Below are 140,364 nucleotides of genomic sequence, written 5' to 3'. Positions count from 1 at the left end.
GTACATGGCTTTTGATATCTGATTCAGACTTCCAAACAAACTCAAATTTCTCACATGTCAACAGCACTATTTTTGATTGGGGCCAGTTCACACTGCTGCGTGGTGCAAGATTGCATGGATATTTGGTCATACAGGTAGTATGGTTAAATTTGCATTGCATTTGGACCAAACCTGTACAGGACCCTTTTTGGTCTGCAGCAGAATCTGATCACATGGGTGTTTACGCCCATGGGAATGATATTCATGTGAGTTTGCAGATCGCACTGATCGTTCATCTGATTTTTTATTTTTATTTTTTTATTTTCTTTTGGTCTGTACTGGGCTTTACAGAACAAGTCTGCCACAGCTGTTGACCCAGAAGGTAATCTGCAGCTAGCAGTAGTCTCTGGTGTGACAGTCCTGACTGGCCTACTCCAAAGGGAATCTTCAGAGATTAGCACCAAGCACTACCTCAATGATTTCTCATCCCAGTTGAGTTTTCCAATGTGCTGTAAAAAGTGTTACTGCAAAAGGGGCTCTGTTGCTCTTTGCTGCTGATCTATTGCCCTGATCACTGATTTGTCCGGATTTAAGGATTAGCCATGTCCCCAGAGCTACTTTGTCCATTCTTCACAATGCAACAGGTTGGGGGTCCTACTACATTGCACCGACAAGCCATTTACACCTCATATTTTTGACAGCCCTGCATCTGAAGAGCCTTAAGTTTTTGACAGTGTCTTGTGTCCATCTAACTTTTATTTTTTTTGCCACTGCTGTATGTATTGCCAATGATGGATGCACCTATATTTAACTCGCTGCCAGAGACCTGTTGTATACTAACATCCTGCCAGACTTTAATGGTGATGATGAGTTCAAAGATTACTGCTCCAGGTGATGGCTCCGTTTTCACACCATCCTTGTTTCAGGAGATGAAGGGTGCTGGCTCAGCAAAGACCAAGTAGGACAAGCGCAGTCTGATATAATGCCTTTGATAAAACTTGGTCCATACACCAACAGAGGCACAGATAGCTGATGCTTTTTCACCTTTAGTCTCGCTTGGTTAGAGATGAGTAGACAATATGTAAGGGAGAAAATGGTAAATTAGTTCAAATTCAAAAAGCTTCATGTCCCCAGGGTCCGATAATTGGGCTACTACTGTAGCCTATTTATTGGATGATGAGTTGGTAAATAATTGAAGAGCTGAAATTCAATTTTCTCCCTTGCATATTGTCTACTCCTGATCACCTGCACGCCTTCTCCTCCTTTTTTCATGTGTGTAAGTTCTTGAGGATCACACCTGACTGTAATCTAGATTAAATCACTGGCCACCTGACCAGTTGTATCTGTGTATAAAAGATTTGTGGTCAGTGGTCTTACAGCTATGACTAAGCACCACTAATGGTGACACGTGTCGCCTATCTGTGTGTCTGTATGGAATGTTTATTTATTTTTTCTTAAATCGGACATATTGGAGTGTGGCTGTTTTAACTTTATTTTTCTGAAGGATAGCTTCAAAACTTCCCAATTATCTCCCCCCTCCCCGTAGGACACCTGTGGTGGATTTGCATGCAAACACCTATGCACTGTTCTCCCCAAGCTTGAAATACATCACTTCCAGGTTTGTATATCGCTTTGTGCTCCATTATCTTCTGCCCTGAAGAAATTGGCACTCATTTAGACTCAGAAAGGCAGGCGAGACATCACTGGTCTAATAAAGCATTTTATATACACCTACACTTTGCGGTACAAACACCACACCACGCATATTCTCATGCATGCCGTAATGAGAACTACAACCCCCAATGCCAAAAAGTTAAGACCCTGTGTAAAATCCACATGAAAACAGCTGTGATTGCAAATGTTTAAACTAAAATGTGTTACTAATGTCAAAATTATTTCTTTTTCAATTGGTGAATGTTCTGGTCGGTAGGCAATTTAACCTCTGATGCTACTACCATGCCATTATAAATGCAGTTTATCTCTGCTCTGCTGAAATATGCAAGGCCTTCCTTGAAAGACCTTGTCTGGATGAGAGATGCTGCTCTAAGGCTGGGCTCACATATGAGCATGCAGCGGCTCACAGTAGGAGTCCGGTGTGTCCTCATTCACTGTTTCTGGTCTGATTTTAGCCTAAGATGCACAGGGCTCCTGTGCAAATCACACCAGACCCCCTGTGGAGATTGTGACTGGCTCTCTATGGAGCCAGTCACAGCCTCCTCCTGTGCAAATTGAAGGTGGAGAAATCGGCATCCAATTTGCACTAGTGTGGTCTCAGCTGAAAACATTTTTCATCATTGATGGTGTCTTTTTAAGATGTGCAAGCTGCCCATTCCATACACACACTAATTCACCCCCTTTTTATATGCCATCCGAGATGCAGGCTTTTTTTTAAGCCAGCAGCTACGCACACTGTAGCTGTTGACTTTTAATAAGCACACTTACCTGTTCAGTGTTCCTGCGATGTTAGCTGACCCGTCCCTCGATACTGCCATTCCGACTAAGGTAAACAGGCAGTGGAGCCTTGCGGCTTCACAGCCTGTTTCCTACTGCACATGCACAAGTCGCTCAGCGTTTTGTGGCTGGCCGGCTGTGTTCTGGGATACGCACAGTTCCCAGAACACGCCACCTTCCCCAGAAGACAACGCGAGGAGGAGAAGACTGAAGATCACCGTGATGTAGGAAGTAGCAGATTAGGCTGATCGGCCTAGCAACAGCCATTTCTGGTACATTAAACAGTTTTTTCCAGATTTGTTTTTGGGGACTTTTTTTAATGTTGTGTTTTTTTTTTTGTGGGGTTTTTTTTTTTTTTTGCATAGCTCTCCACTTTAAGGTTTGGGTAATTCTCATAAAAGGATATTGGGGGAACTGGATAGAGTGCAGGGAAGGGTAATCAAACTGATCAGAGGCATGGAGGAGCTCAGCTATGTGGCAAGATTAGAGGAACAGAATTTATTAGGAGGAGAGATCTGATCAACATGTATAAATACATAAGTGGTTCATATAGTGAACTTGGTAGTGTTAGCCAGTGGCTGGGTGCTGCCCAGCCACTGGATCGCTTCCATTTCTCCATATGATAGAAAAGGAATGGAAAGCATCCATAGTGTAATACTGCTTTATTAAATAAAAAACAATAGCCAAATGGCTCCATTAAAGTACCGACCCAGCAACTGGGGCTGCTGTCTTGTCTGAAACACCTCGCTTCCACCTCTGTGGGTGGTGTGCGTTCCACCGGCTGTGTATGGTAACCAGAGGGACCGGAAGTGGCATGAGATAACGTGACCAGGTACCAGCACCCTGAAGGCTCCTTCTTCCATAGTGAATGAAAGGGGTTGCCATGTTCCCCCTTATATTGCAGCTGTTTGCATAATTAACCGTTTACCATGTACATAAATGGCATGATGGGTGTTTCACCGTTCTGAGTGGATGTATCTGTATGTCCTTCAGGACAAGTGCCTGTGCGATCCTGTGATGGCTATGATCACAGGACACAGCCAAGATGGATTCGGGATATGGGTGCTGTGATTGGCCCACCCGATGGCTATGTCCAATCACAGCCTTCACTGTGTAAACAGAGACCCGTGTCTCTGTGACTGTTCTCCCCGCTGAGCTCAGTGCAGCCGCTGTGTGTAAGAATGATTTTACACAGAGAGCAAGCACCCCTGTCCCATGAACATTTGTCACCGTGTACAAAACATGTCAGGGCCTCAAGAGATGAGATAGGCCGTCGGTACATGATCAATATTCAATGATTGGTACCATAGCCTGTAGACTAGACTAACTTTCACACAGACCAAATCATATACATTGATTTGAGTTCTTTTTACCAAACAAATGTGGGTCAAAATATATGAAAACAAATTACTTATTGGCAAAATTTTATAACAAACTAAGAAAAACACTTAAAATTTTTGGTCTGTTTTTCATTTGTAGCGCAAAAAATAACCTCAGTGGTGATTAAATACCACCAAAGAAAGCTGAAAATGTGTGAAAATAATTTATGGGTGCAGTGTTGCATGACTGAATGATTCTCATTGAAAGTGTGAGAGCACTGAAAATTGGCCTAGGCAGCAAGGGGGTGAAAGTGTACAGAGAGCAGAATTATGACTCTATACCCATTCCCCCAGCTTTTTTTTTTAAATTATTTTTATGTGAGTATTCACTGGGTTCCCCTCACTTGCATATAGAACAGGGATATGCAATTAGTGGCCCTCCAGCTGTTGCAGAACTACAATTCCCAGGAGGCATAGCAAGACTCTGACAGCCACAAGCAGCAGAGGCATGATGGGACTTGTAGTTTTGCAACAGCTGGAGGTCCGCTAATTACATATCCCTGATATAGTGGATAGCAAGCAGAGGGAGGATAGGGTGGACAGACATTCACATGCTCACTCTGGTCAGTGGATCTAGGGGCATTATTTCTGCTTCCCATAAGCTCACTGTCTAGGTATTAGGACTCCCTTTCCTTCTTCTGGTGCTCTGCATAACTCGTGTTTAAGCAGTGTCTGTGGTGAAATTTCCAGGGAAACTTGCCAATCCGGGGGAATAATCAGAACACAAGGGACATAAACATATTTATCTCAGACTCAGGCATGGCCACGGACCTGCTGCAGGTAGACCATGAGGAAGAGGATAATGATGTAAATGTAAAGGTTGCTCTTTTCTTCTCAGCCAGAGTATTCCTTAAAGAGGGATTCCACCTACAAAAAAAAATATTAAAAGCCAGCAGCTATAAATACTACAGCTGCTGACTTTTAATAAATGGACACTCACCTGTCCCGGGTTCCAGCGATGCTGGCAGCCGAGGCCGATCGATCGCTCGGCTGCTGCCGCCACCATTCTAGGTGAGGGAATCAGGAAGTGAAGCGAATCGGCTTGACTTCCCGGTTCCCTACTGCGCATGCACGAGTCGCGCAGCGCAATAGGAATTGTCCGCGCTGTCTCTGAGACCCGTGTGTGTCCCAGCAGACAGCGCAGCAGGACACGAAATGGCGTAGACTCCCATGGGAGTCTATGCCCGGAAGTGGGTGTAAATACCTGTCTTTGACAGGTATCTCCACCCCCCTCCCCCCTGAAAGGTGCCAATTGTGACACCGGAGGGGGGGAGGGTTCCGATCAGCGGAAGTTCCACTCTAGGGTGGAACCCCGCTTTAAGGGAACAGACTGAGCCAGGGAGAAATAACAGCTGAAGCAAAAATACTGTCCTTGTCCACAAGGTGTGATCCTGTCTTAATCTGGAGACACACCCCTTAAGGACCCAGAATTGGTTCTAAAATACTCTGCAGAACTGCCCCAGTATTATATGGGGACTGATCTCATCCCAAAAAGCTTATGTACACTCTAATGCTGCGTACACACGAGCAGATAAACCGTAAAGTCCCGCTGGACTGTCCAAACAGCGGGCCTGCCCACACACGTGGCTTTTCCGGCAAACTTTTCCAGAGGATGCTGGGACTGTGGCATCATAATAGGTGGGGACATCATGCGGGATGTCCCTATATAAGTCGCTGCAGGCCGCGTGCCTGTCATTGTGGCCAGAGACAGCGACAGAAGACCAGGCCACCGCTTGTAAAAGAGCTAGAAAAAGGCGCGGAGGCCCGGCAAGAAGAACCGAAGAGGGGGACAAGACCCCCAAAGTCGGAAAAAGAACACCGGGCGGCGACGACGACGACGAAGAAGAAAGCCGGGCTCCTCCGCTAGTAAAAGAGCTAGCAAAAGAGCAGAAGATAGTCCGGCGAGAAGACCCCCCAAAGATGGAAGACCCCCGGAGCTGTGCAATAAACTATCCCTTGTGTGTTTTTTTTTTATTTTTTTATTTTTTTTTATTTATTTTCACAGGTGAATGGGTAGGGGTACATTGTACCCCATACTCATTCACATAGGGTGGGGGGGGGGGCTGGGATCCGGGGGCCCCCTTATCAAAGGGGCTCACGGATTCCGAAAAGCCCCCCGCCCGCAGACCCCGACAACCAACGGCCAGGGTTGTCGGGAAGAGGCCCTTGTCCTCATCAACATGGGGACAAGGTGCTTTGGGGTGGGGGGGCTGCACGGCCCCATGTTGAGGGCACACGGCCTGGTACGGCTCAGGAGGGGGGCGCTCGCTCGCTCATCCCCACCCCCCTTTTCTGACCGGCTGGGTTGCATGCTCGGATAAGGGTCTGATATGAACCTGGGGGGGGGGGGGGGACCCCCACGCCGTTTTTTCTGCGTAGGGCTTCCCCTTTAACTCCATCCCAGGTGACGGGGCCAGCGACGCTTCCTTCGCGGCTACCTGGAGCCGTGCTCAAAATGAACGGACTTTTCTCCGTGCGGGAAAAGTCCGTTCATTTTAAAAGTACGGCGGAATAGCACACACAGCCGTATTGTCCACCGGACATATTTTGGTACAAAACTACTTTTTTAGTCCGCCGGACTTTTGGGTAAAATAAGTCCACCGGAGCCCACACATGGGGGGATTGTTGATCGTGTGTACGCGGCATAAGTGGTATTTTATCAGCAATACCCTGGATGATGGAGGAAGCATTTTGGTTAAAAAAAAAAGTCAGCACATTCTGGGAATCCTGCCATTTCGAGCCTAGGTTCACATTGGTATGATTTGGGATGTCAAATTGGTGGCTATTGCTGGCAATGGCACCATCTGAATCGGTTCGACACTGCACTGATTCCCAAAAGTAGTTCCTGCACTACTTTTGGCGACTTAGGGTGTGATTTTAATAGACATCTGTGCGGTCAGACTGCATTGTCAGGTTGAAATTGTGCGAGTTTAGATGAACTCGCACAATTTCTAACCCACAGCAATGTGAACCTAGGCTCAAAAGTGGAAATAAACCGTCCTATCATTTTCAGCTAAGGCAACTGCCATCTTGGCCTTTGTTTGAGTTTCAACTGCCATGCTGCACGTGATCAGTTATGACAGACATCAGCACCACCACTATCCAGGTACTGCTTAAATCCCCACTGCTGCAAATACTATTCACACTGTGAACCACCCTCTTGAATATGAATGGGTGTACCCTCACCTTAAAGGGATTGTAAAGTAATTTTTTTTTTTTTTAAATAACAAACATGTTATACTTACCTCCACTGTGCAGCTCGTTTTGCACAGAGTGGCCTCGAACCTGCTCTTCTAGGGTCCCTCGGCAGCTGCCTCCGATTCTTCCCGCAGGTACTTCTCACGTTCATGCGAGCTCCCTCGCATGGTGAGAAGCACCTGCGGGCGCGCTCCCATGATACAGCTGGCGGCCAATGGTTGCGCTGCCTTCAATCCATCCACTCCAGCCAATCACCGGCCAGGCTGAGTGGCAGAGAGGACGGCGGGGGCGAGCGTGGGACTTGATGCATAGAATGCATTAAGGTGAAAAAACATCTACCTTTACAACCCCTTTAATTTGAGACCTATAGGTGAATATAGGTCATGCTGTAAATTACTTCCAGAATACCGAGATTACAAAAACCTTGGGAGGCTCCGTTATCCACTTGCAGGCTGCTCACCCACAGTGTACTGTGGGCGAGCAACCCGCACAGGCAAAGAAACATACCTGTACCTTGCTGCTTGTTTCTGAGTTTCAGGCACACACATGCGTGCCCCCGACATAGGCTCTCGCTGTGTACAATCAGCAAGTCCCGGCCAATGATTCAGGGCTGGGACCTGCTGATTGGCTGTGTATAATCACAGCCCAGAGCTTTCTGTTGACACAGAGGGACCAATCTCTTGAGTTCCTATGCAGGGTTGAGAAACAGAGATCTGTTAGTAAAAAGAAACACACATTACACATCGTTAGGCACACATTTAACACCTTGATAACCCTAGATATTAACCCCTTAAAAATAAAAATTCCAGTATATCCACTAACTAGGCTTTTTTCTGACTTTCTTTGTTTAACCTCTTCCCACCCACCGGCCATCAAATGACGGCTTGACGGCGCGGCTCTTGTTCTGGGTGGATGACTCAACCCCGATCTGTGTAAAGAGCCATGGCCGCAGCTTCTTAACCATGTGATCGGCTGTCAAATCACAGCCGGGCACACATTTAAACACGGAGATGCCAGTAATTGCCACTCCTCCCCTCACACTGACAGAGTGTGAGGAGAGCCGATCAGTGGCATCTACTCACGGGGCAGGTAGGGATGTAATTAGGGCACTGATCATCAGTGCCCTGATTGCTGGCAGTGCCATTTCTGGCATTTTATTGTAATCAGTGCCGCCTATCCGTGCCCATAAGTGCAGCATATTCGCACCTATATGTGCTACCTAATTAGTGCCCATAAGTGCCGCCTCATCGGTGAAGGAGAAAAATTACTTATTTACAAAATTTATTGACTGAAACTAAGAAATACATTTTTTTTTTTTCAACATTTTTTTTTTTTCTTTTTGGAAAAAATAAAAAACCCAGGAGTGATTAAATACCACCAAAATAATGCTCTATTTGTGTGAATAAAATTATAAAAATTGTCTGGGCAGGAAGGGGGTGTAAGTGCCCTGTATTGAGGTGGTTAAAATCAATATTTTTGTGCTTGAAAATTACTTAGAACCCCCAAACATAATATTAATTAAAAAGTGTATATATATATATATATATATATATATATATATATATATATATATATATATATATATATATGTATATTTTTGATTTTTTAAGCTGAGGCCTTGGATAATATGGCAGTCGCTGCAATTTTTTATATTACACAGGTTTTTGCGCAGTGGTTTTTCAAACACAATTTTTTGGGAAATAATATACTTTAATGAATTACAAAACACATTATATATATTTTTTTTTTTTTTTTTTTTATATGAAAGATGTTACGTCAAAATAGATACCCAACATGTCATTCTTTAAAATTGCACGCATTGCTTAGAACTCTAGTTAGACGGAGCAATAACTTTACCACTAGACCTCTGGAGGTCTCATGCTAGAATTATTGCTCCGTCTGACGTTCACACGTGAGGTGTCGCTGCAGTGTGAACACGCACCATATACATATACATATACATATATGGGCATGACCTACATATGCGTTTAGCACTGCATGTGGGGATGGGGTGCTTCAAAAAAATTACATAAAATTATTTTATTAAGTTTTACATTTTTACACGGCCCCTTAAAAAAAAATTCTTGATCACTTTTATTGCTATTCTAATAAATGTAAACATTCAACAACAATACAGCATGACAGGTCCTCTTTATGGAGAGATCTGGCATCCAAAAAAAAACAAATCTCTCCTACTCTTAAAAGCAAAATATCAAAATTTTCATTTTATGATCTGCTATTTTTTTTATAAATTTTTTTTTAATGTCTTTGTTTACATGGAACTGACGTCACTTCAGTCCTAGGCCATAGGGATGAGCAGAGGCCATCTTTCCTTCACTCAGCTGCCGCCAGCGCCAGATCTATTGGATTGAGATCTGGTGACTGTGGAGGCCATTGGATTACAGTGACTTGATTGTCATGTTCAAGAAACCAGTGGTGAGATGATTTGAGCTTTGTGACATGGTGCATCATTTTGCTGGAAGTATCCATCAGAAGATGGGATGGACATGGTCAGCAACAATACTCAGGTAGGCCGTGGCATTTAAACAATGCTCAATTGGTACTAAGGGGCCCAAAGTGTGCCAGGAAAATATTCCCCACACCATTACATAAAATGAACAGTGTTGCTAACTATAGCTGGCAGCACTGATTGTTTTGGGAAAAACCTGACAGGCTGGTTGTACTACTCAAGTCAATTAATAGATTTATTTGTGTACAACCAGCTAGCCCTTACATAGATGGACTATGGCCGGTCTCTGCTTAATTGGCTTAATTTGAATTCATATATGGCAGCTTAACCACTACGCAGTCCCTAAACACCCTTCCACAAACCTTTCAATTTTTTTTTCCATACTACTCACTGTCATACCCTCCACACTCCTTTTCTGTACATACTGCCCACTGTCATACCCTCCACACTCCTCTCCTGTACAAACTGCTCACTGTCATACCCTCCAAATTCCTCTCTTATACATAGTGCCCACCATCTTACCCTCCACACTTCTCACCTGTATATACTACACACTGTGATACCCTCCACACTCATCGCCTGTGCATACTGCCCCATAATACCCTCTTCACTCCTCTCCTGTACATACTGCCTACCGTCATACCCTCCACACTCCTCTCCTGTACATACTGTCAACGGTCATATCCTCCACACCTCTCCTGTACAAACTGCTCACTGTCATACCCTCCAAATTCCTCTCTTATACATAGTGCCCACCATCTTACCCTCCACACTTCTCACCTGTATATACTACACACTGTGATACCCTCCACACTCATCGCCTGTGCATACTGCCCCATAATACCCTCTTCACTCCTCTCCTGTACATACTGCCTACCGTCATACCCTCCACACTTCTCACCTGTACATACTGCCCACTGTGATACCCTCCACACTCCTCTCCCGTGCATACTGCCCCATAATACCCTCCTCACTTGTACATACCCTACACACTCCTCTCCTGTACATACTGCCCCCATCATACCCTCCACACTCCTCTCCTGTACATACTGTCCACTGGCATACCCTCTTCTCCTGTACATAGTGCCCACTGTAAACCCTACACACTCCTCTGCTGTCACTGCCCACTGCCATACCCCCAACACTCCTCTCCTGTTCATAGTGCCCACTGTTATACCCTCCACATTCCTCTCCCTCACCTGAACATACTCCTCCTCTATGCCTCTTACCCACAAAACCCACAGTTCTTTAAAATTATATTGAATATCCTCAACGTTAACAGCTCTAGAATAGGCGGCACACTTTTGTTAGTTCAACTAAAGGAAATCTTCTGTGTCTTCATAATTATTCTGTCCATTATTAGTACTCATTTAATTTTGTGATTACTACTGTGATGTATGAACGGACATAGGGGATGTCAGCTACTCTAAATATACCACTGGGAAAAAAATAAAAAATAAGTGTCCCTGAAAATATTTTTGAAATGTTGGCAACTATGCACTAGGTCACTGTTCAAGGGCCACCAAGTCAGTAGGCAGCCCCATGATATTAAAGCAGTAGTGAATTTCGCTAACATTACTACTTTCTCTTATATTCACCGACCGACACAGCTCCTCTATGTAACTAAATGGGTTTGTTAGCCTGCCATTAGAACTAGGCAAAAATTGTAACACAATACACAGAACTTTAGTCCCGCCCCGAGGGGCGGAACCTGTGCTAACAACCCTCCCTGCTGCCCAGGCAGAACTCCGTTTTATTTTGCCTAGCGAAGTAGAATGACCTAGGAACCCTGCAGGCCCTTTGGTCCATTTGTTTAATGCAGGATTTATACTTTTGCGCAAGATGAAAGATCCTGGAATCTTCTATCAACTGCCGGCTGGGTGACAGGCTGGTTAAAGTGGTTGTAAACCCTTACAAACCACTTTGACCTACAGGTAAGCCCTAGATTAAGGCTTACCTGTAGGTCCAAGAAATATCTCCCAAACCTATACGGTTTAGGAGATATTTGCCCGAAGACGGGCACCGCTGTCTACGGCGTATGCGCCGTAGACAGAGGCACACTGAGCGTGGCATCCTCGATAACGAAGATGCCGCGCGTCTCGGCTCCCGTGCGCATGCCAAATGACAGCGGTGGAGATGCGAGACCCACCGAGAAGATGGATGCGGCGGACTACAGGGGACAGCGGTGACTTCGCTGGCTCCTGTGTCAGGTGAGCGACACATAATGGACTACTATGCGATGCATAGTAGTCCATTATGCTTTGCCTTTGCAGGGAATGAAAGAGGAAGTAAACTCATCAGGGTTTACTTCCTCAAGTTATTCTTGTAGTCCCCCCAGTCTGGCCATAGAGCGTGTGCAGGCCGCAGCTAAGGCTCAGCAGGCCACGACATACCTCAGCTCCAGAGGTGGTCGGTGAGATTCAATGATCCGGAGTATACATATGATCGGGCTATTGCTGTCTGGATCACAGTATACCGGGTCAACAGCTACCCTGTAACTGCGCAGGAGTAGGTCTGTGATAGAATATCTCCCAGCTCTTCAGGACTGGTAAGTACGGCTCTCCCTGCTTTGGTGGGGTGAGTAGCTGGGCATTCCCAGAGAGGTCAATTCAGGGGCCACCTCACCTCTTTCTCTTCTCTCCCACGTCCCTATCTCCCCTCTAGGGGGGGGGGGGGGGTGGCTGCATGTGCTGCGGCTGGTGTGTGTGTGGGGGTTTCGCTGGGTCTCTCACCCGTAGGGGGCTCTGTGCAGCTAGCATTGGTCCTGGTCCCGGTCTGGGGGGTCCCAAAAGGGTGTCTGTGGAGGTCTTCTTGCTGAATACAGTCAGCACTGTTCTGTGATTTTGCCTGTCACCTCATGGCGATGTCTGGCGGCCATTTTGACGGTGGGCAAAGTAGGTTCCCCTTGTGAGCCTCAGCAGCCATTTTCTATAGGATTTTCCTATTAGTTGCATGGGTGGCCATTTTGTTGAAGCCCGAACGCTCTTTTCACTGCAGTTCTCTTGTGACAGCATTACATGTGCTCTCACATTCTGTTTCCTGTGTCCACTGTGTATACAGGACACTGGATGGCTCTTCCCTGAACGCTGGTGCAAAGCTCTGCAGATTGTTTCACCACTATTCTAAACAGCTGCTGCCGACACAGTTTCTTCACTCTGCAACTGAGTAACCTCTTGGAGACTACAGGCACGGCAAGTAACATTCAAAGAACGCCCCAGGGTGGTGAGTCTAGCGCTAGGTACCCCTCCCTCCCACACGGCGGCAGCAGGAGGGTGGGACCTTCACTGTCCTAAGTCCCCTTGCAGGGGGCTGACAGGGTAGGGTCAGCATGGCTTCAGAAACTGGTGTCTACCCCCGAAATCCAGGCTATTGCAACCGGGTCACCTGCAGATAGCACTGTGCCCATGGACACCCTGACGGCGGTCCTTAACTCTTTTGTTGCTAAAATAGAGGCGGTACGTGGAAGGAAAGGTGCGCATAAAAGGCCCCTACCCCCCTGTCCTTTGGGGAGAGCTCTGATGCAGACTCGGGCCCTGCTGCGGCTTAGCGACCCCTGCTCTGACCTGTCAAACGAGGCTGACCAGGACCATTCGGACAGTGAGGATGATTCCCCGTCCGGGTCCGACATAGCGCAGATCCCTCTGCTGATGTATCGGTCCCCGCAAGCCAACACGTTCACCTAAGGTGTTCCCGTATTTGACTTATTTTAACAAGTTCATCTACAGGGAATGGGGTCGCCGCAAAGGACCTGTTCGGTCCCCAAAAACATGGCGGTGCGTTACCCCTTTGAGGAAAGCCTTCTCAAAAAATGGTCAGCTCCTCCGGTCGTGGACCCCCCAGTATCTAGGCTAAATAAAGTAACCACGATCCCGGTTGAGGGGAGTCCTGCATTCAAGGACCCCACGGATAAGAAGGCCAAGGCGGTGGCTCGTTCCTTGTTTATGGTTGTGGGATCAGCCGTGGGACCAGTACTGGCATTCGCACTGGTGTCGCAGACACTGACTGAGTGGGCAAAACTTTTGCACCGTGAATTGGGAGAGCAATAGGCTTCCCCTGTCTGCGTGGAACTAGCAGACCAACTAGTGCAAGGCCTTAAGTACGTTTGTGACACGGCCTCTCCCTCTGTTATCCGGGGCTTCAGTGTCAGCTGTGGTGCTGAGGCGCCTGATTTGGCTTAAATGCTGGTCTGCTGACCAGGCATCCAAAAAAGCCCTGACGAATCTTCCCTTCCTTGGCGCCTGGCTCTTTGGAGCTTCGTTGGAGGACATTATTAAAAATGGCACGGGTGGTAAGAGTACTCTACTCCCACAGGCCAGGAAGGCTAAGGAGCCACGCCGCAGGCAAGGGCCCTCTTTCCACTCACAAGTGGCTTTTTCGTCTGCCCGGTGCTTCGACAAAACGTTCCCAGCCCGACAGGACACGCACGGACAGTCAAAAGTGTCCCTGGAACCGCAAGCCTAACAAGCCTGCAAAAAATGTCTGTGTTTGGCAGTCGGGGAAGCCCGTTACCAGTTTGTGGCTCTTCCCTTTGCCCCCCCCCCAAGTCTTTACCAAAGTACTGGCTCCAGTATTGGCGTTGCTGCGACAACGCGGGATCGCGATTGTGGGTTACCTAGACGATCTCCTCCTGAGAGCATCTTCTGCCTCAGAATTAGAGGAGGATGTGGCAATCACCATGCAGACTCTGCGAAAATTTGGGCGGCTGTTGAACCTAAAGAAGTCGGTGGTTGTGCCGACCCAGCATCTGGGAGTACCTGGGTTTACTATTGGACTCCAGGGAAGCGAGGGTCTTTCTCCCCTCAGACAAATTGCAGACTCTCAGATCTGCGGTCAAACTACTGATAAACTGCAAGTGGTCATCGCTCCGCTTTTGCATGCGAGTACTGGGGCTCATTGTAGCCTCCTTAGAGGCAGTACTGTGACAGACCTAGCCGGGACAGAGGCCGTTGGAAAGGACTGAATGCGAGCCTCTTGCCTTGCGATTATGGGCCCTGGCATTTGGGGGAACGGTGCTCTTTGTGAGCTGTATGCCTGGGGACCCCAGAGGTGGTGTTACTTGGATTCAGGTCCATGCCGCCCCCCCCCCCCCCCCCCCCAAGACACACAGACTCTGGATATGTATATGCCATATTAGGTTAGTTTTTGTCCCAACAGTGTGATTCAGTCACTGTTAGATGCTAACGTAATCAACTCCAGCCACCCGTCTGTTGTGTAAATGAGTCTAGTCTGGCTTGTAAGAGTATTCCACACATTGTTGTTGTGCTAATTAACCCAGTGTTTGTTTGTGGTAATGTGTATTGAATAGTCAGTGAGCTAGGAACCAGTCTTACCCTGAAAAGTCCCATCTCTCAGACAACTAGTCTGGGTCAATGATTAGATAATTAGCTCGTGCTAATTAGGTTAGGTTTTAGTCATCCTACTGTATATATTTGTGGGACATCTCAAATAAAAGATTTATTCCTGGTGTACTCCAAGACTGGTGTTGTCTAGCCAGATCCATTGGACTCGTGTCCCAGGACTTAGGAAGCGGTATACTGATCCAGGTTCCGTCACAAGTACCTTATCCCAGTTCCACACCAGAGTCCTGCAGAAGAAAATTTTGACAAAATGGGACAAATCTCCGTTGTCCCTGGCTCGACAGGTCCAGGTGAGCCAGCCAGTCAGGGACTCTCTGATCTGGTGGTTGAGGTCCCCAGTGCTTCAGCCCAGAAAATCGTTCCTTCCTCTGAAATGGACGGTGATCACTACGGACACCAGTCTCTCAGGCTGGGGTGGAGTGATGGGGATTCAGTCGGCTCAGGGCCTCTGGTCGACGGACGAATCCAAGTTGCCGATAAATCTGCTCGAAGTGAGAGTGATCAGGCTGTGCCTCCACACATGGTCGACGTGTCTTCAAGGCCGTCCGATCAGGATACAGTCAGACAACGCCACGGCGGTGGCGTACATAAATCATCAAAGGGGAACAAGAAGCTCAGCCGCTGCTCAGGAGGTCGCTCGCATACTTCGGTGGGCAGAGCGACACGTTCCGGCCCTCTCAACCATTTATATCCCGGGGGTGGAAAATTGGCAGGCGGACTATCTGAGTTGACAGATGCTGGACCCAGGAGAATGGGCATTGCATCCAGAGATATTCAGGCGTTTGTGCCTGAAATGGGGCACACCAGATGTGGATCTATTGGCCTCCCGCCTCAACCAGAAGGTGCCGAGATTCGTGTCCAGGACAAGAGATCCATGGGCAGACACGTTAGACACGCTGGTGGCTCCATGGGATCAGTACCAGCTGATCTACGCCTTTCCTCCGCTAAAGCTGTTGCCACCCCTGCTGCGCAGAGTGGAAGCCGAGGGAATCCCGGTGATCCTGGTGGCCCCAGAATGGCCTCAGCGGCCCTGGTATGCAGACCTGGTGCGTCTGGTGGCAGACGCTGCCTGGCGACTGCCGCGAGAGGACCTCTTATCTCAAGGTCCAATCTTTCACCCTGCTTTACCGTCGCTGGCTTTAACGGCATGGCTGTTGAAAGCCAGGTGCTGAGGAATCGGGGTCTGTCAGACTCGGTGATTTCGACTATGTTGAGGGCACGGAAATCTTCTTCAAGCAAGATATACCATCGTACCTGGAAGGCCTATATCTCCATGTTTGAGGAGAAAGGGTGGCATCCGCGCTCCTTTTCTATATCCAAGATCCTGCTGTTTCTTCAGCAAGGTGTAGACCAGAAGTTGGCGTTGAGCACCATTAAGGGGCAAATTTCAGCTCTGGCTGCCTTTTTCCAGCGACCCCTGGCGTCTCATTCATTAGCGAGTACCTTCGTTCAGGGGGTGCGACATGTAGTCCCTCCGGTGCGTCCACCGTTACCTCCGTGGGATTTGAACTTGGTGTTGTCGGTGCTTCAAAAGCCGCCGTTTAAGAATATCAGGGAAATTCCTTGTTGATTCATTCACTGAAAGTGGTCTTTCTAGTGGCCATCACATCGGCCAGGAGGGTTTCGGAATCGGCGGCCTTGTCATGCAAGTCGCCTTATCTGGTCATGCACAGGAAGAAGGTGGTATTGCGTCTGCAACTGTCTTTTCTACCGAAGGTGGATTCGGCTTTTCATGTCAATGGGGAAATTGTATTACCATCGTTGTGTCCTAAGCCGAAGCACCCCAAGGAGGTGGCCCTTCACGCGCTCGATGTGGTTAGGGCTCTGAAGGTGTACATGTGTGCCATGGCTCCCTTTCAGAAGTCAGACTCAGTTTGTTTTGATGGCTGGTCCAAAGGGCATGGCGGTCTCATCGGCCACCATTTCCAGGTGGATCAGATTGTAGTACAAGCCTACCCCTTGAAGGGACAGGTGCCCCTCTTTCCAGTCACGCCCCAACCTACTACAGCAATCGGAACGCCTTGGGCCTTCCGACACAAAGCGTCTGTCGCTCAGGTGTGTAAGGCTGTGACCTGGTTGTCTGTCCATACGTTTACCAAGTTCTACAAGGTAGACGTCAGTGCATCAGCTGATGCCTGTTTTGGCTGCAAAGTTTTGCAGGCAGCCGTGCAGTTGCAATTTAGTTTTTTTCCTGGTTTTTCATTAAAACGCAGTACTGTTTGTTAATGCACTGTTGCATTACTTCCGCAAATTGTTTTTCTCTGGATTGCTCCTGTTGAGAATACCCGCTTATATGGTGGTGTGTTTTTCCGTACACTGCTGTTTTTTGTGGGTTTAGTTTCACTAGTTCCCACTTGCCATGGTGGATGAAGTTCTTATGCCGTTTTTCCCACCCCTCGTTTGGCACTGCTTGGGGACGTCCCATTTAGTTAGAGAGGAGCTGTGTCGCTCAGTGAATATAAGAGAAAATAGTATTTTTGTACTCACCGTAAAATCCTTTTCTCTGTAATTCACTGACTGACACAGCACCCACCCCTCCTTTTCTCTACGTTATACTGCTTGTTGACGTATGGAGTTCTGCCTGGGCAGCAGGGAGGGTTGTTAGCACAGGGTTCACCCCCCGGGGCGGGACTAAAGTTCTGTGTATTGTGTTACAATGTTTGCCTACTTCTCCTAATGGCAGGCTAACAAACCCATTTAGTTACAGAGACGAGCTGTGTCGGTCGGTGAATTACAGAGAAAAGGATTTTATGGTGAGTACAAAACTCCTATTTTTTTTTTTTTTTTTTTTTTTAGAGGCCCTGAGGTAGGTTATGCCATAATGTACTAATATACACAGCATATTAGCACATTAGGGTACACCTACCTGTCAGACTGAGCCCTCCAGTGCTGCACTGTGATAAATTTGGTGGGTCCCGGGTCACTTTGATCTTCACCTGGTCTTCCTTCCAGGTTCTGTGCCTTCGTTCACTTGCCTGGGCCGGGCTATGTTGCTGTCACTTCAACACATGCTCATGCGCATCCTGTCTCTCTCTCATCCTCCCTCTATTTAAATTTGCTACAACAAAAAATGAAAAACAAAAATGTATTTTTTTAATAAAAAGCCCCACCATAATCCTTGGCAACCTGGCCCATTACTTTCTTAATCCAGCTATGTACCATCTGAATACCGCAGCTGAAAATCGAGACTCATCAGATCAGGCAACGTTTTTCCAATCCTCTATTGTCCAATTTTGGTGAGCCTGTGTAAATTGTAGCCTTAGTTTCCTGTTCTTAGCTGACAGGAATGGCACTCAATGTGGTCTTCTGCTGCTGTAAGCCCATCTGCCTCAAGTTTCAATGTGTTGTGTGTTCAGAGATCATATTCTGCATACCTTGGTCGTATTGAGTGGTTATTTGAGTTACTGTTGTCTATCATCTGGAACAAGTCTGCACATTCTTCTCTGACTTCTACAAGGAAATTTTGTCCACATAACTGCCGCTCACTGGATATTTTCTCTTTTTCGGACCATTCTCTATAAAGCCTAGAGATGGCAGTCCATGAAAAGGCCTATAATTTTTATGTTATTTTATTTGTGCTAGGTTGAAAAGACGTCCATCGAATATAAAAAATAAATAAAAATTAAAAAAACCCAACCACTGTATCCACAGAACTTTAAACACTCAATGAAAAAACACAAGTGGATGGAATGGTTAAAGCTGAGCTCCAGATTTTAGTGATGTTTATATAGTTGGTCCAAACAATTTACTTCACAAAGACATGCAGTGGCTCTCAGCACTGTATGAACTTGTATGTGGTCTCAGCTATACACACAGTGCTATATACTGTATGTCACTGATGTTTCATACAGTGCCAAGAGCCACTGCATGTCTTAGTGAAGTAGTTAATTTGGTCCAAACAATTTCAATAAAAGCTACAGATCAGCTTTAAAATGATCCAAAGTACAGCAGTAGCATGTAAGGAAAGGTCTACTTTAACTGGCACCATAAATGCAAAAAGGAGTAAAACAGCCCAGTCTCCAATACTATGTAACCCCAAAAATCATCTCAATCTCCTCCCAGACAATTAACAAAATACAATTTTAAGCAGAATTTATTGACACTGATATTTACAAATGGGGGAACAGGCTACAATATTTAGCATATGTGATAACAGCCAATGATAAAATGTGGCGGAAGGTGAGAATTATTTCTTCACAATCTGAATGACATCCTCATCTTCTAGGACATGATCTTTACCGACTTTCTGTGGGTTGTGCTTGACAGAGGATCCCCATACTAAGGCACTGTGGAGAAAGGCAAAAATTATATTTTTGCAACTTTGACATGTTAGTAAAATTGTACATAATCACCGAAACGACTTAGTGTATCCAGACAAATTGGGCTTTCATGGCACTAAAAAATTTATATATATATATATATATATATATATATATATATATATATATATATATATATATATATATATATATATATATATATATATATATATATATATATAATTTATATTCATTACACATACACTCTCACTACCTAAAATACACTGACCCCAACATAGACCGAAGCCAGATCTAGCATTTCCCCAGCTTCTTCCACCAATGACAGGCAGTTGGACACCGGCAAATCCCATATATATCCATCGCACACCTAGCTAGTTTCAGCTTTTTATTTTTTTTATTTTTTTTAGGTGATGTGCCTCTTTCCCCTATGGAGTTTTTTTGTATGAGGATGCTTCCATAAATATTTTTGGCTGTGGTGTAGCCATTGTGGCTGCTTCTGCGGTATCTGGATCAGCTGGCTCCACATCTGAGCCTTGATTGAGGGATCGTGGGCACTTAGATGAAGATGTGATGCTAGAGGTTTACCTTGACACATGGTGCACCATGCTGAATTAGCAACAGGGTGCTATGCAGGTCAAGGACCATGGTCTGCTGATGGCAGATCCCTGTACCTGAATATCCCTTCAGGGAGTATGCCCACGGAGGACACAGCCAGGATGCCTCATTTTGTGTATCCTGTCCAGAGTGAAATGTCAACTGCCACAGTAGGTGTAGGCTTGTGTCCTTTAAATTGGCCCTGGGTGTTGGAATCGCTGAGTAGCATTGGGCGTTTAAATTTGGAGCCATTTTTTGGCCAGAATCCAACACAAGTCTCTTGCGTCTGGCAGTCATCCACTTCAATGGGCATGTTCCTTTTTCCGGAATGCTTAGGCTCGGTTCACACAGGGGCGACACGACTTCAGGACGACTTTGTGAGGCAACTTGAAGACAACTTGAACATGACTTTCAGACACGACCTGGGGCGACTTACAAGTCGCCCCAGGCCAGGCGACTTTTGCCGTGGCCAATCAGAGAATGAGCTCTGAAGGGGGAACTCCACGCCAAATTTCTGAAAAAAATTTGGCGTGGGTTCCCCCTCCGAGAGCATACCAGGCCCTTAGGTCTGGTATGGAAAAAAAATCGGCGTGGGGGTCCCCCCCAGATCCACACCAGACCCTTATCCGAGCACGCTACCCGGCCGGCCAGGAAAGGGGGTGGGGACGAGCGGGCGCCCCCCCCCCCTTTTGAGCCGTACCAGGCTGCGTGCCCTCAACATGGGGGGGTGCCTTGGGGGAGGGGGGGCGTGCGGCCCCCCCCACCCCAAAGCACCTTGTCCCCATGTTGATGAGGACAAGGGCCTCTTCTCGACAACCCTAGCCATTGGTTGTCGGGGTCTGCGGGCGGGGGCTTATCGGAATCCGGGAGCCCCCTTTAATAACCCCTCTTCGGTTCTTCTGCCGGGCCACCGCGCCTTCTTATAGCTCTTTTACAGGCGGTGGCCCGGTCTTCTGTCGCCGCTGCCGCCTTCCGTTCTTCTCCTGGAGATGTTGAATCGACATTCTCTTCGGCCGCAATGCCAGGGACGCGCTGTGCTGCCACTTATATAGGGACAAGGGGCAGTGTCACATGGCGACAGTCCCAGCATCCTCCGGGACTGTGACATCGTAAGGGGGCGGGGTCGCCATGTGACACTGCCCCTTGTCCCTATATAAGTGGGGAGGGAGGAGGGAGGAGGGAGGAGGGAGGAGGGAGGAGGGAGGAGGGAGGAGGAGGAGGAGGAGGAGGAGTTCTCCTTGGAATCCATACCAGACCTAAGGGCCTGGTATGCTCTCGGAGGGGGGACACACGCCAAATTTTTTTTCAGACATTTGGCGTGGAGTTCCCCCTTCAGAGCTAATAATTCTGTCAAAGTCTCCTCCGTATAGACAGAGATCCGACTTGGAGGCGACCTCCATTGAAATCAATGGGTACAAGTCACCTACAAGTCGGATTGAAGTAGTACAGGAACTTCTTTTGAAGTCGGAGGCGACTTCAGTAGCGTGCATTAAGACGGCTCTCATTCACTTACATTGATTTTTAAATGTTGTCCGACCTGAGGCGACTAGGGGCGACCTGAAGTCGGATCGCAGTCTCCCCTGTGTGAACCGAGCCTTACTCGTAGCCAGCAGCAGCAGCAATCCAAGGCTCTGCCCCAAAGTACAGCACAGTAAGCCATTGATGCCTACCCTGGGTGCAGCAGCCTAAAGCGCCTGGCATAGAAGGCATAACCCTTCCCTCTACACAGCAGCAAAGTTCATAAATAACCCTGTGGTGGGTTGACCACTGATGTTGCCCTGGCTGCTGATACACTGTCAAGGAAGATCCCCACTCCCCTTTAGAGGAATTGGACTAGAACAAGTTGCCTTCAGCTGAAATTTCATGCAGGCTTACGGATACTATTGTTACTCTCATTTGTCCCGTTTAGCATTACAGCCACCTGGGTTGTCTGCTCACTCCATGGTCTCTCACAGGGGATCCCTATAAACACACAAGTCTGCCAAGACATTTTCAGTCCACTTACTCTTAAAGATTATGTAAACTCAGCACCTCAAATGATCCTTTTTAATAAATCCTGTGTGCTACACCTTCCCATAACATTCTGCATTACTCTTTGCCCCTTCAGATGTTTCTTACTGTTTTCTCAGGTGGTTGTAAAAGTGTTGGAAGTGCACTTCCTTGTAGCAGCCAGCATATCTCAGCTACTGTCTTCTGAGGCTGCAGTGTAGATTACTTCCACCCTTCCTGTTATTCTCTGCTGTTATCTCACACACGCACAGTTTTTTTGCAGCCAATGGCTATAGCAACCATCTCCCGCTTATCAAGACACAGACAATGGGCAAATATTTCAGCACTTGTTAACTGTGTAGGGCTTTTTTAACCTTGTAAAATGCAATTGATTATATAATGCAGCTGATCTTCTTGCTCTGGGATGCTTTGTAATGTGCTGAGGTTTATACCCCTGTGACGTTTCAAGTCAAATGGGGTGTTTCAGGAACTGACTGACTGATCTCTGAAAGTGCCACAGAAAGAAGATGCACATTTATCAACGGACTAACGGCACAATGAGCATGCCATTAACGAGGCAAGAATAAGCGCATGCAGTGACGTCATGAAAACAAACCTGACAGATTACAAGCAAACTGAGCAGGTTAGGATCAATTCATAAAGAGCAATAAGTACAGTGCTTATTGGTGACTACATCTGGGGAAACTTATCAAGGAGGGTTTACAATCACTTTAAGAGCCTTGCAGGTATGGTGACTGGCCTCTGCCTAAAAATAGTATTTTTGTACTCACCGTAAAATCCTTTTCTCTGTAATTCACCGACCGACCTCTCCTCTCTGTAACTAAATGGGTTGTCAGCCATATCACTGGAGATACTAGGCAAAGTTATAATACAACACTTTAGAACTTTTAGTTACGCTCATGGGGCGGTCCCTAGGCCACAACCCCACAGCCTGCTCAGGCAGAACTCAGTATGTCAACAAGCAGCATAAAGTAAACAGGAAAAAAAAAAAAGGAGGGACGGGTGCTGTGTCGGTCGGTGAATTACAGAGAAAAGGATTTTACGGTGAGTACAAAAATCTTATATTCACTGACTGACCGCTCCTCTCTGTAACTAAAAGGAACGTCCCCAAGCAGTGCCAAACGAGGGGTTGGGGAAAAAAAAAAAAAGCACTAAAATCTCATCCACCATGGCAAGTAGGAACTAGTGAAACTAAACCCACAAAAAAAAAAAAAAAAAAAAAAAAAAAAAACACAGCAGTGTATGGAAAAAAACACCACCACATAACCGGGTATCAACAGGAGAGATCCCCAAAACCGCAGCCATTTGCGGAAGCAATGCAACAGTGCATTAACAAAAAACAGTACTGCGTTTTTATCAAAAAACCAGGAAAAAATATCGATTGCATATAAAATTGCAACTACACGGCCGCCTGCAAAAAACAGGCATCAGCCGATGCACTGACGTATACCTTGTAGAACTTGGTAAACATATGGACAGACGACCAGGTCGCCACCTTACACACCTGATCGACCGACGCTTGGTGTTGGAAGGCCCAAGATGTTCCGATTGCCCTTGTAGAGTGAGCCGTGACCGGAAAGGGGGGCCCTTTTAAGACGTAGGCTTGTACTACAATCTGTCTGATCCACCTGGAAATGGTGGCCGACGAGACCGCCATACCATTCTTTGGACCAGCCACCGAAACAGTGAGTTCTGAAAGGGAGCCGTGGCAGACAAATACACCTTCAGAGCCCTAATCACGTCGAGAGCGTGAAGGGCCACCTCTTTGGGGTGCTTCGTCTTAGGACACAACGATGGTAATACAATGTCCTCATTGATTTGAAAAGCCGAGACCACCTTCGGTAGAAAAGGACGGTTGCGGACGCAACACCACCTTACCCCTCTGGATGACAAGATAAGGTGACTTGCAGGACAAGGCTGCCAATTCCGAAACCCTCCTGGCCGATGTGATGGCCACTAGAAAGACCGCTTTCTGGGAAAAAGTCAACAGGGGAATCTCCCTGATATTTTCAAATGGTGGCTTTTGAAGCGCCAACACCAGGTTCAAATCCCATGGGGGCAACGGAGGGACAACATGTCGCACCCCCTGGACGAAGGTAGTCACTAAGGAATGTGATGCCAGGGGTCGTTGGAAAAAAAAAATAAATAAATCATCCAAAGCTGAGATTTGCCCCGTGATGGTGCTCAATGCCAATCTCTGGTCTACTTCTTTCTGGAGAAACAGCAGGATCCTTGCTATGGAAAAGGAACGCGGATGCCACCCCTTCTCCTCACACGGAGATGTAGGCCTTCCAAGTACGATGGTATATCTTCCGGTTCCTCAGCACCTAGCTCTCAATAGCCATGCCGTTAAAGCCAGCGATGGTAAAGCAGGATGAAAGATTGGACCTTGAGATAGGAGATCCTCTTGCAACGGCAGTCTCCAGGGAGCGTCTGCCACCACCTGGTCTGCGTACCAGGGCCGCTGAGGCCAATCTGGGGCAACCAGGATTACTGGAATCCCCTCTGCTTCCACTCTGCGAAGCAGACGTGGCAACAGTTTCAGTGGCGGAAAGGCGTAGATCAGCTGGTACGGAGCCATCTGCCGCGTCTGCCCACGGATCTCTTGTCCTGGACACGAATCTCGGCACCTTCCGAATGAGACGGGAGGCCAATAGATCCACATCTGGTGTGCCTCACTTCAGGCAAAGCAGCCTGAATATCTCCGGATGCAATGCCCATTCTCCTGGGTCCAGCATCTGTCGACTCAGATAGTCAGCCTGCCAATTTTCCACCCCAGGGACGTAAATGGCAGAGCGGTGGGTAGAGCAACACGTACCGGCCCCAAGTATGTGAGCGACCTCCCGAGCAGTGGCTGAGCTTCTTGTTCCCGCTTGGTTATTTATGTATGCCACAGCCATGGCGTTGTCAGACTGTATCCTGATCGGATGCCCTTGAAGACTCATCGACCATGTGTGGAGGCACAGCCTGATCGCTCTCAATTCGAGCAGATTGATCGGCAACTCGGATTCTTCCATCGACCAGAGGCCCTGAGCCGCCTGAATCCCCATCATTCCACCCCAGCCAGATAGACTGGCGTCCGTAGTGATCACCGTCCATTTCAGAGGAAGGAACGATTTTCCGGACAATCATCGAGGACCTCAACCACCAGATCAGAGAGTCCCTGACTGGCTGGCTCACCTGGATCTGTTGATCCAGGGACAACTGAGATTTGTCCCATTTCAACAAGATCTCTTTCTGCAGTACTCTGGTGTGGAACTGGGCATAAGGTACTGCCTCGAATGAGGCTACCATGAGTCCCAGTACTCGCATGCAAAAGCGGAGCGATGACCACTTGCGGTTCATCAGTAGATTGACCACAGATCTGAGAGTCTGCAATTTGTCTGAAGGGAGAAAAACTCTCGCTTCTCTGGAGTGCAATAGCAAACCTAGGTACTCCAGACGCTGAGTCGGCACAATCATCAACTTCTTTAGGTTCAACAGCCACCCAAATTCTTGCAGTGTCTACAGGGTGATCGCCACATCATCCTCTAATTCTGAGGCAGAAGATGCTCTCAGGAGGAGATCATCCAGGTAGCCCAAGATCACGATCCCGCGTTGTCGCAGCAACGCCAATACTGGAGCCAGTACTTTGGTAAAGACTCGAGGGGCTGATGCCAGGCCAAAGGGAAGAGCCACAAATTGGTAGTGGGCTTCCTCTGACTGTATGTGCAGGTACGCATCCTGGATGTCTAATGACGCCAGGGAGTCCCCTTGATGGAGTGCAGCGACTACTGAGCGAACTGATTCCATTCTGAACCTCTGCACTTTTACAAGATCGGACGTACCCCTTCCTTCTTGGGAACCACAAATAGATTGGAGTAGAATCCCTGGAAGTGTTCCGATTCCGGAACTGGTACAATCACCCCCCGATTCAGCAAGTCCCTCCCCACCCCACTCCAACAGGGCCTCCCGGCGAACCGGGGATACAGGTATGCTGGAGGGGAAGAATCTGTTTGGCGGCCAAGAGAGAAACTATCTTGTAGCCTGTGGAAATCAGGTCGCAGACCCATTGGTCAGATAACCGGGAGGACCACCGGGCTGCAAACTCCCGAAGGCGACCCCCCACCTGAGGCATGGATGGGGCAAACCTTCATGTGGTAGCACTTTTGTTCGCAGGCTTGCGGTTCCAGGGACGTTTTTGACCATCCGTGGGTGCCCTGTCGGGCTGGGGATGTTTTGTCGAAGCACCGGGCGGACGAAAAAGCCGTTTGTGAGCGGAAAAAGAGGGCCCTTGCCAGCGGCGTGGCTCCTTAGCCTTCCTGGCCTGTGGGAGTAGAGTACTCTTACCACCAGTGGCATTTTTAATAATGTCATCCAACGAGGCTCCAAAGAGCCGGTCGCCAAGGAAGGGAAGATCCGTCAGGGCTTTCTTGGATGCCTGGTCAGCAGACCAGCATTTGAGCCAAATCAGGCGCCTCAGCACCACAGCTGACACTGAAGCCCTGAATAACAGAGGGAGAGTATCCAGGGCCACGTCACAGACGTACTTAAGGCCTTGCACTAGTTGTTCTGCTAGTTCCACGCAGACAGGGGAGGCCTGTTGCTCTCCCAATTCGCAGTGCAAAACTTTTGCCCACTCAGTCAGTGTCTGCGACACCAGTGCGGATGCCAGTACTGGTCGCATGGCTGACCCCACAACCGTAAACAAGGAACGAGCCACCGCCTCGGCCTTCCTGTCCGTGGGATCCTTGAATGCAGGAGTCCCCTCAACCGGGATTCGTGGTTACTTTGTTTAACCTCTATACTGGGGGGTACACGACCGGAGGAACAAAGGGGTAACACCACCATGTATTTGGGGACTGAAAAGGTCTGTTGCGGGAGACCCCATTCCTTGTAAATTAACTTGTCAAAATAAGTCAGATACGGGAACACCTTAGATGAACGTGCTGGCTTGCGGGACCCAATAGGGACCGGTACATCAGCAGAGGGATCCGCTGGCTCCTGAATCTTCAGGGTATCACGCACAGCTGTGATAAGTGCTCCAACTAGTGCTTTATCGCGCACGGACCTAGACGGGGACTCATCCTCACGGTCCTGATCAGCGTCATCTGACAAGACAGAACAGGGGTCACCAGCCTCAGCAGGACCCAAGTCTGCCTCAGAGCTCTCCCCAGAGGATGGCCGCTTTTTAGCACCTTTCTTCACACTTACCGCCTCTATCTTGGCAATGAACGAATTGAGGACCGCCTTAAGGGTGTCCATAGGGACCACGCAGTCCGCAGGTGACCCGGTTGCAATTTCCCTCGATTTCAGGGGAAGAAACACCAGTTTCTGAAGCCATGCTGACCCTACCCTGTCTGCCACCCGAAGGGGACTTAGGACAGTGACATTCCCACCCTCCTGCTGCCGCTGGCTGAGAGGCTCCAACCCGCTGGACTCACCACCCTGGACCGTTCCGCACTGTATTACCGCAATGGCTGGTGATCCCCAGCGTTCCCAGATGCAGAGATAGCAGAAAACTGTGTCGGTGGCCGGCCGGTCACACAATTGGTGAACGATCAATGGGCGATCAAACATGTTCAGAACACAGGATAACCTTCCCAGCTCCCTGTGATGACCAAACAGGAAGTAGAGGGTACAGGGGCGGCTGCTAGAGCACAAAAACGTGGTCCGGCTACAAGAAAATGGCCGCCGGTGTTCTCAATAGGGAATCACCAGGAAAATGGCCGACTGAAGCCAGTCTGACCCTTGCCCATACTTAAAATGGCCGCAGAACAGCGCTATGAGGGACTAGAGAGAACATGTGGCAGGCACAGTGCTGCACCAACACAGGGGCATGACTACACAGGCATCCAGCGGGACTAAGCTTCAGGACCCAGCACAGCTAAAACCCCCAGGTGAGAGCCCAGACACACACACCACTCAGCACAACTACAGACCCCCCCACCCCGTGAGGGGGGGAAAGGAGGGGAGTTAGGGACAGGGGAGAGAACAGAGGGGCCCCCGAATCGACCTCCCAGGGAATGCCCAGCTGCTCCACCCTGCCAGGCAGGGAGAGCTGTACTTATCAGTCCTGAAGCTCGGAGACATTCCACGGTAGTAAACTCCTGATCAGTACAGGGAAGACTACTGGCCTCAGCATACTGTGACGCAGACATCAGTAGCCCGGTCATATGTACGCCCCGGAGCATAAAGCTCACAGACCTACTCTGGAGCTGAGGTATGTCGTGGCCTGCCGAGCCTTAGCTGTGACCTGCACACACTCGATGACCGGACTGGGGAGACTACAAGGATAAGTGAATCAGCCTGTCACCCAGCCGGCTGTTGATAGAAGATCACAGGATCATTCATCTTGCGCAAAAAGCCAAGCTTCTGCATCAAAAAAAAAAACACAGACCTATGGGCCCTCAGGGTTCCTAGGTCTTAGCTCCTCACTAGGCAAGAAAAAACTGAGTTCTGCCTGAGTAAGCTGTGGGGCTGTGGCCTAGGGGCCGCCCCATGGGCGGAACTAAAGGTTCTGAAGTGTTGTATTACAACTTTGCCTAGTATCTCCAGCGATAGGGCTGACAACCCATTTAGTTACAGAGAGGAGCCATGTCGGTCGGTGAATATAAGAGAAAAGCCATTTTCTCTGCTAAAAATATTTTGCTCAATCATATCCCCATTAAGGAGAGCTTCATACAAAAATGGATGGTCCCTATCGTGAAACCTCACCATCTCCTGTCCTAGCAAGAAGCTTACAGTCCCTGTAGAGGATAATTCTGTCTTCAAGGACCCAGTGGATAAAAAAAAAAAAAAAAAAAAAAAAGGGTAGAGGCCCTCTTGTGGGCTTTTTCCTTGGCGGGCCCACCAAACACCACCAAAAGCTAGAGCTTTTACTTGTGGCTTTGCACTACTTCATGAACTAAATAGGTAGATTTGCTCCACCAAATCTCCAGGATGAGCCTTCCCTTCATTCATATGAAAAAAAGGTTCTCCAGTTTTTATAAATTCCCCTCTATACATTGTCCTCTAATAAAAAACATCTGCTAAGTTTATTCACATCCACCCAAATTGGCTCCTATGTGTTGGTCTGTATAACTATAGAAGACACGTTAAAGGCCAACTCCACTTACGTGGTGGATGGAGAGATTTTCCCAAAAGTCTGCACTAAGATACAAGTCACATTTTTGGCATCGCCTACAACTAAGACATACATTATATTCATTATGCAATTTTCCTTTAGATTTACCAAAACCATATGATGAGGTCAGACCCAAAACATTTTTCATTTGTATGCAGACAGGCCCTTGCACTACATTGTTGAAGGTATCTAAAATCTAAAATGAAAGTGAACAAGAAAATTGTATAATGTATAGCCAGCTTAAAAAGTGCAATTTTGAGAGATGTCAAAAGGGATGCAGACCCTGTCAATTTCCTCATTAGAGCCCTGCAGGTGCAGCAGCCAATTCATAATTATAAAATCTCTCGTACAGATTCAGGGCCGATTCACATTGCTGCGATGCGGGAACCATGCAAATACACTGTGGGTTCCCGCATTGCATGTTTCCCAGCCTCAGTCCACACTGCCCTATGTGAACTGCTGGGGGTGTCAGGTAAAAGTTAATGAGACCCCCAACACCCATACGATCCGATTCTGCTGCGGGGGGGGGGGGGGGGGGGGGAGTCCTGTGCGAGTTTGATGCAAATTCAGCTACGATCTTTATGGCTGAAATCGCATCACACACAGAGATCACGTGATTTTCACTGGGGTGCGAATCACATCCGATCTCTGACATCGCATCAGTGTGAACCACCCCTTACTCTGTTTTGTTTTTTACTCTGAACATGGACACAGGCAAACGGCTATTCCTTCGGAATAAAAAAAAAGGTAGGAATCTGCAACAAAGTTAGTTAAAATCCTTGCAATGTACACTGATCACCAAGAGGGGAATGTTTTATTTTTTGGATGGGGCTGGGGGGTGGGAGTCTCAACAAGAACAGAGTTGCCGTTTAAAGCTTATGGGAAAGTTAACCATTTGTAAAGTTCTGTGAAACATATACTATATGGACAAATGTTTGTGGATACCTGACCATCACACCTATATGAGCTTGTTGTACATACATTTCCAAAATTGATCATCTCATTCCCTAACCCCCTCCCCCAATGGGAATTGATATGGACTAAATTATCACACATATATATTTTCAGCTATAACAATTCTAACTCATCTAGGAATGCTTTTGACAAAATTTCAAAAACACAACATCTAATACGTACCCAGTTAAAATTCAGTGTACATTTGTGAGGTCAAACCAGGTCTGTGGATCTGGTTTTGTTTACTGGTGAAATCATGCTGAAACAAAGAAGGGTATTTCCAAACTGTTGCCACAAGGTTTGAAGTGCACAATAGTCTAGAGCAGGGGTCTCCAAACTATGACCTTCCAGTTCAGGAACTACAAATCCCATCATGCCTAGGCAAGTCTGTGAATGTCAGTTTTACAATGCCTCATGGGACATGTAGTTCCACAACAGCTGGAAGGCCGTAAGTTTGGAGATCCCTGGTCTAGAGCATGGGTCACTAAATGGCAGAACTGCAGTCCGAACCCAGACCGAGCGATGGTCCTGTTCAGAACCGCCATTTATTAGCGGTGTGAGCTCTCCCGCCGCTGTCCTCCTCACACAGCTGAGGATACTTACATAAAGAGGGGGCTGTAATGTGAAGGGTAGGCTAAAGACATTTACAGGGAGTCTGAGATTTGGACCTCTGCCGAAAGAAACTTCTACTTACTGGACCTCCGTAAATTTTAATTCAAGACCCCTGCATCTAAAAGAGTCTTTATATGATGTAACATGAACCACAAACCTTCCTGGAAACACTCAAACATGGTGGAGTGTCCACAAACTTCTGGCTATAAAATGTATAAGATGAATGCAGATTAACATTTTATATTGAGATTAACCATGTAAATGGTGTTTAAAACACCACTAAATCACGCCATCTTCAGTACTTACTATTTGAAATCTTTCATAATGTTTTTGTGAATTTTGGTGCAGAAATCATCCACTGTTGTGTGAGAGTCAGGAAGGACAACCGGTGAAGTATAGTCAGGTAACTGTCCCTTTGGCTTTGTGTAACTAAAAAAAAAAAAAAAAAAAAAAAAACAGCAACCAATAGATAGAAATGAGGAAAGCTGGAAATAAACAGTATGGTCACAGTAGCTACAAAATCTCTCATCAAATACAAGAGGAATAAAATAACTTCTTCTGAAAATAACAAGCCATAACAATAAGTTCCATGCTAAGCTGATGTAGTGCTTACTACCCCGGGGAACATTACAATTCCACAAGAGAAAAAAGTGTGAAAAAATTCCTGTCTGACCTCACCTTAAAAGGAGAACTACACTGCATCTGAGCATCATGAAACAAACACTTTTGCTTACATTTTTAATGCTTGAAGCAAACTCGCCCATCAATCCATTGTCTCCGTGTTTTATTTTGGAAAATATGGTATATTGATTCCCCCCCCCCCCCCACATACAAAGCATGGGTTACACACCAGAACATATTCTGCTACTCCCGAGTATGAAATCAGTACACGTGTTTACACATAGCCAGCCACGTAGAGTGGCCCAGAATCCAAGGATGTTAAGCAGCATAAATTATGCATCCGATTTCTTGACTGCCCATTACATTGACAGAGGCCCTACCACAAATACGCACATAATTAATCCATAATTAATGTCAGGAGCAGAGAGGAGGAGGCAGAGGGACACACAGCAGAAGAACTGTGTTGTAAATAGACAAGCTCCGTTCTGAGCTCTCCCTCCCCAACACATTTATCTCCTGTGTCAGGAAAACTTCTCAGAAGTTACTCATGCTAATAACAGAGGAACAAAGCACCAGAGAGGAACAACACAGAGCTTTGGAGAGAGATAAGTAACGTGTTCTTTTCTCAGATTACATGACTGGGGTTTACACTTTAACGACTGATAGAATTCACAAAATGTGATCACAGGCATTCTTTACATTTGTGATTGCCGTGTCCAATCACAGCAAATCACAAGTGTCACTGGACTGCGTGACCAAAAATAGGATTTTTTGTACTCACCGTAAAATCCTTTTCTTTGTAATTCACCGACCGACACAGCTCCTCTCTTAGCCATTGGGTTGTTTGCCCTATTACTAGGAGATACTAGGCATTCGTTGTAACAACACTCATAGCTCTCAGTTCCTCCCAGGGGGCGGTCCCTTGGGCAACAACCCTCCTGCCTGCCAGGCAGACTTCAGTATGTCAACAAGCAGTATAACAAAGATAAAAAGGAGGGGCAGCTGCTGTGTTGGTCGGGGAATTACAGAAAAGGATTTTACGGTGAGTACAAAAAAAATCCTATTTTCTCTTATATTCACCGACCGACAGCTCCTCTCAGCCATTGAGACATCCCAAGCAGTGCCAAACTAGGGTTGGGAAAACAGCATAGAACTTCATCCACCATGGCAAGTGGGAAATAGTGAAACTTTACCCACAAAAACAACAGTGCGTGGGAAAAGACCACCACAAAAACCAGGGTACCCTCAACAGGAGTGACTACCCATAGCCACACCAAAATTGCGGAATGTAATGCAACAGTGCATTAACTTAACGGTACTGTGTTTTTAAAGAAAAACCAGGAAAAAAAAAAAAAGGAAATATATATTGCATATCCAATTGCAACTACACAGCCGCCAACAAAACTTTGCTGCCAAAACAGGCATCAGCCGATGCAGACGTCTACCTTGTAGAACTTGGTAAACGCGTGGACAGACGACCAGGTCGCCGCCTTACACACCTGAGCGACAGATGCCTGGTGTCGGAAGGCCCAAGACGTTCGATTGCCCTTGTGGATTGGGCCGTGACCATAAAGGGGGCACCTGCCCCTTCAAGGCATAGGCTTGTACTACAATCTGTCTGATCCACCTGGAAATGGTGGCCGGCAAGATCGCCATGCCTTTTATGGGACCAGCCACCGAAACAAACAGCGAGTCTGACTTCCGAAAGGGAGCAGTGGCAGACAAATACACCTTCAGAGCCCGAACCACGTCCAGAGCGTGAAGGGCCACCTCCTTAGGGTGCTTCGGCTTAGGACACAGAGATGGTAATACAATGTCCTCATTGATGTGAAAAGCCAAGACCACCTTCGGTAGAAAAGACGGTTGCGGACGCAACACCACCTTATCCTCGTGGATAACCAGATAGGGCAACTTGCAAGACAAGGCAGCCAATTCCAAAACCCTCCTGGCCAATGTGATGGCCACTAGAAAGACCACTTTCTGGGAAAGAGTCAACAGGGAAATCTCTCTGATATTTTCAAAATGGCGGTTTTTGAAGCGCCGACAACACCAGGTTCAAATGGGGGCAACGGTGGACACACCGGAGGGACTACATGTCGTACCCCCTGAATGAAGGTACTCACTAATGAGTGAGACGCCAGGGGTCGTTGGGGGAAAAAAAAAAAAAGACAGCCAAGGCTGAAATTTGTCCCTTAATGTTGCTCAAGCCAATTTCTGGTCTACTCCTTGCTGAAGAAACAGCCGGAGCCTGGATATTGAAAAAGAGCGCGGATGCCATGCTTTCACCTCACACATGGAGATGTAGGCCTTCCAGGTACGATGGAATATCTTCCGGGAAGAAGATTTGTCCTCTTAACATAGTTGGGATCACCGAGTCCGACAGGTCCTGGTACCTCAACATCTGTCTCTCAATAGCCATGCCGTTAAAGCCAACGATGGTAAAAGCAGGATGGAGAATCAGACCTTGAGACAGAAGGTCCTCTCGCAACGGCAGTCGCCATGGAGCGTCTGCCACCAGACGCACCAGGTCTGCATACCAGGGACACTGAGGCCAATCTGGGGCCACCAGCATTACCATAAGCCCCTCGGCTTCCACTCTGCGAAGCAGGCATGGTAACAGTTTCCGTGGAGGAAAGGCGTAGATCTGCTGATACTGATCCCACAGAGCCAGCAGCGCGTCTGGCCACGGATCTCTTGTCCTGGACACAAATCTTGGCACCTTCCGATTGAGACGGGAGGCCAGAAGATCCATGTCTGGTGTGCACCACTTTAGGCACAGCAACCTGAATATCTCGGGATGCAATGCCCATTCTCCTGGGTCCAGCATCTGTCGACTCAGATAGTCCGCCTGCCAGTTCTCCACTCCCGGGATGTAAATGGTCGACAGGGCCGGTACGTGTCACTCTGCCCACCAAACTATGTGAGCGCCCTCCCATGCAGCGGATGAGCTTCTTGTTGCCCCTTGGTGATCAACGTATGCCACAGCCGTGGCGTTGTCTGACTGGATCCTGATCAGACGCCCCTGAATTCTCATCGACCAAGTGGAGAGCCATAGCCTGATCGCTCTCAACTCGAGCAGATTGATCGGCAACTTGGATTCTTCCGTCAACCAGAGGACCTGAGCCGACTGAACTCCCATCACTCCACCCCAGCCGGATAGGCTGGCGCCTGTTGTGATCACTGTACACTTCTGAGGCAGGAACGATTTCCCGGACTGAATCACTGGGGACCTCAGCCACCAGATCAGTGAGTCTCTGGCCGACTGGCTCATCTGGATCTAACGATCCAGGGACAACTGAGATTTGTCCCATTTTGTCAAAATCTCCTTCTGCAGGACTCTGGCATGGAACTGGGCATAAGGTACTGCCTCGAAGGAGGCTACCATGAGATCCAGGACTCGCATGCAAAAGCGGAGTGACGACCACTTGCGGCTCAAGAAGTTTTACCGTGGATCTGAGTCTGCAGTTTGTCTGACGGGAGAAAAACACTCGCTTCCATGGAGTCCAGCAGCAAGCCTAGGTACTCCAGATGCTGGGTCGGTACAATCACCAACTTCTTTAGGTTCAACAACCACCCAAATTCTTGCAGGGTCTGCATGGTGATCGCCACATCCTCCTCCAATTCTGAGGCGGAAGATCGTCTAGGTATCCCACGATCGCGATCCCCCGTTGCCGCAGCAATGCCAAAACTGGAGCCAATACCTTGGTAAAGACTCGGGGGGCTGATGCTAAACCAAAAAGGAAGAGCCACAAATTGGTAGTGGGCTTCCCCGACTGCAAACAGCAGAAATTTTGGATGCTGAAGGCATATGGGTATGTGCAGGTACGCGTCCTGGATGTCTAAGGACGCCAGGGAGTCCCCTTGATGGAGTGCAGTGACTACTGAGCAAACTGATTCCATTCTGAACCTCTGTACTTTTACAAAGTGATTGAGGACTTTTTTAGGTCCAAGATCGTAGTTCCCAAGAAAGAAGGGGTACATCCAAACAGATCTGAGTAGAATCCCTGGAAGCGTTCCGATTCCGGAACCAGTACAACCGCCCCACGATTTAGCAGGTCCCTTGCAGCCCCCAAGAAGGACTCCCGGCGAGCCGGGGATACGGGTATGCTGGAGGGGAAGAATCAGTTTTGTGGCCAAGAGAGAAACGATCTTGTAGCCTGTGGAAATCAGATCGCAGACCCATTGGTCGGATAACCAAGAGGACCACCAGGCTGCAAACTTCCGAAGGCGAACCCCCACCCATGTCTCGGGTGGGGGCAAACCTTCATGCGGTAGCACTTTTATTCGCAGGCTTGCAGTTCCAGGGACATTTTTGACCGTCCGTGGTCATCCTGTCGGGCTGGGGATGTTTTGTCGAAGCTTTGGGCGGACGAAAAAGCCGTTTGCGAGCAGAAAAAAAGAGGGCCCTTGCCTACGGCGTGGCTCCTTAGCCTTCCTGACCTGTGGGAGTAGGGTACTCTTACCACCAGTGGCATTTTTAATAATGACATCCAAGGAGGCTCCAAAAAGCTGGTCGCCAAAGAAGGGAAGATCCATCAAGGCTTTTTTGGATGCCTGGTCCGCAGACCAGCATTTTAGCCAAATCAGGCGCCTCAGCGCCACAGCTGACACCGAAACCCTGGATAACACAGGGAGAGTATCCAGGGCCGCATCACAGACGTACTTAAGGCCTTGCACTAGTTGGTCTGCTAATTCCACGCAGACAGGAGAAGCCTGTTGCTCTCCCAATTCATGGAGCAAAGGTTTTGCCCACTCAGTCAGAGTCTGCAACACAAGTGCGGATGCCAGTACTGGTAGCACGGCTGACCCCACAACCGTAAACAAGGAACGAGCCACCGCCTCGGCCTTCCTGTCCGTGGGATCCTCAAATGCAGGAGTCCCCTCAACCGGGATCGTGGTTACTTTATTTAATCTTGATACTAGGGGGTCCACGACCGGAGGAGCCGACCATTTTTTGAGAAGGCTCTCCTCAAAGTGGTAGCGCACCGCCATATATTTGGGGACCGAAAAGGTCAGTTGCAAGCGACCCCATTCCTTGTAGATGAACTTGTCAGAATAAGTCAGGTACGGGAACACCTTAGGTGAACGTGCTGGCTTGCGGGACCCAAAAGGGATCAGTACATCAGCAGAAGGATCTGCTGGCTCCTGAATCTTCAGGGTATCACGCACAGCTGTGATAAGTGCTCCAACAAGCGATTTGTCGCGCACGGACCCGGACAGGGACTAATCCTCCCTGTCCAAACGGTCCTGTTCAGCATCTGACAAGACAGAGCAGGGGTCACCAGGGACCCGAGTCTGCATCAGAGCTCTCCCCAGAGGACAGGGGCCACTTTAGTGCACCTTTCTTCCCACGTACCGCCTCCATCTTGGCAACAAGTTGAGGACCGCCGTCAGGGTGTCCATGGGCACTGCATAGTCTGCAGGTGACCCGGTTACAATTGCCTGGATTTCGGGGGAAGAAACACCAGTTTCTGAAGCCATGCTGACCCTACCCTGTCTGCCACCCGAAGGGGACTTAGGACAGTGACATTCCCACCCTCCTTGCTGCCGCTGGCTGAGGGGCTCTTTCCCGTTGGACTCACCACCCTGAGGAGCTCTGCGCTATCCAACAAGCAATGCCTGTAGTCCCTGTGGGCTCCCAGGTGCAGAGGAAGCAAAAGCTGTGTCAGTGGCAGCCGCTGCAAATAGCACCAAAACGCTCTGAAGTGTGCTCATGCTTCAATAAAATAGCCGTCCAGTACAAAGACATAAAACACAGGGAAAATGGCTGTGAGAGCACATGCTGCTGCTAGAGAACACTGAAAAAACATGTTGAGGCTTCCGGAAAATGGCTGCCAGTGTCCTGTATAGGAGAGCAGTAGGAAAATGGCTGATTAAGCCCAGGAAAGCATGCTTGCCCACACCTAAAATGGCCGTCAAAGCAGCTCCATGAGGCACAGTGAGAAAATGATGGCAGTGAACACAGCACTGTACAAGACATCAGCAAAGCCTCACAGACACCTTCCAGGGGCATGAAAAACAGGACCCAGGACACCGCTAGCCAGCGCAGCCCCCCCAACCCAGGTGAGAGCCCCCCGGAGAGCCCCTGTATAGGCACGCACACACTGCTCAGCAGCCACATGCAACATCTACCGGGAGGGGTGGGAGGAGAGGAGAGGTGGGGGACCCCCGAATCGACCTCCCAGGGAATGCCCAGCTGCTCAGCCCCACCGAGGCAGGGAGAGCTGTACTTACCAGTCCTGAAGAGCTGGGAGAGACATTCCATCACAGACTCACTCGCTGATCAGTACAGGGTGGCTTCTGGCCTGGCATACTGTGATGCAGACATCAGTAACCCGGTCATATGTATGCCCCGGGAGCATAAAAGCTCACTGACCCCCTCTGGAGCTGAGGTTTCATCGTGGCCTGCCGAGCGCATAGCTGTGGCCTGCACACGCTCGATGGCCGGACTGGGGAGACTACAAGGAGAAGGTTATCCAGCCTGTCACCCAGCCAGCTGTTGATAGTGGAACACAGGATCATTCATCTTGCGCAAAAAAAAAAATCACGCTTCTGCATAAAAATAAAAAAAAGCACGGACCGATGGGCCCGCAGGGTTCCTAGGTCCTTCTCCTTCACTAGGCAAAATAAAACCGAGGTCTGGCAGGCAGGAGGGTTGTTGCCCAAGGGAACGCCCCCTGGGCAGAACTGAGAGCTCTGAGTGTTGTGTTACAACTAATAGCCTAGTATCTCCTAGTAATAGAGCAAACAACCCAATGGCTAAGAGAGGAGCTGTGTCGGTCGGTGAATATAAGAGAAAAATAGATTTAAAAGATGGCCACTCAGAACGGCACCACCCAGCCATTGCATTAAAAATATCTGGTCCTAAAGTAGGTAAACTCCAAACTTTGTGCATATCAAATTCTTCTCATTGATTTTAAGAGGTTACCTGAGCCCTAAACAAACATGCATCCATCTTATTAATACAAGGCTTTATTTCACCTGACTAAAGCCTCGTACACACGATCGGATTTTCCAACGGAATTGTGTGTTGACAGACTGTTGGCCTAAAATCCGACCGTTTGTACGCGTTAATCGGACAATTGTTGGATTTTCCGGACAAATGTTGGATGGCAGGCTTATAAATTTTCCAGACAACAGTCTGTCAGATTTTCCCATCGCGCGTACACAAGTTTGTCAGACAAGTCCAAATTACAAACACGCATGCTCAGAATCAATGATCACCAAAAACAACATTAGTACCACCCTTTGGGCACCTTTTGCTAAAGTGCTGAAAAGCCACATAGTACGTCACTACGTTCATGTTTGTTGGCCGACAATTGTCTTGCATACAAACGGCGCACAAGTTCATGGCCAGCGCCCTTCGGACAAAAGTCTGACGCTTTGTCTGCAGAAAATCCGATCGTGTGTGTGAGGCTTAAGGGCTCTTCACACAATATGCAGAGACCTGTGTTTTTCTGCACTGGACAAACATAGGTCTCTGCAAAACACATAAAAAAAAAACCAAATAGTTTGTGTCTGGTTCACACCAAAACGCAGCTGTGGATTATGCAGCATGTCTGCAGTGCTCCACACCTAAACCCGAAGGAAACAGCAGGGCAGCACTGCTCTGCACTCCATGTGACAGGCAGTGGAAAGGAAAACAGAGTGGTACCATCTGTCCCAGTGTCCCAACAGCAGCAACGCAGATAAGGGGGCTATCAGGAAGACATGGATGGTGAACAGGAGGGAGCGATCGGTGAGAGAAGAGGGCTTCAGAGGAAAGGGCTTGTTCGCAGACACTGCAAAGCCACAGGTTTCTTTAAGACACACAGAAAACAATTGTTTTCTACTTGTCTTTTGTAAAACCAAAATGCAGTTGCGATGTCCCATGCGGAGTGGTTCAGGATTATGCAGCATGCCTGCATCTTCCCCCTCACAGCTCCGCACTGAAACGTAGACAAAACTGACAGCCCTGCTCTGCATGACAGGAAGTGGAAGGAAAGCAGAGCAGTGGTCTCAGTCTATGCTGCCTGCCTAATTTACCCTCACGTCAGATCATGGTTGGCATATTGCTGCCACTCTGGTATGTCTGGTGCAAGGGAGGAATGTTGCTGGGCACTGATGGACAGAATGGCGGCTCAGATGAGGACAGCAGAATGGCTTAGGGTACTGATGGCAGAGGACAGAATGGTGGGAGACACTGATGGTGGGGTACAGAATGGTGACCACAGATGAGGAAAGAATGATAACACAGGATGCGATGTCAGTATGCGCATGAAAACTTATGTCAACATGCATAAAAACCAAAGACTTATGTTACCACCAAAAGCATTACAATCATTTTTTATTACGAAGTATATAAAAAAAGACACACACAATTACCTCTCCGAAAAAGACACCTCGATAGCTTTCTCAAAAATACTATTATCCATAAAACAATGCTGGCAAACACCACAAAACAAATGGTGCATCCTTAAACATAAATCCAGTTCTTCTCTGAGAAGAAACAAATGCATATATGTTTAAGATTGCACCATTTGTTTTGTGGTGTTTGACAGCATTGTTTTATGGATAATAATAGTCCAGTCTTTTTGAGAGAGCTATCAAGGTGTCTTTTTATTTTTTATACTTTTTGTAATAAAAAAGAATATATCTTTAAATTATTGTAATGCTTATGGTGGTACCATAAAAGTCAGTTTTGCCTCAAACAAGATTTCCCAATATACAGCAACTTGAGGATGTTGGCACTGTTTACTACTATATTATTTTTTAGCACATTCCTTCACATGCATAAAAAAATGTATGTAAACTCGTCTCTGCAAGTAAAATCTGCACATTTTCCTCCATCAATTTTTAAGCACATATGGTGTAAATGAGGCCTAAACCACTCTAGAACCCAAATAATAATTTTACTCACATTCGCACCAACTTCAGATAATCCCAAATTTTTTCCAAAAGATCATCAAAATTCCAGCGATGATGGGCAGAAATTGGGACACAGTGTGGCACTTTGTAAATGACATCTAGCTCTTCCAAAGAAATCTGGTCAATTTTATTTAGCACATAGATGCAAGGAATAAAAACCCTGGAAAAAACACAAATTATGAAGGACTGAGAGTGCTTATATTATGTATCATGTAGCCAATTGTCTATACACATACCTGTTTCCCTCAACTACATCTATCAAGTCATCAGCTGTGGCATCACTGCGTAGCGTGATATCTGCGTTGTGGATTTTATACTCTGCCAAGATGCTCTTTACAGTCTCAAGGTCCAACTCACTCTGAGTACACTATAGAAATAAAAATTCATGTTAATAAAAATTGTACATACAGTGCATCTGGAAAGTATTCACGGCGCTTTAGTTTTTCCACGTTGTGTTATGCTACAGCCTTATTTCAAAAAGGTTTAAATTCATTATTTTCCTTAACATTCCACAAACATTACACAACCTGAAAGTAGTTTATTTTAAATCTTTGCAAATTCATAAAAAATAAAAATATTCACATGTACATGCATTTACAGCCCTTGCCATGACACTCAAAATTGACCCTATGGTCACTCGGAGAGCTCCAGAGTTTCTCTGTGGAGAGAGGAGAACCACCATCTCTGCAGCACTCCACCAATCAGGGCTGTATGGTAGAGTGGCCAGACGGAAGCCACTCCTCAGTAAAAGGCACGACAGCTTTGGAGTTTGCCAAAAGGCACCTGAAGGACTCAGACCATGAGAAACAAAATTCTCTGGTCTGATGAAACAAAGATTAAACTCTTTGGCCTGAATGGCAAGCGTGGTATCTGGAGGAAACCAGGCACCGCTCATCACTTGGCCAATACCATCCCTATAGTGAAGCATGGTGGTGGCAGCATCATGCTGTGGGGATTTTTTTTTAGTGGAAGGAACCGGGAGACTAGTCAGGATCAAGGGAAAGATGAATGCAGTAATGTACAGAGATATACTCAATGAAAACCTGCTCCAGAGTGCTCTGGACCTCAGACGGGGGCGAACGTCCATCTTCCAACAGGACAATGACCCTAAGCACACAGACAAGATAACAAAGGAGTGGCTACAGGACAACTCTAAACGTCCTTGAGTGGCCCAGCCAGAGCTCAGTCTTATCACGATTGAACATCTCTGGAAAGATCTGAAAATGGCTGTGCACCAACACTCCCCATCCAACCTGATGGAGCTTTAGAGGTCCTGCAAAGAAGAATGGGAGAAGCTGCCCAAAAATAGGTGTGCCAAGCTTGTAGCATCATACTCAAAAAGAATTGAGGCTGTAATTGGTGCCAAAGGTGCTTCAACAAAGTATTGCGCAAAGGCTGTGAATACTTATGTACATGTGATTGTAATCTTTGAAATTAAAATAAAAAAAAATTAAAACAAACTTCGACGTTGTCATTATGGGGTATTGTTTGTGTATTTTGAGGAAAATAATGAATTTTTTTAAATCAACCAGGTTTATTGCGATTTACAGTGCATACATGTTACAGATTACAGTTACAAAAATGCTACAGATCGTACAGCTCCTCAAATAACAATTGTATAACCATCTCAAATCTTCAATGTCCCATCACGTTTTATGCATGAAATAAATAAAGCAAAAGGGTACCTAGTGTCAGTGTTTAAGGGAAAATAATGAATTTAATCAATTTTGGAATAGGCAGTAACATAACAAAAATATGGAAAATGAAGCGCTGTGAATACTTTCCGGATGCACTGTATATGGAATGAAAAGTGAAGCTATTCAGGATGACACGATGGCAAGGTGATCGATGATGTGTATGCTTTGTTTCTTTTAAGCTGGGTGTTTTAAAGCAAACCTATCCTATCAAGATGTACGAATAAACTACAAAAGTTTTACAAAATAAAGCAACAATGCTATTGGCCATTCAAAATTGGTCATTGAACTGCAGGTAGAAGGAATCATTTCCTCAATATCCCCTTCTCCAGGGATCATTAGCTGCAGCTCTTGTAAGACTAACTTTTTAGTAGCTCAGACGCGAGATAAGAGTAGAAATAGCGAAGAACATGAAAGCTACTGAGCAGGTACCAGAATCTACCTGAGAGTGTCTAAAGTAGATGACGACCCTAAAAGATGCCAAAGAAAAAATAAAAAAAATAAAGAAAAACTGGGACTAAAAGGACGATAAAAGTAGTGTTGGGGGGGGGGGGGGTTGTGTGTCTCAAGCTGATGGCCCTCTGACTGTTGCAGAACTACAAGTTCCAGGAGGCATTGCATGGCTGACAGTTACAAGCATGACCCACAGAGGCATGATGGGAATTGTTTTGCAACAGCTGGAGGGCCACCAGTTTGATACCCCTGGATTAAGCCGTTAGTATTGACTTAAGAGGCAGGGACATAAGGGATGTACAACCATAAGCCCTTGGGCCAACAAAATAACATTTCAGAGTATAATGCTATTCTTCCAACAAAAGAGTTTACCGATAGGTGTGCCATAACTACACACAAATCCTTCACTTTTTGAACCTCAGCCATAGTGGACAGATGAACCCCACTTAAAATTACTTCATGCTCCACTGCTGGTTCCCCTTACCCAACATGCCTGGCTCCTGCATCCAAAGCCAATTGAAGAATCAGATTGAGCAAGGACAGCTCTGGATCCCTGGACAGGCAAGAGTCCTAATATTAAAAGGCAGCAGCCACAGTATTTGTAGCTGCTGACTTAACTTTTTTTTTGGGGGGGGGGGTTCTTCTGTAATTCTGCTTTAATGTGCATACAGTACATCTCATTCAAATTGAGTGGGCAGCTGAAAGTTTATAAAACTAAAACCCTTATGTATTCTCCCCCTCCATATGTGTCTGATTTCCCTTCATTTACTTTCCTGTACACTCAACACGAATTTAAAGAAGATCTTTCAGATCTAAGGAAAATCCCCTCCCATTATAGTTGTCAGAAGATTTCTCCTCTAGTTTATGGATGCAACTTCACTCAGAGATCACAGCATTTTGTGTGCAGGCGCCAGGCATGTTAGGTAATGGAAACCGGCAGTGGAGCTTTAAGTCGTTCTGCAAAAGCTGGAGGGCCACCAGTTTGAGACCTCTGGCTTAATTAGCAGGCAGATATCCACGCTGTCTACAGATCTATCAGATGCATATTTTGTACTTGGCATATGCAGAACTTTGCTCTCATTTTCTAACATGTAGACAACAGGTAGAGAAATGACAGCAGAAATAGAATCTGGTTATTATGGACAGCACCATTCCATGAATGGAAAAGTTTGGTTTAATTACGTCCTGAATACTAAGCAGTTAAAAATTCAGTGTGTAAAAAAATAAAATGGAAATTTTTATTTTATGTCCATAACTGGCATCAAGATTATAAAAACCAAGTATTACGCCATTACACAAGATTTATATGTGCGTACACAACTACAACTTACCGTCGCTGTAAGATTTATGCCACCTTTGTCCTTCTTCTTGAACCCAATGTTTGGCGGCTGCTTGTTTAGTCTGATACCAAAACCCTCCAGTTCATTTTCAATGATCTTTTTATGCCCTAGTGGCTTCAACACATCCAAGACAATGAGGATTAAATTGCAAGTGCGTGCAACTGTTCAAAAAAAAAAAAAATTATTATAAACTGGTCACCATAAAAGCAATACATGAATGGGTAATAATAACTCGCGCACCTGCAATGACCTGTCTTCCTCTGCCTTTACCATCCTTAGCGCCTTCAATAATTCCAGGGAGATCAAGTAGCTGTCAAAACAAATAACACTCCACAATAGAGCAATGCCATATGGGTGACATTCAGCAATGCCTCTTTTCTTTAATTATCTGTACCTGAATCTTGGCTCCCTTGTATCTCACAACTCCAGGAACTGTGGTCAGCGTAGTGAACTCGTAGGCTGCCACTTCAGAATAAACACCAGCCAAGTTACTGAGAAGTGTTGATTTGCCTACAGAAGGGAATCCTACAAACCCTATTCGAGCATCGCCAGTCTTTGCAACATCGAAACCTACCAAAAAGGAGTCATTGTTTTAAACATACAATTTACATAAAGATCATGTATCAATACATTCGCACATCAGGTCAATGATCAACTTATTAAAACTCATCTAAAATTAAAAAAACTTGTTTAAAAAGCAGGAGTTCCTGATTAGAGTATTGACTGCCAATATGGAATGAGATGAACCCAATAACCCATGACACAGTTTGTTCCCAGAAGGGGTGATGGGGCAGATGGATCATCTCAGTTTCACAACTACAAACATAACACCCATTGTATATATGATAGAGAAAAAAAAAAAAAAAAAAAAAATATTATATATATATATATATATATATATAGCTTATTCTATGTCTACTGTACAACAGAAGGCATCAATGCTTTTGTATTCTTTGTCATCTTGGAAAATGTAATAAACTAAATGTTTTTTTTTTTTTTTAACCAACGGAGTTCCAGGCAAAAATTTAACTCCTTTAAAAACATTAGCACTCCCAACCCCCCTGCGTTTTTGGATATCCGACATCCTGGGACATGAACAGTCCCAGCGATGATAGCGGCGCTAAGGGGGAGAAGGGGAGTAGTAGCAGGCACACACATTGTACACTGATGTTCTTGTTCTCCCCCCTGACTTATAGATGAGGCTTTGTAGATAACCATGATTGGTGCTTGGTTCAGGGGCAGGAGGCATCCATATAAAAAAGGACAATGTTTAGCTTCGGAAGAAGATAATAAGGACAGGGTGGTAGGTCGTGGGGGCGACAGCATGGTCATCCTAGCTGTGGGACGGCAGTGCTGTGTTTCTTTATCACTTGGTCTCAGCCAGATGGTAATATTACACAGCACAACAATATCTATCAGTGATGATGGAGGACCCCCCTGCTCCTCTTCATCTCCTGAAGAGCCCTTTCACATTGGGGCAGGTGTCAGTGGTAAAGCGGCTCTATTTTTACACCCACTTTACTGGCACTGCCCTCACTGTTTTCAATAGGCAGGGGCTTAGAAGTGGTGTACACACCGCTGCAAAGATGCGGCTTTCAGGACTTTTTTTTTATTTTTTTTATTTATTTTTTTTTAACATCCTGCAAGCGCACTGCTCCACTGTGAGCAGTGCAGGCGCATGTGAAAGGGGTCTAATTGCAGTCAAATTGCAAACAAGAAAGGTGAAACCATGGTCAGACTAAGCCATTCATTTACCTTCGCCAGGACCACCTCCTCCACCTCCTTTGGGGGTGATCAGATCTCGTCGGAGTTTAGCTAGACGAGCTTTCAGCAACCCAAGGTGGTGTGCCGTAGCTTTATTCTTTTGAGTCCGGGCCATCTGGAAAGTAGATAGCAGAATGGTCACCTTGTATTATTCTGATCCAGCAGCCAAATTGGGAAAACACCTGATTTATGATTGTTAGACATCACATTAATAGTACATCACATAAAAAAAAAAAAAAAAAAAAAAAAAAAAGGATGCTGGTTGCCCTTTCAAGTGCTTTGTACTTAATTAGAATTCCAGGAAATATCCATCTTAAAACTGTTCCCTCCCCTTCTTAACATCCATACTATCTAACCTGTGGAAGATCAATCTGCATACTTACCTATTTTCAGGCTGCTCTGATCACGTGGTCTCTCCTATGTCAGCCAGTTCCGGCTGCAGGGGAGAGAGCACTCGACAGCAGCTGGTAATGTCTATGAAGTGACATTACTGCATAGACGGCCCATCCGTTCACGGCACTCTCCTGCTTGCTGACACAGGGGAGCCAATCACGTGACCGGACCAGAGCAGCCTGAAAATAGGTACAATAAGTATAGACATCTTTCTGCCACAGGATAGTTAGTATACATGTTAGAAAGAGGGAAGGAGCAGTTTTAAGATTAGTTAAGTATGTCCTGGAACATTTTAAAGGATGTGGTGCAGCCAAAATCACAAACAGAAAAGTCAGCATAATGGACACGACCTACAGTCAGTAGGATGTGTACCCTGTGCCGATTCCTCTTCTTTCAGTGAAAATCTTCCTGTCTGCGTCCCCCACCCTCTTGCCACCATAATCTTCCAGAGTGGTGAGGGGTTCGTTTAAACAGACTATGCCTGCTGTTTCCACCCAGCTCCATCATTAATAGATTCTATACTATAGCTTCTATGAATGGAAAGTGATCCAAGAATGGAGGATGGGCAGATAATTAATAGCTCCAACCCTCTGTTTATAGAAGCTACTACAGTATGAATGGTGGTCAACATAGTCTGTCTCTCTCCATGGGAGCCTGTGACAGCTCTTTAGTTGCATAAACCTTGGATGCATCTAAAAATTATAGGGGGGGGGGGGGGATGGGCTTACATGACCAAGGAAAATTTTCACTAACCGAAAAAGAATCAGCACAAGGGAGACATCCTACTGACTTGTAGCTTATGCCCATTGTGCAGATTTTTCTGTTTGTAATTTTGCTTGAACATAGGCTTTAAAATCCTACCAAGCTCTCCCCTGCTATGTAATGTTTAGAAGGTGGCTGTGGACTAATGTTTACCATAATTAACTCCGACTTTACTGGCAGATCTCAATATTAGCTGTACACTAGATCTGAACACCGTCCCAACAAAGGGTTAAAAAGCTCAATGCAATTCAGCTATCAGAGGCTCTCAAAAATGAAATGCAGTATTACACCCAACACCAAAAATGTATTATATTGCAGCTTACAAATCAATAAAGCAGAACTATATTCACCTCAGCTCCAGCAATGTGGCATCCCATAGTTCCCCGCCTGGCCCGACATCTTTGACAGCCTGCTTCTGGGTCTGGATTGCCAGCTGCTTTCATTGGCTGGACAGGGATGACCTCATTCCCATGCATGCACAGGAGTTCAGTCAGATTCAGCATTACAGGGTCGGCAATGCATTTGGCATTACAGGGTCGGCAATGCATTTGGCATTACAGGGTCGGCAAAATACTTTGACATTACAGGGTCGGCAAAATACTTTGACATTACAGGGTCGGCAAAATACTTTGACATTACAGGGGCACAGAGACAAAGCATGTCTTTTCTGCATTAAAATTCCTGCCTGTTCACCTGTTTTTATTTTTGGCCTAAAGTTCCACTTTAACTACTTCAGCCCCAGAAGGTTTTACCCCCTTCCTGACCAGAGCACTTTTTACAATTTGGCATCACTGACAATCGCGTGATCATGCAATCCTGTAACCAAACAAAATTTGTATCCTTTATTTACCACAAATAGAGCTTTCTTTTGGTGCTATTTTATCACCTCGGTGGTTTTTATTTTTGGCGCTATACACACACAAAACTTTTGCTATAATAAAATATCCCCAAAAATGTTTTAAAAAACAAAACAAATTTCTTCATCAGTATAGGCAAATAAATATTCTTCCACATTTTTTTTTTTTTACAAAAAATATCACAATCAGCGAATACTGATTGGTTTGCGCAAAAGTTATAGCGTCTACAAACTATGGGAAAGATTTATGGCATTTTTAGTATTTAATAGTAATGGCGGTGATCTGCGATTTTTTTAGCGGTATTGCGACAGACAGATAGGATACTTTACAAATTTTTTGGACCATTGACATTTATACAGTGATCAGTGCTATAAAATTGCACCAATTACTGTTTAAATGACACTGGTACGGAAGGAGTTAACACTATGGGGCGATCAAGGGGTTAAATGTGTGTTCCCTCAGTGTGTTCTAACTGTATGGGGATTGGACTGAGTAGGTGAGGAGACATATCGCTGTTCCTACTTACTAGGAACAACCAACATGTCTCCTCTCCTCTGACAGCACAGGGATTTGTGTTTACACACACAAATCCCCGTGCTGACGTTCATGCACTTGATCGCAAACACAGGCCACTCACATCTGGTCTGTCGTGCAGCGGTTGCGCACCCCTCCGGCAGCTCTTAAAAGGAGCCCTGTGCCCATAAGGGGTTTCACGCAGGGGAGCCATTCTGCCCCTGTAAATACACGAGCTGGTTGGGAACCAGTTAAAGGGATAGTTCACCTTTTTGACAAAACTGCAGATAAGGGGCATCTGTAGATAAAAAACAAACTGTGCAGCTTTGACTAAAGTTAAAAAAAAGCCCTTGCTATAGGTGTAGGCCATTTACATACCTTATGAAGCCTGACTGGAATACTCCCAGGACGTTGCCAAGTGAAGCCCTGTCATCACTGCTCACCTCCACCATTACAGGAGTTAGTTCTCAAATGCTGAGCTCAGAGCTACAGCATCAGGGAAGAGAATCAGAGAGAGCGCTCACATCCGCGATGGAGGAGGTGAGCAGTGATGACTAAATCTCACTTAGCATCGTCCTGGGAGAACTTCGCAATGTCATGGGAGTATTCCAGTCTGGCTTCATAAGTTATGTACATGACCTACACCTATAGCAAGGGTATTATTTATCTTTGGTCAGAGCTGCACACTTTGTTTTAATCTACAAACATCCCTTACCTGCATAGGCAGGTTTTTTTTTGTAAAGGTGAACTATCCTTTTAAAGTGATAGGTACAAATATCAGAAAAGTGTTTTCTATCAGTAAGCTTATATTAAAGCTTACCTGTAGGTAAAATGAATATCTCCTAAACGTGCACTGTTTAGGAGATATTCCACTGAGCAGCAGCCGCTGCTGTCACCGGCATGTGCACTGTGAAGGCATGGCATATTCATGCCGCCCCCCCCCTTCAGAACTCTGTGCTGCGACTGTGACTCCCTCGCTTCGCGGCTCGGCTATTCAATCGGCCGGAACCCACGAACCCGGTAGGAAGACCAGGTGAAGACGGAAGCCCTGTCAGCGGTGACAGTGCACCACCAGATGGCTTTGTTTCATGGTAAGTCTGCCATAATGTGCTAGTATGCCATGTATACTAGCACTTTATATTATCTTGCAAGGAATTTATTTTATTTGGGGAAGTTTACTACCACTTATATGTGGTGCCTGCATCTTTTATTTATTTTTTTTAAAGCCCCCCCCGCCCCCTTTGTTTTCATCTGGTGATCCGGCCACTAACAAACCTCCTATATTTAAATGCCCCCACTCTGAATGAATGAGCACAGGGGGCACTTTTACTTTTGGACACCAGAATTAACGGTCGGGGGGGGGGGGGGTGTTAGTACTAGCAGATTTAATTACACTAAAATTGAAGCCAAACTTTAGCTCACACTTTGTAAGGAGTTAAAGTTTTTTCCTTTTTAGATAAAGGTTTTACAAAAACGCTGATCGCTATAAGCACCCCTGTCAGCACTAAACAGTTTGTCTCATCTAACTACTACATCTGCAGGACAGCTTATTCTGTTGAAAACAAACCTACTGGCTGGATCACCAGATGAAATGAAAGCTAAAGCGGTCATCACATCTAAGATTTGGTAACCTGCAATATAATAAAATGTTTGCTTTTGGGTTTAATACTGCTTTAATTAAAGATCTAACTGACCTTTCTGAAAAGATCTGTGGGCAATTTGATTGTTCTGAACACTAACACCTTTCCGCCCAGCCTATAGCGGATTGATGGCCAGGCAGTGGCTTCATAGGACGTCCTTCAAAACCAGGCGCTCATGCGCACCCCTAGGGGCACACAGCGCTACAATCAGTGGTGAGCTGTGTACCTCAGACACAGTACTTCATTGATCATAGTAAAAGGCCTATGACGTAGGCTCTTTACCATGTGATCGGCTGTGTTCAATCACAGTTGATCATTTCCGATAAAAAAAAAAAAAACACACGAGAAAAAAAAGTCGCAGCTGATCAATAGGAAATACTGTTTTTTGCCATTTCTCTTTTCACGCCGGCAGCGCGTGACGAGAGGAGAGCCAATAAACAACATTCTGGCACATTTTATAACAGACTCTTTTTTGTTAAAAATTTACGGTCTTTTTTAGTTTTTTTAGAATGAAAAAAAAAAAAGCGGCAATTAAATCTCAAAAAAAAAAAACATGAGTGCCTAATAGTCAAAGTGCGACAGTGCTAGAAGGTGAAAAATTTCCTGGGGGTGAAAGTGCCCAGTATTGGCGTGGTTAAAGTATAACTGAAGGCAAGGTTTTTCTTTTTAAGTTTTGTACAGAATGGAGAGGGATTAGAACACCTGTCGAGTTTCTATTGCCGACTATGTCCCCATTAGGGAGATTCCTTCTATTTGTCCTGTTTGCCGGTCATCACTGAAAGTTTTCACATTTTGGATTGTCACCAGAACAAGCCTAGAAGGGAAAACTTCCACTACACACACTAGTTTTGGTGACAGCCTGGGATTTCCTGTTTTGGCTGTGAGACAGGAAGTGAAGGGAAAGATGCCCAATGGGACACATGGCACAAAAAAAAAAAAGACATGACAGGGGGTTATAACCTCCCACTACTCCGTTCAAATGGAAAAAAAAAGTTTGCGCGTTAGTTCTACTTCAATAAAATGAGCCCTTGGTCATTCAGCGTCAGATCTTCCCTCTTGGCCTGCCGGAGCCGGCGTCTGTCCCTTACACACAAGCACATGCTGGGCCTACGTTCTCCTGCCAACAGCTGGAAGAGTCCCCGGCCTCCCCCCTCCATACACCCTTACTAATCACCTCGGCCTCTATTTCGGCGATCTTGGCTAGTGTGCCGCTCATGGTGGCTCACGGTTCCCTCAACGGACAGCGACCAACCGGTAGAAAACGGTGCAGCAATACTGCACAGGCGCAGTAGCAAAAGACGATGGGCCGTGATGCCACCAGGCTTTTTTTTTTTCTTTTTTTTGCCTAGCAAGCCTTCCCGCTCGTCAGAATGTGTGACGGAAGTGACGTTCCGTCGACGCCATCTTGCTACACCCCACACTCTATAGTAATGATACGCTGAGAAGGGGGAAGCGGACATCTTGTTACACCCACCGGAGTTTTGCATTTTACACTTATTTTTAACAGAAAAGTGAGTTTATATAGTAAAATACAGTACTTAGAATTCCGTGTAACAGACTATTTTAAAAGCAGCGACAAGCTTGCTCATCACATAGGTTTTCTAATCTGACAGAAGTCCGCTGCCTTTAAAATTCAACATCTAACTAGTCAGGCTGAGTTCTAAGTACAGTATTTCACAATTTAAACTCACATTATTGTTAAATATAAGTGAAAAATGCAAAACTCCGGCGGGTGTAGCATGATGTCCGCTTTCCCCCTTCCCAGTGTATCCTTACTATGGAGGAGTGCGAGGTGTAGCAAGATGGCGACGACGGAACGTCACTTCCGTTACACATTCGGACGGGTTGCCTAATCTGGCGAAACACCGGAACAGTCTTGAGTCCATTGATAGAAAGTTACCGAAATGTATCATATCTGTGTGACTGGGACAGTGGAAGCGTAGTAATGCATCCCCCTCTTCGGAATTTGAGAAGAATGTGTAAAATAATATGTGTGGCGAAGAGGAGCGCCATGTGACCATTGGCAAGCTTGGAAATCGGGCGGAGCCTGGTAGTAGAGCCCGCCCTTTCTAATGCAGGTGGTATCAAGGATGTCTCTCTATACTATCTATGAATGAAGCCAAAGTATGGAAACGCTGCGGAAGTGCAAATGTACTGGGACTGTAAAAAAATTAAATTTACATCGTTTTTTCATGTTCTCTGTTTACACCACAGTGGTGGGTTGTGCTCCACTGCATAAAAATGCATGCAGCTGAATTCATCACACCACAGCGTGCTGCAATGCATAGACTTGAAGTATCATTTTGTGACACTTCAATAAAGTTTAAAAAAAAATGCAAAACATCAGCAGCTCATCCACATTTTAGAATATGGGCAGTTGTAAACAAGCGCTTAACACCTAATGCAAAACACCCACAAACCTGCTTAAAGCGGAGCTCCACTCAAAGGGGGTCAGGGGTCCTGCGACTCCTGTCTCCTGGAAGACCAGCCAGTGCAGTATGAAAACTCCTTCTACAAGCTTTAACCAGACACTGATAGAAGTCACAAGACTGCTACAGTATCTCACAAAAGTGAGTACACCCCTCACATTTTTGTAAATATTTTATTCTATCTTTTTATGTGACAACACTGAAGACTGGCAGGCTGACCCTCCACCCCTTAGACCTCTGCAGCAATGCTGGCAGCACTCATAAGTCAATTTCCCAGAGACAACCTTTGGATATGATGCTGAGCACGTGCACTCAACTTCTTTGGTTGGCCATGGCGAGGTCTGTTCTGAGTGGAACCTGTCCTGTTAAACCGCTGTATGGTCTTGGCCACCATGCTCCAGTTCAACTTTAGGGTCCTGGCAAACTTCTTATAGTCTAGGCCATCTTAATGTAGAGCAACAATTCCCTTTTTCAGATCCTCAGAGAGTTCTTTGCCATGAGGTGCCATGTTTGGCCCAATTTGGGCATTTTCGCTTAGGGGTGTACTCACTTTTGTTGCCAGCAGTTTAGACATTAATGGCTGTGTGTTGAGTTACTTTGAGGGGACAGCAAATTTACACTGATATACAAGCTGTACACTCACTACTTTACATTGTAGTAAAGTGTCATTTCTTCAGTGTTGTCACATGATTTTTTTCTTAGAATGAAGATCACGATTCTCGTCGTAACATCGTCTTTCACATTACACAAAAAATAGGGCTAACTTTACTGTCTAGTTTTTCTTTTAATTCAATGTGACATAAAATATTGCAACGGTTGCCATTTTATTCTCTAGGGTCTCTGCTAAAAAATATATATATATATATATAATATATATATTATATATATATATATAATGTTTGAGGGTTTTTTTTATATCAGATTTTTTTTACTTAAATGTTTTCCTGTCAAAAGATACAGATTTTAACTTGTAAACAACAAGTGTCAGAAAAAGGCTAATGCTGCGTACACACGACCGGACTTTCCGGCAACCTAGGTCTGACGGGATTAGTCAGTCGGACAATCCGATCATGTGTGGGCTAATCCGTTCGTTTTTCAGGGGAAAAATCCAGCGTACCTAGAAATAGAACATGTTTCAAATCTATCCAAGGGACTAAATTCCGACTGACTAAAATCGGGAAAACCGTTCGTCTGTGTGCCAGTCCAATGTACCAAATACGACACAAGGGCAGCTACTGGCTACTGGCTATTTTTTTGTCCCGTTTACATCACCACGTTCGAACGGACTTTCGAACAGCCTTAGTCCGTCTGTGTGTGGCCAAGTCCGTTCGTTCGGAAAGTCCGTCTGAACTCTGCCGAAAGAGTCAGTCGGGAAGACCGTCAGACCTAGTCTGCCGGAAAGTCCTGTCGTGTATGCGGCATTAGTCTTTAAGTGGTTAAACTACCCTAATTTACGAAGTTCATCCCTTTGATCTAAAAGAAACAAATTATATAATGTTTCTTTTTATCTCAGCAATGTTGTGATAAACTTTGACAGCTCTGGACAGAGAACTGCTCTGTATTTGTTACATGAATCGTGGGAAAGGCTGGATTAAGATCGTGAGGGTGGTTGAATCGAGATCACGTTTTTTTAACAATTAATCATGCATCTCTAATTTTCATGTACTGTGTACTGTGGGAGACCGTATATAGTGAATGCAGGGTCTTGGGTTTAGTAACACTTTAACTAATATTTTTTTAGATATATTTCTCCTTTAAGGGGGCGTGACAGGGGGCGTGTCCTATGATTACATACTTTTGCTAATAGGTGTCCCTCGTTCCCATCTCAAAAAGTTGGGAGGTATGAATAATACATTGACTGTTAGACTGTAAAATCTTGTCATCTGGAAATATATATATAGTTGAAATAGCTGGCAATAAGGCCCCTTTCACACTTGTGCGACCTGAAAGTTGCATGACTTTGACGCCACTTGAAGCAAAGCCTGTGTAATCTTGAGTTCTATGGACCTCAAGTCGCATCAAAGTCAGACTAAAGCAGTGCAATTTTAATAATTTATTTTAGAATTTCATTCACTATGATGTAGGTAATAGTTTGTTCCATGGTGTCCCCTTCCTAATTTCTAGGTAGGGCCACCAGGAAATATAGGGTGTACCGCCATTGTTTTGACCAGTCTCGTCTTGGAGCCTTTATGTGTGCAGGGCGCCGGACACACAGCTGCTATGGGAAGCATGACGTGCTTGCAATCACGTGATTGCAAATAAAAAGCTCTATTGGCTCCCTTTGGAAAGTACTCGGTGAGCTGAGCTCTATGCCCAAAACACTCCCTCTATCATTGTTCCCTGCTGTAGTGTGTGATTGGCGGGTCTCTCTGACTCATCCCTGCAGGTCCGAAGGTGGATGACAGAGGCAACTTGTGTGAGAGCTGTGCGTACAAGGGGATGGAGAGATGGGAAACATCTGATGTAAAGGGGGGCTCTGATCTGATGGTGACATGTAATGTAAAGGGGGGCTCTGATCTGATGTGACATCTAATGTAAAGGGGGACTCTGATCTGATGTGACATCTAATGTAAAAGGGGGCTCTGATCTGATGGTGATATCTAATGTAAAGGGAGGCTCTGATCTGATGGTTACATCTAATGTAAAGGAGGGCTCTGATGGTGACATCTATTGTAATGTGGTGCTCTGATGTGATGGTGACATCTATTGTAAAGGGGTCTCTCATGGTGACATCTAATGTAAGAGTAGGCTCTGATCTGATGGTGACATCTAATGTAAAGGGGGGCCCTGATTTGATGTGACATCTAATGTAAAGGGGGGCTCTGATCTGATGGTGAAATCTAATGTAAAGGGAGGCTCTGATCTGATGGTTACATCTAATGTAAAGGAGGGCTCTGATGGTGACATCTATTGTAATGTGGTGCTCTGATGTGATGGTGACATCTATTGTAAAGGGGTCTCTCATGGTGACATCTAATGTAAGAGTAGGCTCTGATCTGATGGTGACATCTAATGTAAAGGGGGGCCCTGATTTGATGTGACATCTAATGTAAAGGGGGGCTCTGATCTGATGGTGACATCTAATGTAAAGGGAGGCTCTGATCTGATGGTGACATCTAATATAAAGGGGGCTCTGATCTGATAGTGACATCTAATGTAAAGGGGGGCTCTGATGGTGACATCTAATGTAAAGGGGGACACTAATAGGATCATCTAATGTAACGGGGCACTCTGATGGGGACATCTAATGTAAAGGGGGGCTCTAGTGGTGACATCTAATGTAAGGGGGCCTCTGATCTGATGGTGACATCTAATGTAAAGGGGGGGGGGGCTCTGATCTGATGGTGACATCCAATGTAAAGGAGGACTCTGATCTGATGGGGGCATCTAATGTAAAGGGGGGCTCTGATCTGATGGTGACATCTAATGTAAAGGGGGGCTCCAATCGGATGGTGATATCTAATGTAAATGGAGGCCTGATCTGACGGTTACATCTAATGTAAAGGAGGGCTCTGATATTATGGTGACATCTATTGTAAAGGGGGGCTCTGATCTGATGGTGACATCTAATGTAAAGGGGGGCTCTGATGGTGACATCTAATGTAAAGGGGGGCTCTGATGGTGACATCTAATGTAAAGGAGGACTCTGATAGGGACATCTAATGTAAAGGGGGCTCTGATGGTGACATCTAATGTAAAGGGGGACTCTAATGAGCTCATCTAATGTAACGGGGGACTCTGATGGGGACATCTAATATAAAGGGGGGCTCTGGTGGTGACATCTAATATAAGGGGGGCTCTGATCTGATGGTGACATCTAATGTAAAGGGGGGGGGGGGGTCTGATCTGATGGTGACATCTAATGTAAAGGAGGACTCTGATGGTGACATTTAATGTAAAGGAAGACTCTGATGGGGACACCTAATGTAAAGGGGGGCTCTGATGGTGACATCTAATGTAAAGGGGGATTCTGATGGTGATTCTGATGTTGACATCTAATGTAAAGGGTACTCTGATGGTGACATCTAATGTAAAGGAGGACTCTGATCTGATGGGGACATCTAATGTAAAGGGGGGCTCTGATGGTGACATCTAATGTAAAGTGGGACTCTGATCTGATGGGGACATCTAATGCTGATGGGGACACTAAATGCAAAGGGGGGTTCTGATGGTGACATCTAATGTATATGAGGACTCTGATCTGATGGGGACATCTAATGTAAAGGAGGGCTCTGATGGTGACATCTGATGGTGACATCTAATGTAAAGGGGGGCTCTGATGGTGACATCTAATGTAAAGGGGGGCTCTGATGGTGACATCTAATGTAAAGGGGGATTCTGATGGTGATTCTGATGGTGACATCTAATGTAAAGGGGACTCTGATGGGGACATCTAATGTAAAGGGGACTCTGATGGTGACATCTAATGTAAATGAGGACTCCGATTTGATGGGGACATCTAAAGTAAAAGAGGGCTCTGATGGTGACATCTAATGTAAAGTGGGACTCTGATGGGGACACCAAATGTAAATGGGGGCTCTGATGGTGACATCTAATGTAAAGGAGGGTTCTGATGGTGGACACAGTGAGGCTGCATATGATGGGCACAGTTTTATCTAGCAGTAATGATACATAATCACCTGATAAATGGCTATTTACAGTCCTGCATTACTAACAGTTTAATTATTCAGTCTGTTTTGCGCCCCCCCCAAAAAAAATTTTTGGAGCACCAGCCGCCACTGCCATGTGGTACATGTGTCCACCATATCTGGTAAGCTTAACCACTTTACCATACTCATTGTACTTTCAAGATCAAGTTGAACTACACAAGAAAGACTGTTGCACATTTCCGTTGTCACGTTAATTTTGATTCAAAATGGACTTTCTCAAGTTCCATATTCACTTTATAATCATCTTTGACCGTTATTTACTTATTGGTTTACTTTTTACACGTTGCTCTGGCCTTCCTGGCCATTCACATGTTTTTCAATCAGTCCACTTTAGCGCCACACTATTGTCTTTTACCAAAGTAGTGCAGGGGCTACTTTGATATCGCACAGATATGAACGGTACTCATTGGAAATCATGAAGTGCGACTTGTCATACGACTTTGCGGTCCCAAGTCGCACAAGTGTGAAAGGGGCCTAAAGCAGTATCTGCTGAAGTATAATAAAACACTGCAGCATTCCTACATCACACTCCTGACTCCTCCACTCTTTTAATTGGATGGGAGTTGGCTCAACAACACCTTCTAAAACTCTGGTGCCCAACCTGTGGTTCAGGGGCATCATGCAGCCCTATGGCCCCTTATTATGCAGTCTTGAACCTCTGCAAACTGTAGTTTTTTTTGTATCTATGTCTATACTTGCCAGTGAAAGAAAATATTCTATAGACTGTTTTCTTTTTTTCTGTGCTGTCTATCCCTTTTCTCTTTTCATTTTTTTCCTCTGATATTTATAATGGATCTTGCTATGGTACAAGTATTTGAAAGGGGGCTGTAGGCACAAGTGTGGAATTATTAATTTGTAAAGTGGCTGCAGTACACACGATCAGACTATCCAGCGGACTTAGTTCGGCGGACAAACCGCCGGACTTTGAAGCGGAGGTCCGCCGGACTCTCCGAACGAGCGGACCTGCCCACACACGACCGGACTTTTCCGGCGGACTAGGTGCGGCGGACAAACCACCGGACTATGGCGGGAGTCTGTCTGACTTTTGAAATGAACGGACTTGCCCACACACGGAGGAAAGTCCGTTTATTTTGAATGGAAGGAAGTCAATGTCGCCACCTCCATCGGCGAGATTGACACCTCGCTGGCCCCGTCACCTGGTATGGACTTAAAGGGGAAGCCCTACACCGAAAAAACAGCATGGGGGTCCCCCCAAAGTCCATATCGGACCCTTATCCGAGCACGCAGCCCGGCCGGTCAGGTAAGGGGGTGGGGACGACCAAGCGCCCCCCCCCCTCCTGAGCCATACCAGGCCGCGTGGCCTCAACATGGGGGGGTGCTTTCCCCCACCCCAAAGCACCTTGTCCCCATGTTGATGAGGACAAGGGCCTCTTCCTGACAACCCTGGCCGTTGGTTGTCAGGGTCTGCGGGCGGGGGGCTTATCGGAATCTGGGAGCCCCCTTTAATAAGGGGGCCCCCAGATACCGGCCCCCCACCCTATGAGTATCCATTCACCTGGTGAAAAAAAGTATAAAAAAAGTGTAAAGAAAAAAACACACAATTTATTGCACAGCTCCGGTGGTCTTCCGTCTTGGGGGGTCTTCTCGCCGGACTCCTCCGCTATCTTCTGCTAGCTCTTTCTTCTTTGTCGCTGCTGCCGTCCGGGGATCTTCTTCCGACTTCGGGGGTCTTGTCCCCCTCTTCGGTTCTTCTTGCCGGGCCACCGCTATCTTCTTATAGCTCTTTTACTAGCGGTGGCCCAGTCTCCTCTGCCACGATCGCGCCTGTCCCCTGAGCTGACATGAAGACGAGTGAGGGGAAGATGGCCGCCAGTAGTCTCCATGAAACTGCAGGGGAGAAGCGACATCATAGCCCATAGCTCTTAAAGGGGCATTTTATTTTTTAAATTTTTTTAAATGACAAAATTATTTTTTCTTTTTTTTCATTGCATTTTAGTGTAAATATGAGATCTGAGGTCTTTTTAACCCCAGATCTCATATTTAAGAGGTCCTGTCATGCTTTTTTTCTATTACAAGGGATGTTTACATTCCTTGTAATAGGAATAAAAGTGACAGATTTTGTTTTTTTAAAACAGTGTGAAAATAAAAAGTAAAAACGTAAAATAAATAAGAATTTTTTTTTTTTAAACGTACCTTGTCCCGCCGAGCTCATGTGCAGAAAAGAACGCATACGTGATAACATATGCATATGAAAACGGTGTTCACGTGTGAGGTATGTCCGCGATTGGTAGAGCGAGAGCAATAATTCTAGCCCTAGACCTCCTCTGTAGTGCAAAACATGCAACCGGTAGAATTTCTTAAATGTTGCCTATGGAGATTTCTAAGGGTAAAAGTTTGTCGCCATTCCACGAGCGGATGCAATTTTGAAGCGTGACATGTTGGGTATCAATTTACTTAGCGTAACAGCATAATCTTTCACAATATAAAAAAAATTGGGCTAACTTTACTGTTGTTTTTTTTTTTTAATTCAAAAAGTGTATTTTTTTTAAAAAAATTAGATTTTTGTACTCACCATAAAATCATTTTCTCTGAAGTTCATTGACGGAACACAGCTCCTTTAATTCTTGACCTTAGAGACGTCCCTAAGCAGTGTCAAAAAACGAGGGGTGGAAACATCAGAACATAACTTCACCCACAACAAAAGGAATACCTCAACAGAGGACTTGCCATCTTAAAGAGGAAGTAAACCCTGATGGGTTTACTTCTTCTTTCATTCCCTGCAAAGGCAAAGCATAATGGACTACTATGCATCACATAGTAATCCATTATGTGTCACTTACCTGACACAGGAGCCAGCGATGTCACCGCTGTCCCCTGTAGTCCGGCGCATCCATCTTCTCGGTGGGGTCTCGCAGCTCCGCCGCCGTCATTCGGCGAAGCCACAATGACGTTACTCCCGCACATGCGCACGGGAGCCGACACGCGCAGCATCTTTGTCATGGACGATGCTGCGCTCAGTGCGCCTGCGCACCGCTGTCTATGGCGCATGCACCAAAGACAGCGGTGCCTGTCTTCGGGCAAATATCTCCTAAACCGTATAGGTTTAGGAGATATTTCTTGGACCTACAGGTAAGCCTTAATCTAGGCTTACCTGTAGGTCAAAGTGGTTTGTAAGGGTTTACAAACACTTTAAACGGCCGCCATCAAAACTAGCGGCCAACTTATGCATCAAAGATGCGTTTACAACAAACTTGTAACTTAACCCTGGGCAGCACAGTGGTGTAGTGGTTAGCACTTTCACCTAGCAGTAAAAAGGGTCAGTGGTTCAAATCCCAACCACGACACTACCTGCCTGGAGTTTGCATGTTCTCCCTGTGCCTGCGTGGGTTTCCTCCGGGTACTCTGGTTTCCTCCCACACTCCAAAGACATGCAGCTAGGTTAATTGGCTTCTGTCCAAAATTGGCCCTAGTATATGTATGGGGACTTTGGATTGTGGGCTCCTTGAGGGTAGGGACCAATGTGAGTGTGCGATTTACAGGGATAGGGGTGGACACTCACTCAGGTTGAACTGGGTGGACTGGTGTCTTTATTCAACCTTACTAACTATGAAACTATGAAACCCTTTCATGACTAAGCCTATTTTTGGAATTTGGTGTTTACAAGTTAAAATCCATATTTTTTGCTAGAAAATTACTTGGAACCCCCAAACATTATATATATTTTTTTAGCAGAGACTCTAGAGAATAAAACGGCGATTGTTGCAATATTTTATGTCACACGGTATTTGCGCAGCAGTGTTTTAAACAAAACTTTTTGGGAAAAGGGACACTTTCATGAATAAAAAAAAAAACGAAACAGTAAAATTAGCCCAATTTTTTTGTATAATGTGAAAGATAATGTTATGAGTAAATAGATACCAAACATGTCACACTTTATAATCGCATGCACTTGTGGAATGGCGATAAAGTACGGTACCTAAAAATCTCAATAGGCGACGCTTTAAATTTTTTTTACGGTTACCAGGTTAGCGTTACAGAGGAGCTCTAGTGCTAGAATTATTGCTCTCATTCTGACGATCGCGGCAATACCTCACATGTGTGATTTGAACACCGTTTACATATGCGGACGTGACTTCCATATGCGTTTTCTTTGCTTCGCGAGCTCGCGGGGACGGCGGGCGCTTTAAAAATATATATTTTTTATTTATTTTAAAATGAATAAATTGTTTTTAAAAAATAAATAAAAAATTGATCACTTTTATTGCTGTCACAAGAAATGTAAACATCCCTTGTGACAGTAATAGGTGGTGACAGGTACTCTTTATGGAGGGATCGGGGGTCTAAAAGACCCCCCACCCCTCCTTTACACTTCAAAGTATTCAGATCGCCGAAAACGGCGATTCTGAATACTGTATATTTTTTTAAAACTGGGGCCATTGGCAGCCGAGTAAACTGGAAGTGACGTCATGATGTCACTTCCATGTTTACTATTAGGAGACTGGAATAACGCCGATTACGGCGTCATTCCAGTTCCTCCCCAGCAACCGGAGGCATCACATCTTGAATCGGTGCTCGCGATCGAGCGGGAGCACCGGTAACAGCGGCGGGAGGGGGACGTCCCCTCCCGCTCCTCCGGCATAACAGCCGAGCAGCTTTTAGGTAATTCGGTTGTTATGGCTGGATAGCCAATCGTCCGCTGTAAAAAACGGTACCGGGATGATGCCTTCAGGTGCGGGCATCATCCCGGTATAGCCCCCGGAAGCCGAGTACGCACATCTGCGTACGCTCGGTGGGAAGGGGTTAAAGAAAGTGTAAATCGCAACCTTAAACAGCCGCCTGCAAAACCTTGCATCCAAAGCAAGCATCTGAAGATGCGCTTATGTCTACTTTGTAGAAATTTGTGAAAGTGTGAATGGAGGACCAAGTCGCCGCCTTACACACCTGGGAGACAGACGCACGTCGAAAAGCCAAGGAGGTTCCAATTGCTCTGGTGGAATGAGCCGTGACAGGAAAAGGGGGCACCTGCCCCTTTAAGGCATAGGCCTGAATCACGATCTGTCTGATCCACCGAGAAATGGTGGACGACGAGACCACCAGACCTTTTTTCACACCAGCCACCGAGACAAAGGGTCTGACTTCCGGAGGGGAGCCATAGCAGACAGATACACCCATAGAGCCCGGACCACATCCAGGGAATGTAAGGCAACCTCTTTCGGGTGTGTCGGCTTAGGACATAAGGATGGTAACACGATGTCTTCATTTAGATGGAATAGTGAAACCACCTTTGGAAAGAGGGCTGAGGACGTAGCAACGCCTTATCCTTGTGGATGACCAGGTAAGGAGGCTTGCATGACAAGGCCGCCAACTCAAAAACCCTCCTGGCAGATGTAATAGCCACTAGAAAGACTACTTTTTGAGAAAGAGTTAACAAGGAAATCTCCCTAATGTTCTCAAACGGCGGTTTCTGAAGAGCCAATAGCACCAGATTCAGATCCCACGGAGGTAGTGGTGAGCGAACCGGAGGGACTACGTGTCGAACCCCTTGCACAAAAGTGGATGTTGGAAAAAGACAGCCAAGGCTGATATCTGTCCCTTGATGGTGCTTAAGGCAAGTTTCTGATCCACTCCTCGCTGTAAAAATAGCAGGATCCTGTAAACTGAGTATGTTTGTGGATGCCACCCCATCTCCTCACACATGGAGATGTAAGCCTACCACGTACAATGGTAAATCTTCAGAGAAGATGACTTCCGTGCCCTCAGCATAGTGGAAATTACCGAGTCCGACAGACCTCGGTCCCTTAGTACCTGGTTTTCAACAGCCAGGCCGTTAAAACCAGCGACGGTAAGCAGGATGAAGTATCGGACCTTGCAATAGAAGGTCTTCTCGCATCGGCAGCCACCAAGGAACATCTGCCACCAGTCGTACTAGCTACTTACCGTTGTTTGTGCTCCTTTCCCATACCAGCATATTATACGGATTTTATCAATATATATATATATTTTTTATATTGCTACTCCACCATTTTGGTGATTACTTCAATATTTACAAACAATCTCTTGCCAATGTTTTTACTTATGCTGCATATGGTTAATGAGGCACACCTAGGGTCAGTTTCTCTTCCTCCTCTTCTTACAGTCACCTGCCCATTTCACCCATTCACTTTATCCTCACCCTCTTCTTTTTCCTTTTTTCCCCCTGCACACTCTTTTTCCTTTCTATTTCCTGTCCGCATCCATGCCCACAATATTATAGTTCTGTCTATAAACAGTGATACTACATCAAATTTACTCTAATTTTACCCTACTCATATATATACATAATTTTATTACAGCTACTATTACATCTGTGGTCTATGGAGCATTTCAGGATACACCTTATTTTCACCTTCCTCTCTTGCCTAGTCTGCCCCCTGCCGGACCCCAGTTTGGTTGCTGTTGGTTACGCCTTTTCAGCTCCCGGTGGGAATGCTTTCTGCCGCTGCCTATTGGATCGGTGCCCTGGTCTCATTGTCCATATTGTAAGTATGTGGTGCCTCATAGAGGCCACATGCTTCTTTTTTAACCAAAATTACCATTGAATGTTATACCTTACTGCTACTTACTATTTTTTAGATACCCTGCATATACACCAACTCCTGAGGAAGCGAGCCGAGCTCGCGAAACGCGTTGAGTATTAAGTTGTATATTATATGATCCATCTCATTACTGTAAATAACATGTCAATGGTTAAATCATGCGTGTTGACGTTATTATGTCTATGTTCATTTAAACCATGTCTTTCTTGGTATCTGAATAAAAACATTTTTATACCTATTTGAGATGACCTATATGACCAACTCATTTAAAGTCCCATGGATGAATTTGTTTCTATGCCAGTCGTACTAGGTCAGCATACCAAGGACGTTGAGGCCAATCTAGGGCAATCAGAATCACCGGAATCCCCTCGGCCTCCACTCTGCGCAGTAGACACGGTAGAAGTTTGAGTGCGGGGGGGGCATAAATCAGCCGATAATATGGAGCCACCAACGCATCTGACGCGTCCACCCAGGGGTCTCTTGTCCTGGACACAAACCTCTGCACCTTCCAATTGAGCCGAGAGGCCAAGAGGTCCACATCTGGTGTGCCCCACCTTAGGCAAAAGAGCTGTGATACCTCCGGATGCAACAACCATTCCCCTGGGTCCAGCATCTGACGGCTTAGGTCGTCTGCCTGCCAGTTTTCTACGCCTGGGATGTATATGGCCAACAGGGCCGGCACATGCCGCTCTGCCCACTGGAGGATGGGAGCGACCTCCCGTGCTGCGACCGAGCTCCTCTTTCCTCCTTGATGTTTGACATATGCCACTGCCGTGGCGTTGTCCGACTGGAGCCTGACCGGACGCCCCTGTAGCCTCCTGGACTATGTGGAGAGGCTCCATCCAGAACCTTCAAACGGACCAAAAATTCGTACGAACTTTAGAACCCTATTAAAGTCTATGGGACTCGAACGTTCGAAATCAAAAGTGCTAATTTTAAAGGCTAATATGCAAGATACGCAACAGACAACACCAGCAATAAGGGGTATCTTCATTTGTATACTGTGCTGGAGGCACAAAACACCCACTTTAACTCCTGTAGATGCCTGTATTAGAGAACACCAGCAATAAAGGGTAGATACAGGTGTATACAGTGCTGTGCTGGAGGCACACAACACCCACTAACTCCTGCAGATGCCTGATTTAGAGAACACCAGCAAAAAAGGGTAGATACAGGTGTATACTATGCTGGAGGCACACAACACCCACTTTAACTCCTGCAGAGAAAAGAACACTGTCCCTGCCTATCTTGCTCTTTCCCTGCACGCTGGAACACACTACACAAGGCCGCCGCGCTGGCGGCCTTATATAGTGTGGGGCGTGTACTAAACCCCCTGAGCTATAATTGTCTCTCCTCGCTGCCGGTGCTGTGATTGGCCAAGCATGCAGGGTCACAGTGCATGCTTGGCCAATCATGAGCCAGCAACGCACTGCGATGGCGTAGTGCATTGTGGACCGTTCGTACCACACGAATTTGGTGCGAACGGTCCACAAAGTTCTGAATTCACCGAACAGACGAACGACCGATGTTCGAGTTGAACATGCATTCGAGACGAACACCGAGCTCATCCCTAATCGGCAGTTGGGATTCTTCCCGCGACCAGAGGCCCTGGGCTGACTGTACGCCCAAAACTCCCCCCCAACCGGTCAGGCTGGCATCTGTTGAGATCACCGTCCAATGGAGAGGAAGGAACGATCTCCCAGACCAAAGGGTCGGAGACCTCAGCCACCAGAGAAGGAAATCCCTGACTATCTGGCTCACCCGAATTTGACAAACCAGGGACAATGGAGATTTGTTCCATTGTGACAAAATCTCCTTCTGCAAGACTCGAGTGTTAAATTAAACATACGGTACCGCCTCAAAAGTGGCTACCATGAGGCCCAGAACTCGCATGCAGAAGCGCAGCGATGACCACCTGCGGCTCACCAACAACTACTTCACCGCAGCTTGAAGAGTCTGCAGCTTGTTTGAAGGGAGAAAAACTCTTGCTTCTGATTAGTCCAACAATAAACCCAGGTACTCCAGGTGTTGAGTCGGAACTAACACCGACTACTTTAGGTTCAGCACCCAACCATCTCCCGGAGAGTCTGCATGGTGATCGCAACATTCTCCCTTAATTCTGAGGCAGAAGCTGCTCTCAGAAGGAGGTTGTCTAGGTAACCCATGATTGCAATCCCACATTGCCTTAACAGCGCCAGAATTGGAGCTAACACTTTGGTAAAGATTCAGGGTGCTGACGCCAGGCCAAAAGAGAGAGCCACAAACTGGTAGTGCTTCCTGTAGTGTTTCCTGACTGTAAATCGCATGTAAGTACACATCCTGGATATCCAGGGATGCCAGGAAGTCCCCCTGTTGGAGTGCAGCGACCACAGAGCGAACTGATTCCATCCTGAACCTTTGCACCTTCACAAAGCTGTTGAGGGCCTTCAAGTCCAGGATTGGAAGTACCCCTTCCTTTTTGGGGACTACAAACAGATTGGAGTACAATCCCTGAAACCTTTCCAGCATTGGTACAGGTACTATCAGTGTGCGGGGCGGTTTGCGGGACACAAAAGGGACCGTCACCTCAGCAGAGGTTCCTGCTGCATCCTTTATCTTCAGGGTATCCCGTACCACAGTGATAAGTGCTCCTACTAGCGCTAGCTACTAACTTTTTCCTGCGCTAACCCGGAGTCATTATCACTGTCCAAACGGTCCTGGTCCTGCACTGCCCCGAACAGGGCTTTCCGACGAGCTGGAAGTAGAGGTAGGATGGAGGGAAAAAATGTTTGGTGGACAAGAAAGAAACTATCTTGTATGCCAATGAAACCAGTTCACAGACCCATTGGTCGGACAGTAGAAAGGCCCACCGACCTGCAAACTCCCGAAGGGGACCCCCCCACCCAAGAGTCAGGCGGGAAAAACCTTCATGCTGTAACATTTTTGCTCGCAGACTTGGGTTTGTAAAACCAGGGATGCTTTTGTCCTTCAGCAGGCACCTTGTCGGACTGGGAACGCTTATCTGCCGACCCGGGCTGGCGAAAAAGCCATTTGGAAAATGGAAAAAGAGGCTCTTGCCTACAGCCTCCTTTCTGGACTGTGGGAGCAACGTGCTCTTCCCACCAGTAAAATTTTTAAGAATGTCATCCAGCAAAGCACCAAAATGCCTCTCACCTTGGAAGGGCAAATCCGCCAGTGCTTTTTTAGATGCCTGTTCCGCAGACCAGCATTTCAACCAAATCAGGTGGCGTAGCACCACTGCTGATACTGATGCTCTAGAGAGCAGGGGGACCGTGTCCAGGGCCGCATCACAGACATACTTAAGGCCAAGCACCAACTGGTCTGCCAGCTCTACGCAGACTGGCGGAGACTGTTGCTTCTCCAATTCACAGTGCCACAACTTTACCCATTCAGTAAGCGTCTGCGACAAGGCCGTGGCCAGCACAGGTCGTAACGCTGACTCCACTACCGTAAACATGGACTGGGCCACTGCCTCCCTGTCGGCAGGGTCCTTGAAGGCAGGAGTCCCTTCTACCGGAATCGTGGTTACTTTATTTAACCTGGATACCGGAGGGTCAACGACCAGAGGAGACGTCCAGTTTTACAGGAGGCTCTCCTCAAAGGGGTAACACACCGCCATTCTTCTTGGGACTGAAAATGCCCGCTATGGACTTCCCCATTCCTTGTAGATGAACTTATTAAAATAAGTCAAATACGGAAACACCTTAGGTGTGCGGGGCGGTTTGCGGGACACAAAAGGGACCGTCACCTCAGCAGAGGTTGCTGCTGCATCCTTTATCTTCAGGGTATCCCGTACCACAGTGATAAGTGCTCCTACTAGCGCTAGCTACTAACTTTTTCCTGCGCTAACCCGGACACAGAGTCATTATCACTGTCCAAACTGTCCTGGTCTGCATCCTCTGACACATCAGAACCGGGGCTGCCAGTCACCACGGGACCCAAGTCTGAGTCAGAGCTCTCCTGGCAACAAAGGTCTCCAGGCCCGCTGACAAAGCGTCCATAGGCACCGCATTTTTTGCAGGTGAGCCGGTTGCAATGGCAGGGATGTCTGGGGAAGAAGCACCAGCTTCTGACGCCATTCTGAGCCTCACTCGCCTGCCACAACTTAGGAACTTAAGGCAAGGTACACAAATCCCACCCTCCTAGCTGCTCACAGACTGAGAGGCTCCTCCCCAGGACTCACCACCCTGAACGAGTGCTGCGATGTGCTGCTGCTGACCACTCTACCCTGTGTCACAAAGTGCTCAGAATGAAAACCGCGCTGTTCTGAGGTAAAAACCCACTGAGGCTACAAGAAAATGGCCGCCAGCTATCCTTAGCACAAAAATCACCGCCAAACCTTCTAGAAAATGGCTGACAGCCCATACACATAGACTACAGGAAAATGGCAGCGTCCTCAGCAAAAAGGCCTTTCCTGAGGTAAATTTTTACACAGACACCTCACAGTGAAGAAAAAGGGACAGAAAAGTAAAAACGGACCCTAACATACAGCGCAGCCCCCCCACCATAGCCTGCCCCCGGTCTAGGTACATACACCGCACCTCATGCCCAGTCACACAGTGGCCCCAGCAGGAGGAGGGAATAAGGGATAGGGAGAGAGGAAAGGGAGAGTGAGAGACCCCCTAGTTGACCTCCCAAGGAATGCTCAGCTGCTCTATCCTGCCGAGGCAGGGAGAGCCATACTTACCCTTCCCATCGGGATTGCTGGATGCATTCCACCCCAGAACCTCACCCGAGCAGTACGGGATAGCTTTTGGCCACGGCACACTGTGACACGGACAGCAGAAGCCTGGTCATATGTGTGCCCCGGAGCACATAGTTCAACGGCCACCCCTGGAGCAGAAGGGGCATGTCGTGGCCAACCCAGCGCATAGCTAGGATCTGCTCACGCTTGATGGCCAGGCTGAGGAGACTACAAGGATCTGTATTATCCAGCCTGTCACCCAGCCGGCTGTTGATTGTCAATCACAGGATCAAAAATTGTAGACAAAATGAAAAAAATCCCAGGACCAATGGTCCCCTCAGGTAGCCAGGTTCTTCTCTTACACTAGGCAGAAAAAAAACTGAGCTGCAGGTGAAATGGATAAGAACTACAATCTAGTTCAAGGTTATCTGCTGTTGTTTCTAATTAAAAAGTATCACGTTCAGCTCGGTTACTTCTAACTTCTGATTTATTTGTGGACGGTGTTAATATTTTATACAGAAAGATACGTCATTGCTATGTCAGTCTAATTGGTACATCTTATTGGTTAAAATACAAGAGAAATGGAGAAACTTGATGCTTGAAGTTTGGTTGAAGCTGGTTCTGTTATCACATATGCATTCTTCTAATGCGTGGGAAGCAGGGTGTACCCGCCATCTTTAAGAGCCAATCTTTTTTTCTACATAAGTAAGGAGTTGCATAGAAACATGTATACACATAAGCAAATAGACATTTTCTGATTATCATTATGTACATTACATTCCTTCACAGAGGAAGCAGGGTGAGGGGTTATAGCCAGAGGGACTGCACCCTGGGCGGCGCTGTGCAGTCTTGCTATTTTTACATGTGTTACATGTTCTGCCTAGTCCTCTCCTGAAGGTGGCGTGATAACCCTGAGGTCAACAATTAAAGGAGCTGTGTCCGTCAATGAACAAAAGAGAAAAAAGTGCGCTTGTAAGACCACTGCGCAAATACGGTGTGACAGAACGTATTGCAACAACCGCCATTTTATTCTCTAGGATGTTAGAAAAAAAATTATAATGTTTGGGGGTTCTGACTAATTTTCTAGCAAAAATAAACTTTTTAACTTGTAAACACCATATCTAAAAATTAGGCCCGGTCTTAAAGTGGTTAAACCTCATTTACCATGTAGTTGCCCACCCCATTAATTTGTTCAGATCTTCTTGTAAAGTTTCCACATCCTATGGCGAAATGATTGCCCTACTTATCCTTATCATTTTTATACTATTATCCTTATCCCATCCTCCAGATCATTTACAAATAAATTATATAGGATTGGTCCCAGGACAGAACCCTGGGGGACCCCGTTTTCCACACAGGACCATTCCAAGTACTCCCCATTTATCACCACCTTCTGAACTCACCCTTGTAGCCAGTTTTCCAACTATGTGCTCACCCTATGGTCAATGCCAACAGACCTTACTTTGTACAGTAAATGTTTATGGGGAACTGTATCAAATGCTTTTGCAAAATCCAGATACACCACGTCTATGGGCCTTCCTTTATCTAGATGGCAACTCATCTCCTCATAGAAGGTTAATAGATTGGTTTGGCAAGAACGATTCTTCATGAATCCATGCTGATTACTGATAATGATACAGTTTTCATGACTAAAATCTTGTATATAGTGCCTTATCATCCCCTCCAAGAGCTTGCATACTATTGATGTTAGGCTAAGTGGTCTGTAATTCCCAAGGATGTATCTTGGCCCTTTTTTGAATATTGAAGCTACATTGGCTTTTCTCCAATCAGCTGGTACCATTCCGATCAGTAGACTGTAAAAATTAGGAACAATGGTCTGGCAATTACTTGACTGAGTTCCCTAAGTACCCTCGGGTGCAAGCCATCTGGTCCCAGTGACTTATTAATGTTAAGTTTTTCAAGTCTATTTCTAATTCTATTATTTGTTAGCCATGAGAGTGCTTCCTGTGATGTGCCATTTGGATTAACACTGCAGATTTGGTTACTGAAGCCCCTCGATTCCCTGGTGAAGACTGAGAAGAATAAATTCAATACCTTCGCCATCTCACCATCCTTAGCAACCAAATTCCCTTCATCATTCTTTATGGGGCCAATATGATCTGACTTCCCTTTCTTACTATTTGTATACTTAAAGAATTTCTTGGGATTTTTTTTTTTTACTCCATGTACCATGTCCCCTGTATATAGTGTGTTGTGTACCATGTCCCCTGTATATAGTGTGTTGTGTACCATGTCCCCTGTATATACTGTATGTACCATGTTCCTTGTATATACTGTATATACAATGTCCCCTGTATATAGTGTATGTACCATGTCCCCTGTAAATACGGTATGTGCCATATCCCCTTTATATACTGCATGTACCATGTTCCTTGTATATACCGTGTCCCCTGTATATACTGTATGTACCATGTCCCCTTTATATACTGTATGTACCATGTTCCTTGTATATACTGTATATACCATGTCCCCTGTATATACTGTATGTACCATATCCCCTGTATATAGTGTGTTGTGTACCATGTCCCCCGTATATACTGTATGTACCATGTCCCCTTTATATATTGTATGTACCATGTTCCTTGTATATACCATGTCCCCTGTATATAGTGTATGTACCATGTCCCCCGTATATATGGTATGTGCCATATCCCCTTTATATACTGTATGTACCATGTATCTTATATATACTATGTCCCCTGTATATAGTGTATGTACCATGTCCCCTGTATATATGGTATGTGCCATATCCCCTTTATATACTGTATGTACCATGTTCCTTGTATATACTATGTCCCCTGTATATAGTGTATGTACCATGTCCCCCGTATATACGGTATGTGCCATATCCCCTTTATATATTGTATGTACCATGTTCCTTGTCTATACTATGTCCCCTGTATATAGTGTATGTACCATGTCCCCTGTATATACGGTATGTGCCATATCCCCTTTATATACTGTATGTACCATGTTCCGTGTATATACCGTATATACTATGTCCCCTGTATTTAGTGTATGCACCATGTCCCCTGTATATACGGTATGTGCCATATCCCCTTTATATATTGTATGTACCATGTTCCTTGTATATACCGTATATACTATGTCCTCTGTATATACGGTATGTGCCATATCCCCTTTATATACTGTATGTACCATGTTCCTTGTATATACCGTATACACTATGTCCCCTGTATATACGGTATGTGCCATATCCCCTTTATATACTGTATGTACCATGTTCCTTGTATATACCGTATACACTATGTCCCCTGTATATAGTGTATGTACCATGTTCCCTGAATATACGATATGTGCCATATCCCCTTTATATACTGTATATACCATGTCCCCTGTAAATACTGTATGAACCATGTCCCCTTTATATACTGTATGTACCATGTCCCCTGTATATAGTGTGTTGTGTGCCATGTCCCTGTGCTGCCCCCCCCCCCCCCCCCCCCACTTTCAGTGATGTGTAGCTGTGATCTCCGGGTACAAGGCACTGTACAGTGTATACTGTAGGGGGGTGACCCCGGCACAGGAAATAATGAGGGGGGGGGGGTGTATATATGGCGGAAGATTGTAGCTGCTGATTAGCTGTGTATGCATATTATTCCGGGAGGGGGGGGAGTGTATGGAGGGGGGGTCGGCATGTGCGGGGTCTCCCAGTCTGCTTACAGGGGCGGGGGGAGTGCTCACAGGGAGGGGGGACCGGGGGGCGGACACAGATTCTCAGCCCGGGGGGGCATCAGACACAAAGAGGCTGCGGAGGATCCGGTCAGAGCGGCCCCACATTCTGGAGTGGGGGGGTCTCGGAGTCCGGTGGGGGGTTTAATTTTCGGGGGGGTGGAGAGGCTGAGCACAGGACGGACACGGCACCGACAGCCCGCCCGCACCACCGGGACTCCGGAAGAGCGCGAACCCGCGAGAGGCGGAGGGGAGGAGCCAGGCGGGTACGCGCACCCAGGTGACATCACCCTGAACCCCTAATGTGCAGTAGGGATCCCCCTTGTTATTCCCCCATCCAGCACTGCTGTCGGCCTTTTATGCTGCGGCCGCAATGGACCCTCCCATTATCCTCTGGGCTCCCCTCCCCTCACATTCATTCCTAAACACACACATTACCACTAGGCTGCTCTGTGTGTGTGTGTGTGGGGTCACCACCACCTCCACCTCACTACAACTCTACTCCACTCAGCCTGGTATATTCATGCTTACAGAAAATACCTAGGGAGCCCTAGGTGCACACTTATTGCATTGTTCCTAGTATGGGAGGGGGGGCAGAATTTATATTTATTTATATATATTTATACATATGTAGCTCGGGAAGTTTGAAATCACCAGGTTCTGTGTACAGAATATATCTAAGGTACCTACCGTAAAATTACTACAATATGGGCAGCCAGGGACAGGACATACAGGGAACATTGTGGTCCCAACTGGACCAGACCCCCCCCCCCCGACCTCATAGCCCCACTAAAATCACTATAACGTGGGCAGCTAGTGGCAGGACAAACGGAGACCATCCTGGTCCTGCTCCGACACTCTGTCCCCACTAAAATCACCACAATATGGCCAACCAACAAGACAAACAGGGACCCCCCGGCCCCATATCCCCACTAAAATGACTACAATATGACCAACCAATGACAAGACAAACAGGGACCCCTGTCCCTCCAGCCCCATATCCCCACTAAAATGACTACAATATGGCCAACCAATGACAAGACAAACAGGGACCCCTGTCCCTCTGGCCCCATATCCCCACCAAAATGACTACAATATGGCCAACCAATGACAAGACAGAGACCCTCTTGTGCCCCTAGGCTCCATAGCCTCACTAAAATGACTATAACATGGGCAGTTAGTGACAGGACAAACAGGGACCCTCCTGTCCCCCTGGGCCCCATAGCACCACTAAAACTATTACAATATGGGCAGCTAGCAACAGGACTTACAGGGACCCTCCTGGTCCTAAGTGAACTCCCCTGTGCTCCCAGGCCCCTTAGTTCCACTATAATGATTACAATATGGGCAGCCAGTGACAGGACAAACTGGGAACCCCTGTGCCCCCAGGCCCCATAGCCCCATTAAAATTACTATAAGAGCAGCTAGTGATAGGTCAAACAGGGACCCTCTTGGTCCTACTCGGACACCCCTGTGCCCTCAGGCCCCTTAGCCCCACTAAAATTATTGTAACATGGTCAGCTAGCAACAGGACAAACAGGGACCATCCTGTCATCCCTGGCCCCATAGCTCCACTAAAATTACTACAATATGGGCAGCCAGCAACAGGACAAACAGGGACCCTCCTGGTCCCAAGCGGACTCCCCTGTGCCCCCAGACCCCATAACCCCACTAAAATGGCTACAATACGGGCAGCCAGCTACAGGACAAATAGGGACCCTCCCGGTTCCCCCCCCCCCCCCCCCCCCCCGAGTGCCATTATTGTTGCTATGGGGGTAGACATGCCACTATAAAAGCATATACCAATAGGGATTAGTTAAAATAAAAAAAAAAATCAATGTCTGAACTATTGTTAGATTTAATAATATTTCTTGGACCAAGTTGGCCTTCGTTTTGGACCGTAGGGACAAGAAAAATCAAAGGAGAAGGATGCAATATCTTTCTCAAAGAAACAAAATTCTAGTGGTTGGTTTAACTTTTCAGTTTGGGGCTGGTAAGAATAGGTGCTTGAGCAAAGGCAGCCAGATGGGGTTGTACACATGCTGTGGCAAAAATGTCCCTGTTCTGTAGTACTGCCACTGAACCCGGCTTATTCAAGAGAATAGGGCTGCACGGCAACCATAAGCCAAACATTAGGCCTGTGGTTGCGGTCCACTATTTACATTCAAAAATCCTCTTAAAAAAAGAGGCATTGTGGAGGTGACGGTGCCATCCCCTGAATGCCTGTCGGCTGCACCTGCACTGCTCTCTGAAAAGCTATTCACTTTGGATTGTGCAGATTTGTCAGAGCCCTTATTCTGATAGTGGTTATTCATTAAGGAAAAATGGTACTTAGTGTAACGTGCTTGTGCTTCCCAAACTCAAACACAGAATTCGAAACATTGCCATGGCAATCAAACTCAGGGTTGTCATATGAAATTTGCAAAGACTATAGTGAATGCTCTGATTAACTATTTTTCTGAATTTTAATTTGAACATTTGAAGGTGTATGGCCAGATACACTTGCAATATACATGCTTATATGCAAAGTTGTTGATGTGATGTTGGTGTCTGCTGCCTTCTGTAGGTCTAGCATTGCATGCCCCAGAGTCGTCATCCCACCAGCATGGAGCGTTTGGCAGAGGGATGCGGACCATCGTACTACACCTATCAAGTTAGCCAGCACAGCTCAGATGTTCTCCATCAACTCAACCAGCAACGCAAGAGTGGAGGCCGCTTCTGTGATGTGGTTCTCCGGGTTGGTGAAGACAGCTTTCCAGCCCATCGTGCGGTTTTGGCTGCCTGCAGTCAGTATTTTGAGTCAGTCCTTGGAGAAGCAGAAGGTCCAACTCCACGTGAGCTTGAGATGCACACCATCAGCTCCAAGGTTTTCGGGGACATTTTAGACTTTGCCTACACAGCTCGCATCATTATTAGACTGGAAAGTTTCCCAGAGTTAATGACAGCTGCTAAGTTCTTGCTGATGCGCTCAGTGATTGACATATGCCAGGAGGTGATCAAGCAATCTAATGTACAGATTTTGGTGCCTCCTACAAGGCCAGAACTCATGCTTTTTCGATCAGGGGCTTCTGATCTTGGCTTTCCATTGGACATGACAAATGGTTCTGTGATGAGCGGGTCAGGCATTGCAGGGTCAATAGGTGATGAGGAGGAGGACTCTGTACGGCCAGGACCAGCTGTGCCAAGTCAGGCTTCTCTTATAGCACTTGGAGGATCATCTCAAATTTTGCCCTCGCAATACCAGATGGGAATGCATGGACTTGGAAGTAAACGTGGCCGTGGAAGGCCAAGAAAGCCAAGTGTATTAGACTCTGTTCTTTTCGGTGCTGTTGGTGGCTTACGTGATGGAGCAGTACTTCCTTGTGGGCTCTGTGATAAAGTCTTCACAGATCCTTTGCGACTCCGCCAGCATGAAGCACAGCATGGAGTCACAAGTCTACAGTTGGGATACGCTGAGCTTCAAACACCTCGAATAGGGGAGAATGGGTTATCACAAGACGAACAAACAACCCCTCGAAAGAGGAATCGAGCAAGGAAACAGGTGGCTTGTGATTTGTGTGGAAAGATCTTCCGGGATGTGTACCACCTGAACAGGCACAAGCTATCTCACTCTGGAGAGAAACCGTATTCTTGTCCTGTATGTGGACTGAGGTTTAAGAGAAAAGACCGAATGTCTTACCATGTCCGCTCACATGACGGTTCAGTAGGAAAGCCCTATATTTGCCAAAGCTGTGGAAAGGGATTTTCTAGGTGAGTAAGAGAACATATGAGCAAATACTTTCTGTTTGTGCAAGTTTTTTTGGTATGAATTAAAACAGAACTGAAAGGAAAACTTTACTTTTCATTTTGCATAGAGTAAGAGAGGGTTATAACCGGTCCGGGTTTCTTTTGCCATCTGTGACCCGTGAGATTTCCCTTCACTTTATGTCCATAGCCACAAGGAGTGAGAGGAAATATCTCCAACGTGAAGGAAATTCCCGGTAGTCACCAGAACTAGTTGTCCCCATTGGAAACATTATTCCTCAATCCGTGATCTGATGACCACTCAGAATTGGAGATTTTCTTTCACTTTCAGTGATAACTGTTAATTGTTGAAGGGACATGTTGGAAAAATTTCCATCGGCCAGTGGTTGCACCCAATCAGCTGCAGCTGCTGATCAGTGTCATCTGGGGGGAGGGGGGGCATATATTCCTTGATGTGGATGAGAAACCTGTTTATTGTGACAGTGATTGGCTAGCTTGAAGTGATTGTGTTTTATTTTTTTTAAATAACAAGCATGTCATACTTACCTCCACTGTGCAGCTTGTTTTGCAGAGAGTGGCTCCGATCGTCCTCTTCTGGGGTCCCTCGGCGGTTCTCGTGGCTCCTTCTCACATCAGAAAACCCCCTAGGAGAAGCGTTTTCCCAGGGGGGGTTACCTTACGAGCACGCTCCCAAGTCCAGCATTTGCATCCATAGACATGAATGCCAGACTCGGCCCCGGTGCCCGCGTCATTGGATTTGATTGACAGCAGCGGGAGCCAATGGCTGTGCTGCTATCAATCTATCCAATCAAGAACCGGGGGCCCTGTGCAGAGAGGGAGACACAAAACACAAAATCAGGTCTGTTACTATATTTGTAGCTGGGCAGCACTCAGATGTTAACATAAATATACCTTAAGACTACATTCACACTTTTGCAACTTTTGTCATGCAACTTTGGACATCAAAGTTGCATGAGAAGTCACAGCCCATTCTTTTCAATGGCACCTGTTCAAATCGATGTAACTTAACCACTTAGCCCTAGAAGGATTTACCCCCAGAGCATTTTTTGCAATTCGGCACTGCGTCGCTTAAGCTGACAATTGCGCGGTCGTGCAATGCTGTACCCAAACAAAATTGACGTCCTTTTTTTCCCACAAACCGAGATTTCTTTTGGAGCTATTTGACCAACTCTGCGGTTTTTTATTTTTTGCGCTATAAATAAAAAAAAAAACTAACATTATTTACTTTTTGCTATAATAAATATCCCCCAAAATATATAAATATCTAATTTCTTTTGCAGGTTAGGCTGATATATATTCTACATATTTTTGGTAAAAAAATCGCAATAAGTGTATATTGGTTGGTTTGCGCAAAAGTTATAGCATCTACAAAATAGGGGACAGATTTATGGCATTTTCATTATAATTTTTTTTTTTTTTTACTAGTAATGGCGGCGATCTGTGATTTTTATTGTGACTACGACATTGCAGCAGACAAATCGGACACTTTTGACACTATTTCGGGACCACTGACATTTATACAACGATCAGAGCTAAAAATAGCCACTGATTACTGTATAAATGTCACTGGCAGGGAAGGGGTTAAACACTAGGGGGCAATCAAGGGGTAAAGTGTGTTCCCTGGATGTGTTCTAACTGTAGGGGCAATGAGCTCACTACAACATGACAGAGATCACTGCTCCCGATGACAGGGAGCAGTAGATCCCTATCATGTCACTAGGCAGAACAGCAAAATGCCTTGTTTACATAGGCATCTCTCCCCATCCTGCCTCTCCTCACCGCAATCGTGGGCCAGGGGCGAACATCGAGTTTGCAGGACCGGCAGTCACGCTCCCACGGCACGCACGTGCCTGCTTGACGAGAATTTTAAAGGGACGTATAGGTATCCCCTTTTGCTTGCCCGTGCCATTCTGCCGACGTAAATTGAAGCGACTTTGAAAAGGTGGCCGCACTACTTTGCTGCAACTTTTGATGCTCCTTTGATCCAGAGGGTGTAAAGTTGGATCAAAGTTGCACTCAAACTCGTGCTCCACTAAAGGACTAAACCAAGAAGTACTTTTGGGCTAAGGTCAGAAAGGAGCTTTCATGTTTTTCATCATCACTGTAATCCTGTGACACGAAGAAGATCTAAGCTGTGAGGATTTTTTAGCTGTAACACTGATGTAGTGTAATGATCTCAAACTCAGCAAAGTTTTTTATGCGTGACTTTAAATAGTAAAAGATGCTGTCATGAGAAGTTCCACCTAAAATAGATTTATCTTATCTGGAGGACTGTAGGCACACAATCACTGCCATTGTCACAGGAACCAGTCCATAGATGTACCCTAACCTCTGACATGGTGATAAGTGCTTAGTGTTACCTTTTATTGTTTTTGAATTTTCTATATTTGCCTATGAAGTCTCCATTGTAGTTCATAATACCATACATCATAGCTTACACCCTCCTGGTGGATTCTCTTTAGGAATATATGAAAGGCTCAGCTTGTCATAGAGGGAGATCTTCCCACTGGAACTTGAATAACTGTAGCAGCCTGGGTGGAGTCGTTCTTTAAACCCAAATCTAGCCAGTTTATTTTAGCTTCAAATAGACTGAAGAAATGTTAGTACATCTGGCATGTTTTTATTGCTGTTTGCCACCTAATTGGACAGATTTCCCCTCAGGTTTTTTTCTCTGTACAGGAAATGAGAGGAAAGCGATCATTGGAACAGGAATGCTAAAATAAAAGTATATATATATATATATATATATATATTTTATCACTACTTCAAATTGTTTTTTTACTTGGACCAGGTATTAAAACCAGGTCTGAAATACAAAATATCCTCTGTTCAGTGTAATTTAGGTGTATATGTGTTTAAATGGCTATAAAGCAAGCTCCTGCAAGTGCGGAAAGATTAGTACCCTAACAGGTTTATACTGCTGTTGGAGGCTCTAATAGAGATATTTTAGTTTACTTCCCACTTTACTAGACAGGAATTGATGGAAGCTAAGCAACAGGGACACGCACCAATAAAAAGTTGGCAAGGGGTTCCAAACGTTCCTGGCTCTCTACTTAGAATTTTTTTTATTCCTGTGTTGCTATTTTAGATTTACTTTCACTTCCTGTTTGGTAAAAAATTACAGTGACAGTAAAGCTTGCCATACATGGCTCAGTTTATTATGTATAGCCAGGGGGCTGAGCAAAAAAAAAAAAACGATACCCCCATCCACACATTTAAGGTGGATACAGGATTCCTTCTTGCTCTGTCATTGTATACAGGTCTCTCCTGCCATCAGAATACACTGAGCAGTGTTGCAGCCGATTGGCTGCAGCTCTGATTGAAGCTAAATTTTGCAACAAGTTGGTTCATGAGAAGTCGATCGTTATATTGGCTTCTTATGAATGGGAATGGCCATAGATGGATTCAAATTTGTTCGGTCCGCCGAATTTCGATCCATCTATGGCCGTTTCAGTTCATGAGAAGTCACTCTAACGATCAACTCATTAACCAGCTTGTTGCAAAATTTTGTGTTGATCAGAGCTGCAGCCAATTGGCTGCAACACTGATCAGTGTGTTCTGATGGTGGGGGAGTGTCACTGTCAGAATACAATAACACAGCGGGAAGGATTCCTTCTCATGAATGGGAATGGCCATAGATAGGAAATTTGGCCAGTCTATACTGAGCCGGGCAAATTTCAATCCATCTATGGCCAGCTTTAACACAGATGCCTCCCATTCTGTCTCCTTGACTGATCCTTTGCTGAGTCGGACAGGAAGTGGAAATGGAAAGAAGGAAAGGAAGTGGATGCCAATATGTGGCATCCATGCCTGTTGTGAATTTTCTTCAATTTTTTGATATAGGAGAAAGTGTACCCATGTAATATGGGTGGTTGGATGTAAGCGGACGTACATCTGCTCATGTCCACCCACATCTGGTCAGCTTAGCAAAAGACTAGATATAAACTTTCTCTGCTAGGTCAGACTAAACTGAATGGATCCCAATGTGGGTGGGTATACAGTAGGTGGGCGCACATCCACACCTGGCTAACTATAGAGATTCGTTTTTGATCCATTGAATCACTGTGTGAAAGGGGCTTAACATCAGGGTAATCTCTCGACTAAAGAGAGAGGGGTAAAAACCTGACAGGAGTTCTAATCCTTTCCCAGACACAAACTTTTGAAGTAAAATGTTATTACATACCCAACTCAATATTTAATCTGACTATAAGGCAGCGGATAACATGGACAGTACATCATCAGAGTGCTTTAGGAGTTTAAAATAAATCTCTTTAGCCGCAAACAAAGAAGCGTGATTACATGCAGTGTTTGATTGGCCTTTACATTAATGGGGAATTTGTATTTTAGATCAATCATTGTTTTATACACTTTGCAGGTGTCAGTTCTTTATCTTGTGATCCTACTTTTTCTGACATTTGTTTCTAAAGTATGTCACCAGCACGGCTGTTTACATAGAGATGCTGTCAGCTTCCACCCCCCCCCCCCCTCTCTTTTTCTATACTCATGGGACGCCATCTCACAATGTCTGCATCAAGACCCCCCCCCCCCTCACACACACACCATCGCCCCCTCCTCAATTGAGGACTCTAGTCAGTGATTGGACAGAACAATATAGGGAGGGGTACCAGAAGAACTACAAGGCCAGACTCTCCACCCCCACTAGGGAAATGTTCAGTTTTCCCTCCCCCCTGCAAAGGGAAGGGGACAGCGAAAGCTGGAGGAGGTTGTTGTGAAAGGGAAGGGGCTGCAGCCATCATTGAACATGTGTGGGTGTATGAGGCTACAGCAGCTGGGAAATAGGCTCACTCTCACAGATCTCATCAGGGATGAATAGATCAGCCTGTATATATACTGAGCTGTATAAGACCCGCTTCACACCTATGCATTTTTAGTGCTTTTTGCATTTTGCAGATTTGCACTACTGAATGTGTTCCATAGGAAACAATTTTAAATGGACTGTAGTGCAAATCTGCAAAATGCAAAAAGCACTAAAAATGCGAACCAGTCCTTTAGACTGCAAGGAACACTTTTTTTTAACAATGGCTTTTATATTGAGTTATATGTACAGTGAAGAAGTGCTGTAATATACTTTCTGTTATAAACTACATATCAATGTGCCTCTTTCAGACTGCTTTCTATAACTTTCCATATGCAGTGGTGGGAAGAAAATAGTGAACATATGGACTTTTGGGATTTCATAATGAATGTGATCAGATTCTTTACACCAGGGGTGCCCAACCAGTGGCCCGGGGGCCACATGTGGCCTGCGGAGCCCTCTGATGTGGCCCCCGAACTCCTGCTCTGGGATGGCTGGTTGGCAAGCCCAGATTACGGGTTCCCGACCCAGCATCCCAGAGCATTAGTGTTGTGAATGAAGCCAGGGGTAGAGGAAGCAAACATATAAGACGATGCTTCCTGTATAGCGTCACCTCCTGAAACAGGCGGAGTGATACCAAATGCACTCTGCCTGGAAAAACAACAGCTGAAGAGACCCGAATTGAAGACTGTTATTAAAGGTATGTTTAATACTATAATCTCAGGGTATATAGGCATATCTGTTCTGCAGTGGTTACCGAACTGCTTTAAAACTAATCCACAGGTGCACTGCACCTGTGGGTTACCTGCACTGAGCCATAGACCTCTGTTATTACCTACGGGTTTGGTGCACTTTCAGAAAGTGCACAGCGCCTGCAGGAAGTAATAGAATTCTATGTAAAAAGTGCAGCTAACCCACAGGAAAGCCGGTGGTGCACTGCTCTGGGTAAACCACAGCACATCAGTGTGAAAGCAGCCCTAGGCCCCTTTCACATGATCGGTCCAACCCAATCAGACCCTCCATTCACCTCTATGGAGCGATAAATGTAAAAAGACTTGTGTCTGAAGGGGATCTATCCCTTACCATCTGGGCGGATCGGAGGGCCCATAGAGTAGTAGAGTAGAGTGGGCTGTGTCCGTGTCTGCTCTGCATATGCGGAGTGTACACCGACCTGTCATCTGCCCACTCTGCTCAGTTTACCGATGTAAATAAATACTCAGGGGAATTCATAAATATTCTTTAGAATTCTGTTGGGGCATGGCACCAAAAGTGTTGGTGCTTGTACCTCACTCATGTACCTGAGCAAGAGAATACCTGATGTCACATGCCTGAAGAAGAGGTCCTTCATGGCAATCTGCTATAACCATGTGATGGCTTAATAAAGCTTTGGACTTGTTCTGGAGATTCTTGGTGTGTTGGTGATATTCTTTTGCTCTGATTAGACACAATTCCAGCTGGTGATCACTTCAGCACCCACTTATAAGCACATCCATTTCCACAGGAACGTGTGCGTTGGAAATAGTGTGTTGGAATCACTTGTGTACCTGTCACATACCATGTTTGTGTCTGCACCTTCCACACTGCACACTCACTCCTGCCTTCCCTTCTCTGCCACTGCACCTGTCACTTTGACAGGCACATGGCCAGGAGGTTTTGTACTGGCGTGGCCAAAGCCTGACGAGGAACTGAGAGACTAGTTCAGGGATATGCAATTAGCGGATCTCCAGCTGCTGCAAAACTACAAGTCCCATCATGCCTCTGCCTCTGGGTGTCATGCTTGTGGCTGTCACAGTCTTGCTATGCCTCATGGGACTTGTAGTTCTGCAACAGCTGGAGGTCCACTAATTGCATATCCCTGTACTAGTTCTTCATCAGGTCCACTTCACTTTTTTTTTTTTTTTTTTTTTTCAAATATTTTATTTCAACCACAAAAGGTGAGTCCAGGTCATTGCAGTTACCATATGTACTCAAAAATATTACAGATACATTGCAGTGATAGAGCAGCGGTCCAGATGTTAAGTCAGAACATATATAGTACTCTCAATGTACATTCAGAAAAACGAATACCCGTGATATAACCATCCGGGGTCGCCTTTTCCATCTTCCATTTTCTAAGTAGTATGATAAAAATCAGTAGAGAAGGATTAGTTGGGAATAAGCGTGGGAAAAAGAAGAGGGGGGGGGGGAGAGAGGAGGGCACCCTGGTTGAACAATAAATATTTTGTTATCGGGTATCCAATCATAGCGTCTTCTCTCAATAATCATGAGTTAAGGAGGGTCATACACTCTTCAGAGAGGATAAACATATTCCATAACCGCTTCACTTTTGATTGACAGAGCACAGGAGTGGGCAGGTCCCTAGTTGCTATTCAGTCCAATAGTGGCTTTGGAGTTTGTCCACTGCCGTGCAATGTCAATCAATAGTAAAGTGGACTAGTCTGTTTCCCTTCAGGCTCCACCCACCCAGTGACAAGTCATTGCATTACCATCACCTGTATGCTGTTCACATTTAGCCCTCATTCACATTGGAGCAACTTGTCATGCGATTTGACAGGTCACACCCTATTGCCGGCAATCGTACTGTTCAAAACAGTGTGATGCTGACTTTGCGGTGCTGCAACTCAATTTGAAAAAGTAGTTCTTGCACTGCCTTTAGCAAATTTGAGTGCGACTTGCATAGACATCTATCCCGCGCAGATGTCTTCCAAGTTGCACTTAAAGTCGCACTGACATGCAGCTTTGAAATCAATGTGAACGAGGGCTTAAATTTCTGTCAGGAATTCTCATAACCAACAGTTAAATAGGGGGATACATCACTGTGCAAGAAGCTGTCACATACTGTATATAACAGTTTCCCAGTATAGGCACTGCCTGGCCTGAGTACTGGTGTGCCAATGTATGCCAACTTGGGGTTGGTCTTTGACATTCATGTTTTTTTTCATCCTTCTGCAATGCATACACAACATTTTAGAGTAAGTTGGCTTCCATAGCCATACAAAATACAGCAGCAGGAAAAGGAGGTCATAGGCATACATAGATATCGTTACATAGTAATCCCTATTAAAAGCCTTTTAATTTCTTATAAGTACAAATAGGTTAACTTCATAAAAGGTAGGGATCTCCTGGCCCTAAACACTCAGATATTAAACTAGGGTCTCAGGAAGTGTTGCCACGCTGAATTGAAGAAAATGCTCCAGGATGAAGCAAGAGTGTTAATGAGGAATATAGCTAAAGGCTAAGTGGGTAGGGGAACATAGGAAAGCAAAAAAAAAAAAATTAGGCTGCGGTCTATGGTGAGGGAAGTCCGCAGATTAGCAGGGGCCTGCAGTTTAAGTTAATGGAAAAGCACCTCTATGGAGGAGGTGATGTTTGAGAAACCAGGGTAGATATGTATGTATTATAGCCCTGCAAGCTGTGGCAGCCACTTAGGCCTGATTCACACCTATGCATTTTTAGTGCTTTTTGCATTTTGCAGATTTGTACTACAGTCCATTTACCATGGGGGGTTATTTACTAAAGGTAAATCCACTTTGCACTGCAAGTGTACTTGAAAGTGCACTGAAATTGCACTTAGAAGTAAAGTCGCTGTAGATCTGAGGGGGATATACAAGGAAAATAAAAAACAGCATTTTAGCTTGCACATGATTGGATAATAAAATCAGCAGAGCCTCCACTCATTTCAGATCTACCCCTTAGATTTAGAGCGACTGCACATTCAGTGCAAAGTGGATTTACCTTTTCGTAAATAACCCCTATGGTTTCCTATGGAACACGTTCTGAAGTGCAAATCTGCAAAATGCAAAAAGCACTAAAAATGTATGGGTGTGAATCAGGCCTCATACAGGGCACAGGGACCCCCCTTAATCCATGCAACCGGCCCCTAACCTACATGCAAGGCACCAGATGCATAGATTTCAATGTTTTTTTCTTTAAGCACATGATTAGAGCCTGAGGCTCTAATTGGCTTCAAAAAGGGTGGGCCTGGGCCGCAGAGCCTTGCTCCCCGAGCCCACACAGTTGTGAGACATTAGCGAATTAATATTCGCTAATGTCTTCCTGTTTCTCCCCCTGGCCAATCAGGAAGCGAGTCAGGAGACCCGATTGGCCTCAAGTCCTAAGTCCTGATTGGCAGGGAGTGGAGAGGAGATGCAGGGGGGGAGCCGCGACCTGGATGGGTTAAGTTTGGGGCTGGTGGGCGCGCGTAGCAGCGATAGATGGAGAAACAGGGGGGAAGTTGCGATCGATCGAGCGCCGGGGTTGGCTGGCTGGGGGGGGGGGGGGGTGGCTGGGTTGGGGCTGCAGGCCGTCCCCCAAGAAAATTGAGCACCAGTCACCACTGCCTGCAAGTACTGAAAATTGTGCCAATAATACCATGTTTTATAGAACTGTTCATCTCTATGCTTCATAGTTTCATCTCATTAATCTCGTTTACCACAGATATCCACTGGACAATTGTCGGGGGTCAGGCTCAGAGTTGGTCCTAATTACCGCTACCATAGCGACAGATTTCTAAATGACAGTAGAAAGAACTACCTGAACATGTGTTTTAGTTTCTCTAGTCAAAACTCTGTATGTTTACTAGAATGTTAAAATTTTGTCTCATTTGTTAACAGACCATTGTTCAGTAGTGCTTTGGAACATCAGGTGGCACCCAGGTAGCAGCAAGTATATGAACATAACAGTGTTTTTCATATGGTAAATTCCATAGATTTATCTATATGTAGATTTATCTATAAATATAGATGTACAAGTGACGCCTGCAGAATCTCAGCTTTCCTGTGTACTGCCTAGTTCTTATGAATTATTTTGTAACCCCTTCTAGATTAATTAATATTAAACAGTTCTTCTTCCAAGGTCCCTTGAAATGATTTTTGATTGGGCCATAGTGTAATTCAGCAGTATGTATTGTTTATTCAAGCCCCACTCCAGGCAAAATATGGCCCCCTTCTACCCCTACCTGCCCAGCCCATCTTGCTGGGATTTTACCTTGTGAATGAAGTTCTACTCACCTAAGGTCCCTCACCGATGCCATTTTCAGGTGCGGGGGACTGCTATTCCAGTGCTGCAGATGGTCCCTTGATGGCAGCTCTCTTACCATCGCATTGCAATGATCTAACTCCTCTGATGGAAAGGCACCAGGAAGTGTCCACGTCATGCAGGAAAGTGATGTGGACACCCACATAAGGACCCTTCCTATGTAAATATAGAAAGAGAGAAGACTTAGGACTGGAGTTTGGTGTGTAAAATAGGCATTTCATTTTTTTTCTCTTTTACTTCCAGCGATCGGTTAGAGCGGGGGTCTCCAAACATTTCAAACAAAGGGCAAGTTTTCTGTCCTTCAGACTTTAGGGGGGCCGAATTGTGGCCATTGAAAGTAGAAAATGTCCTGGGCCCAGAGTCAGTGAGGATAAACATGTCTTGGTGGTCAGTAGAAGGAGGAGTAGTACCCCATCATTGATTCTAATAGAAGAAATAGTGCCCCATTTTTGGTATCAGTGGGAGAAATAGTGCCTCATATCATTTGGAAGAATAGTGCCCCAAGCCAAATGAAGGCTAGCAAAGATCCATAGTTTGAAGACCCATGGGCTAGGGCAGTGATGGCGAACCTTGGCACCCCAGATGTTTTTGAACTACATTTCCCATGATGCTCATGCACTTTACAGTGTAGTTGAGCATCATGGGAAATGTAGTTCCAAAACATCTGGGGTGCCAAGGTTCGCCATCACTGGGCTAGGGGATGGTGGGAGTGTGGATAATTTTATCCAAGGAATGGGCTTTAACCGATTGAGCCCCGCACCACTTGGCTGGCCAAAGACCAGAGCACTTTTTGCGATTCGGCACGGTGCCGCTTTAACTGCAATTACGGGGTCGTGCAACGTGGCTCCCAAACAAAATTGACGTCTTTTTTTTCCCCCACAAATAGAGCTTTCTGTTGGTGATATTTGATCGTCTGATTTAAATTTTTTGCGCTATAAACAAAAAAGAGCGACAATTTTGAAAAAAACACATTATTTTTTTACTTTTTGCTATAATAAATATCCCCAAAAAATATATAAAAAAAACATTTTTTTTCCTCAGTGTAGGCCGATACGTATACTTCTACATATTTTTGTTTTGCGCAAAAGTTATAGCGTCTACAAAATAGGGGACAGTTTTATGGTATTTTTATTAATAATTTTTTTTTTATAGTAATGCCAGTGATCAGTGATTTTTATCGTGAGTGCTACGTTATGGCAGACACGTTGGACAAATTTGACACATTTTTGGGACCATTGGCATTAATACAGCGATCAGGCATTGATTACTGTAAAAATTTCACTGGCAGTGAAGGGGTGAATGTGTGTCCTAGTTTGTGTTCTAACTGAAGGGGGATGGGGACTGTGCAGGGAAACTAACAGATCGCTGTTCATACTCTGTATGAACAGATGATCTGTCAGTTCTCCCCTCAGAGAACCGGAAACTGTGTTTACACACACAGTTCCCGGTTTTCCGTGTGCTCTGAGCGATTGTGGGAGCTTGGTGGGGATCAAGACCACCGGGCACTCGCATCGGCTTGGGGAGCGAGCGGGGGCGCGACCCTAGTGGCCACAGGGCGAAGCAACGTTAAATAAAGTTGTTTCGCCCAGCCGTGCCATTCTGCCGCAGTACAACTGTGGCGGCTGGTCGGCATGTGGTTAAAGTAGAACTATAGGCAAAACTATAGCGGTAGAGGGTTATAACCCCTGACAGTTTATGTATTTATTTTGCCATTTATGTTCCATTGAGAAGATTCTCTTCACTTCCTGTCCCATAGCCAAAACAAAAAGTGAGACGAAATCCCTGCAAATTAAGGGAATCCTTCGGGGCCGCCCAGGTCACCAGAACTAGTGTCCCCATTGGAAGATTTTCCTTTCATTCATTTTCTGGGGACGCCCCAAAATTTGGGATTTTCATTTACTTTCACTTTCAATGATAATAGTAAACAGGACAAATAGAGTGGGGGAATCTCTGTAACTGGGCCACAGATAGCAGTAACAAACTCATAGGTGTTCTAATCCATCTGAAGTCTATACAAAACTAAAAAAAAAAGTTTTGCATTTACCGGTAGTTATAATTTAAAATGAAATAGATGAAGAGCAAAAAACATTTGGCAGACATCCATGCAGAAAGTCAGAATATGCTTTTGGGCTCACAAACTTTTTTTCAAAACTGTAAGTATCCTCTATAGCAGGGGTCTCCAAACTTTCCAACCAACAGGCCAGTTTACTGTCCTACGAGCTTTAGGGGGGGCTGGATTGTGAAAAGTGAAAGTAAACAATGCCCCATTATTGGTTTTGGTGGGAGGAATAGTGCCCCATTGTTATCAGTGGGGGGAATAGTGCCTCATTTTTGGTGTCAGTGGGAAAAATTGTGTCACATCATTTGTGTCTGTGGAAGGAATCGTACCCCAAGGCCTGGATAAAGGCAGGTAAATGGCCACAATTTGGAGACCACTGCTCTATAGAAATGTCTTTGCTATCCAAAATACAGCAAGAATAGTCAATGTACAGATTTAGATCTATGCATATCTCCTACAGGAAAATCATTAAGGGGGGATTTCTTTATATTTACTTCTAATTATAATTACTTATAAGGGTTATTAAAGCGGAGCTCCACCCTAAAGTGGAGCTTCCGCTCATTGGAACCCTCCCCCCCTCCGGCGCCACAATTGGCACCTTTCAAGGGGGAGGGGGTGCAGGTACTTGTACAGTACAGGTATCTGCACCCACTTCCGGCATAGATATCTGCAGAATATACGCCCCTTTCCGCAGAATCTACACCCCTTTCCGCAGGTCCCCCGCTGTCTGCTGCGAAACACACGGATCCCAGAGACAGCGGGGACCATCCTTATTGCGCAGCGCGACTCGCGCATGCGCAGTAGGGAACCGGGAAATGAAGCTCCACTTCCTGATTCCCATACCCAAGATGGCGGCGGCAGCACCCGAGAGATCGGCTTCGGGTGCCAATATCGCGGGCGCGCTGGGTGGGTAAGTGTCCTTATTTTAAAAGTCAGCAGCTGCAGTATTTGTAGCTGCTGGCTTTAAAAAAAAAAAAAAAAAAAAAAACGGCGGAACTCCCGCTTTAACCACTTCCCGACCAGCGCACGACGATGTACGTCGACAGAATGGCACGGGCAGGCATATTGGCGTACATGTACGTCCAATATTCGTTGCCGCCGTGCCATCGGGAGCGCGCCGCCGCCGGCGTGCTCCCGCGCTGGTCGGGACCCCCGTGAGTCCGGTCGCGGGACCCGCGGACTCGATCGCCGCAGGCATCCCCGCGATCGTCTCACGGAGCGGCCGAATGGAGGAAATGCTGTATAAACAACATTTTCCCATTCTGCCTAGCAACTAGTGACGCTGATCTCTGCTCCATGTGATTGGAGCAGAGATCAGTGTACACTAAATGAAAGCCCAACCCCCCCACAGTTAGTAACACACCCCTAGGAACACTTAACCCCTACACTGCCACCCACAGGTTAACCCTTTCACTGCCAGTGTCATTTACACAGGAATCACTGCATTTATATAGCAGTGATTACTGTATAAATGACAATGGTCCCAAAAATGTGTCAAAAATGTCCGATGGGTCCCCGACAATGTCGCAGTCACAATAAAAATCGCAGATCGCCGCCATTACTAGTAAAAAAAAAAAATAATAAAAAATTATTAATAAAAATGCTATAAAACTATCTCTATTTTGTAAACGCTATAACTTTTGCGCAAACCAATCAATAATCGCTTATTGCGATTTTTTTTACCAAAAATATGTAGAAGAATACGTATCGGCCTAAATTGAGGGAAAAAAAATGTTTTTTTATATATTTTTGGGGGATATTTATTATAACAAAAAGTAAAAAATAATGCGTTTTTTTCAAAATTGTCGCTCTATTTTTGTTTATAGCGCAAAAAATAAAAACCGCAGGGGTGATCAAATACCACCAAAAGAAAGCTCTATTTGTGGGAAAAAAAGGACGTCAATTTTGTTTGGGAGCCACGTCGCACGACCGCGCAATTGTCAGTTAAAGCGACGCAGTGCCGAATCGCAAAAAGTGGTCTGGTCTTTGACCAGCAAATTGGTCCGGTCTGAAAGTGGTTAATGTAGTACAGCCAATATTCACTAAAAACCCTCTACTGTGTTGTTGTATAGTGTTGTTGACTATAACTAGTTCCTCCCACAGCCACAAAGACATGCACAGGGCCTGGATCAGACAAATGTATTGGCTCATCTGATTAAATGCTGGCTGATTGATCTGAAGAGAATCAATTGTTGGCTTGGGTTTGATTTGGCAGCATTTATTATTTTGCTAAGATAAGGCTGACGTCAGAAGTGTCACGAGAAGTTTTGGCAGTCAGATTTCTTATATCAAATCAGTAGAAAAGGAGTGCTATATAAATCCATGCAAAAAAAACAAACATGTGAATAGCATACCAGGTAATATACAAAACATCCATTATAAATAAAATATAGTTCAGAAATCATTTATAAATCCATGATTAGGCAACCAAGATCCAAATGAAAATCTTCCTGTTAGAACACACAGTGATTGGTCCCATGGGAGAGCAGCTCACTGTCAAAATCAATCTGCAAGATTAAAGTTTTATTTAACCCAGGATCCTGCATTCACTATATCTAGTCTCGCACAGTACACATAGAAATGCAATTATTTTAGAAAATATAAACTGCTGAATACCTTTTATAATCAGCTGTGACTTCTATCAGTGTCTGTTTAAAGCTTGTAGGAGGAGTTTTCATTCTACGCTGACTGTCCTATGAGGCTGCAGGACCCCTGCCCTCTGTCTGGACAATGTTGATTGGCCCTGTGTTGATCACATTCATCCTCCCAAATAATAAAAAAAAACTCTAGCAATACACACCAAACTGAGCATGTGCAGAGATGAATTGGGGACAGTGGAAGAAGGGGGATTCAGAGAAGACAGGATCAAACAGCCTTTTTACACAATGCAGAGGTTTAACCCCTTAGGTTCCACAGTGAGTATAACAAGCATGCTTTATTGCATATACAGACTGATTTTACTGTTGTGGCTTTAGTAACACTTTAATGGAAGGTCTGAGAGCCCTTTTGTCTTATCCACTTCGGACTGCTGTCCTCGTATATGAATGCAGATCACAGATGGATAGCATAAGATGTATATCCCATATGCACAGAAAAAGAGGCTAATACTAGTGACATGCCTCTTAAAAACTTGTTAAAATAAAGTTTTACCCTCACGTAGGCAGAAAAAATTTCAGCATGTCAAAAAACCCACAAAATGGTACAGACTCACACTCTGGTACCACCAACTAGGCATTCCCATAGCACAAAAGCGCCCAAGCCTGATGACAACAGTCAGAACCCACCCTACATGTACAAGTTTCATCTGAATAACTTCCTCAGGGGCTGAGGTCATTCTGACGAAACTCATGTGTTAGATTGTAAGCTCTAACGAACAGGGCCCTCTGATTCCTCTTGTATTGTAATTGTACAGTCTGCCCTAGCGTTGTAAAGCACTGCACAAACTGTTGGCGCTATATAAATCCTTTATAATAATAATATGTGTAGGGTGGCTTCCCAGTGTCGTCATCATACTTTGACACTTGTGAACTACAGGAGTGCCTGGTTGGTGGTGCCAGAGTGTGAGTCCATAGAATTTTGTGGGATTTGACATTCTAACACTTTTCCTGCCTTTTATTTTTTATGAAAACATTTTTTTCAACATTCCATCTATTAAATCTTCTGCCCTTGTTGCTTTAACTTTGGATAGTAAAACTTTTTTTTTCTGCCAGTAAATACCTTATACAGCCCACTTCCTGTTTCTTGTCTGGTAAATAGCCTAGGCTTATAACATCGTGCACAGCTCTCTGTCTCTCACTCTTGTGAGAGTTTGCCAGGAAGGGGGGGGGGGGGTGAGTCATAAGAGGGCCAATGAGAGCTGGATGTGTGCCTCTGTGTGTCTGTTTAAATCCAGGAAGTGAACAGGCAGCAGGTTCAGCAGACTGCAGTTCCTTTTTTAAGTACTACTAAACTATTGTTATCCTCCTTTTCTATGTGTATACGATTTCCTTTGTGAGGTATCCATTCGTAACCCAGATTTATATAAGAGGACAGCAGTCCAGAGTGAATTATACAAGTGACAGGAAGATTTTTATTTGCATCCTGGGTGTCCAGTCATGGACTTATAGATATTTTATGAACTATATTCTCTTTATGTATATTTCCTGGTATTCTATTCCCATGTTTATATTTGCACGTGTTTAAAGTGGTGTTGCCACCAAAAAATTAAAAGCTGCTTAAAATTCGTAAAAAAAAAAATAATTGGCCAAAAATAAATTTTTTACTCACCTCTAAATACCTGTTGCTAGGGGGTCCCTCGTAGTCTGCCTTCTTCATTGCCCGGGCTGGTGAGATCACTTCCCCTCGCGCCGCACATTCACCTGGGACCTGTCACGTGTCCCAGGTGACTGTACGGCGTATCACGGCGCCCTGCGCCGCTCGCGCATGCGCAGTGGGTGCCCGGCTGTGAAGCCACAGCCAGGTGCCCACAGTACGCATGACGGCGCCGCTAGCGGAGTGGGGAACGAGGGGGGGCTTCGTTCCCCCGCATCGCTGGACCCTGGGGCAGGTAAGTGTCCGATTATTAAAAGCCAGCAGCTGCAGTATTTGTAGCTGCTGACTTTAAATTTTTTTTTTTTAGGGGGTACCCCACTTTAAGTAGGTGCTCCTTTGCTATTGATTTGACATTCTTTCTCTTATTAGTTTTTGTTATTAGCTTTTGTTTTTTTTGTTTTTTTCATGCTTGTTATTTAGGTGCAGCACATTCATTTTGTATGGATTTGTTTTATATTTTATGTCTATGATATATCTTAGTGGAGCGCTACTAATAAACCTGTCACAAACTTGCTCAACTAAACATGTAATGGAAAAATACTTAAGCAGAGGTTATTTAAGTGCAAACTGCACGTCAAAACAAGAATGCATCCTGAAATACAGTACACTGAAATTACATGAAATTTGGCAGAGGTTCTAACCCCTCCCTACCCTTTCCAAAACATAAAAAAAAACAATGGGTTTAGATAAACGTTCACTCTGTTCGGTATATTACTGCATAACTGTCTCCAAAATTATTTAAAATACTGAAAATATGCTTATTTTAACACCAATTATTCCTACTTTATTCAGTAGATATTTGATCAAAGCTTACCATTCTAAAGCTGTACTTTGTGAATCTACTTTTATTATATAGCATTTTTCTTTCTGGTAATTTAAAGCACTGTATCTACCATTGGAGGCAGATACTGGGCAGCCATCTTGCACACACTCAGTAGATTATGATCCTAGGGCATTTTTTTATTTTTTTCCCCCCAATACTGGAGTTAATTAACTTATCAGTATGTCTTTGGAGTATGGGGGAAACTAGAGAAAACCCATATATGCATATATGCATAGGGGGGGGGGCATGCAAACTCCATGCAGATAGCATCTTGGCCATGCTGATTTGTGGTTTTGTGAACCGAAACCTATAAGGACAAAGAAATGCATTGATTGAAATTCATGGTATAATTGCTCATTTCCTTTGTGATGATCTTTGCTTTATTTTTATTTTTTAACAGGCCAGACCACCTTAATGGACACATTAAACAGGTTCACACATCCGAGAGGCCGCACAAGTGTGAGGTATGGCACTGGGGATGGGGGACTGTGGCTTACAGTCCTGTGAAAGTGATTGAATGTCAACATGTTCCTTGTGCGACTTAAAGCACCAGTCCCACTTTACAGGCACTGTTTCTGCAGTATATTATATTAATTGTCCATTTCTTGCATCTACAAGTCCAGGTAAAGGGTAATAAGATTTACATTTTAAACATTTTCAATACTTAAATACTTTCATGCCTTTATTTCCTAACTAGACTGATCTGCTGTGCAGAATTTGATATCGTTTTGACAAGTCACATTTTCCTAATGAAAGGGCCCACAAAAAATGATTTTACACCCATTTTTCTCCAAACTAGAAATCTGCAGAAGGATTTGCCAGCCAAGTGCACAGTGAGCAGGAGAGAGGAGGAGGAGGAGGACAGGTAATGCAAAATGAAAATGAAACACAACCTGAATATACTTTCTGAAGCAAAGAAGCGGGACTGGTGATTTAATTGGGCCTAAAAAGTGTATGGCATTTTTCAGTTATTTTGTCTGTGTGCATGTATCATCTAGTATGTTTGTGAGCAAGTCTATGTAATAATGTTAGCTGTTGTCAGGGTATGTTTAAAGGGATAATGCACCCAAAAGGGATATTTTAGTTCTAGGTGGAAACTAATGGAATGAGCCACTCTGGGGGGGGGGGGGGGGGTTGGGTGTTCCTGCCCCCCATTGTGTGCTCCATTCCCTTATCTTGTATCCATCAGGTAAAGTGGGAACCCCTCATAATGGCCACAGCAGGTGGTCAGAAACGCAGATACCAATACCAATAGATACCTAAATACCTAAAAGCAATAGCAATACAGTAAAACCTTGAATTGCGAGCATAATTAGTTCCAGAAACATGCTTTTAATCCAAGGCATTTGTATATCAAAGCAAATTTCCCCATAAGGAATAATGGAAACTCAAATGATTAGTTCCACAACCATTTATTCATAGGTCCTTCAGTTTATAGTCCATATAAAAAGATTCTGTGACCAGGTTGTGTAACCATAAAATGTCCATCCACAAATGGAAGCCTCCACAAGGGGATTAGAAGCAAAATCCATCAGGAGCTACAGAGTATAAAAGAGAAGAGAGGCATCTCTAAGTGTAAAAATATGTTGCTAAATGTTGTACCTTCAGTAAATGTAACCATATTGCTACACATAGAGGCGTCTCTCTTCTATTTTATTCTCAGTTGTGACTTGACGCTACTCGTACTGTATATCAAGACATCACTTGTATATCAAGTCATAATTTATTAAAACATTTTGCTTGTCTTGCAAAACACTCTCAAACCAAGGTTTTACTGTATATGGAAAAGGACAGATGGTTTCACTTTCCAGCATCTAGCAAAAACTGAAATAGCATTTTTGGGCAAACTTACCATATAATGTTTATCAATTGGAAATCTCCTTCATAATTAGGATGCTAGTTCACAGGTAAGTTCTTCAGCTCAGCCCTTTATTTAAGATATGGGGCATGTAAATTTTTTGTGCGTTAGTGTGCATTAAAGAGGTAGTAAACCGCTGGTAAATTTTTTTTTTTTTAAACCTCCAGAGTTATAATGTGCTAGTAGGCATCATTTAAGCCTGACCTGATTTTATTCAGTAGGATCTCTATAAGGTGGGTTCACATCTCTATGGTACATGGTAGTGCAGTGCATCCTGAAAAAGAGTTGAACTTTACCTGCTCTGGGATGTGTTAGTGCTGCCTTAACGCAATTCATGTAAATGGGTGGCGTAGTGCTTGTTAATGAGCGTACATTATCACACTACAGAAATGGGAACCAGGCCTTATAAATCAGTGAATGTGCCATTCCTTAAACATTCATTGCTGGTGTATTTTCCTAGAGTATGTGTTTTAAATTTAGTAAATGATTCACCTGCAGTGAATTTTTGGTGAATGTAAGTCTTAAGCCGCGTACACACGGGCGGACTGTCCGGCCAACTAAGTCCGTCAGACAATCCGGCAGACAGTCCGTCCTACTTTTGAATGAATGGACTTGACCACACACGATGAACAGACAGTCCGTTGAAAGCTTGCACGATGACGTGTACAGCACGTACGACGGGACTAGAAATACGACGTCCAATACACTGCAATGCAACCTTCGGCCGTGTAAATCCTTTCTGAGCATGCGCCATACTTAGTCCGTCCAACTTGCCTACTCACGAGCGGACTGTCCGCTGAAACCAAAGTTCGATGGACAATATTACGGAAATTCCGAAAGACTTAGTCCACCAGACAGTCCGCTGAAAAAGTCCGCTGAAGCCCACACACGAGCGGACTGTCCGCTGAAATGTGTTTCAGCGGACTAAGTTGGACAGACAGTCCGCCCGTGTGTACGCGGCCTCAGCTTTATAAATATGTCCCATAGTGCCCACACACTTTCATTTTTAAATCATTTTTAATAAAATTTGTAATTCGTTTTTGTGAGATTGACAGGGTTGCAGGATGTGTAGTGTAATCAAGCGTTTTTTTTTGTTTTTTTTAACACAATGATATATGAGCCGGGTGCCCACAGTAGTGATGCCGGTGCCGAGGTTTCGATGGGCCCACCACTGGACCATGGGAAATGTGAGTGTGTGTTTGTTAAAAGTCAGCAGCTACACTTTTTGTAGCTGCTGACTTTTAATAAACACAGAAACGGTTGGACTCCGCTTTAACATGACTAAACAATATGTTGCTAGCATTAGGGTGACAGCATTAGGGTGACAGTAGGGTGACATTAGGGCAGGGACACAGCCGTCCATTCTATATCATGTCTCAGGAGCACTAGTAGCCAACATAATTAAGTTGTGACAGAGGAGCATGCATGTTAATACCAGTCTAGGATTGGCACATGTTAATGCAAAGATTTCCCAGCACATGGGAATGACTGAAAGCACTAATTTGCATATTGTAGAAATTTTATACATGGCCTGATCATTGCAAGACATGCTTAAATAAAGAACATCGCTTGAAAATACTAGCCCATGTATGACCACCCTAAATTAGTTAATTTCCGCAGTCAAAGTGAACTTGGTCTGCCAGACCAGACTGGCTAGGGGGATCACAGGGAAGGTAAGTGCATACTTCTTAGTATTCCCACAATAAAGTAAATCTGGAACCATGCTCAGGATACTGATTACTATCACACAAGCAGGAAGGTACACATTGCAATAATATAGACAGTGACATTAAAGTGTATATAAACTCAAGATCTAATATTTATTATATCACACCTTACCTGCTTTAACTTTCCTTTATTAGCCTTTTTTTCTTATTTTTTTCCTGGTGATCCTGCCGGTAACGCAGTTCCTGCCCTAGGGTGGCAACACTTACCTAACTTTTATCTATAGTATAGAGGATCCGCATTGTCCCCCTATGACAGGAAGTGTGTTTGGACAACAGAACACCTTGCCCTCTCCATATATACATACAATGGGGAGGAGATACAAGTGCAATAGAGGCATAGAGCATGGGAAGTTGTCAGCTCACTGGATGTCTGGAAGGATCAAGTGATATTTTTGCACTTCTTGAACAGTTATAACAAATTCTTTTATTGGTATATTTTACAGACCAAAAAAAACAAAAACAAATAAGAGGCTTTCATTATTAGAGTTTACATACACATGCATTTTGTGGGCAAACCGCTTTAACACTTTTGTACACAGACAAATGTAAGGAATGCTAATAGCAATTTATTTTATTTGCTGTGCTGTGTTTTTCCAACAAGTTTTTAAGATAATATATTTATCTCTGCTTTCAGACATGTAACGCTTCCTTCGCCACACGTGACCGTCTGCGCTCACACCTAGCATGTCATGAGGATAAGGTACCATGTCAGGTGTGTGGTAAATACCTACGGGCAGCCTATATGGCAGACCATCTGAAGAAGCACAGTGAGGGTCCTAGCAACTTCTGTACCATTTGTAATCGAGGTAACTATAAAGTAGGAAGAACTTTTAGTATATGCAATTATGCCAGAGAAGGGAAATATTTTGTATAATGAAGGCGCCACAATGGCCTTGTCTGTTGTGATAATATTTTTGTTCAATGACTAATGAAGATAATGCAATTACAAAGCAAGACAGGATGAGTGCATTTGTGTGGGTGGGAATGGCTGTTATAAGGCTTGAAATTAAGATTCTAATTTGGAAAAGAATCACTACTATGCTACTAAATATCAAGTTATATGTCATTATACTATTAGAAGATAGATCCCCACACTAGTAGAATAAAATATATAGATATCAACTAACCAAAATAAACATAACAAATATGTGTAAAAAGAAACAGAGCAGCTACCACTTGACAGTGCAATCACCACATCAAGCAAACAAGTATAAAAGAAAGAGAAGCGTTCTAATATACTGTATATCAGATGCTACTGTGATTCAAAATACACATACAACATCAAATCATGTGTAAATAATAATAATAATATGTAATAATAATAATAAAAATGACATTAACATTCATGTCAAACATAAAATGAAGTGACAAATATTAATATATCACAAAGATATCAAATGCCGTATAAAGTCCATTCAGCAACCTCTTTCCCTAAACAAGAAGCAGGGACATTAAAATGTACACGTTTTTTATGATCAAAATCCTTTCTAATGGTAAATGGGAACTCACACATCAACTATATACAGCAAATAATGAACATAGATAAGCCAGGTGGTATTGTAACTCAGAGCAACCAATCCACTATCACTTTTCACCTTTTCACTGATCTGACTGGTAGAGCCTAGTAATGGTAAACTCTGGGCTGGTACATTATGCCAACATGCTTCCAGCCCTGAGTGAATCTACATATAGCTTTGCTTTGAATATTTTATTTTAATTATTACAGGTACTTATATAGCTCTGTCACCACCCTCCTGATAAACTGTGCCACTTAGAAGAATTAGGAAAACACTAAAGCTCATTTACAATAAAAGGGTACAGTCTACTTAATGCTCCAAAGCTGAAGAAAAATTGAAACATTTACAGCAAGGTTGGGGCTTTAGCCATAGAGAAGCCAGATCTCTCTGATTGCAGCAGGGAAAGGCCTACATATCCATTTTTTAAAGACACTTTAAAGAAATAATTTCTAATCCTTGAGGCAATCATGATTGAATGGCATGATATGTTAAAAAAATCTGCACACATGTAGTATTTTGTAGTTATTCAACATTCATCGTAGCTTCCATTTGCTGCCCATTAAGCTTTATTATTCTGTATCTAGTATTTTCTCAGTTCTGCAGTGGACTGTAGAAAACTCTCATTTGCACAGCAAGGTGAAAGAGAATTGTCTATAGAGCATTGCCCTATTGATGGTGATTATTTGGTAAGGAATGTATTTTGCTTGCCATTTAGCCAACAATATTTCGCTTACAGATCATTTACAGAGCGTTGGGTTGCTTGGTCTCCTCCTTGTCCATTCACAACAGATCCAATATTCTTTTCATGGAATACAAGGCATTCTGTGAATGTACGATAGGGGGAGTATGATGTTCTTCTGGCCCTCCCCTCCCTTTGTCCATTCACAGAATGCTGTACGTTCTGTGAAAAGGATACATGATGTTTTGTGAACGAACAAGGTGGAAATCCAGTGACCCACTATCATCACTGTACTGGAGCCTGAAGTTTCAGTGTCGGAAGTTCTGCGCTTATAGTACTGCATGGGATGAATGAAACAATGAGTTTTACCTAGCACAGCAGCATCCACATATGGGACAACCATCATTAGAGGTAATTTATATTTTGCATAGTAAATGCATATACAAAGCAAGCAGAGAAAGATCCACCTATACTCATCCCAGTAGATGAAGTGCTGCATTCACAGCAAGTTTTCTTCATAATTCATGGGACTGAGGGGCATGCGCGGCGAATGCTTAATCACAGAGCTCCGTCCCACTCCATCCATCTGGCGCTCTCAGCAGCAAGCAGCATCACCCCACAGAAGCCAGCACAGGACCGGGACAACCTAGACACCCGCAGGAACCATTTTATGCTGGTGGAGTCAGCTAAACGTGGCTAACGGGCACGATTTGGCAAAACGCCCGCTTTATGAGGCAGCTCACACAGGGATTCCTGTCTCGTCTCCCTGGCTGGACTCACTGCAGGGGGAGGTATGTGGAGGGGCCTCCATTATCAAATCACTCGGGGGCCCGACATCACCAGCTTCCACGGTATCTCTAATCAACCAGACACTAGATGACATGCTCATGTCCCCCTCAGCTGCGGCCTCACCGAGGCCTAATGTGACTTACCAGGATATGGGGCTTAACACCTCAGCCACATGATATCTCCCTCATGTTCACTAAATTTGCAGAGATGCTGTACAGAGACCTAGCTCAGACCGCAGCCAGAATTACTTCTGACATTAAAATGGATCTCCAGCTTTTGGGCTCTCGCATTGAGACCATTGAAAACAGAGTAGACCATGTTAACCAGAACACAGACCGTGTCCAAGATTTACATGGCCAAAATTGACAACCTTGAAAACAGGTCGAAACTTCTCAACTTTAGAATCAGGGGCCTGCCCGAGACCATTATGGATATACTGGAAGCAGTGAACTCCCTCATTAAGAGCCTTATTCCAGATATCTGAGCCCACAAACTGGAGCTTGATCATGCCCTGGGACCCCTGGACCCGATGGACTGCCTCGTGACATTGTGGTCAAGCCACACTATAAGAATGTTAAGGAGGAAGTCATGAAAAGGGCGTGCTCCACTCCACAAATCTAGATTATAGGTCATCTAATCCAAATCTTCGCCGATATCTCCCCATACATGATTCGGAGAAGGCGAGCACTCAAGCCCCTTTTGACTGCGCTGACAGACAAGAACATCAAATACTGGTGGCTTTTCCTTTCAGTCTGAAGTTCTAGTTTAACAATAATTCATGGGACTGCAGCACACATGCATCAGAGGGATCCAGATTTTATGTTTAAAAATGTTTGATTCCTGCATGTTTATTATTGCAATGGCGTTAACCCTTACACTGCTTAAATTTCATAAGCACTGCTATGATTGGCCTATGCTTATTAACGAAAATAGGATAAATGGCCTTAAAAAAACGGCTCCCAGGTGCAGAATCACCAATATAATTACAAACTACTCCCATTGCAATAAACCTGTATGATAGACTACAACTGACCCCAAACTATATAAAAAACAACAAATCAAGCACAAAAAAAGATTGTAAAGGAAAAAAAAACATAATATTAGCTGTGTCCCCATGAGGAAGATGTTTAATTAGTACAAAACAGTTGGGAAAAACCTGGGCAACCTGGGAAAAACCTGGGAAATTACTTGGAAAGGCACTGTCTTCCTTCCAACCAGGGCCCTCCACATCGTGGGACTGATGGGAGTCAACCCACAATAAGTACCTGGACTTTTAATCAAAATAATGAGCAGTCCAAATTTTGTTTCTTGTCGCCTTATGTGTACCAATGCTGCTGTGTATGTTACATTGGTAAACTACTATTGTTGCTATATATTTTGTATTTTTTTTTTTCTTGGAAAGAAAAACTTAATAAAAATGATTGAAATACAAAATACCTTGGACATATCCCAATTAAATATCGGGATCACTGGGTGTGCCATGTTGCTGGAGACAAATAAAAGTACAATCTATTTCAAAAGAACACCCTGGTTGAACGTATAAAAAAGTAACTTCCAAGTACAGTACTGGATATATATCACATCCGTAGCTCATATAACACATTTCTCCACAAAGTAAAGAATTGAGGAGAAATAAGTATCAAGTCAATGCATATGTTCTTAGAAAAGACTATAATAATTGGAGATTGAGAAATTATACCATCATTTACATATATGTACATTCCAATGAAGCACTGTATAGTGTAAAAAATATTGTGAGCACATGTAATAATATCATGTCATTTCACTGTTTCAGTGAGGAAATAGCATCGTTACTGTATTTAGTGCCAGTTCACACATATGCAGTGACAGTCATCACATGTGATTCATACCACATTGCTGTGCAGATCACATACGATGTTTGTGCGATGCAAATTTCAGCCATACAAAACGTATGGCTGAATTTGCATCGCATTTGCACCACAATGGTGCAGGACCCCTTTTTTGGTCCGCACCGGAACTGTATCACATGGGTGCGAATTGATCCTAAGCGAATCCGATTTTGCACCATTCGACAGTTCGCACTGCGATATGCGAACCGATCTGGGAGTGTCATTAACTTTCAATTGACACCCGCAGTGGTTCGCATAGGACAGTGTGAACCGCTGGTGGGTAACATGCGATGTGGGAACCCGCACTGGAATTGTGGGTTCTCGCATCTCATATGTGTTAACTGAGCCTAAATGTCAGTTACAGAAACACATTTGCCTTCTTTATTAAAGTAGAACCTTAGACAAAACATTTTTTTTTTTCATTTTCAATACAGCAAGGGAGGGTTATAACCCCTATAAGGTTTATTTTTACCAACTTTGTCCCATTGGGGAGATTTACCTTCACTTCCTGTCCCATAGCCAAACAGGAAGTGAGAGGAAATCCCTGCAAAAGGGAAACCCTAGGGGACCTCACGGGTCATCAGAACTAGTGTTCTTATTGAATGATTTCCCCACCTCAGGCACACCCCACTTTTAAGTACGCAATGGGGTTTATTTACTAAAGCTGGAAAGTGCAAAATCAGGCTCACTTCTGCATAGAAACCAATGAGCTTCTAACCCCAGCTAGTTCAATTAAGCCTGGTAATAAAATCTGGAAGCTCATTGGTTTCTGTGCAGAAGTGAGCCTGATTTTGCGCTTTCCAGCTTTAGTAAATAAACCCCATTGTGTATTTATAAGTGGGGTATGCCTGTATTACTTTTCTGGGGACAACCCCAAATTTATTTATTTTTTTAAATTCACTTTCAATGAATAAGCATATATAGAGAGGATGACTCTCCCTAACGGAGCACAGAGAGCAATAAAAACCTAATAGGTGTTCTAATCCATCTCCCCCTCTATCCAAACCTAAGGCCGCGTACACACGCGGGGACTGTTCGCCCAACTTTGTCCGTCAAACAGTTTCAGCAAACAGTCCGCTCAAAATTAGCATGGACGGACATGGCCACACACGACGAACGAACAGTTTGCTGAAACCGTGCGCGATGACGTGAACGGCACGTACGACGGGACGAAAAATACAACGTCCTATACACTGCATTATAACTTTCGGCGTGTAAATCCTTTCTGAGCATGCGCGGAACTTAGTTTGACGAACAAGCCTACACACGAGGGGACTGTTCGCTGAAACAAAGTTTCAGCGGACAGTTTTTCGGAATTTCCGAAAAACCTTGTTCAGCGGACTGTTCGCTGAAACTGTCCGCTGAAAGCCCACACACGGGCGAACTGTCCGCCGAAACACTGTTCAGCGGACAAAGTTGGCCGAACAGTCCCCGCGTGTGTACGCGGCCTTAAAAAAAATGTTTTGCCTTTATTTGTACTTTAATACATTTTTGTAAAGCAATATAAATCACAGGTGACACTATGGTAGGTAGCAATAGCATAAATTAACTTGGTTTCTATAATTTGTATATTTCAACAAAATGCTACACTATATTGCCAAAAGTATTGGGACACCTGCCTTCACACGCACATGAACTTTAATGGCATCCCAGTCTTAGTCTGTAGGGTTCAATATTGAGTTGGCCCACCCTTTGAAGCTATAACATCTTCAACTCTTCTGGGAAGGCTGTCTACAAGGTTGAGGAGTGTGTCTATGGGAATGTTTGACCATTCTTCCAGAAGTGCATTTGTGAGGTCAGGCTGATGTTGGACGAGAAGGCCTGGGTCGCAATATCCGCTCTAATACATCCCAAAGGTGTTCTATCGGGTTGAGGTCATAACTCAGTCCACAAACCCCAAAATCGCTCATCCATGTCTTTATGGACCTTGCTTTATACACTGGTGTGCAATCATGTTGGAACAGGAAGGGGCCACCCCCAAGTTCCCACAAAGTTGGGAGCATAAAATTCTCCAAAATGTACTCTGTGCAGGCCAGTCAGGTTCCTCCACCCCAAACTCGCTCATCCATGTCTTTATGGACCTTGCTTTGTGCACTGGTCTAAATTGTTTGGTGGATGGGGGATTATGGTATGAGGTTGTTTTCTTATCAGAGGTTTGGTTTGACCCCTTCGTTCCAGTGAAGCAAACTCTTAAGTGTTCAGCATACCAAGACATTTTGGACAATTTCATGCTCCCAACTTTGTGGGAACAGTTTGGGGCTCCTTCCTATTCCAACATTACTATGCACCAGTCCACAAAGCAAGGTCCATAAAGAGATGGATGAGCGAGTTTGGGGTGGAGGAACTTAACTGCCCTTCACAGAGCTTCTGGAAGAATGGTCAAACATTCCCATAGACACACTCTTCAACTTTTTAGACAGCCTTCCTAGAAGAGTTGAAGCTGTTATAGACGCAAAGGGTGGGCCAACTCAATAGTAAACTCTACAGACTGGGATGCCATTAAAGTTCATATGCGTGTAAAAGCAGGTGTCCCAATACTTTTGACAATATACTGTATATGGCAATTTAGAACTGTAAAAAAATATACTGCCATCATATTAATGTGAGATTTGAACAACGCTTCATGCTCTACGATACATCCACAGTGCATACATTACATAGTTACATAGTTAGGTTGAAGAAAAACACCAGTCCATTTAGTTCAACTAAAAAAAAATACAATCCCAATGCTGTAAATTTTGCATCCATCCCAATTTAAGACATATGTGTAATGACTAAATTCTATTAATGGTAATGGTGAATGATGGTAGAATTTCTATCAAAATCTTCCCGAAAATACAGTCATTCCACAGAACAACATGCAAATATATTCAAGATAGGCTGACAGTCTCCAAACAGGAGATGTTCACATCTATGAGATTTAATGAAGTGAATTGATGCCTCTCATAGGCACTGTGGGGGTCCTGTATTTGACATCTGACCAGATATGTGGTGCCTGCCTTGCTTCCAAATATTGGGCACACTGACTATCCCCCTGGAGGCATTTGCATTTTAACACAAGACATTACCCATCAGAGCTGGAAGCATCATACATAAAGCAAACACAAGTTGGTGCCTGCATCACAAATATTGGGGAGCCCTGTTTATTTACTGATAGATGGGCCCTAGTATATGGCTGGGCAGCAGCAGTATCTGGGGACAGAGCAAGCCAGTGATATTCAACAGACTTCTTGTATGAGTAGTGCTACAGGTTGCAGTTATTTCCTCACAGCCACAAATCACTTTTACATTGAAAAACAAAGAGGTGAACAGCATATTGATGGGATAAAACTCAAGAGTAAACATAGACATACTAAGCAGATATATTCCAGAAAAGTCTATTGCTAATGACTCCAGACATTTCACATCCTTACAATAATAAGGCCCCTGTGAGACCATAGCACCGCCCCAGAGAGCCATTATTCACTCTTAGTAATAGGTGGCCACAAATCACTTTTTGTTATGTAAAATCACACAAAGCTCAAGGACATTAGGAAACCAGAGCCACACCAACCAAATAATAAACATATCTGTTTAGTAATTTCATTGTATACATATGCAATATAACAAATTATTTCAAATAACAGTAGCAGCGACCAGTCTCGGAGTCTTATGATAACTGTACATGCCTAAACAAATTATAGCAAAATACAGAATTTAATATCAATAATCAGAATTAAACTCATGCACTCAGTGTAGGGCTGCTTTGCACGGTATATGATTCGACCAATAGAACCTTACATGTTTATTTCAATGTAAATTCACAGGCAAAGGGGGTTCATTATGGCAGGTCATAACTCCCATGTACATTATTATCTTACATATGCATATTTATATGTTGTATTCTTTTCAGCCAGCAGATGGAGCTTTAGTCACCTTTTAACATGTTTTCTGAGATTCTTAGCCCCTCTACACAGCTTCTATCTCAAGCTGAAGTTTACACACAGTGTCCTAAAAAAAAAAGTGACTGCTTTCCTCCCTATTTCCCTTCATGGTTCCATCCCAGGTTTCAATAAGAGACAGCATGTATATATATATATATATATATATATATATATATATATATATATATATATATATATATATATACACACACACACACACACACACACTATCTCACAAAAGTTAGTACACCCTCAGATTTTATTATATCTTTTCATGTGACTACTAAAGAAATTACACTTTGCTACAATGTAAAGTAGTGAGTGTACAGCTTGTATAACAGTGTAAATTTGCTGTCCCATCAAAATAACCACACAGCCTTTAATTTCTAAACCACTGGCAACAAAAGTGTGTACACCCCTAAGTGAAAATGTCCAAATTGGGCCCAAAGTGTCAATATTGAGGACATCACAGAGATAGGGGATGTTAGAGACCTCACACTTCACCACCTTCCGTTTGAGGATGCCCCACAAATGCTCAATAGGGTTTAGGTCTGGAGACATGCTTTGTCAGTCCATCACCTTTACCCTCAGCTTCTTTAGCAAGGCAGTGGTCGTCTTGGAGGTATGTTTGGGGTCGTTTTTCATGTTGGAATACTGTCCTGCAGCCCAGTCTCCGAAGGGAGGGGATCATGCTCTTATTCAGTATGTCACAGTACATGTTGGCATTCATGGTTCCCTCAATGAGCTGTAGCCCCCCAGTGCCGGCAGCACTCATGCAGCCCCAGACCATGACACTTCCACCACCATTTAAATAAAAATGCGTTGTGCTGTTATATCCTTATGCATAAATTACTATGAATGACTTAATAAGTGACAACATCAGTAAAAAAATAAAAATAAATTAATAAAACTAATTATTAGTAAGTGTCCATAGAGTCCATAGAAAGTGATTCACAATCAAGTGCAGATGTCCTCCAGTTCTTAATTTGTGCAACACCCAGTGCTCTCCATAGGAAATAAGGGGAAATATATCCTCTAAAGCCCCATACACACTATCGGATTTTCTGTTGATTTTTTGTCTTCAAATTTACCAAAACCATGTAGTGCAAGGGCCTGCCTGATTGCATACACATTGAAACTCCTAAGGTTTGACCTCATTTTATATGGTTTTGGTAAATCTGAAGGAAAAAATCTGCAGAAAATCTGATCAGTCACCTTGTGGATATCACTGATAGAATTCACCATAGCTATCTATAGAAAACTTCTAACCAGTCATGCGATATATCAATGAAAAAAGAATAAAAAACTCATTGCGCAGCATCCAAATTATTAAAAAGGGGGGTTTATTAAAAACTACTTACAAGAGCAATGTTAAAACAGGCATTAGGAAATCACAACATCCGCCTTACACCCCCTACAGGCGCCACAACATCACCGCTGCTTTCTTGCTTAGCCTGATATATTTTTAATCCGAATTACTTCTTCTGTGAGGCAATAAGGGCTCCCCCACCATGCTTGACTGTAGGCAAGACACACTTGTCTTTGTACTCCTCACCTGCTTGCCGCCACACACATTTGCCACCATCTGACAAAACCAAATAAGTTTATCTTGGTCTCATCAGACCACAGGACATCTCAGTAATCCATGTCCATAGTCTGCTTGTCTTCAGCAAACTGTTTGCAGGCTTTCTTGTGAATCATCTTTTGGAAGAGGCTTCCTTCTGGTATGACAGCCATGCAGACCAATTTGATGCAGTGTGCCGCGTATGGTCTGAGCCCTGACAGGCTGACCCCCCACCACTTCACTCTCTGCAGCAATGCTGACAGCACTCATATGTCTATTTCCCAAAGACAACCTCTGGATATGACGCTGAGCACATACACTCAACTTCTTTGGTCAATTATGGCGAGGCCTGTTCCTAGTGGAACCTATCCTGTAAAACTGCTGTATGGTCTTGGCCACTGTGCTGCAGCTCAATTTCAGGGTCTTGGCAATCTTATTATAGCCTAGGCCAACATTATGCAGAGAAACAATGCTTTTTTTTCAGATCCTCAGAGAGTTCTTTGCCATGAGGTGCCATGTTGAACTTCCAGTGACCAATATGAGTGAGAGCGATAACACCAAATTTAACACACCTACTCCCCATTCACTCCTGAGACCTTCTAACACTAGTGATTCACATGACACCGGGGAGGGAAAATGGCTAATTTGGCCCAGTTTGGCCATTTTCATGTAGGGGTGTACTAACTTTTGTTGACAACGGTTTAGACATTAATGGCTGTGCGTTGGGTTATTTTTAGGGGACAGCAAATTTACTCTGTTATACAAGCTGTACACTCGCTACTTTACATTATAGCAAAGTGTCATTTCTTCAGTGTTGTCTCATGAAAAGATATAATAAAATATTTACAAAAATGTGAGGGGTGTACTCACTTTTGTGAGATACTGTATATGTATATAGACTAGCGTATACAACACACCTACAATATACATGTATGTACAATTTACTGGTGCTGATTCTTTGTAAAACTTTTTATGTGCTTCATTATCCTTGTCATAAACAACCACATGTGTATAAGGAAGCAGAGAAGGGAGACATCAATGCGCACTTGCACAAGTTTGTTCAGCACTTCAATGGGTTGTTGATCAGTGATTGAGCAGCGTGCCCTGGAAAATTATAGTGTAATGTGAATGTTAGAATGCTGTTGTTGGTTGTGAGTAAATAATCATGGAATGTGTGTTGTGTGAGCAATTTGTGAGGATTTGTGTGATGATTCCAGGATCAGGAAAAATGTACATGTATGGAGCTAATGATATAGCTATTAAGGAGTCAGAGGTTTGTGTGTGGCAGCGTCTCATTTGCTTTTATCTTGTTTAGGTTTCTCCTCTGCCTCTTACTTAAAAGTCCACGTAAAAACACATCACGGCGCCCTCCTCAGTGCGGGCCCTCACCGGCCGGAATCCACCCCAAATGGTGCAGCACTGTTCCAATGTGTCCGGACCTGTGGCGTGAAAGGCAAGCGTTGCACAGCCGGCTGTCCGTGCAGAGGGGGGCGCAAGTCGGAAATAGGAGGGGTGTTAGCTGTACATTACCCACACAAGTAAGACAGGATGTTAAAGGGAAACTCCACTTTTGCTGAGAAAAAAAACAAACACTCCAAGTCAATATATATATTGCAAGAATAAAAAAAAAAAAGTAATATTACATATTCTATCTGTCTTTCTTCTATGATTACATAACAGATCAATGCATTTAAATTGATGAGTAAATAGGAGGGTTTACCTGCTGTATTTACAACTATCAACAGTGCCGAATTACCAGATAGGCAGCGTAGGCATCGGGCTATGGGCCCCACGCTGTTTAAGGGCCCTGCGACAAACAGATAAAATTAATAATGATTTGATCTTGAAAGATAATTACAATAAAGCTTTCCTAATTTGTTTACAAAAGATAGTAAAACATGAATCAGCTCAAAGAAATTAAGATTCTTTATAGAGTTCTCTATACATTATAGAGAAAATACTGTATTAATGTAATGTAATTTTGGTGTAACCTAAGTACGTGTAATGTACAGTAATGTTGGTCAACATGTACACTACTTAGATCAATGTTATCCCACTAGAGCACACGCACAAGAAACCCCCAGAAATCTTCAAGGGGGAGCCCCAAGGTTTTGACTGTCTAGGGGCCTCCACATAGTTTAATCCGGCATTGACTATCAATGCTGGAGATGCTTGAAATTTTAACTCAAACACTGTGGTCAGTTTCACAAACGAATAGCTGGCTGCAAAATGAAATTCAGAGGTAATATTCAATTCCAAAAATTACGAAATAAGTTGTGTATCAGTGATATAGGTTATATCACTTATATCTAAGTGAATGTGGAGTTTCCCTTCAAGGGTGATAATAAATCATGGACCAGGAATGCATACAGACAAAAACATTATATGCCTAAGGGTCTATGCACACTGGGCTTAAAAAAATGCCAGTTCCCTTGGTTCATATAGAGCTTTTTTAAACAAGTGTTTAGCATTTTCTTCTGCCAGAAACTCCTCTCAAAAACACAATCCAGGAGGGTTTTTTCCCTTCCTCTAAGCACTGAGCCTAGGATATGCCTCTAAACGTCCTTATGCACAGGGGGGGGGGGATTTAGTAAAACTGATGCACTCAGAATCTGGTGCTGCTGTGCATGGTAGCCAATCAGCTTCTAACTTCATCTTTCTTAAATGAAGCTTTGACAATAAAACCTGGAAGCTGATTCGTTTCTATGCAGAGCTGCATCAGATTTTGCAAAATGCGGTTTTAGTTAATAACCCGATAGTATAACATTGAGCTGCTTCTACATGCAAAACACAAAACTCCTGTAGAAGCAGCGTTTTTCAAGCTCAGTGTGCATGGACCCTAATTCTCTAAAGTTCACTAAGTTCAGGTGACAGAGCCAGAGAAAGTTTACCATATACATACATGGAACTCCCAAATAGGTTATGTAGATAAAGGCTTTGGACTTTGGATGGTAAAAGATGTTAAAAGGTTTATTCAGTAAAGAAGCTCAAAAAATAAACACATGAGTCCTGTAGCAACCATTCAAATTTTAGTTTTATAATGTCATAATGCTGAAAGATGAACTCTGGTTGCTGTGGCTTTCTGCACTCTGTTCGCTTTATTGAATAACCCTTTTATAAGACAAAAAGGTTTACCTACAGGCTATAGAAGAGAGATATAGTTTTGTTTCAGTCCAATCTAATTTATATATCAAATAGCCTGTCTTATATATTATTTATTTAAATATTACATAGCCTGTTGGCATTCAAACCATGGTAGCATTTAAACATTATGTTACATAGGAGAATATGCATTACACAAACCATATTTTAAGTCATTATCACATTGTTCACTATATAGTCATCTTTCATGACTTTCACATTTTAAAGGTTTGCTCTTCCATATTTAAATTGTTTGCTTTAGTAGCATTGATTGGTCCATAGGAAGGGAAAATATAAACTAGTGTGACATTTATCAATTATGGGGCATATTTATAAAAGTCATAGCAAATCGTCAAATTACAGCCAAATAGGTTGGTATCCCCCATGACAAGAGTTTGGTATCCCCATGACAAGTGGGTAGTAAGCATTAAGCTCTCTCTCATGCAGATACCAATATGGATACCCTTTATCATTGGGGGAGTGCTTAGACAAGTTTGAGCTCCAGCTCAGTAAACTTCAGCAGCCCTAACGCACAGGACAACATGTCAGCATGGGGCAATATGCAAGTAGGTTGTCGCCCTTTCTCTGACGAACTGATAAGATGGTACTTTCAGTAAATTACTAACATTTTTGTGCTTTTTTTTGTTTTTGTTTTTACTGTTTACATACTGACACAAACTGGTGAGAAGAGAGGGCTCTGAAGGCAAGTGCACCGGGGAGGGGTTGTAACACACTACTGGCCCCAACACTAGTGCCTCCTAGGGGGTTCAAACAGTGTTTAACAGTATCAAACAAAAGTGCTCTTAAAGTGTCTCTAAAGGCTCAAGGTTTCATACATTCATACCTATGCATGAAGGTAAAAAACCTCCTCTGTGCAGCAGCCACCCCCCCCAATACTTAACTGAGCCCCATCTCGATCGAGCGATGAGCACGAGAGCCGCATGTATCAGAAGACTCTCCCTCATTTGCTGAGACAGCAGCAGGAGCCATTAGCATCACAGCCAGTGAGTCAATGAGGAGAGAGGAGTTGAGGCCAAGCCGTGAATGGACACACAGAGCTGCGGCTTGGGAGCCCCCATTGCAAGCTGCTTGCTCTGAGGGCAGGAGGGAGGAGCCGACGAGGGAACCGATAAGAGGAGGATTGGGGCTGCTCTGAGGCAAAACCGCTGCACAGAGCAGGTGAGTATGACATGTTATGTATTTATTTATTTATGTATTTTTAAAGAAAGCCTTTAATATCACTTTAAACCCAACTCCATTCAAAATATTTATTTTGTTTTGAACAGAGCAGGAAAGAGTTAGAGAGCTTTGCCATCCGTATCTACACTGGGGAGATTTCTCTTCAGTCCCTTTAACCTCCCTGATAGTAATCTCAAGTGTGGCTCTGGGTTAAATTTCAGTACCGTTAGCGGTAACCCTGAGCCACACTCGGAATTGAATAGCAAAATCCTGGCCCAGGTTACTTACCTTGTCACCACGATACTGCAATGTCCCCCCCGCTGTGTCTGCGGGCTGTGTCCTCCGCCCGATGCTCTGTGTGCCAGGCTCCCTTCCCCACAAGAGTCATAACACATACAGTACACTGATTACATTACTGTAGCAAATCATTTCACATCCCTTTTGTCCAGTGCCCTGCATGCACTTTTATATTATATATTCTGTTCTTTCTACCTGGAAACAAGATTGTCCATGGCAACCAAAAAGTGTCCCTTTAAGTCAAAAGCAGTTTTAGACCGCCTAGAAAAAATGATAGTAAATTAGAACACTTGCAGAATTGAGCGATAGTGAATCGTGGGGAAATAAATTGTATTATTATTTTATTATTATTTTTTATAATTATTTATAGTTATTTATTATATTATAATTTATGATTTCCTGTTTCAAACTTCATCATACCTGAGATGTCTACTAGACTCTTGTTTGGACAGATTTAAGTGTGTTATTACTAAGAATTACAGGCCTACAATGTAAAACTCATAATTTCTATGCAAAACATTGTACCGCTTTGAGATTCAAAAATCTGACATAATAATACTGCCAGGGAGGTTAAGAAAGTTATACAAGATCTTTTCAAAGGCACAAAGAAAATAAAAACAATTTTAGTAGGGTTAGGAAGAGTTTCATTTTGACAATGTTTTTATAGCTTTCTTGTCCTGGTGATGCACACACCTCCTATTTCCTGTAATCGCAGAAGTATGAAGTGTGGGAAAATCCCAATTAAGTCACAAATAGAACCTGATACAAATTTTAACTCTTCTCTACTCTATCCAAATCTAAAATTAGAATTGTGGCTGGAGTTGTTCTGTAAGAGGGGCAAAGCTCCCCATAATGCACGCTTGTTGATCCCTTGCCTTGGGGATACCAGGTTGTATACAAAGGATTGTATATTTGTTTTTTCTTTTAACCCTTTTTTTAGTTAACCACTTCAGCCTTAGAAGGATTTACTCCCTTAATGACCAGGCCATTTTTTGCGATACGGCACTGCGTTATTTTAACCGACAATTGCGCAGGCGTGTGGCGCTGTACCCAAATAAAATTGATGTCCTTTTTTTCCCCACAAATGGAGCTTTCTTTTGGTGGTATTTGATCACCTCTGTGTTTTTTATCTTTTGCACTATAAATAAAAAAAAGCGACAATTTTGAAAAAAATATATACTTTTTTTTACTTTTTGCTAAGAAATGTAAAAAAAAAAAAAAATGTCATCAGTTTAGGCCAATATGTATTATTCTACATATTTTTGTTAAAACAAAATCCCAATAATCGTATATTGTGTAAAAGTTGTAGCATCTACAACATAGGGGAAAGATTTAGGCACTTTTAATTTTTTTATTGCTTTTACTAGTAATAGCAGCGATCTTCAATTTTTTTGCAGAATTGCGGCAGACAAATCTGACACTAAGTGACACTTTTTGGTGACCAGTGACACCAATGCAGTGATCAGTGCTATAAAAATGCACTGATTACTGTATAAATGGCACTGGCAGGGAAGGGGTTAACACTAGTGGTGATCAAAGTGTTAAGTGTTCCCTAGGGAAGTGCTTTCTAACTTTTAGGGGGATGGGCTCATTGGGAGTTGAGAGATATCGATGGTCCTGATCACTAGGAACAGCATATCTCTCTCTAATCTCCTGTCAGAATGGGGATCTGCCTTGTTTACATACGCAGAACCCTGTTTTGCTACTGTGGGGAGCGATCGTGGGTGGGCGGCGGAACATTGCGGGCCTCTGGCCACGCGCGTGCCCCCTGTATCTATTACACGAAGCGACATACAGGTACGTTGCTTTGCACAATAGAACCGACCTGCTGCAGTATATATACTGTGGCTGGTCGGCAAGTGGTTAAAAAAAGAAATGAGTACTACTGACCTTAAGTTTCAATGGTCAAGATTGTATTTTTATTGAAAAATATATTCAATTGCCACTTTAGAACAGAAAGCACCATTCTCTATTGAGGAACATACTGTTACTGTTTTAGATGTTACTTGATCTGGCGAGTGTGCAGGCGACTCAAACCACCCATTATATGGAGAATAGAGCTTTTAAAATAATATAATAATGGTAAACTACCAGAAGCTTTTTTCTTTAATGTCACCTGCATAGCATTAATGCATTTGGACTGCAAGTAAACACAAATTTTCTTCTGTGTAATATCTTGCCTACCTTTCTGTCTCTCTTAAATAGATTTACATATTACTTTTTATTCTTTGAGAAAGATTTGTGTTCGAAAGAAGTAATTTACTGAATTGTAACCTCAAGTTATACTGGGTGCAATTCTTACTGTACTGTTTAATAATATATTTGCATGCAAATGAATATAAAACAGTTTCTAAATAAACGGTAAATATGATGTATGACTTCAGCGCATGTCTTTATAAATATGCCCCTTAGTCTCATTAAAATAAGGAAATCCTTAACCAAATATTTAGTCATACTAATCCTTTAGATCAGGGGTAGGGAACCTTTGCTCTACAGCTGTTTTGAAACTACAAGTACCATGAGACATTGCAAGACCCTAACAATCACAGGCATGACTCCTAGAGGCAGAGGCATGATGGGATTTGTAGCCGAGGTTCCCTACCCCTGCTTTAGATCAAACATCACATGTTCTCTTAGAGATAGATACAAAAGAAACAATTTCTTACAAGCAGGCCATCCAGACTTTGTTTACTTACCGTTTGTGTATTGCTAATCTTACATTAGAAAAACCTTTTCTATGCTGACCGAGGAGAAAACACTGGGAGTTAAAGGTAGTGCATGTTAAGCTCTAGAATGGTCTATTTGGCTGTGAAATTTATTTTTGTTTGTCTGCAGTATTCAATATGAGTGAGCAATGACAAAAATGAATGCTACAATGTGACCATTCTCTAATACAGAAACTGGGCAGTGTTCTGCATGCAATAAGACACTGAATTTTTAGGGGAATTTGAAGGAAACTAAACATGTTTTTTTGTACTCTTGCTTTACAGAGGGGGAGAAATGCCAGCATGGAGAACAGGAGAGTTCTGACTCATATGGTGACCTGTCTGATGGGAGCGACCTCAAGTCCCCTGAGAAGCCAAATTCTAATGGATCATATGTTGCATGTGACTTGGTTATTCCCAAGAAAATTGAGGGAGAGGCAGAGAAGCGCTATCCATGTTCAGAGTGTGGAAGCTTTTTCCGATCAAAGGCCTATCTCAACAAGCACATACAGAAAGTTCATGCCAGGCCAATGGGGACACCACTTGGAGATTTGGGGGCTACCTTAGGTCCTGCACTAGGCCCTGCCCTAGGTCCTGCATTAGGCCCTGCTCTTGGTCCTTCTCTTGGCTCCACTCTTAGTGCCTCCCTTGGGCCAGCACTGGGGTCAGCATTGGCCTCTCCTTTCTCCCCACAGCAGAATATGTCTCTTTTGGAGTCATTTGGTTTCCAAATTGTGCAGTCAGCTTTTGCCTCATCTCTTGTGGAGCCTGAGGTGGAACAGCAGGCAATGGGAAGTGAAGGGAAGTAAAAGCGATAGCACTTAATACATCTGGGAAAGGGTAGTGCTTTACATATGTGGGAAATTCATGCAAAAGCACCATATGCATGAATATGGAAAACTCCCCAAAAAAGTACTGAAACACCTGAGAAGAAGCTGTGTTTACACATGTTGTGGACACCATAAGCTGTATAGTTTTAAGAGAGGATCAGAGTGGAAAATAGCAGACAATGAGAAAAGATGCAGACTTTTCTCTAATGATATCCTCTTCGTTGAGCTCAAAACTGTGCACTGCCTTCTGGACTCATGGGGTTCACATGTCTACGCAGGGTGCACACACTGAACTGTTTCTATGTGAATGTTTTGTAGATTTTCAGATATTGATTATGAATATTCACAAAACTTGTCACACATTAAAATAAACAAATTCACATGGGATTCTGCACGAGTCATAAGGTGCTGCCTTTATTTGAAGTTTAAGTTCTTCTTCAATGTAGACATGCAAGAAACACATATGATGAATGCAAGTCATAGAAACATAGAAGGTTTAATATCAATGCCAGAAGGATAGAACTGAAAGAGTCACTCCAGATTTAATTAATAAACATTCCTTATTGGTGGAAAATACTTTCTTTCTTTATGTTTCCAGAGTTTTAGATCTTACCACTTTCCCACCTTACAGCTAAGGCATTTTACAAAAATGTAAAATCCTCACTTAAAGGCTTAATAAAACACCTAAAGATGTATTAAAACCAAACAAAATAACATATTGCAGCTTACCAATTATTCAATGTGGTGGCTGTAATTTTTTATTTATTTTTTTAGGCTTTTCCCCTCTATTTTCATCTGGTGATCTGGCCAGTAACACACCTCCTGTATTAGCCCTTGTACACACAGTCGGACATTCCGATGGAAAATGTCCGATCGGACCGTGTTGTCAGATAATCCGACCGTGTGTGGGCTCCACCGGACTGTTTCCGTCGGAATATCCGACCAACAAAGTTTGAGAGCTGGATATAAAAATTTTCCGACAACATGATCCGATCGGACTTTGTCCGATTGTTTGTACAGAATTTCGATCGGACAAAGTGCCACACATGCTCAGATCATATTCTTAGACCAAATCTATTGGCTACTAGCCTGAACGTAGTCCAGTCGTAATGAAATAACGTCATCACGTTACGAACAATCGGATTTTCCGACAACTTTGTCCGACCGTGTGTATGCAACACCAGTTTGGAACAAAATCCGACGTTTTTATTTTGTCGGAAGTTCCGACCGTGTGTACAAGGGCTTAGAGTGCCTCCACTCTTAATGAAGGAGCACTTGGACAACAGCCTTGTCAGTCCGAGGGAGGAGAGTGTTAGATAGACTAGCAGATTTAATTTCAATCCTTTTTTTTTTTAAGTAGCAAAAGAGGCCCCCTTCAATGGGAAGTAAGAAACTCAAGTGCTCAGGTACAAGATCATTAAAGTATAACTAAAACATCAGAAATAGACCAATAGGCTTCAAAACAGAAAGATATTTGTGCTTATGACATGACAATTGCTTGGATGATGCATAGATTGACAATAACACTTAAAGTTGCATTTCATAACCAGTATTCTCGACTATTGTCATTCTTGCACCAATAGTCACAGAGAAAACAAAGAACACAAAAAAATGAAGTTATATTAATGATCATTGTAAGTTTCCCTGCCTGTGTTGATTGGTTTGTCTCATGTAACTGATACAGCTGCAAGAAAAGCTTGTTCTTTTGAAAAATAACAGACTTACTGGCTAGATCACCAGATGGAAATAGAAGAAAGAAAGCCAAAAAAAAGAAAACGAATGCAGCCATCACATCTAAGAACTAGCAAGCTGCTAAATAATAAATGTTTGTGTTTGGATTTAATAAACTTAAAGAGTTTGTTACCTTTCATTTTTTTACTCTGCCAGCCCCTCTCTTGTATCCACCTATAACAGGCAGGGTAAGTGTATATGGAAAACAAAGCCTCTATATACCTTTTTTGCAGATATCTTCAGGCCGGTCATGTGACACCCGGCCACTCTTCTACCCCGATCCAGGGCTACAGCGGGAGGAGCCAAGGTCTCTCTCTGACATCAGCTGGGACGTCACATGACCGCTCGGCTCCTCCAGCTGTAGCTCTTAGATTGGGCAGTAAGCAGCCGGGAGTCACGTGACTGGCCTGAAGAGATCTGCAAAAAAAAAGTATATAGAAGCTTTGTTTTACACATACACTGCCTGTTATACCTGGATACAAGAGGGGGCTGGCAGTACTTTTTTTTTAAAGTTTAAATGCCTACTAATAGCAGCACACACACATACAGAGCTGACAGGTGGGGTAGAGGAGGACACAGGAGAGCAGAGGGGATAGCTGCGGATGGCGGAGGCACGTAAATTGAACGCGGTGTCAGGGCTCAGCAGCCATGATAAACCATGGTCAGTTTACTGAGGGGTGGGCAGAACCAGGCAGGATCAGTCAGGTATTTCAGGTTATACAGGGGGCCAAACTACAAAGCACAAGACTATGCTGTATAAAATGCTTTAAAGGAACAGGATCCATTTATTTATTTATTTATTTTTAGGGTAACAAACACTTTAATAAAAGTTTGGCTCAGATTTTTCTTGTAAACACTAACTTCTGCTTTTGCCTCTCTGGTGGATAAATCCCGAGAAGGTCACATGTCTCCACTTGCACCCCAGACATCAAGAAGGTGGTAGTGCTGTACCACTTTACTGCTATTTTAAAGGCAATCTATAAATCTGAATAGCAGGGAGATAGGATGACATAAACTGCAGAGAGAGTTACAGAAGAGGGACACTCCTGCTCTCTTAGCAAATGAGGGACCATCTGGCTTACTAATTTGAGTGAGATTAGATTTTCATGCTTGATCCAGTTTCCTGAGTCAACACGTTTTACAAATATGACAGCTTGTCTTGGCCAAGTGTGATGTTTGTTGCCATTGAGCAGCACTTTCACACTGCCTATTCCATTGGAGAGAAATAATGATCCAGGCAGCTTTTTAACTTTTGTAACCTGCCTAATGGAATGTTCATTAAAAGGCCTCCAACAGACATGAGATCATTACCCAATTCTGGCAAAAATAGCTGGACAGCCCAACTATCATCTTATGCTTAAGGCAAGCCACAGATGACTTGATTCTCTTTCCTTCCATAGGTAGAGGGAAAGAACATTGTTTGATTTCCCCATCAGCACAGTCACTGTTGATGGGAGAATTCTTCCTGCGGTGCTATTGTGTTCTGCTGGTGGGGGAGCCTTCCTGGCCTGTAGAACACAATTACTGCTAGCAGCTATAGCATCAATATCAATGGATCAACATAGGTACAACCAGCCTGCCCATAGATGGATCGAATCGACCCATCTATGGCCGGCTTAAAAGTATCCTTTGTCAGTCATACATAGGATGACGTGTAGGTAGTTCTCAGGCAGTGCTGGTCTTTTTTAAAAAAAAAAAAAAAAAGACCACCATGCTTTGGATGTATCCCATATTAAAAGTTTTTTTTTTTATGTGTTAAAAGGATAAAACAAGTTTATACATACTTTTGACCAACAAAAAAAATTGACCAAAAACCTTTGTAGTAGTTTAATAAAGATCCATGTGGTGTGTTGAGATATTTATTTCTTTATATCCAATATGCTTCTCTAATAAAAAAATATTTTGCTTTTACTATGTGGTGATGCGACGATTCCTAATCGAGCTTCCAAGCTCGAATGTGCCTTCATGCAGCTTGTAAACTTTAGAGATGACTCAGTACTGGATTAGGACCACTGGATCTACTCATATTGTATAACAGCCTAACCATGCCAGTGTAGCAGAATTACTATGAATACTGTTACTTCATCAGAAATGAACTGGATGGTTTTCCATGCAGCACCAGAATCAGAAGGATTTACTTTTTGAAGCAAAATCGAAAAGCCCTTTACAGTCATTCTGACACTATTATAAAATACAGTAATTAAAGTAATATATATCCTTAACAGTAGGCCCTTTGAGACACACTTTCTTTATATGGAAAAGCTGCTTTTGTGTACCTTAGGGGCGATAAAGTGACATGGAAAACAAACAGGGCACTTTGGCACACCCCCTACATCCCATACTGTGGTCAACACCACATTGCATTCAAGTCTTTACAATGTTGATGTGTATAGTTGGATAGGGGTGGTTCTGGAGACCCGTTTACTTTGTTAGATGAGAATTTACAGTGTGGATGCACCAAGCATGTCTCCAGTGCCCAGATGGCAAACACAAAACACCCCAATAAAATACTACATGGTGCAGAGGATAAAGATCTTTGTAGCACATGGAACTTTAAAGCTACATTCATATAGGTGATTACCAGTGAATGTGGCTGGAACGACAGGTGTGAGTGCAACCGCCCAGCCCATGAAATGCAGTGACATTCAGATGGCAGCGCAGTTATCTATGACTATTCACGCAGCCAAGAATTCCTTGCAGTGGTCATGGCTGCATACAAAAAGAGTGCATCCAGCTATAATCATCTGTCCCAGGTGCATTAGCTACGCAAACAGTCATGAATAACTGGCCACTGCCAGACTGTCATTGAATTGTATGGGCTGAGTAGAGCAACTCTTCACACATGCATGTCATTCTAACTACAAGAATACTCAGATTCAGGCCACTAGAATTTGCAATCACCTGTGTGAATGTTGGCTATATACAAATACAGCCTTGATGCAAAATGGAGATTGCTGGCATACAGCACCCTGTAGGATTTAGAGCCTGCTATTCCTGAATTCCCCCTCTGGTTGTCAGGCTGACTTTGTTTATTTAAAGTATATCTAAAGCCAAAACTTTGTTTTTTTTTAAATTTTGGATAGTGTAGGGAAAGGTTTCGATTTCAATCTTTTTATTTGAGCTTTAGAGTAAACAAAGAGCAGGGTACAGAGCATTTAGCTCTCCCCAACAGGAGAAAAGATCCACATCCTCATAATTTGAGTAAAAAAAGATTCTATTAGTTGTAGTCATCCCAAAGCCAATTGGGATCAGGTGCAGCCTTGAAAATATGAAATTATGCCAGACCCCCAGAAGGCAAAACTAACAGATAGGAAAAAAACGTACCCAATCATGGTAACATTAGATTCGATGTCAACATCACATGCGCAACTAATGGGTGTATAGCACTCTGGTTTAATCCTCAAACTTTTACAAGTAATATTGAGGTCCTGGAATGACCTCAATGACCATGTTAAAGTCCAAATAAGAAATGAGAAAGAGAAAAGATATGAGAGTAGAGAAGGAACGGGTTTACCAGAGCCTGTAGAAAGGGTATTCCGTTAATCTGCTGATGTGTATCAAATCCAGAGATCCCACATCTTCTCAAACTTGGCTTAATTGTTTTGGAGGGTACATGTGATCTTGACGTTCATCATAATCCAATTCAGCTGAAGCAGAGAGCCGTCCCTACTGGGAGAACACAATAGTCACAATAGTCCCCACTGCCTACAGTGACTAGTCACAGAAAGCTTAACCGTTGTTGCTCTACAATACCGACTGTGAGTACCCTTGTGGGATATCCTTCACTACACATGGTGGATCACAGGTATAAGGGTCAGTGGGCCTTGCCAGCATACACTCAGTTAACAGCTCCGAGGTGATCTGTAGCCTCTCCCTAAAAGGTCCTAATTCTCTTGGTAATGACTGCTGTTCCCAGTATGAGCCATTGCCCTTTTTAGAGGCTTCCATAATTCCTTTGGGCACACCCCTATCCTGTTTCAAGAGAGGAGTTTTCAACCATTATGTCTGAATATTTTGGTAGGCTTTTGACCCTTTTGGAGACCTCAGACTGCAGGGGCTGCAAGTGGATCTCTCCACCCTCGACCTACTAAATTAATCTCTTATTTTTCTTTTACTACTTCTGTGATTCCTGTGATGCATGAGGGTACCTCATTGCATTCTGAGGATTCAGAACAAGAAGGGGCCACATTTGCTCATATTTCTCCCATGCATAAAGATTCCCTGCCTTAGGGAAATCTGCATTGACCCAGGCAAGCTTCATCAGCCTTGGTTCCTTAAAATGCCTTGGCTTGCCAAAACATTCCCTGTACACTCTTAAAGCCTTAGTTGTATGGTGACTGGTTTTAGCCTGAAAAACTATTTTTCCAAGCACTCTGTTCAGCAATACCCAATTGAGGAGGTATTTCTAAATAATCCCAGTGGTGCAGCCAGACAGATTTCTGTCTTAACAAAACCTTAATGGTTCCTGTTGAGAATATTCCTGTTTTCAAGGACCCTAAATAAAAGGTTAGAAGCCCTCTTCGCTCCTGTTCTCCCTGGCTGCTACCGCTATGCATTCTGCCAAAGCAATAATGCCAGTGTGCCAGACTTTAGTTGTCTGGTCCAAAAACATGGTTTAGGACCCCTGATCCATTTTTACAGACCCATCTGTCCTCCCTCATCTGCAGCTCTTGTCCATGGCCTTGAGCTACTGGGTTGAGGGATTAGAAGATACATTATAAAAAATACCCAGGATGACCCTCTTTCAGTATACATGAGATGAAAACTTTGGCTCAAGCATTGGTTTGAGGAACTCTCATGCAAAAAGAAGCACCACACGGTGAGGATGTCCTTTAAAGGAGGATGCCTCCTTTGTGACTCCTTGGACCCTTCGATTCAGAAAATCGGGGGGTAAGAATACTCTCTTACCCCAGTAGAAGAATACAAAATGTTCTGCAGGCAAGCCTTTGGCTCCTGAGATGAAAAAGTTTTCCTTGCCCAGAACATAATTTTGCCGTAAAACCTGAACCTCCAGACCCACCTCACAATAAGGCGGTGCCCCCACTTGTCAGAGGGAGGGGAACCTCTGTCAGCATTCTTGGCCATCCAGGCCCAAAATGTTTCAGACACTTGTGTCCAGTGCACTGTATGCAGGGGCTACAAACTAGTTTTGGTCTTTGCCTCCTACCTACATAGTGCTGTCAAATCTACTGTTCTGTTTCTGCATTGCTTTACAGCAGCTCCTTTCTCAGTGGGTTATTGCCTCTGTCCTAGTGTTTCTACTCAAACCCGTTCACCTGGAAAAAGGAGATATTTGTCCTATTCTGGATCGAAAGATTCTCAACAGGTTCTTTCAAGTTCAAAATTCTGTATGGAATCTGATAGGTTAGTCATTGAGTTCCTTTGACGAGGGACCTTCTAGTCTCTGGGGACATCGAGTCAGATACTATCACAGACCAATGTGCCATGCTGTACACTTAAAAGAAATCCTGTAGTGCAACAAATATATATATAAATATATATATATATATATATATATATATATATATATATATATATCTCCAATGCAGGTTAAAATCAATATAGTGAAAAATACATTCTATTAGTAAAGTGCTGACGTGCTGGTGATATAAATTATAATGTCTTAATCATTTATTATCAAAAAAAGTCCTTATAAAGTTTCCCATGTAGTTGAAACTTTGTGATCCTTATAAATATTTTTTTTTGTTCATTCTACGCCACACTATACAACCTTCCCCCACGCCCTTCTAACATGTCGCTTGAGGATTGACGAATATATTGCTACCACAGAACTTTTGACTATCCCTACAGCTGTAGTGCAGGATCTTGAGTAACCATTTATTGAGGACGACTGTGCTTGCAATATCTTCCCTCAAACCCAACAAAAGCCCAGGCGTAGGGCCAGCCCAAGATATTGTGAATGAAATGCTGCTCCCCCCCCCAAAAAAAGTCACGCCCACCAAAAGGCACCCACGCCCATTATTTTATATCATGATAACCTGAAGGGGACCCATCATGGCCCTATACATGTATATAGGAGTATAAAGAGGACCTGTCATGGTTGTTTACATGTATAGGAGTATAAAGAGCACATGTCATCGCTCTATACATGTATATAGGGGTAGAAAGAGAACCTGTCCTGGCTCTATACATGTAAAGGAGTATAAAGAGGACCTGTCATGGCTCTACACATGTTTATAGGAGTATAAAGAGGACCTGGCATGGCTCTATACATGTATATAGGATTATAAAGGGGACCCGTCATGGCTCTATACATGTATATAGGAGTATAAAGACATCACCTGCCACATGTTGTGGATTGTCACTTACCACTTCACCTGCGACACATAGCGGATTGTCATTTGCCACAACGTCACCTGCCACATGTTGTGGATTGTCACTTGCTACAACGTCACCTGCCACACGTGCCTTGTCTCTTGCCACACCTGCCTTCAGATGAGGATTGTCCCTTGCCATACATCGCAGATTTTCACTTGCCATGACATCGCCTGCCACACATTGCAGATTGTCACTTGCCACCTGCCACACATTGCAGATTGTCACTTGCCACCTGCCACACATTGTGGATTGTCACTTGCCACTTCACCTGCCACAAATTGGATTGTCACTTGCCATGACATCACCTGCCACATATTGTGGATTGTCACTTGCCACTTCACCTGCCACACATAGCAGATTGTCACTTGCCACAATGTCACCTGCCACATGTTGCGGATTGTGAACCACGACGTCACCTGCCACATGTTGCGGATTGTCACTTGCCACGACGTCACCTGCCACACGTTGCAGATTGTCACTTACCAGGACGTCACCTGCCAAACGTAGCGGATTGTCACTTGCCACGTCACCTGCCATACATTGCGGATTGTCACTTGCCACAATGTCACCTGCCATACATTGCGGATTGCCACTTGCTGTGTCCCAGAGTGAAGGCAGGCAGCAGAGAAATTATGTAATCTCTCTACTGCCCTCGGCTGCACAGTGAGGGCGGAACTGCAGAGATGATGTCAACTCTTTGCTCCTCTGCCCGCCAGCCCACTGATTAGCCAGCAAGCCTGCTCACCTGACGACTGGCCCGCCCGTTTACTCAGCCGCCGACCCCTCTGCTGACTGTTCCCCTGTTCTGCCTACATGCTCCTGTCACCTTGGTGCAGGCTCCTCACAGTGGGATAAGCAGCTGAGCAAGCGGGATGGTCTGGCTGGTGGGCAGCAATTTGCTGCCCGCCTGAAAGTGCTTCTCGGGACCGATGGTACCATCGGGTCCCATGGTAGACCCGACCCTGTCTGAATGGCTACCCGACTCGCTTCTATAAATCCTTCCAGGATTCCCTTACACCACTTCTTATAAACACATATAATGCTATTTCAACTGACTCTCCTTTCCCAAGACAAGCTTTGGAAGCTCATATCATAGTCTTACCTAAACCCAGGAAAGATCCTACACTCCATTTCACTCACCAACATTGACATTCTCTTATACTCTAAACTATTTGCCAATCGCCTTCTGCCATTGACACCTGACCTGATACATCTTGACCAAGTGAGGTTTATCCCCAGGAGGGAGGCCAGGGATAATATCCTTAAAACCATTTCCTTGATGGAATATGCCCAAAAATGCCAAATCCCATGTTGCTTGATCGATGCCGAAAAAGCATTTGAATGGGTTCATTGGCAATTTCTAGAGAGCACACTACAGCAAGTGGGCCTTGGGCCTAATATGCTATGCAAGAGCCTAGCTCTCTATGGCAACCCCATGGCAAGGATTCATTCTAATGTCTTCCTAGCTGACCCGATATGGATTCATAATGGAATTCACCAGGGCTGCCACCTGTTACCATTATTATACATACTCACTATGGAACATCTTGCCATGGCCGTTCGGCACAACGTTAATATCCAGGGCCTTTCTATTGGCCAACATCATTATAAATGATCGCTATATGCAGACAACCTCTTATTATATGTTACTAAGCCTTGCATATCTATGCCAGCCATTGTTGAGACATTCACAGAGTTTTGTTAGTAATTCCAAAGTAAATTACGATAAAATGGAGGGCCTTAACATTTCCCTACCCAAATCTATTTTATCCCGGTTTCAATCTTCATTTGAATTTAAATGGCAGCAAAAGGCTATGAAATATCTTGGAATCCCAATTCCTACCTCTTTATCTATGCTGGCAGATCTCAATTATACGCCCCTAATACGAACGATGTGAACGTGCCTTGAATCTTATGATAAACCAAACATCTCCTGGTTTGGCCAAATAAACATAATCAAAATGGACATTCTGCCTAAATTTTTATATATTTGTGAGGCTATTCCTACCTCCCCTTCTCGTGGTTTCTTACAATCGATCAAGAATGCTATTCGGGACTTCATAAGAGACCTAGGATTGGCTTTAATGTTTTAGCTTTGTTGGAAAAAAATTGAATCACGCTACCTATGTGACTCTAAATGTGTAGAATCAAAAATGCTATTGATCAATAAGTGTAGAAAAAAAGAGGGTCATGTACATATGATGACCAAAAGTGATAAATCAAAAAAAAATTTATGAGATTCAGAAAATATGTGTCTACAAATTATGAATCAAAAATAAAAAACACATACAATCGATAAATGTGCACAATAAACCAGTTAAATTTGAAAGGTTGTGAACAATAAAACACCAGTGCCCTGTGAAATTAATTATTCTTCTATGCACCACATTTATCCATGTGATGGTCTGAGTGGCCGTAAGGTGGTTTCCAGCAACCCGTGATTGTGTCTACCTTTATTTGGAGCCGAGCTGTTATTCATTCCATTCGTCCCTTGATCCTCTGTCATGGGCAGGGCCGTCTTTAAGGCAGGGCAAAAGGGGCAGCTGCCCTGGGCCCTGTCATTGTTGTGGGGCCCAAAGCAGCTGCCTCATACTTGCCAACTATCCCAGTATAAATTCCCTTGTCCCTTGAAGTTTTAGTCCTGTACTGTGTCCTGATATCTCAGTGTGAATTGATGGTACTAATGCTGCCCAGCTCTGCCTTATTGTTGTGTACAGATGACTCACCTGCAGACCCTGTGTTTACATGTAAATAACCGATATTCATATGTAAATAGTGGCGGCATTACTAAGTAAATAGCTGCGGCTGGCAGCATTGATATGTAAATAAAGATGACATTCATATGTTTATCATGCTCCCCTGCAGTGAGGAGATGATGTGCTGTAACCAGTAACAAGCAGAAATCATTTGCTGTAACCTCTAGCAACTAATCAGTGAGCCGTAATGTGTGCTGTAACCTCTAGCAACCAGTCATTAAGCAGTCATGATATGCTGTAACCACTGGCAACCAATTGCAATTGCTGCCTGATCTGATACAGTAAACTGATTTTAAGTCTAGCTGCTATTTATTGTATGTCTCAGAGCAGGTGGAGAGCAAAATTGTATGGGGGGGGGGGGGCCAAGAAAATTTTTGCCCAGGGTCCAATCAATATTAAAGACTGCCCTGGTCATGGGAGATCACTGTGATTTGGTAAGAGTTTATTCCTGCTGGTTTGGTGGTGGATCCAACACGGTTTGCTGGCTATAAAATTCTAAAGACGTCTTTTTCACAATTATATGAACTTTCATTTCACAGTGCACTGGTGTGTTTTTTTTATTGTTCACAACCTTTCAAATTTAACTAGTTTATTGTGCACATTTATGGATTGTATGTGTGTTTTTTATTTTTATTTTTGATTCATAATTTGTGGACACATATTTTTTGAATCTCAATATATTTTTTTTGATTTATCACTTTTGGTCATGATATGTACATGACCCTCTTTTTTTCTACACTTATTGATTGATAGGTGTTATAGCATTTTTGATTCTACACATTAAGAGTCACATAGGTAGCGCAATTATCATTTTTTCCAACTTTGTTTCTGTATTTATGCTATACGTAAGAATCGCAGCTTCCGATTGAATGGTGGGAATTTATTTTTCCAGTTGCTTTTATTTTTCTTAGTGCAGTTTCTTTTTTTCTAATATTTTAGCTTTACCTAAGAATAGAGGGGGCGTTGCTCTTCATGACCTACTGTTGTACTTTCATGCTGTGTTGTTAATCAGAATAGTCGATACCACGGTTCCTCCATTAAACTGTGGACGTCATTAGAAAATGACTGAATATCTCCCGACCTCACATCCCTTCCATGGATGCACCCGATACACAGACCCCCTTCTGGCCTAATGCCCCTTGTCACTTCCACTGCATTGCAAATTTGGGACAGTTTCTTTACCAAAGGTTTACTGTCCTCGAGACTAGGGATGAGCCGAACACCTCCCCTGTTCTGTTTGCACCAGAACATGCGAACAGGCAAAAAATTTGTTCGAACACGCGAACACCGTTAAAGATTAAAAATCGTGTCTATGGGACACGAAGATGAATAATCAAAAGTGCAAATTTTAAAGGCTTATATGCATGGTATTGTCATAAAAAGTGTTTGGGGACCTGGGTCCTACCCCAAGGGACATGTATCAGATATCAATGCAAAAAAAAGTTTTAAAAACTGCAGTTTTTTTGGGAGCAATGATTTTAATAATGCTTAAAGTTAAACAATAAAAGTGTAATATTCCTTTAAATTTCGTACCTGGGGGTGTCTATAGTGTGCCTGTAAAGGGGCGCATGTTTCCCATGTTTAGAACAGTCTGACATCAAAATGACATTTCTAAAGGAAAAAAAGTCATTTAAAACTACTCGTGGCTACAATGAATTGTCAGTCCGCAATACACATAAAAGTTAATTGATAAAAACGTTAAAAAAGTTAAAAAAAATAATGCATGAGGGTCCCCCTAAATTCCATACCAGACCTGAGTGTCTGGTATGGATTTTAAGGGGAACCCCGCTCCAAAATAAAAAAAAATGGTGTGGGGGTCCCCCTCAAAATCCATACCAGACACCAAGGGTCTGATATGGATTTTAAGGGGAACCCCGCACCAAAATTAAAAAAAATGGAGTGGAGTCCCCCCAAAAATCCATACCAGACCCTTATCCGAGCACGCAACCTAGCAGGCCGCAGGAAAAGTGGGGGGATGAGAGAGCGCCCCCCTCCTGAACCATACCAGGCCACATGCCCTCAACATTGGGAGAGTGCTTTGAGCTAGCCCCTCAAAGCACCTTGTCCCCATGTTGATGGGGAGAAGGGCCTCATCCCCACAACCCTTGCCCAGTGGTTGTGGGGGTCTGCGGACTGGGGGCTTATTGGAATCTGGAAGCCCCCTTTAACAAGGGGACCCCCAGATCCCGCCCCCGTGTGAATTGGTAATGGGGTACAAATGCTCCCCTACCATTTCACAAAAAAATTTACAAAAAGGTTAAAAAAGACAAGAAACAGTTTTTGACAAGTGCTTTATTAAATTCTTCTTCTTTCTTCTCGTCTTCCTTCTGTGTTCTTCTAGTTTCTCCAACTTCTTCTTCTCCATCTTTTTCTTCATCTTCTTCTTCATTTTCTTCCTCCGCTCTTCTCGTCCTGCATCTTGCTCCAGCTTCTTTTCCATGCCGTCCACACGATCCGCCTCTGTGGGAGTTTTCAGCCCTGTGACAATTCGATTCTTCTGACACTTCTTAAATAACGGAGGACAGGGCCACCCGGTGACCCTCCTCCTCTGATGCACGGGGAGTTCCCTATGGCTTTCCCCGTGATGTCAGAGGAGGCGGGGTCACCCGTTTACGTAAACGTGTATAGTGAGCTGACTATACACCATATAGTGTATGGTGTATAGTCAGCTGAACCATGCTGCTGTCTGGTGGCATGGGATCAAGAGCTAAAATACTGAAGATGATGGCGTTAACAGCACTCAGAAGATGGACTAGAAAGGGTTGAGTGGTGACTGCAATAAAACACAAGTGCCTTCAGAAGGAACTTTTGAGATTTGTTGTTTACAAGTTAAAAACAGTTGTTTTTTGCTAGAAAATTACTTAAAACCCCCAAACATTATACATTTTTTTCTAACACCCTAGAGCAGTGATGGCGAACCTTGGCACCCCAGATGTTTTGGAACTACATTTCCCATGATGCTCAACTACACTGCAGAGTGCATGAGCATCATGGGAAATGTAGTTCCAAAACATCTGGGGTGCCAAGGTTCGCCATCACTGCCCTAGAGAATAAAATGGCAGTTGTTGCAATACTTTGTCACACCGTATTTGCGCAGCGGTCTTACAAGCGCACCTTTTTTGGAAAAAATATACTTTTTTGAATTAAAAGGTAAGACAACAGTGAGCTGGGGCACATTTACAATTTTTATTTTTCTTATTTATTTTACCTTTTATTTTATATTTTTACACTGTTCTTTTAAAAACAAAAAATTGTGTCACTTTTATTCCTATTACAAGGAATGTATACATCCCTTGTAATAGAAAAAAAGGATGCCAGAACCTCTTAAATGTGAGAGCTGGGGTCAAAAAGACCTCAGATCTCATATTTGGACTTAAATGCAATAAAAAAAAAAGGCCCTTTAAGAGCTATGGGCGGAAGTGACGTGCAATGCTGCAATGCTGCCCTGCAGTGCTATGGAGATGTGTGGGGGCCATCTTCCCCTCACTCATCTCCATGCCACAGAGCAGAAAGGATCCGATCGCTGGAGAAATGCTATCGGTGGCGGGAGAGGGCCCCTCTCCTGCCACCAATATAAGTGATCTTGTGGCGCAGAGACCACTATTATCGGAAACCGGACCACCTGCCAAACAAGAGGATACAGTGGTTATTGCAACTAGCTGCTGCCATAACAACGATATCCCTCTTCAAAATAAGGACATATATCGGCGTGCGGCGGTCCGGAAGTGGTTAAAATTGACAACGTTACAGCTCTGGCTGTCAGGCTTATTTGGGCACTAACGCCAGACCAAATCCAGATGGGGACACCTATCATGGAAGCTGTCATGTGGAACTACCTGCCCTGTGTGTGGTGATACAGACCTGCCATACTGGCCAACTAGGATGGATGTCTGCGGCTGTGAACTGAGCAGCATAACCCACATGATCAAAGGGGAGACGCTGTGATGGGCGTGGAAGAGGGTGTCACTGTGGTCCTGGATGGAATTGACATTTTCAAGATAGGAAAATGTGGGGCACAAACGTCCCTGGTTGCCGTGAATACAGGTTTCGCTTGCATGGGAGGCAGTTTTCATGTGCTTTTTAGAAGCTATTTCTAGTGCTAAAACACCTGAAAACTGCCTCAGGCTGCACTTCAACCCGACAGACCACATTTGGGATGAATTAGAATGAAGACTGTAAGCCAGGCCTTCTCGTCCAACATCAGTGCCTGACCTCATAAATGCGCTTCTGGAAGAATGGTCAAACATTCCCACATACACACTCCTAAATCTTGTGGGCAGCCTTCCCAGAAGAGTTGAAGCTGTTATAGCTGCAAAGGGTCTGCAATATTGAATCCTATGGACTAAGACTGGGATGGCATTAAAGTTCATTTAAAAGGCAGGTGTTCCACACTTTTGTTAATATAGTGTACATGCGTTTATAAGATACTTACAAATGCATATGTACATAGCTCTAATTCCTCCTGTATTGAATTGTATTGTAACTATACTGTCTGCTCTCATGTTGTAAAGTGCTGCAAACCCGTTGGTGCTATATAAATCCTGTATAATAATAATAATATAAAAGATAAGGGCCCCTTTCACACAGGCTTTCCGATCAGGTCCGTCTGTCAGTTTTTCAGGCGGACCTGATCGGACGCTCCATTCACCTCTATGGGGCAGTGGATGTCAGCGGTGACATGTCCGCTGACACCCGCTGCTGCCCGATACAATTCTGTCCATAGAATCCAGACAGATGGTGACCTTATTTTCATCTGCCTGGCGGTTTGGAACGGATAGGATCGGATGAAAATGGACAGGTGGACCGTTTTCATCTGATCTCCTCATAGAGGAGAGCTTAGCTCTGACAGGTCCATCTCAGCACGGTGAAAGGAAATGGACCTGTTACCCACCTGCTCAGCGGGGAATAGCGGATCGATCCCCCCCTCCCCCCGCTGAGCAAAATGGTGTCCGCCGGGCATTCCAATCAGCTGCGACTTCTTAGGCTGGCCATACATTATACAATTTTCTTGTACAACTTTTTTTTAGATTTACCAAAACCATATAATATGAGGTCAAACCTAAACACTTTCAATGTGTATTCAGGCAGGCCCTTGCACTACATACTGTAGTTGAAGGCAGACATCTCAAGTCTCCCGCAAGGTGCACACATTTCCCAGACATCCGCAAGTGCTGCCCGGCTGTGGGGCTAATCCTGGATGGTCCCCTGGTTCACAGTCATGGATGATTAGTGCAGCAGGAGGGATAGCTGTGAACCCCGATCTCCCTGTATAGCTGACATCCGCTTCTCCTTCTCTTCCTCCCGTGGCTGTTGAATAAAAAGCTATACAGGGAGATCGGTGATCACAGCTGTCCTTTCTTCTGCACCGATCATCCCAGACTGTTCCCTGTATCCTCCTCCTCCAGTCCCCCTCCGTATCCTTCTACCCCCCTGTTCTTCTCCCCCAGTTCTTCTACAACTCCCCTCCCCTTCTACAAAGCCACTGTCTCCTCTCCATTACTCATCAGTGCAGAGAAAGGGACTGGGGAATCTGTGTCCTCACTCCTCAGCCTCTTTCTTTGTCTCAAATGGGAGATGTCTGTAGGGTTGCCACCTTTTCTTCAAGTCAAACCCGAACACTTTTGTGGCACACAGCAATTTATATTTTTTTTATATAGTATAAACTATACATATATTTTGCTATTAAATAACATTTCTAATCATATGAAGTTAATAAAAAGAGTTCCCCTTTTACATCTGAATTCTGCAGACTCTGATGTAAGAGAGAACATTGGGGAGTCTAACATAGGGGATGCTCTGGGAACCCTGCTTTAAGGGGGAACACTGAGAACTCTGATGTACGGAGAGGACTCTGATGTAAGGGGGAATACTGTGGCCTCCAGTGTAAAGGGGAACTCTGATGTAAGGGGTGCTCTGAGAACCCTGACTTACCTTAGTGTACTCACTCAGAGGCAGGAGAGAGAAGGAGGCGACTTCAATCACAGACGGGGGTGGATGGGAGCTCACTCAACCCTTGGCAGTCAGCACCTCTCATCCAGATGTATCTGAGGCTGCTAGACTTCAAATTTCTGGCCCTCATGTTACTTTTCTGAAGCACAGCAGCAGGGATTGGAGTGTGGGCAGACACAGTGGGGTAGGGGCAGGAGGAAGAGGTGCAGATCGAGCCCTCTCTCCTCTCCTGTCTGTGTGTGATTGAGGGGGTTGCTAGGTTTTTCTGGCTTTGGGCAGTGTGAAAGAGAGTGTAATAGACACTCTCAGCTTAGACAACTGCAGCCAGCAACCCTGCTGGGAAGCCATAGTCCAGTCTGTATCATGTCCAGGTTTCAGGCAGCCTGAATCCCGGACGCATGATTCCAAACCCGAACTGTCCAAGTGAATCCCGGACAGGTGGCAACCCTAGCTGTTTATACCCCTGATATCTCACCAAAGCCCCCCCCCAACAGGGTTGATTAAAAAATGCAAAAAGTATTAAAAAATGAAATAGTAAACAAAAATTATAAAAAAATAAATGATACATGTAGCGGTACCCCCATGGGGGTTGCTGAGTTTGTTCATTACCTTTTGTCAGATGGCTCCGCTTCCAATCCCCCATGCAAGTACATGACACCAAACAGTCAGAACTCTGGATTTTATAATGCTTTATTCTGGGTATAAATCGGTGGGCTGTTCAAAAGGGTATATGAGATATCCCATCCGACCCCAGTTTTAGGTCAAAAAGGGTACTAATCTGTACCCGTAGCTTTTGTTAATTAAGGCCCTTAAAGCGATCCTTTCTTGGTTCCAATTCTCTCTTATGTCGCACTTCCAAATTGGACAGTTAAGCATCACTCTGAAGAATGCTGTGGATGTTGACCTCAAAGTCACAGGCCACACTGCCTATTTCCATAACTTGTGCTGTCAAACTTCCCTCAGTCCTAGAAAGTGCTTGATACTGTGGTCCTTGGATGCACAGTATGAAGTTACTGAGAAGTTCTACTGGGTTGCACTCCAGTTGCTCTCTCCCAATCAACAGTCCATGTTCTATGCACAGAAAGTCGATTCCCAGTTTTCTCCTTCTGTTTAGTTCCTGCTTCCTCCTCCTTCTCCTCCACGCTGTCCAGCACATCCCCGCATGGGAGGCCAGGTCTTCCTCCAGCGCTACATGCTGACTTCTCCTCCAGGGGCCAGACTTCGGCCTCCCTGGACTTGCCTCCGTCTATCTGGCTCCGGGATCTCTGAACTCCTGGGCCTCCAGTCCTGAACCTCTGGACCTCAAACCGAACTCCCCTAAAGTATATGACCCCCCCTTTTTATGAGAGATCTCCCATTGACCATAGAAATTAACCATTGGTCAATTCTCTCACATGGGTTTCCTGCCACTCTCAGCCCATCCTCTCTTTCCAGCAGAATCCACTATCAAGCAGAGGAGGTATTCCTGAGCCCAAGTGTAGGCAGCCACACCCACTTCTACTCTGACACTCCCATCCCTAAATAAACAACCAGGCCTAGTAAAAAAGTAGGATCCTGGCTAAATTTACCTGTCGCTATATCCTATACTGTCCAAAAAACATCACTAAGCACCTACCTAAATTATAGGGCGCTACATAAAAAAATGTGACACCACCCCCCCTGCCCTACCAACACTGTTAACAACCCCCTTCCCCTAAAAAGCATTGGAAAAAAAAAAATTGTGAAAAAAACATTATGTAAAAATAAAAACTACCGACACAATCACCACCACATACTCCCCACCCCTTCCCCAGAAGCACTGTGAAAATAATATAAAAAAAAAATGATTTAAAGAAAATAATAACAACAAACAATGGCTCCTGTCACTCAATGGTACAGGCTGAGCAGCTCCGCTGATCGGATCACCTGAGATCCCAGCCACAAGTATACTTACAGCACCATGGTAGTTTAGGACATGTGAATAAGGCCTAAGATACATACAACAATGTATGCAATGAATCACGTAGAACAGGGGTGCTGAACCTGTAGCCCTCAGTGCCCTTTGATGTGGAGAAATCTACAACACATGATACAATAGTGTGATGGTCAGTGGGAAGAATGGTCCTTACACTTGTGGTCATTGGGAAGCATTACCCCCTTACAGATAGCTAAAAAAATCAATGGTGTCAGTGGGAACCTGAGAGGCAGAAATCACACAATGCTGAAGGAACCCTTAGCAACCTCTGAAGGAACTCTGGTTGAGAATCACTGTTCCAAAGGTTGAGCACCCCTGACCGAGAACATTTCTGTATACGGTATGTATAATATTTAATTTCCTTTACCAGGTTATCTATTGTTAGCTACCTTTCCAATTCAGCAATGCCAATCGCATGTGATTCGCACCGAATTGTAATATGAAGTAGAAGGGATCTCACCGCTCCTGGAGCACACATGTAGGCTGTAAACTGTCTCTTCGGATGGGAAGCCACAGGTACTGGCTATTACCACTAGCAACAGACGAAAAACAAGCTCTGGACTGGCGCACTCTTCAGAAGACCACTTTCTTTTATTGGAAAATGACATCACAGCTCAACGAACACAGCGAACAAGGAAAAATTGCTGACGTTTCGCACTAGCTGTAGTGCTTATTCATAGCATTGCGGCAGTCCAGAGCTTGTTTTTCGTCTATTTGCAACGCATTGCTGTGCAGATCATATCTGATGTAGGTGCGATGCAAATTCAGCCATACAAACTGTATGGCTGAATTCGCATCACATTCGGACCAAACTTGCGCAGGACCCTTTTATTTTTTTCCTCACCAGAATCGGAAGTGTGTGGGTGTTCACCTCCTGTCCGAAGTCACAGTTCATATCGTGATCTAGGGGTGTCATTCACTTTGTATTGACACCCGCAGCGGTTCGCAGAGGGCAGCGTCAACCGCCGGCGATTCAGGTGCGACACTGGATTCGCAGGGTTTCTGCCGCATCGCACCAGTGTAAACCGAGCCTGAATGTAACAATTGCGTTGCAAATCGTTTTATAATAAATGAATAGAAATGACTGCGGACAGTTGTTATTTTCCTGTCTCTGAATAGAAAGAGCCAGCTTTGCCCATGGGTGACATTTCTAATTCAGGTCCTTTTTTTTTTTTTTATCACAGAAGAATCCATGAAACTCCTGGACATGTAATGATTTCACTACAAGACTGTACAGAGAACATGGAGAGAGATCGCTGTGAAATGACTGCAGTGATAAGTTGAGCGGATGTACTGAGCCTTGAGCTGCTGTACCCACAGAGCATGCACAGAAATCCTGTCCAAACCGGCTCTTACCGACTGCTCTGGCAGGCTCGGCTTTTCTACCAAAACAGCTTCCCCCACCCCCATCAGCAAGAGAAAAGAGCACTGATGGGGGGGCATGCATTGTGTATATAAAATCAGGAGCACATTAAATGCCTTTTCCTGCCCAGGGTGATATTTACAGTACCTTAATCAAAAGTAAATATTGCATTTATTAGTATTTTATTATAAGTATTTATATAGTGCTGACAATTTATGCAGTGTTTTATGTATATATTTTGTACATCCACATCAGTCCCTGCCCTTACAATCTAAGGTCTCGAAGGCTGGCCATACATTATGCAATTTTCTTGTACAATTTTCTATTAGATCTACCAACATCATATAATATGAGGTCAAACCTAAACACGTTGAATTTGTATTAGTGATGCACCGATAACATTTTGTTTTACAATGAGTACGAGTACCGATACTTTTTTTTTTTAGTACTCGCCGATACCAATTACCGATACCTACCGCAACTGTTTTGTTTTAACTTCAGCTGTCAGCAATGATACAAAGCATCGAAAAGTTATTTACAAATTAAATTAATTTTTTATTTTTTTTATTTAGCGCTTTTTCAATGTGAAATGTGTAAATATATGATAATATATACGTGTAAAAATATTCAATGAGAAAGCAAACAAAAAAAAAAGCTTTAATTGTTAATCATTTATAAAATAGACGTGAACAAAAGTAAAAAAGTGGGAAAATAATAATGAAATGGAGGAGAATAGGGAGTTAATTAAGGCTGATTAGAGAAAATTAAAGGTTATTAAGGGGTTAAACAGAGGATCATTTGTTCATCCCTTTGATCTGCAGATGAAGAAACAGAAAGATACAAAAAGAAACCATGGGGGTTTATTTACTAAAGGCAAATCCACTTTGCACTACAAGTGCACTTGGAAGTGCAGCCGCTGTAGATCCGAGGGGGCCATTAAACATAAGGAAAATATGAGGAAAATCAAAAACAGCATTTTAGCTTGTACATGATTGGATAATAAAATCAGCAGAGCTTCCCCTCATTTCAGATCTACCCCTCAGATTTACAGCGATTGGACTCCCAAGTGCACATACACAGTTCAATATATGATCAATTTCTTTTCCAATCAATCTCCCCTCAAAGGAATAAAGTCCACAGCCCATTTGATCGATATGACACACACACACACAGAAGTGGACTTCAGTTGATACGTTTGTAATTTACAATCATAAATGATCAGTCACCTCTCTATTTCCACCATTTGATCACATAGGCTGATCAATCAGATCATATTCTTGAACAAAAAATCTCGGTACTGCTCAGTTCTGATTATTTTGATTGAATCACACATCAATCAGATAATAAAATCGAAGCATACACTTCGATTTTATTATCCAGATATTGGGGGGTTATTTACTAAAGGCAAATCCACTTTGCACTACAAGTGCACTTGGAAGTGCAGTCGCTGTAAATCTGAGGGGATGATCTGAAAGGAGGGGAAGCTCTGCTGATTTTATCATCCATTCATGTACAAGCTAAAATGCTGTTTTTTATTTTCCTTGCATGCCCCCCCTCGGATCTACAGCGACTTTACTTCCAAGTGCACTTGTAGTGCAAAGTGGATTTGCCTTTAGTAAATAACCCCCAATGCGTGATTTCATCAAAACAATAGACTGTACCAAACAATCAAACAGCCGTAACTTCCCTTCCGATCGATTTAGGTCGGATCTAATTAAAGTCATCGATCAGCAGCACCGAGATACTTTGTTCATGATTACTTTCGGATTTCGATGGATAAGATTATGACATCACATGGTGGAAACAGTGATGCAATCGATCGAAATCCAATTCTCTGTTTGGCATATCAATGGAATTGATTTTCAATTGTCAATCGATTATTCCTCCTGAAAGAGACTGATCGGAAAAGAAATCATTGAATGGAAGCATGTACGGCCACCATAATACATGTTTGGAACAAGGCAGTGTGCGTGTATTTTATTCTACATAGAAGACATGTGTCAGGTCCCCTCCTCCCCTAGCACAATCCCTGCAGTGCAGACGTTTCCGGCTTTCAGGTCCTCCCTGTATGATGGAAGAAGGAGGAGCAGAAGCTGATGTGAAAAACAACCCTGAACAACAGTACTGATACTAGAGAAAGAGCCAGATACACAGCACAGGCAAGATGCTCTTCCATCTATGGATCCTAATGCTGGGCTGCCAGCTCATCTGCGGTACACCAGGTACCCTTTCTTTAGTTTTATTTAGTTATATCTGCATTCTTGGTTGTTAGTATCTGACTTTATTTTTATGATCATTGGTAATATTTTGGGATGATCAATACTGTGTATAGAGGAGGGTGATTATTAATGCACAGAAAGGGAGGTGATCACCCCAATGCATTGCAATGATCTTCAGAGCCAACTATGAGCTATGCATGCAGAGGTGCTGATCCATGACCGATGCAGCTGTGCAATACAGCAGAGAGTGCTGGGTATGTTATGTGCACACACAGTAGAAACACAATTCTGCACGACTGCATATTGCATTTTCTTATTTTATGTATTATTTTTGTATTGCACGCTGTCGATCGCCCTTTAACTCCTTCTTTCCAGCATGTCACCCTAGTCACATGACCTTGTTTTTCTGTAAGAGTCGTGGGTGGGCCGAACACTTGTCCTCCACCCATTTTTAGACTAGTAAATGGATTGGATGGTGCTGTTGTTGAGCTCTTTCTGTACTTCTTATTGGAGGATAAGTTGAAGCTTTTGTCCCTGTTGCTGTACAATTGGGACTTTAAATGGCAAGCAGCACGCCTAACCGCGAATTTCCTGCTTTAGGTAGACTTGAACAGACATTTTACCTGTTTGCTTTGTTTGTTTAAGTTCAAGCTTACCAAGCAGGTCAGTTATGCTTACACAATACATGCTGCCTAGGAATGGAGTAGACCTAGGTAGCTTTTATGTGTCAGTCTCAGACGTTCTACGCAAGGTGTGGTTGTTATGTTCTTTCACGTTATTTTTTAGTTATATAGTGGTTTACAGCACTGCAACATTTTTCACTGTAGAGAAGTGTCCATATAGGTTTGAGGCGCACAATATAAAGGGGCAATTACAGTAAGCAAGGTGCAAATAAAGTGATGGCAACAGGGGCCGGTATATAATTTTAATACTTCAATGTAGGATATCACTTAAGAAGGTTTCCAAACAATATAGTTGTGTGTCTGACCTCCTTTGGTGGTGCTAAAGTTGTGCAGGCAGATATGTAAGGGCTAAATTACACTTGCTTCAAAACATGGCTTCGGACAGGCTTTGTTAAAGCTCTCTGAATGCCGGTCAAAGCCCCTGTCACAAAATAAAATGGTTAGCTTACAGTCCTTCACCTTGCTTTTGCTTGGTGCTTCAATGAGGCTTTGGTGGAGCTTCAATGAGCCTTTGGTGGGGGCTTCATGCGAGCTTTGCCACAGACTTCTACATGGAGTATAATTTTTGAAGCAAAGCAAAAGCAAGGTGTAAACAGGACTGTAAGCTATTTTATTTAGTGACAGGAGCTTTGACTAGTGTTCAGAGAGCTTTAACAAAGCGTGTCTGAAGCCTTGTTTTGAAGGAAGCGTAAACTAGCCATTAATGTGTGTTGAAGCTGAAGCAAGTGTAAACGAGACCTAAGTGTTTAAGGGTGGACCAGGTATTTTCGGAGAACATGAGGAGGATGCTTGGGGTTTCAGTTGCTTCAAAGTATTGAGAAGTGAGAAAAGAAAGGTTAACAATCGAAGATTCGTTAAGAACATTGGGATGTTGGACGATGGTGTGGCAGGGTTCGGGTGAAAGAAAACGTAGGGTTTGACCAGAATATTCGGTGCCATGGCTCAATTACAGTTAATAGTTAATTCAGAGGGAAGTAAAGAGCAGTCTACATTCACATGGAGATTGTTATCCAACCAAGGATACCATATTTTAGAAATTTAGAGTCAGTGTCATTAAAAACAGCTGTGAGTTTCTTGTGCATTGTAGAACCCATTATTCTTGACCCCCCCATGAGGGTTTATACACACGATCAAAAAATTGGACGAAAAATACCTCTTTTGAAGCAATAGTACACTAATCTTGTCATTAGTGCACAGCTTCCGAGAGCCGATCACAACAATTTATCCGATGGGAAAAGCACAACATTTTTTCTCATAAGATACCAGATTTTTGTTTAATCAGTACAGTTTTTGTTTGAAAATACAATACAATACATGATATCACTTCCAATTTTTTATTCTGTCGTATGAGAATTTTCGTAACCTCTTCATTTTCAATGTGAGATGAACATGCAAAAAAACAAAACAAAAAAAAACGGATAACCATTCATCCGATAATCTTACTGTGTGTACCAGACATTAGAGTAGGTTGTTTACATTGTGTTTGGCAAGGGTATTTTCTTCAGGCTGTACAAGTTTTATATGACACGTCCAGTGCTGGCCACCATAATTAAACATTGGTTTTAATGGAATAAACTTTGGAGCAGAGTAATCTTGACATGTTTAAAATGACCTTTTTCGGAAAAAAAACAAAACAAAAAAACCCCAAAAAAAACAGGACCAGTGGCTATATTAAATATTTATTGCCTCAGACAGTTCTAGAGCTTTACGGGACAAGGCAATTTATCCAAGACAAAGATTTTGCAAGATGTCTCTCAGATAAAAGCTAGCAAAGTTCATATGAAATTTGTTATACTATGCTCTTTGCGTATTTTAATTGTTTTTAGTTCCAACGCACTTCATTAGAGAAGATTGCTATTTAACAAAATACATTTGACTAAATTATGTAATCTCTTTTTTACATTCTCAAGAACGTTTTCCTAAGCTTCCCCATTCTAGTTCCTCAAAACATTATGGACTCGCTTCCCAAATTTCTCCAGCAGCAGAGGATTTTTATTTTTTTTTTTGGTAAACTGCTTTAATTTTATTTAAAAAAACTTCTACACTACCGTCCACGGGTACTTTTATTTCAGTTCCACAGACCCAAGTTTCTGTCAGGCATCAGCCATAACTCATGTAAACAGTCATGGAGCAAGACTCAAGGTTCTTGGCTGCAATTGCATTGGCACTACACACTAGAGAACTGTTTTTTTTTTATCTGAACTGCCTCTCCCTATTGCAGCACCAAAGGGTTTTCCAGGGCAGCTGAGACTTATCTTTAGCATGACTGAAACAGCAAATCACATTTACTTTTCTACAGACTCTGCAATATGAAGACAGTAGAGTTACCCCCAAATGGCACTTGCAGGGGGGAGCGGAATAAGGTCACCCTCCTTACTATGTTACATACGTGATCTGTCAGGTGCTTCTGGATGTCTCTTTTTCTTTAATTAGAAACCATAACCTTTAAAGGTGAACTACGGATACAAAAATATGTATAAGTATGTAAAGAGGAGGTAGTCCCAGGTCTCATTCCACACATATCCCTAAAATAAAATTAATCCTCATTTCAAGATAAAGGCTGTAATCATGTAAATTATTGCTTTATACTCCACTGGCCAGAAGCACATTCATAACCACTGGAGTATAGTGAACATAGAGCCTAAGGCTGACCATACATTATACAATTTTCATTTAGATTTACCAAAACCATAAAATATGAGGTCACACCTAAACACTTTCAATTTGTATGCAATCCGGCAGGCCCTTACACTACATAGTTTAAGGCAGGGATATGCAATTAGCGGACCTCCAGCTGTTGCAAAACTACAAGTCCCATCATGCCTCTGCCTCTGGGTGTCATGCTTGTGGCTCTCAGAGTCTTGCTATGCCTCATGGGACTTGTAGTTTCGCAACAGCTGGAGGTCCGCTAATTTTAAGGTAAATCTAAAAGGAATTTGAATAAGAAAATGGTTTAATGTATGGCAAGCCTAACATTAGTCATTTCTTCCAGACTACATTTAGCTGTTTTGTTGTGTTAGGGTGTAGGCTGCTAATGACTCCCAAATCTTTGGTGTTTGCATTCCCATATAAAGTCTGGCATGGCACCAACTATATCGCTTTTATGATTTACA

General features: G+C 44.1%; 3 protein-coding genes across 8 annotated transcripts in view; 2 read left to right on the top strand and 1 right to left on the bottom strand.

Annotated features, from left to right (window-relative positions):
* Nucleotides 1-18,911: 18,911 nt before the first annotated feature.
* On the bottom strand, nt 18,912-50,692 carry DRG1 (developmentally regulated GTP binding protein 1). The gene is made up of 9 exons (XM_077461501.1): nt 50,508-50,692; nt 45,160-45,283; nt 43,799-43,974; nt 43,645-43,714; nt 43,396-43,565; nt 40,154-40,284; nt 39,910-40,077; nt 30,696-30,818; nt 18,912-19,120 (listed from the first exon to the last, which is right to left on the bottom strand). The coding sequence occupies exons 1-9, from the start codon at nt 50,547-50,549 to the stop codon at nt 19,021-19,023; spliced, it is 1,104 nt and encodes a 367-aa protein (XP_077317627.1). The 5' UTR covers nt 50,550-50,692; the 3' UTR covers nt 18,912-19,020.
* Nucleotides 50,693-71,440: 20,748 nt separating this feature from the next.
* Nucleotides 71,441-115,441, top strand: PATZ1 (POZ/BTB and AT hook containing zinc finger 1). 6 transcript variants are annotated; one of them, XM_077461495.1, is made up of 7 exons: nt 71,441-71,632; nt 73,933-75,116; nt 92,578-92,641; nt 92,977-93,042; nt 96,397-96,568; nt 107,421-107,643; nt 113,713-113,909. In XM_077461495.1, exons 2-7 carry the CDS (start codon nt 73,945-73,947, stop codon nt 113,750-113,752), a joined length of 1,737 nt encoding a protein of 578 aa, XP_077317621.1. In that variant the 5' UTR covers nt 71,441-71,632; nt 73,933-73,944; the 3' UTR covers nt 113,753-113,909. The 6 variants fall into 6 exon arrangements, with proteins under 6 accessions (XP_077317621.1, XP_077317615.1, XP_077317616.1 ...); XM_077461489.1 differs by having other exon boundaries at nt 71,446-71,632; nt 107,421-107,558; nt 113,713-115,441; XM_077461490.1 differs by having other exon boundaries at nt 71,446-71,646; nt 107,421-107,558; nt 113,713-115,441.
* A 20,962-nt stretch (nt 115,442-136,403) lies between these two features.
* Nucleotides 136,404-140,364, top strand: part of PIK3IP1 (phosphoinositide-3-kinase interacting protein 1) — a 7,763-nt gene continuing 3,802 nt past the window's right edge. The window contains exon 1 of the mRNA XM_077461488.1: nt 136,404-136,571. Coding sequence (XP_077317614.1) covers nt 136,514-136,571 — 58 coding nt within the window. The 5' untranslated portion in view covers nt 136,404-136,513. The remainder of the gene's footprint in view (nt 136,572-140,364) is intronic.

Source organism: Lithobates pipiens, unplaced genomic scaffold (assembly GCF_037356315.1).
Source record: "Lithobates pipiens isolate NorthernLeopardFrog02 unplaced genomic scaffold, aLitPip1_a1.2 Scaffold_3, whole genome shotgun sequence".
Lineage (NCBI taxonomy): Eukaryota > Metazoa > Chordata > Amphibia > Anura > Ranidae > Lithobates > Lithobates pipiens.
The sequence above is the reverse complement of the archived record's forward strand: the minus strand, read 5'-3'. Positions and strand labels throughout refer to the sequence as shown.

Coding starts and splice junctions, on each gene's coding strand:
- DRG1 (XM_077461501.1), bottom strand. CDS start 50,549: ATGAGCGGCACACTAGCCAAGATCGCCGAAATAGAGGCCGAG. Junction 43,566..43,644: donor AGGAAGACAGGTCATTGCAG/GTGCGCGAGTTA, acceptor TTTTTTGAACAG/TTGCACGCACTTGCAATTTA. Junction 19,121..30,695: donor ATTATGAAAGATTTCAAATA/GTAAGTACTGAA, acceptor CTTTCTCCACAG/TGCCTTAGTATGGGGATCCT.
- PATZ1 (XM_077461489.1), top strand. CDS start 73,945: ATGCCCCAGAGTCGTCATCCCACCAGCATGGAGCGTTTGGCAGAGGGA. Junction 75,117..92,577: donor TGTGGAAAGGGATTTTCTAG/GTGAGTAAGAGA, acceptor ATTTTTTAACAG/GCCAGACCACCTTAATGGAC. Junction 96,569..107,420: donor CTGTACCATTTGTAATCGAG/GTAACTATAAAG, acceptor TATCTTGTTTAG/GTTTCTCCTCTGCCTCTTAC.